At 52.0% G+C, this 107,213-nt stretch overlaps 5 protein-coding genes and 1 pseudogene across 48 annotated transcripts; 3 read left to right on the top strand and 3 right to left on the bottom strand.

Moving 5' to 3' along the window:
• Positions 1 to 1,173: 1,173 nt before the first annotated feature.
• On the top strand, positions 1,174 to 19,185 carry DDB2 (damage specific DNA binding protein 2). The gene is made up of 10 exons (XM_066361913.1): positions 1,174 to 2,110; positions 3,646 to 3,782; positions 4,530 to 4,721; positions 13,873 to 14,018; positions 15,681 to 15,780; positions 15,869 to 16,046; positions 16,361 to 16,503; positions 18,123 to 18,287; positions 18,432 to 18,477; positions 18,782 to 19,185. The coding sequence occupies exons 1-10, from the start codon at positions 1,984 to 1,986 to the stop codon at positions 18,829 to 18,831; spliced, it is 1,284 nt and encodes a 427-aa protein (XP_066218010.1). The 5' UTR covers positions 1,174 to 1,983; the 3' UTR covers positions 18,832 to 19,185.
• A 98-nt stretch (positions 19,186 to 19,283) lies between these two features.
• Positions 19,284 to 29,951, bottom strand: ACP2 (acid phosphatase 2, lysosomal). The gene is made up of 11 exons (XM_066361975.1): positions 29,794 to 29,951; positions 29,118 to 29,213; positions 28,727 to 28,813; positions 27,308 to 27,460; positions 27,101 to 27,199; positions 26,933 to 27,022; positions 26,332 to 26,464; positions 25,396 to 25,478; positions 25,175 to 25,281; positions 24,880 to 25,055; positions 19,284 to 20,209 (listed from the first exon to the last, which is right to left on the bottom strand). Exons 1-11 carry the CDS (start codon positions 29,905 to 29,907, stop codon positions 20,076 to 20,078), a joined length of 1,272 nt encoding a protein of 423 aa, XP_066218072.1. The 5' UTR covers positions 29,908 to 29,951; the 3' UTR covers positions 19,284 to 20,075.
• Positions 29,952 to 36,551: 6,600 nt separating this feature from the next.
• On the top strand, positions 36,552 to 44,480 carry NR1H3 (nuclear receptor subfamily 1 group H member 3). Of its 8 annotated transcripts, none has more exons than XM_066361853.1 (11): positions 36,552 to 36,632; positions 37,262 to 37,465; positions 38,221 to 38,300; positions 38,821 to 39,009; positions 39,437 to 39,703; positions 39,962 to 40,170; positions 40,276 to 40,455; positions 40,633 to 40,732; positions 43,175 to 43,288; positions 43,499 to 43,593; positions 43,779 to 44,480. In XM_066361853.1, exons 3-11 carry the CDS (start codon positions 38,258 to 38,260, stop codon positions 43,923 to 43,925), a joined length of 1,344 nt encoding a protein of 447 aa, XP_066217950.1. In that variant the 5' UTR covers positions 36,552 to 36,632; positions 37,262 to 37,465; positions 38,221 to 38,257; the 3' UTR covers positions 43,926 to 44,480. The 8 variants fall into 8 exon arrangements, 7 of the variants coding, with proteins under 7 accessions (XP_066217950.1, XP_066217992.1, XP_066217939.1 ...); XR_010748777.1 differs by lacking the exon at positions 36,552 to 36,632 and adding an exon at positions 36,979 to 37,082 and having other exon boundaries at positions 43,433 to 43,593; positions 43,779 to 43,832; XM_066361895.1 differs by lacking the exon at positions 36,552 to 36,632 and adding an exon at positions 36,979 to 37,082 and having other exon boundaries at positions 40,366 to 40,455.
• Positions 44,481 to 44,898: 418 nt separating this feature from the next.
• Positions 44,899 to 87,186, top strand: MADD (MAP kinase activating death domain). Of its 37 annotated transcripts, none has more exons than XM_066361580.1 (36): positions 44,899 to 45,006; positions 48,884 to 49,043; positions 50,183 to 50,779; positions 51,186 to 51,489; positions 52,165 to 52,296; positions 52,729 to 52,842; positions 54,028 to 54,108; positions 55,635 to 55,813; positions 56,580 to 56,815; positions 56,989 to 57,145; positions 58,555 to 58,658; positions 58,750 to 58,940; positions 59,319 to 59,572; positions 59,825 to 59,964; positions 61,197 to 61,298; positions 62,615 to 62,674; positions 63,040 to 63,142; positions 63,506 to 63,692; positions 63,794 to 63,944; positions 64,681 to 64,887; positions 66,488 to 66,541; positions 67,514 to 67,614; positions 68,165 to 68,248; positions 68,535 to 68,693; positions 71,988 to 72,096; positions 72,380 to 72,442; positions 72,664 to 72,784; positions 72,883 to 72,988; positions 74,055 to 74,165; positions 75,764 to 75,871; positions 81,046 to 81,210; positions 81,450 to 81,522; positions 81,679 to 81,785; positions 83,820 to 83,889; positions 85,797 to 85,843; positions 86,177 to 87,186. In XM_066361580.1, the coding sequence occupies exons 2-36, from the start codon at positions 48,982 to 48,984 to the stop codon at positions 86,279 to 86,281; spliced, it is 4,944 nt and encodes a 1,647-aa protein (XP_066217677.1). In that variant the 5' UTR covers positions 44,899 to 45,006; positions 48,884 to 48,981; the 3' UTR covers positions 86,282 to 87,186. The 37 variants fall into 37 exon arrangements, with proteins under 37 accessions (XP_066217677.1, XP_066217674.1, XP_066217680.1 ...); XM_066361577.1 differs by lacking the exon at positions 44,899 to 45,006 and adding an exon at positions 45,020 to 45,139; XM_066361583.1 differs by lacking the exon at positions 44,899 to 45,006 and adding an exon at positions 45,158 to 45,466 and having other exon boundaries at positions 59,852 to 59,964.
• LOC136390054 (U2 spliceosomal RNA) lies at positions 53,186 to 53,343 on the bottom strand (annotated as a pseudogene).
• A 1,068-nt stretch (positions 87,187 to 88,254) lies between the features above and the next one.
• Positions 88,255 to 106,079, bottom strand: MYBPC3 (myosin binding protein C3). The gene is made up of 34 exons (XM_066361746.1): positions 105,991 to 106,079; positions 104,595 to 104,861; positions 103,680 to 103,799; positions 103,507 to 103,599; positions 103,270 to 103,418; positions 102,308 to 102,425; positions 101,818 to 101,866; positions 101,583 to 101,612; positions 101,354 to 101,407; positions 100,572 to 100,592; positions 100,120 to 100,283; positions 99,069 to 99,201; positions 98,819 to 98,821; positions 98,586 to 98,710; positions 98,394 to 98,499; positions 98,123 to 98,289; positions 97,579 to 97,744; positions 96,662 to 96,768; positions 96,546 to 96,575; positions 94,954 to 95,093; positions 94,632 to 94,712; positions 93,913 to 94,072; positions 93,460 to 93,564; positions 93,183 to 93,371; positions 91,992 to 92,126; positions 91,638 to 91,805; positions 90,823 to 90,911; positions 90,465 to 90,660; positions 90,085 to 90,224; positions 89,708 to 89,867; positions 89,459 to 89,595; positions 88,975 to 89,161; positions 88,656 to 88,693; positions 88,255 to 88,537 (listed from the first exon to the last, which is right to left on the bottom strand). Exons 1-33 carry the CDS (start codon positions 106,013 to 106,015, stop codon positions 88,683 to 88,685), a joined length of 3,825 nt encoding a protein of 1,274 aa, XP_066217843.1. The 5' UTR covers positions 106,016 to 106,079; the 3' UTR covers positions 88,255 to 88,537; positions 88,656 to 88,682.
• Between the last annotated feature and the right edge of the window lie 1,134 nt (positions 106,080 to 107,213).

Raw genomic sequence — 107,213 nt, 5'->3', positions numbered from 1 at the left:
GGGGGAGGAGCAGGAAGCATCAACTCCCATATGTGCCTTGACTGGGCAAGGCCAGGGTTTTGAACCAGCGACCTCAGAGTTCCAGGTCGACACTTTATCCACTGCACCACCACAGGTCAGGCTTTTTAAAAAATTTTATTTTATTTATTTATTTTTGTATTTTTCTGAAGTTGGAAATGGAGGCAATCAGACAGACTCCTGCATGCGCCTGACCGGGATCCACCCAGCATGCCCACCAGGGGGCGATGCTCCACCCACCAGGAGGCCTCGCTCTGTTGCAACCAGAGCCATTCTAGCGCCTGAGGCAGAGGCCACAGAGCCATCCTCAGCACCCGGGCCAACTTTGCTCTAATGGAGCCTTGGCTGTGGGAGGGGAAGAGAGAGACAGAGAGGAAGGAGAGGAGGAGGGGTGGAGAAGCAGATGGGCACTTCTCCTGTGTGCCCTGGCCGGAAATCGAACCTGGGACTCCTGCACGCCAGGCCGACACTCTACCACTGAGCCAACTGGCCAAAGCATTTATTCATTTTAAAGAGAGAGTGAATGGGAGAGTGAGAAGGGTGGCGGGAGCAGGAAGCATCAACTCTCACATGTGCCTTGACCAGGCAATCCCAGGGTTTTGAACTGGCAACCTTAGGGTTCCAGGTGGACACTTTATCCACTGCGCCACCACAGGTCAGGCTCGAAGACTATTTTTTTAAATTTTGGTTGGCATGCCACAATTTAGTACTCAACTGTGTTCTATCTTGAATTATTTGACTTGTTTCACAAGTATTTTTCTTCTTCTTCCAGGTTGTAAGACTTTCAGGAGCCCAGTCATTTCTTATATTTCAATATCCCCAGAAATAAGCACCCTGCTGGGGAGTAACTAATGGCTGGTCTGAATGAAGGGGGCCATGTTGCTTTTGTAACACAGCTCTGAAAACAGCAAGTCAGCAAGGGAGATGCCACCAGCTTGCCTCCCAGGTGGTTGCCACTGATAACACTAAGGTGATCAACCCATCTAAAGAGCACTTCCGAATTTTTCATCGGGAGCATCCGTTTCTTTCCAAGAGTAATATTTTGAGATGTCTTTCATCCCTACCTGTCTTTGAGTGTAGGTTCTACCATTAATGCATCTAGGTCTCCTCTGACCCTACCAAGGCGCCTGGCACGGACTTAGCAGATGGAAGAAATGGCCCAGCTACTAACCCCACCTCCAGCCTGGTTCTTCGCAGAAAGCGTGGTGCATCCTCTCGGGCCAGACGGGAAAGCGCAGCCTCAGCTCTGAGGCTCATTGCCTTGGCGTTTGGCTAAAGTCAGGGAATAAGACCTCTAAGCCGGGTTGGCCCGCACGCCCTCCACCGCATCACTGCCCCAGGCTGCTCCGCAGGCGGACACTCTGCAGGTTTGGGGATAGCTGCGCATTTCAATTAGTCTCCGCAGAGGAGCTGAGAGATTCCGCTGAGGTGGAGGGCTGTAACACGCGACATCGAACGCGAAACTTGCGGACGGGACAGTAGCTAGAGCGCGCGAGATCACTAATAAAAAGACCGAGGAGGCGGAGCCGAATCTTTGATTGGCGTGTGGTCTTCGCGGGACACGCAGAGGCCTGGCAGCGTCGCATCTAAGGAGGCTTCAAGTTGGGTGGCTTAGCACTGCCAGCCATCTTTATTTCTGGCAACTCAGCTGACTGTACTGGAGCAGAGCCAATACTTAGGCGAGATCCTGTTTCTCTAGGGAGCTCAAGATTCCCAACCCTCGCACATTTCCCATCTCTCCGCGCGCGCCCCGCCTTCCCGGGAGAGGCGGGGTCTCTCCGAGGGGGCGGGGCCGGAACTAGGCGCTAGTTTGGAAGCCGGTAGCCTGTTTGGCGGGAAGTTGTCTTGTTTGGCGGGAAGTTGGCCCAGTTCCCCGGTGCCCGCCCTTTTCCTTTTCAGAGGCTTCTCGATCTTCCTTTCATAATCTCAGCATACGGTATAGTACTCCTTTGTACGGAGGACGCGATGGCTCCCAGGAAACGCCCAGAAACCCGACAGACCTCCGAGATGGTTTTGCGCCCCAAGAGCAAGAGGAGCAGAAGCCCCCGAGAGCTGGAGCCCGAGGCCAAGAAGCTCTGTGGGAAGGGCTCTGGTACTGCCTGCGCCTGCTGCTTTCATAATTCCGCCATTTGGGTTCTCACGCAGGAGGCTGGAGTGGGGGATGGGTGCTTCTAGGTTCCCGAGGCTTTCGGAGTTTCAGATGTCGCAGGCTGTGTATTTTATCAGCAGGTCCTTTGACGCCCTAGAGTTTGAGTTTGGGCTTAACCTCCCTCAGGTCACAGGAAGAGGCAGATGAGCTCCATTACATCATACACAACAGACTTTGCAAATTTCTGGTTTGTACCAGGATTTTTACACACCGAGGATTGCTTAAAATAATCCCACCGTGCCTGGTGGTGTGTGTAGCTCTAGGTTCTTTGTTTTCAGCTGTGAGAGCCCTCAACTTCCTTCCTTAGAAAACCCATTCTCCGAGGTTTCTTGATATTGAACCCACAGCTATAAGGAGCATAGGGGAACTCGAAAGACGGGAGCAGGAGGTTATTGACAAAATGATTCTTTGGTCCACAAGAAGAATTAGTTGTCAAGAGGCCAGCTCCATAGAGACCAGCTCCTCAAATACATGTTGGTAATCCAGAGTTGCTTGACTCCTAGTTTAAGTGCATCTACTTCTCCTAAAGTAGCCTAGTTCGTTTAGAGCTGTGTCAGGTGCTCTAGATCCTGCTGGTTTCCAGGACAGATTGGACTTGGAGCCAACAACTGGTCCGCTCTACATTATTATTATTTTTTTTTCTTTTTCTTTTTTTTTTTTTTTCTTTTTTCTGAAGCTGGAAACGGGGAGAGACAGTCAGACAGACTCCCGCATGCGCCCGACCGGGATCCACCCGGCACGCCTACCATGGGGCGATGCTCTGCCCACCAGGGGGCGATGCTCTGCCCATCCTGGGCGTCGCCATGTTGCGACCAGAGCCACTCTAGCGCCTGAGGCAGAGGCCACAGAGCCATCCCCAGCGCCCGGGCCATCTTTGCTCCGATGGAGCCCTGGCTGCGGGAGGGGAAGAGAGAGACAGAGAGGAAAGCGCGGCGGAGGGGTGGAGAAGCAAATGGGCGCTTCTCCTGTGTGCCCTGGCCGGGAATCGAACCTGGGTCCTCCGCACGCTAGGCTGACGCTCTACCTACATTATTTTAATACAAGATTTAAAGATACTTCTTTCTCTGAACACTCACTTCTATGCTATACAAAAAAAAACAACAAAACCACTTAGCGTGCATTATATAGGCTTTTTAAATTGTCACCCAAACTTGTCACAAGTTTTCCAGCGCAAACTGGGAAGAGTTCTGCATATACTTTATTCTTGTATGTTTCTTTATTCTTGTATGTTTCTCAGCTCAGGAACCCTGCAAAATCATATTTTCACTTCAGAATTACTATTTTGGGGAAGAGGCTGAATCCCTACGCACCATTTCTTGTGCTGGGTGAGACTGAGCAGACTAAGAAAAAACCTTAGGAGGTGATGAGAGAGATTGGCTGTGCCGAATGAAACGATGGCTTTCTTTCCTGGATTTTCGCAGAATAACCTTTCTTGAGTGAGATCAGGGAGGAAAATATGTGTTTGTTCTACTTGGCAGGTTCTAGCAGAAGATTTGACTCAGGCTGCCTTTGGGCGGGGTTGGCTAGCCTGCAGGTCCCGCTGCGGTGCAGGAACATCGTCAGGGCCCTGCATCAGCCTAACCTGGGCAGAACTGCCTGGCCGTCACTACAGCAGGTGAGGCGTTTCCTGGCTAAGGTGCTCAAGGGTTTGCATGGTGCTTTTGTATAACTAGATGCTCCAGAATTAGATGCTGAATTGGTTCATTGGGTTTTCAGAGGTGTTAGATCAGCCCTACCTTTTTTGTCTGGTCTGCTGGACACTCAGCCAGGCAGAAGTTTTATGCTGTAAAAGTCGCAGCTGGAATGCACTCTGCCCTCTTGCTTTCCCAGACCAGTTCATGTATATTGCAAATATTTTCATGTACAGAGCCAGGCAGTTCGTTTTCCTTTGGGGGGGAGATCTTGGCCTCAGGGCTTAACCTACGGAGGAGGCACAGATTGGCAGTTTACCTAGGACTTGGGTTTTTGTATTGTTTATTTTTATTTTTTTAGGTGAGAGGAGGGGAGATAGCGAGGCAGACTCCTGCAGGATCCCTGACAGGGGATCTATCTGGCAACCCCATCTGGGGCTGATGCTTGAGTACCGAGTTATTTTAGCACCTGAGGCTGACAGGCTTGGACCAACTGAGCTATCTGCAGTGCCCGGGGCCACGCTCAAACCAATTGAGCCTCTGGCTACGGGAGGTGAAGAGGAAGAGAAGGGGAGAGGGAGATGAGAAGAAGCAGATGGTCGCTTCTCCTGTGTGCCCTGCCTGGGAATCAAACCCAGGATGTCCATAGGCCAACAGTCTATCCACTGAGCCATCGGCCAGGGCCAGGACTTGGGTTTTAATTCAACTTAATTCTTTTCTCTCTGTGTCAGGGTCTCCAGCAGTCCTTTTTGCACTCTCTGGCTTCTTACCGGATATCCCAAAAGGCTGCCCCCTTTGACAGGAGGGCCACATCCTTGGCATGGCACCCAACTCACCCCAGCACCGTGGCCGTGGGTTCCAAAGGGGGAGATATCATGCTCTGGAACTTTGGCATAAAGGACAAACCTACCTTCATTAAAGGGGTGAGCAGTCCCTGTGCCAGATAACTGTTCTGAAAAGGTCTTGAAGCAATGAAAAGTCAACCAATAAAAGGGAGATGTTTGGGATCAAACGTAAATGTAGGTATTTTCAAACAAGTAAATGATGATGATACTCAAATCTTTATTGAGTGCCTGCCCTTAGAATATTAGAAGCTATAAAATATTGATCACTCTAGTAAGTCTTCACCTAGAATAGAATCTAAGCCCCTTCATAACCCTTGATCTCATCTTGTACTGCTCTATTTCCTCACTTCCTATGCTTTAGCCACACTGGCTATTTCTGTTTCTGAAACTGGGTCTTTACACTTGGCTGTTCCTATTGGCTGGAGTGCTCTTTCCTATGGTCTTCTCATGGTTGGTTCCCTTTTATTAGTCAGGCCTCAGCTCAATGTACTTCAAATAGCTCTCACTGATCACTCTGTCTAAAATAGCCTCCACCCCAGCCAATCACTCCCTACCCCCTGCCTCACTTTCCTCCCACAATGTTTTTTAATACCTGAACTGTTTTACTTATTTACTTACTTTGCCCACTGGAGAGTAAACTCCCTGATGGCAGGGACCTTGTCTTTCTGTATACCACTTTATCCCCGGAGCCTAGAATGATGTTCAGCCTGTAGCTGGTTTATATTCCTTTATTGGATAATGTGTAACGTACACAGGTCGTTGTATGGCTCTCAAGGAATTACATTTGAAAATATGTGGTATTCATGGCTCTCTCAGCCAAAAAGGTTCCCATCCTCTGGTATAGGCAGTCCCCAAGTTATGAACGGGGTCGGCTCTGTAGGTTTGTTTGTAAGTTGAATTTGTATATAAGTTGGAACAGGTACATTTACCTATTAAATGCAGCTTAGATGTTTGTTTTAACATAGTGTTTATTTTTACTTTTCCATGCATATAAATACTTACATTTTCAAAGCTACAGAACCTATCTCATTTGTAACCCAGGGACTGCCTGTACTTGAAATGACATCTGCTGCAAACTCTGCTCTCATCCTTTTGTTTCTCTTTTCATGATTTCCATGATTTTTCTCTTTTTCTTCTGGCTGCTTTAAAAATGACCATGACTTTCTTGGTGTTTTTTTCTATGTTTCTTCTGCTTGAGGTTCATTGAGCTTCTTGGATGTGTGAGTTTATAATTGTCATCAAATTTTGAAAAATTTAGAGCACTCTTCAAATAATTTTTTCTCTCCCCCCTCTTTTATTTTTCTGGGCCTCCAATTACATGTATGTTAGGCTACTAGAATTGTCCTGTGTGTCATCAATGTACTGTTCATAGTTGGAAGCATAAATCCACATTAATTTTAATAGTTTATTTGAGGTTTGAAATGTTTCCTACACCGTCTTTTTAATTTTATTTATTTATTTATTTATTTATTTATTTTATGTCAGAGAGAGGGACAGACAGGAAGGGAGAGAGATGAGAAGCATCAGTTCTTCGTTGCGGCACCTTATCTGTCCGTCGATTGCCTTCTCATGTATGCCTTGATGGGGGGGGGCGCTAAAGCAGACTGAGTAACCCCTTGCTTGAGCCAGCAACCCTGGGCCCAAGCTGGTGAGCCTTGCTCAAACCAGATGAATCCGCACTCAAGCTGGCTACCTCAAGGTCTTGAACCTGGTTCTTCTTCATCCCAGTCTGATGCTCTATCCACTGCGCCACCACCTGGTCAGGCCTACACAATCTTGTCATCTACAAATAATGAAAGTTTGATTTCTTCCTTTACCATTGTTATACTGTTTTACTTTATTCTATTGACAAAGCAATCTAGTACATTGTTGAATATTGGTGATAGCAGACATATTTGTCTAATTCTTGATCATAGAAGACTTGTTTTTTGTTTATATTTATTTATCTTTTAGGTGAGAAGAAGGGAGATAGTGAGGCAGACTCCCACATGCACCCCGACCAGGACCCAACTGACAGCCCCATCTAGGACCAATGCTCAAGTGCCGAGCTATTTTTAGTGCCTGAGGCTATTGTGCTCTGACGGAGCTATCTTCAGCACTCTAGGCCACACTCAAATCAACTGAGCCACTAGCTACGGGAGGGGAAGAGGGGGAGAAGAAGAGGGAGGGAGGGAAGATGGTGGGAGAAGCAGATGGTCGCTTCTCCTATGTGCCCTGACCAGGAATTGAACATATGCCAGCCTGATGCTCTACCACTGAACCACTGGCCAAGGCCAGAAGACTTATATTTTAGAATTAAGTATAATTTCTGCTACTTTTTTTGTTTGTTTGTTTGTTTTTTTACAGAGACAGAGAGAGAGTCAGAGAGAGGGATAGACAGGGACAGACAGGCAGGAATGGAGAGATGAGAAACAGTCAATCATCAGTTTCTCATTGCGCGTTGCGACACCTTAGTTGTTCATTGATTGCTTTCTCATATGTGCCTTGACCATGGGGCTACAGCAGACCAAGTAACCCCTTGCTGGAGCCAGCGACCTTGGGTCCAAGCTGGTGAGCTTTTTCTCAAACCAGATGAGCCCGCGCTCAAGCTGGGGGCCTCGAGGTCTCGAACCTGGGTCCTCGGCATCCCAGTCCGATGCTCTATCTACTGCGCCACCGCCTGGTCAGGCTCTGCTACTTTTTATGGTGGTAAAATATACATAATAGCCTGATCTGTGGTGGCGCAGTGGATAAAGCGTTGACCTGGAATGCTGAGGTTGCCGGTTCAAAACCCTGGGCTTGCCTGGTCAAGGCACATGTGGGAGTTGATGCTTCCTGCTCCTCCCCACTTTCTCTCTCTCCTCTCTGAAATGAATAAATAAATAAATTTTTAAAAATATATACATAATATAAAATTTATTATTTTAACCATTTTAAGTGTACAATTCAGTGGCATTAAGTACATTTATATTATCACCACTATTCATCTCCAGAAGTTCTTAATCATCCCAAAATAAAACTCTGTATCCATTAAACAATGGCTCTCTATTATCCTTTCCCCCAGCCCCACTAATCTTCCTGACTCTGTGAATTTGACCCTGCTAGGCACCTCATATAAATGGAGTCATACAATATTTATCATTCTGGGTTCTGGCTTTTTCCTTAGCATAATGTTTTCAAGGTGCATCCGTATTCTAGCATGTATCAGTACTTCAATTCCTTTTTATAGCTGAGATAGAGTCTATCATGTGGATATACCACTTTTTATTTATCTATTGATTTGTTCATGGACATTTGGGTTGTTTCCGCCTTTTGCTATTATTAATACTACTGCTATGAACATTCCTGTGCAGATTTTTGTTTGAACATGTTTTCATTTCTTTTGGGTGTATACTTAAGAGCTTGTTTGTTGTTTTTTTTTTAATTTTGGTTTTGTTTCTTCTATTTTTCTGAAGTGAGAAGCAGGGAGGCAGACAGACAGACTCCTGCATGCACCCGACCAGGATCCACCCGGAATGCCCACCAGGGGGCAGTGCTCTGCCCATCTGGGCCATTGCTCTGATGCGACTGGAGCCATTCTAGCACCTGAGGCAGAGGCCATGGAGCCATCCTCTGCCCCCAGGCCAACTTTGCTCCAATGGAGCCTTGGCTGCAGGAGGGGAAGAGAGAGACAGAGAGGAAGGAGAAGGGGTGGGTGGGAAAGCAGGTGGGTGCTTCTCCTGTGTGCCCTGGCCGGGAATCGAACCCGGGACTTCCACGTGCTGGGCCAACACTACCGCTGAGCCAACCAGTCAGGACCAGAGCTTGTTTGTTTTTAAATACTCTTTATCATATTAAATTCCCCTTTTGTTCCTAGTTTGCCAAGAGTTCTTATTAGGAATAATTAAATTTCATCAGATATTTTTTTTGTATCTATTGATAGTAAGCGTATGATTTTTCCCCTTTATCCTGTTTATGTGGTAAACTATACTAATTGTTTTTTTTGTTTTGGTTTATTAGTTATATTCCTTTGTTTTTGTTTAAATTTAAAATTATTTTTTTACTTTTTTTACAATTACTATTATATGTCTAGCTGGTGATACTGCTTCTGATAAAAGCACATAACCTAAAATTGATCATCTGAACCATTTTTTTTTTTACAGAGACAGAGAGTCAGAGAGAAGGATAGACAGGGACAGACAGACAGGAACGGAGAGATGAGAAGCATCAATCATTAGTTTCTTGTTGCGTATTGCGTCACCTTAGTTGTTCATTGATTGCTTTCTCATATGTGCCTTGACCGTGGGCCTTCAGCAGACCGAGTAACTCCTTGCTCGAGCCAGCAATCCTGGGCTCAAGCTGGTGAGCTTTTGCTCAAACCAGATGAGCCCGCACTCAAGCCGGTGACCTCGGGGTCTTGAACCTAGGTCCTCCGCATCCCCGTCCGACGCTCCATCCATTGCGCCACCGCCTGGTCAGGCTGAACCATTTTTAAGTATACAGTTCACTAGTGTTAACCATATTCACGTTATTGTGTAAGACATCTCTAGCACTTTTTCGTCTTGTGAAACTGAAACTACACCCATTTAATAATAATTCCCCACTCCCCCTGTCCCCCCAGCCCTTGGCAGCCACCATTCTTCTTTCTGTTTCTATGAGTGAACTACTTTGGTTACTCCTAAGTTTTGATGGTCTTGCTGAGGTTATGTGGGAGAATGTTCTTGTAGGAAATAAGGGTAGGGCAACAGTAGGCTTACAATTGTGAGTATGTGAAATGGAGTACTCTTGTATTATTGCTTATTAATTATTTTATTATTTTCCATACAAACAACTGTAAACCTACTTTTGCACCATCTTGTATTCAGTAAATTATTTGAGGATGGATGAGACAGCATGTTGGCAATTTGTTATCAAATGGTTCCAGAAAAGTAGTTCTTTGTACTATTCTTGCAATTTTCTGTGAGTTTGAGATAGTTTGAAAATAAAATTTCGCCTGACCAGGAGGTGGCGCAGTGGATAGAGCGTTGGACTGGGATGCGGAAGGACCCAGGTTCGAGACCCCGAGGTCGCCAGCTTGAGTGCAGACTCATCTGGTTTGAGCAAAGCTCACCAGCTTGGACCCAAGGTCGCTGGCTCAAGCAAGGGGTTACTCGGTCTGCTGAAGGCCCACGGTCAAGGCACATATGAGAAAGCAATCAATGAACAACTAAGGTGTTGCAACGCGCAATGGAAAAACTAATGATTAATGCTTCTCATCTCTCTCCATTCCTGTCTGTCTGTCCCTGTCTATCCCTCTCTCTGACTCACTCTCTGTCTCTGTAAAAAATAAATAAAAATTAAAAAAAAAAAAAAGAAAGAAAGAAAATAAAATTTCAACCTGACCAGGCGTTGATGCAGTTGGTAGAGTGTTGGTCTGGGACACTGAGGACCCAGGTTCAAAACCCGAGCTTGCTGGCTTGAGCGCCGGCTCCTTCTGCTTGAGAGCAAGCTCACCAGCTTGTGTGCGGAGTTGCTGGCTTCAGCATGGGATCATAAACATGATCCCAAGGTCTCTGACTTGAGCAAGGGGTCACTGGATCAGCTGGAGGCCCCCAGTCAAGGCACATAGGAGAAAGCAATTAATGAACAACTAAAAGGTGCTGCAACTATGCTGATGCTTCTCATCTCTCCCTTCCTGTCACTGTCTTTGTTCATGTCTCTCCCTCTCTCTCTCTCTCTTGCTAAAAATTTCAAAGAGATTGATGCTACTTTTTCCTTAAATATTTAGTATGATATATTTACCAGTGAAGCCACCAGGATCTAGAATTAACTTTGCAAGAAAGTTTTTAGTTGTGAATTCAATTTCTTTAATATATATCAGACAATTCAGATTTTTCTCTTTCATCTTTATTTTGGCAAGTTTGTATTTGCTAGGAATTTGCCCATTTCATCTAAATTTTCAAATTTATTGGCATAAGATTATTTATATTCTCTTACCTTTTAAAGTGTCTTTAAGATTTATAGTGATGTCCTTTTTTTCCACCCATTAAATTACTTATTTGTGGAAATGATGAATGAGACAGCATGTTGGCAATTTGTTATCAAATGGTTCCAGAAAAGTAGTTCTTTCTGCTATTCTTGCAACTTTTCTGTGAGTTTGAGAGTTGAAAATAAAAGTTCAGCCTGACCAGGCGATGGTGCAGTTGGTCGAGTTTCACCAGAGGGTTATTAATTTTATTAGTCTTTTTATGGAACCAACTTTTGGCTGTGTTGACTCTCCACACTATATTTGTTTTGTTTCATTAATTTTTTTTTTTTACTCTCTTTGACTTTAGTTTCCTGTTTTATAACTTTTTGAGATGGATGTTTGAGTCATTGATTTTCTGCCTTTCACTTATTGCAAATAATGTTGCAATGGATATTTATGTATAAACTTTTGCATGAACATATTAATTTCTCTTGGTATATATAGGGGTAGACTTGCTGGGTCATATGGTAACTCTACATTTAATTTTTTGAAGAATTGCCAGACTGTTTTCCAAAGTGCCTGAACCATTTTACATTCTTTAAAGACATGTTTTATCAAGCTTTTCTAGTTCTCAGCAGAAGGATGGCTGACTATGACAAGCTAACCCATCATCACTGGAATTGGAAGTCTCAAATATATATATATATATATATATATATATATATATATATATATATATATAATTTTTTTTTTTTTTTTTTTTTTTGTCCAGGTTTTATTAGTCCTTCTCAGTGCAAAAATTGGTCATAAGCACTCAGTCCAACCAGGAGAACACACATGCATTTTAACTTAAAATATTTACATATGTGTTTATTACTCATGCTTTTTATTTTTTAACATTTTGTTTTTTTGTTTTTTTACAGAGAGTCAGAGAGAGGGACAGACAGACAGAAACGGAGAGAGATGAGAAGCATCAATCATTAGTTTTTCATTGCAACACCTTAGTTGTTCATTGATTGCTTTCTCATATGTGCCCTGCTACAGCAGACTGAGTAACCCCTTGCTCAAGCCAGCGACCTTGGGTCCAAGCTGGTGAGCTTTTTGCTCAAACCAGATGAGCCCTCGCTCAAGCTGGCGACCTCGGGGTCTCGAACCTGGGTCGTCCGCGTCTCAGTCTGATGCTCCATCCACTGCGCCACCACCTGGTCAGGCTATTACTCATGCTTTGACATAGAGTTTGTCCTTTTCTTAGAGTGAGGTCCGCTAGTTAGGCGCATCTGGTCTTACGTAAACTACGCACACGGTGTGGTCTTTAATGGCCTCATTTCCATTTCCTAAAGTGGAAACAGAATGTTAAGATAGTTTTTTTTTGTTTTTGTTTTTGTTTTTTTGTATTTTTCTGAAGCTGGAAACGGGGAGAGACAGTCAGACAGACTCCCGCATGTGCCCGACTGGGATCCACCCAGCACGCCCACCAGGGGCGACGCTCTGCCCACCAGGGGGCGATGCTCTGCCCCTCTGGGGCGTCGCTCTGCCGCGACCAGAGCCACTCTAGCGCCTGGGGCAGAGGCCAAGGAGCCATCCCCAGCGCCCAGGCCATCTTTGCTCCAATGGAGCCTTGGCTGCGGGAGGGGAAGAGAGAGACAGAGAGGAAGGAGGGGGGGGGGTGGAGAAGCAAATGGGCGCTTCTGCTATGTGCCCTGGCCGGGAATCGAACCCGGGTCCCCCGCACGCCAGGCCGACGCTCCACCACTAAGCCAACCGGCCAGGGCCAAGATAGTTTTGAAGCAACTTGATTGTAGACTCTTTTAAAATTTGTATTATTTCCCACTCTAATTGTTTATAAGTATCTCATCCATGCTAATTTGACAACTATTATTTTTAGCAATTCATCTTTACCTAATTTTTCCAAAGTATTCAACATGGCTTGTATAGAAATAACAATGGTCTTTTTTTTTTTTTGCATGTATTTCATCAGTTTAATTAAATTACATGTTTAATTGAGTGTTTAAATGTTTAATAAAAACATGTGATTAAATTACATGTTTAATTGAATAACATAGTTATAAAGTAAAACCGGCATATACAGGTTCAAGAACAAACATGACTAACCACTGTAAGCACTGAATTCAGCTGGTGGGAACAGAAGATGATCTTACTGGCATCAGGGGTTTTTCAGAGCACGGGCACTGAATGTTTATGGAGGGCATGGAGAGGGCTGGTCAGCCGCGGGGCGAGTGAAGTGGGTGTTGTGTAAGAGACCTTGCAGAGCTCCATGAGGCTAAGACAGCAGGAGCACAAGGAGGAAGAGGAGGAGTTCCTGGGGATGTAAAATTCTTGCCGGGAGAGAGACAGGAACATTGAGCTGCTCCTGTGTGTGCCCTGGCCAGGAATTGAACCAGCAGCCCCTGTGCTCTGGGACAATGCTCCAACCAACTGCGCTATCCAGCCAGGGCTTAATTTTTATTGATTTTTAGAGAAACAGAAAGGAAGGGGGTGGGGAGCATTTGCTCTTCCACTCAGTCGTGCATTCTGTGGTTGCTTCCCGTGTGTGTTCTGACCAGGGATTGAACCTGTAACCTTGTTGTTTTAGGACTACACTCTTAACTGACTGAGCCAGCCAGCCAGGGCCATAAAATTCTTAAAACAGTGCCGGGTGTGTAATAGGCATTTAATAATGTTAACTATAGATATTATGATTATTTTCATTATCAATGTCTGGAAAAAATAGGATCAGATCTGTCTTCCGCCCTTGTAACCCAGCCGTTGTTCTGGCTGAAGATCTTCTAAAAACAGCACTGCGATAAACTGGTACCTCCACACAGTGGACTGCTCAGCAATGAGATGGGACCAGCTCTAGAGACACAGCTACTCGGACTCTCAGGGGCACCGTGCTGAGTGAAATGAAAGCCGGTCTCAAGAAGCTGCGAGCTCTATGACCTCTGACCTGACAGTCTGTCAGAGACAAACAGCAGAGCCCGGGGCGAGAGGTGGCGGGCAGTATGGCTACAGTGGAACAGCACGAGGGAATTTGCTTAACAGAGCTGTTCTGCATCCTGATTTTGGTGCTGGTTATTCAAATCTATACATGTCTTCGAAGTCGTAGAACTGTATACCCAAAACAACCAAATTTACTATGTGTTAATTTAAATAAAACTAAAACTTGAAGAAATAAAGAACACTGTGGAGAGCACCCTAGGGTCTAGGCATGTGACTGGCCCCAAGGGCTGCCTGTCTGGTCCTTCTCTCAGGCAGTGTGTGCGCACTGGCCTTGCCCTCCTCCTGGGCCCTCCTCACTCACTGGCTTTTCTCTTCCTGTGTTAGATTGGAGCTGGAGGGAGCATCACTGGGCTGAAGTTTAACCCTCTCAATGGCAACCAGTTTTTCACCTCCTCAATGGAGGGAGCAACTAGGCTGCAGGACTTTAAAGGCAACACTCTCCAAGTTTATACCAACTATGGCACCTGCAAGTGAGTAGTTTAACTACTAGGGGAAAGGGCCTCTAGGCTCTCGGAGCAGCCCTGGCGAGAACATCCATATCCCGATTCTTTCACCCAAACCTGGCCCAGGGAAGTAAGAAAAGGTGTTAGCCATTCTCCACCCTCCATCTCTTTCTCAGACTCTTTCTTTAGCTGCTTGTGCTCTGGTTCAGGTGGGTTACTAATTTGGGGAGGAGTTCTGGAGCTCAGGTGTTCTGTAAGTCATTCCTATATTAGACAAGACCTTGATTCTCACTAGACAGACAAGTCAACATGGCGTTGGCCTAGAAAGCCACTTAAAGCCTAGAGCAGGAAATAAGAACTTAAATTTCATGTCCTACCTCCACTTGGGTGTGATGACCCGACCAGTTCCACAGTGGAAGCTTAAATGGATAGAATCACATCCATGCAGCACTTTGGACTCCACAAGAAATGTTGTAGAAACTAGAAAATGCTTGTCACTTTCATTTCTAGCCAGAGACACAACCCTGCTCCCTAAGGGGCACTGGATGTTTTCCGGACTGCCCCACAGGGATAAGGAATACATGCACAATCAGGGCAGGATGGGATAGACTCAGCTCTACGTTTCTCTACCACAAGACTCTCCCTCTGGAAGGTATTTATAGGGGATGCAAAAGGCGGTGTAGCCCTGGCCGGTTGGCTCAGTGGTAGAGTGTCAGCCTGGCATATGGAAGTCCCAGGTTCAATTTCTAGCCAGGCACACAGGAGAAGCGCCTATCTGCTTCTCCACCCTTCCCCCTCTCCTCTCTCTCTCTCTCTCTCTCTCTCTCTCTCTCTCTCTCTCTCCCCTCCTGCAGCCAAGGCTCCATTGGAGCAAAGTTGTCCCAGGCGCTGAGGGCGGCCCCATGGCCTCCACCTCAGGCACTAGAATGGCTCCAGCCACAACGGAGCAATGCCCCAGATGGGCAGAGCATTGCCCCCTAGTGGGCATGCTGGGTGGATCCCGGTCGGGTACATGTGGGAGTCTGTCTGTCTGCCTCCCCGCTTCTCACTTCAGAAAAATACAAAAAATAATAAATAAGGCAGTGTAGCAAGGATTTGAGGGTTTGAGAAAAACATGAATCTTGAGCTCTCCTGGCTGGGAGTCAGGATCCCTGAAGCAACCCCCTCCCCATTCCCTTCATCCTCAAGGAGTCTGAGGGACAGAAGAGCCAGACAGCTTCTGGGTCATGTGTGCTTTTCTCCCCTAAGTGCTCGGAAGGGGGCAGAAGTTCCTTTCTATCCAGCTCTGAGGAGCACAGCTGGGCAGGCCCTGTTTGGGTTGTCATCTTTGGCTCCACAGGTGGAGAGTAAAGGGAGAGAATCATGAAGGAGTTTCCCTCAGAACCCAGGGCTGTGTGGGGCAAGCCAACCTGGGGACCTGCCTCATAGCTGACGTTCGGCTGCTTCAGGGACTCATACTAGCTGAGGATCCTGGGCCCAGCGGACAGATTTCCAAGCCCATCACTGCCATTCCCTCTGTCTGGATGGCAGACAAGTCTGAGTCATCTTCACTGGGCTGTCCACAGCAGGACAGTTATTCATTCATTGAACAATATTGAATTTCTCTCTGTTAGACACTGGAGCTACAACAGTGAATAAAGGACCTTGCCTCTGTCCCCAAGAAACTTACAGCACAGTCTTTTCCTCTAGCTTCTGGTTTTGCAGTCTGGACGTGTCTGCCGAAAGCCAGATGGTGGTCACAGGAGACAATGTGGGGCACGTGGTCTTGCTGAATATGGACGGCAGGGAGGTGCGTTCCCTGGAGCCCGGCTCCTCCTCCCTCCCTTACCCCAGGCCTCGGTTCTCTGCCCCCACATGAACCGAGCTTTTCTCTGCAGCTCTGGAATCTGAGAATGCACAAAAAGAAAGTGACCCATGTGGCCCTGAACCCACGCTGTGATTGGCTCCTGGCCACAGCCTCTGTAGATCAAACAGTGAAAATCTGGGACCTGCGCCAGGTTAAAGGGAAATCCAGCTTCCTGTACTCGTTGCCTCATCGGCATCCTGTCAACGCAGGTGTGATATACCTTCTCCTTCCTGTAGACCCTGCCAACAGCACCGCTTCTGGGGTGTTCCCTCCAAGGCTAGAAGCTGCTAGGTCAAACCTTTACCCCGACAGTATCTGCCAAGCTCTTGTCTTGGAACCTTTCTGACTCAAGCTGCCCCCATCAGCTGCTGAGCTCTAAAATGTTTTTGTTCACACCCAGCTTCACCTCCTCCCTCCCGCCCCTGAGGGGCGGGAGGGAGGGTGTCCCTGCAAGAGAAGCCTGTGAAGGCTGGGACAACAGGGGGCCCGCGGCTCCTCAGCTTTGGGGCTTTCCACTTGCTAGCTCATTTCAGTCCTGATGGGGCCCAGCTCCTGACCACCGACCAGAAGAGTGAGATCCGGGTGTACTCGGCTTCCCAGTGGGACCGCCCCCCAAGCCTGATCCCACACCCTCATCGCCACTTCCAGCACCTGACACCCATCAAGGTAAGTGCTGGAGTCAAGAGCTGTGACTGTGGGGACAGGCAGGGAGAGGACAGATTACAGAGCCTTTCCTCCTGGATCTCCTGCCCTGACACGAAATAGTCTCTTACCCCTGGCTGTCTGCTCCTTTGTCCCACTTCTGCAACCCCATTTAGCTGGGTTTTCGTCTGATAAGCTGTTTTCCTGAGTTTTTTCAACTCAGCTCTGATCTCCTCACTGAGGGCACTTTCTGAGTCCTGACTGCTGTTCTACCCTCAGCTTGTTCCCTGTGTGTATGGCTGATCTACAAGCTACTCTTAGCCTTCTTGTTAATGGTTTCAAACTCCATGGCTTAGTCTTCAGGTCCTGTGATTCCTTCCTGCCCAAACCTCTAAGCAGCCTAAACTCTGCCAGTTCTTCCCCTCTACTATTTTATATCCTTCTCCAGAGCTAGAGCCCATCCTCACGCCTCCAGTTTCATGCCTACACTTCAGTCAGTATGCACAGTAGTGAGCGGCACCAGTTTCCGGCAGGCAGACCCCTCTGGGTTAGACTCTTGGGCAAATTACTTCAATTTTGGATTTCAGTGTCCTTGTCTATAAAAAGGGAATAATGGTACGAGGGTGTTGTGAGGCTGAATCAGAACCCTTCGAGCACTGGTCCATGGCACCATGCCTGCTCCCTAGTAAGTACTCCGTAAACCATGAGGATTTAGTGTGCGAGTGGCCCCACAGACCTCAAGTCAAATCCAAGTTCTCAGGAACGTCGAGGTCCTTCACCAGTCTGTGTTCTCAGTGATTTATCTTGTCATCGCTCACTTCATATCCAGTGAAGCCAACGTACAGCTTCCCAGGTGTGGCCTGTTTGGGGTTTATTTCCAGGCCTTTGCATCTACCACTTCTTCCTTCCTGCTTACCATAGCTTGCCTCCTTCAAACCTCCCTTGTCAAATTTCTGGGGACAATCCCATCCAGTCTGTCATTCCAGTACCTGTCAGCTCTGTCTGGAGTGGGATGGGCCTAGGTCTCCTCCCCTTTCCAGCCACTAGGCGTTTCCTGCTGAGCTCTGTCATTCATGTTGATGGAGACAGCAGTGGGGGTCACTTCAGAACTTACCTCCTTTTGGTTTTGGTTCCCAAAGGCTTTTCCTTTGTTGTAGGCTTACTTCTTTGGTCAATGTCTGGGTTAGGCTGACGTTAACATTTATCAGTTGGTATGATCTCAGCAAATGTAAGAGAGAGAAGGCCTGAAGGTGTCCTGAAGGCCAGGGAGGCCAGCTGGGGATTTAAAATTTACAGTGGTAGTGCCTGACCTGTGGTGGTGCAGTGGATAAAGCGTCGACCTGGAACACTGAGGTCACCAGTTCAAAACCCCAGGCTTACCCAGTCAAGGCACACATGGGAGTCGATGCTTCCTGCTCCTCCCCTTCTCTCTCTCCTCTCTAAAAATGAATAAAGTCTTTTAAAAAAAATTTAGTGATAGACATATACACAATTGAAAACCATTCTTGTAGTTTTGTGTGTATCTTATCTCCATTATTAAATCGTTAGGAACTGCATTAACAATTGTTAGTGGCAAATACTTTTGATGTCCCTCTTGATAGTGTTCTGCATTTACTCTTGTGACCAGCCTTTCCATCTCCTAGGCAGCCTGGCATCCTCGGTACAACCTCATTGTTGTGGGCAGATACCCAGATCCTAATTTCAAAAGTTGTACCCCCTATGAATTAAGGACGATTGATGTGTTTGATGGAAGCTCAGGGAAGTTGATGCATCAGCTCTATGACCCAGAATTTTCTGGTATCATTTCGGTGAGGCTTGGGCCCTCAAATCCTAATGGGAGGGGGCAGGGATTCAACCTACCTTATTGACCAAAAATGACCAGCAATTAGTCCTCACATGCCCTTTTCCCGTACCTTCACCCCTTCCTCATGCTTTTCCCCTTGTCTCTGCAGCTCAATGAGTTCAACCCTATGGGGGACACGCTGGCCTCTCTGATGGGTGAGTGAAGTAGGTTGTATCTCAGACTGGCCAAGCCCGACCCCCCTCCCCTCGGTTCAGTGCAAGCTGAGCTCGGCTTAGCCCTGCTCATTCGCCCCAGGGTGGCAGCTGGCAGAGGATAACCAGGAGATGGTGGTCTTTTGGGCCTGGGCCCTCCACCCCACTTGCTTTGTCTTGGCCATAGCAATGCCAGCTGCTGTCCAGTTCCCTGGGATATGCTCACCAAGTTCTAGGTTCCCTGGGGCAGCCCCAAGTTGTGAGACTGATAACGGAAGGCGAGTCAGACTGGTCTCACTCCTCCTAGGTTATCACGTTCTCATTTGGAGCCAGCAGCAAGCTGGGACGCAGAAATGAGAGACATTAATGGAGCTGTGTGTGCCAAGCGAGGGCTTGGAGCCACATAAGAAGTCCTGCGAGAAGAGGCGGCTCTGTGTTAAAGGGCCAACGGTATCCAAGTCGCAGGGTTGGAGCAGGGACGAGTCTGGCGTGACGTACTATGGGGGGACACGGGCACGTTATTGCTCTGGGCTTAGCTCCAGAAACTTCTCCAGAGTTGGCAACCCAGCTGCCCCAAGGGTTCCCGCTATATCTAGCCTGGAACCAAGCAAGCTTCTCCTGGAGCCAAGAAACTGTTCTCTGTGTGACATGTGGCAGAGTGATCAGGTGGTGGTTTTGGTTTGTGCTCACTGTTGACATGACATGGTCAATAAAACTATACCCAACTGAGCTTCTGAGTGTTCTTCCAGCACTGACCTGGCTAGAGCAGCCCTGGGTCTCCAAGATGAAAAAAGGCACAGAAACAGCACTCAGAGTCCAAAACTTTCATTTTTCTCAAACCTTAGCCCTGCTGTGGTCCATTCAACAGCTGGCCAGCTCGCAGCCTGCACTTACCCTGCATCCGTGGAGCCCCCAGCCCAGCTGAGGGGGATCGCAGTTTCATGACTGTGCCACAACTCGCTCTGCTCCCAGCCCACCCAAGTAGAAACACCCTTCCAACCTGCTCAAGCTACAGGGGTGACGAGGATGCCTGAGCAGTATGTTTACTCTTTGGTGGCTTCAGCTGGACAAAGAGACCCTTGACTGGCTAGCTGCTGGGTGGTCTGGTTCCTGGGTGGCCAGTTTGTGCCCCCACAGTTATGCAGTCTGTCCCAGTAGAATAAGCACTGAGAGACAAGACTGTGTCTTCTAAGCCATTTGCCAAAGACTCCGGGCTGGAAGAGAGACCAGGTCCTGACTGGGGGTGGTGCTGGGGTGGGCCAAGGCAGAGCGGGCCACCAACTCCTTCAGTTCTTTATCCCAGGTCCCAAATGGAACTTGAATACTTGTACACATTCCAGGTCCTCAGGGAGCAGGGAGGAGGCAAATCTTGTTTGGAGAGAGCCAGTATCCAACACAGTACTTGCTAAACATAGGGCGCATGAATATTGAATGACAGGTGCCATGGACCAAGCCGAGTCCTACTTGTCATCTAGGTTGGGGTAATCAGAGGGAGGCCCAACCCAGGGTCTCCTGTCCATGGGCTGGGGAGCAGCAACAGTCAGGAGTGAGGGCCAAGCCCACCTCCCCTAGGAGACAGAGGGAAGGGGGCTGAGTGGTTGTCAAGCGTGATCCTCCCCATCTGCAACGTGGCGGTAGCCAGGAGGCTGGGCCTGCATCCGGAAGAGGACGGTGAGCAGCAGCACTATGAGAAGGAAGAGGATGGAGCCACATACAGCCAAGGCCACGATCACCTCTGGGCACAGGGGCAGGGAGAAAAAGGGCATGTCAGCATTTATTCCACAAATATCTGATTGCCTACCACATGCCAGGGGCTGCTCTTACAATGGGGATAGCCACAGTTAGTGACAAATGCCATGGAGCAAAGCAGAGTAAGAGGGAAAAGACGGACAGGTCAGTCAGGGAAGGCATCACTAAGGATATTTTGAACAGAGACCTGGAGTCAGTGAGACATACAGAGATTGGAGAGGACAGTCCTGTGGTGGGATGAAGAGCTGACAGGAAGGTGCAGGAGGCCCTGATGTGGGAGCGTGGCATGCCCTAAGATCATCAAGAGTATCACTAGAGCCCTGGCCAGAAAGCTCGGTTGCTGAGAGTGTCAGGCTGATGCACAGAGGTTGTGAGTTCAATCCCCAGTCAGGGCACATACAGGAACAAATGGATGTTTCTGTTTCTCTAAAATTAGTAAATTAAGAAAAGAAAATGTAATAAGAGCAAAGTAAGTGAGGGGCAAGTAGGAGCTGAGAGGAGAGGGCCAGGCCAAGTGTTAACCTGGATATTATTCCAAATGTGATTGGAAGCCACTGAGAGATTCTAAGAAGGTAGTAATGTGAAAGTAATATACTTTTCTAAAGAAATTAACTCTGGCCTGACCAGGTGGTGGCGCAGTGGATAGAGCGTAGGACTGGAATGCGGAGGACCCAGGTTTGAGACCCCGAGGTTGCCAGCTTGAGCGCGGGCTCATCTGGCTTGAGCAAAATGCTCATCAGCTTGCACCCAAGGTCACTGGCTCGAGCAAGGGGTTACTTGGTCTGCTGAAGCCCCACAGTCAAGGCACATATGAGAAAGCAATCAATGAACAACTAAGGTGTCACAACGAAAAACTGATGATTGATGCTTCTCATCTCTCTCCGTTCCTGTCTTTCTGTCCCTGTCTATCTCTCTCTCTGTCTCTGTAAAAAAAAAAAAAAAAACAAAAAAAGAAATTAACTCTGCTGTGCTGATAGACTTGTATGGACAAGAAGAGAATCACAAAGAACATTAGGGGCCCTTGGCCCTGGCCGGTTGGCTCAGCGGTAGAGCGTCCGCCTGGCGTGCGGGGGACCCGGGTTCGATTCCTGGCCAGGGCACAGTAAAAAAGAAATTAAAAAAAAAAAAAAAAAAAAGAACATTAGGGGCCCTGTCCGGGTAACTAAGTTGGTTCGAGAGTTGCCCCAACACGCCCAGGTTGTGTGTTTGATCCCCAGTCAGGGCACATACAAGCATCCACCAGAGTGCATGGATGAGTGGAACAACAAATTGGTGTTTCTCTCTCTCTAGCTCGATATCTCCCTTCCTCTCTCTCTAAAAAATCAATAAAAATTTTTTAAAGAATATGAGGAAGCTTATCAGTAGTTCAGGCAAGAGATGATGGTAGATCTAGGGAGCAAAAGCATGTTTTGATTTTGTTTTTTCCAAAGTAGGCTTTTTATTATAATTGATAAAATGAAAGCCCTCAAAGAGGTTAAATAACCTGCCAAAAGTCTGATGACAAGAAGGCAGGCAGGAATCAATGTCTGACACAGCATCCAGATTTCTAGCCATGGAGTCATGCTGCCTTCCCTGTAACGGGAAAAGCTTCAGATCCAAGACCCAGCTATACAGACACAAGAGTGCTTGGTTTAACCAAATGGAGAATTGCTGACTGTCTCAACTACCAAATCCAGGTGGACCGGACAGGCTGGTATTGCATTTCAAAAGTAAATGCACCCTGGCCGGTTGGCTCAGTGGTAGAGTGTCGGCCTGGCGTGCAGGAGTCCCAGGTTCGATTCCCGGCCAGGGCACACAGAAGAGTGCCCATCTGCTTCTCCACCCCTCCCCCTCTCCTTCCTCTCTGTTTCTCTCTTCCCCTCCCGCAGCCAAGGCTCCATTGGAGCAGAGTTTGCCCAGGCGCTGAGGATGGCTCTATGGCCTCTGCCTCAGGCACTAGAATGGCTCTGGTTGCAACAGAGAGACGCCCCAGATGGGCAGAGCACCGCCCCCTGGTGGGCGTGCCGGATGGATCCAGGTCGGGCGCATGCAGGAGTCTGTCTGACTGCCTCCCCGTTTCCAACTTCAGAGAAATACCAAAAAAAAAAAAAAAAAAAGTAAATGCATTGAACAAAGAAAAATCAGACAGTGAGTTAATAGTATTAAAGGTAGCCTGACCAGGTGGTGGCACAGTGGATAAACAGAAGAACCAGGTTCAAAACCCCAAGGTCACCAGCTTGAGCACAGGCTCACCAGCTTGAGTGTGGGGTCGCTGGCCTGAACGTGAGATAATAGATATGACCCCGTGGTCGCTGGCTTGAGCAAGGGGTCACTCTGCTGTAGCCACTGTCCCCCCCCCCCCCATCAAGGCACATATGAGAAAGCAATCACTGAACAACTAAGAAGACTAAGGAGCTACAATGAAGAACTGATGCTTCTCATCTCTCTCCCTTCCTGTCTGTCCCTATCTTTCCCTCTCTTTGTCTTTCTCACACACACACAAAAAAATAGTATTAAAGGTAAGAGCACAAGAAAAGAAAAAAGGTAAGAGCATGTATTTTAAAGATTGAGATGCTAGGATCTCCTAGTGGATTGGTTACAGGGTCTGAGAAAGAGTATTCAAGATAAATCCTAGGATTAGATTATGCAACTAGGTGACTAATGTGGCATTTACTAAGATGGCGAAGCCTGGAGGAAGAACAGATTTCTGCAGGAAGAACATTTGGTTTTAGACATCAACTTTGAGATGTCACATCCATGTAGAAACCTCCAGTCTGCATCTGGATGGAATGTTAGTCTAGCTCAGAGAAGAGGTCATGAATCTGTAAGTCATAAAGACACAATATTTAGCATAAAGATGGTATACTGGAACCATGAGGTTGGAAAAGATTGTCTTGGGAGTGGGCACAGATCTGAGAAAAGGGCCAAGATGTCCCAGGCCATCCTCTGGGTAGTGGGGAGAAGCCAGTACGGTAGGTGCCTAGAAGTCAGGAGAAAAACCAGAGAGGCCAAGAATGTGTTTAGGGAAGGAGTGACCAGTTATGTAATGCTGCTGAGAGGTGAGAGAAGCAGATTAGGAATTGGTCACAGGCTTCGGTAAGGAGTCACTGGACCTTAACAAAAGTGAATGGAGTGAGGACCTGGCCGGTTGGCTCAGTGGTAGAGCGTTGGCCTGGCGTGCAGGAGTCCCGGGTTCGATTCCCGGCCAGGGCACACAGGAGAGGCGCCCATCTGCTTCTCCACCCCTCCCCCCTCCTTCCTCTCTGTCTCTCTCTTCCCCTCCCACAGCTGAGGCTCCATTGGAGCAAAAAGATGGCCCAGGCGCTGGGGATGGCTCCTTGGCCTCTGCCCCAGGCGCTGGAGTGGCTCTGGTCGCGACAGGGTGACACATCGCCCCCTGGTGGGCGTGCCAGGTGGATCCTGGTCGGGCGCATGCGGGAGTCTGTCTGACTGCCTCCCCGTTTCTAACTTCAGAAAAATACAAAAAAAAAAAAAAAAAAAAGGTGAACGGAGTGAAAGGAGCCACGAGCCTGTCCAGTGTGACTGAGCGAGCAGACAGTGAGGAAGCGATTCTGAGGCAATCTGAAGTCTAAGCAATTCTGAGGACTGCACTCAACAAGGCACGGGGATGGCGTGGTCGCTGGTGAAAGTGCGGGCCTGAGAGGTTTTCGGCAGGCTTTGGAAATGGGACTGATCTAGTAGAGAGGAAAACAGTGGGACATCCGAGGTCCTTGTGGAGGTGAGAACAGATAGGCCCAGAGTATAACTGGGGTGAGGAGGCTCAAGTAGCAGCTTGTACCAGCAAATAAGCTGGCAAATGTGCAAGCTAGAAGATGTGGTGGTGGGAAAATGGGATAGTTCTCTCCTGAGTGCTTCTATTTTCTTAGTGATAAAAGAAGTGAGGGGTTGCCTGGCCTGTGGTGGCACAATGGATAGAGCAGTGCCCTAGAATGCTGAGGTTGCCGGTTCAAAACCCTGGGCTTGAACTAACAAGCAAGCAATGAACAACTAGAGTGAAGCAATTATGAGCTGATGCTTCTAACAAAAGCATCAGCTTCTCTGTAAAAATCAATCAATAAAACATTTAAGCCCTGGCCGGTTGGCTCAGCGGTAGAGTGTCGGCCTGGCATGCAGGAGGAGTCCTGGGTTCGATTCCCGGCCAGGGCACACAGGAGAAACGCCCATCTGCTTCTCCACCCCTCCCCCTCTCCTTCCTCTCTGTCTCTCTCTTCCCCTCCCGCAGCCAAGGCTCTATTGGAGCAAAGATGGCCCGGGCGCTGGGGATGGCTCTGAGGCCTCTGCCTCAGGCGCTAGAATGGCTCTGGATGCAACAGAGCGACACCCCAGAGGGGCAGAGCATCGCCCCCTGGTGGGCATGCCGGGTGGATTCCGGTCGGGCACATGCGGGAGTCTGTCTGACTGCCTTCCCATTTCCAGCTTCGGAAAAATGAAAAATAAAACAAAAAAACATTTAAATAAAAAAGAATAATAATAAGAAGAAAAAGTGAAGGCACCACCTGGGTGTAATTAGGGAGAAGGCGAAACATGGTCTCAGGTTGGGGAAGAAAACTGTCCAGAAAATGAGGTAAGGTGGCTGGAAGTGCGACTGCTCTCAACGTGTGGCTGTGAATTCTAAGTCGTTCTGGGACACGAGCAGCACGGCAGGCAGCAGCTCACCTGTGTCCGCAGGGTCACTTGCCAGCTGGCACTCCTGCTGCCAGTCCTTGGGCACAACGGGCTCTGTGAGGCGAAGGAAGTCCTGCAGTGGGCAGCGGTGAGGGCAGCCAGGCAGGCTCAGCGGCCAGGGGGCCTTGTCACTCTCGTTCCGAAAGTACATCTCCACTGAGAAATTCCTGAGGGGATGACGGGAGACAAGGGGGAAGCTGCTCACCAGGCTGTGACGGAGTCCGCAGGCTGCCCGGAGCCGCCGCGCCAGGGCGCCTCCAGGGGGCAGAGTGGGAGCTCCACTCACCCGTTATCTTCCTGGTACAGTTCAAACATGTGGCAGGAGGCGTAGGGGGCTTGTTCACCATTGTAGACATACAATGCCATTTGCAGAGCAACCAGGGTGGTATCGTGCTGTAAGGGAGAGGGGCTCCCCGTTATCACTGCTCCCCCCCAGCCCCAGGCACTGAACAGAGAAGAAACCAGCTCCTTGTTTGACATTAGCACGCTGGGGACTAGGGAGCTTACTGCGGAGTAAATGAGCAGCTTAGGGAGCTGGGAGGAGGTTGCCATCAGCGTCAGGTTCTTCCGTATCTGAGCCAGCAGGACTCCTGAAGGAGAAAAGTCCCCAGTGTCAGTGGCTACAGCCATCCCTGTCTTTTTTTTTTTTTTAAACTGATTTAAGAGAAACAGAAAAAGAGAGAAATATCGATTTGTTGTTCCACTTATTCATGCATTGATTGCTTTTTGCCCTGACCAGGGATCAAACCCACAACCCTGACGTATTGGGATGACACTCTACCCAACTGAGCTGCCGGGCCACAGCCATCACTGTCTTTTGATCAGATCTAACTGTGGTCCTTTCACCTTCTGCTAGTCCTGAGTCTGCTCACCATACAGAGAACTCTTCAGGGGCTTGGGAACCACAGGAGAACTCAGCACACCCTGCTCTCTGACCACTTTACATTTACAGAGGGAAGCAAGATAAGGTATCTATGTTTCAACACAGATGTAGAAACATGTCTGTGTATATAAATAAATGAGGCCCTGCCCATGATTATAGAATTCCCTTCAATTTGGAACACATATACACTTAAGGTTGCTTCAGAACACACGGGTGGCCCTAGGCCAAGGGAACTCTGCCACCGGCAGGCTCTGAAACCACGATGATGTCAGATTTGACAGCAGCACTGCCTTGGGCGCTCAGAGCAGGAAAGAGGGACATGTATTCCTCTTAGCTTTTTTTCTAAGTGGTTCTCTGGAGGTAGGTTTTCATTTAAGAGGGAAGGGTCTTCTGAAATTTAAGAATAAGAATGGTAGAAGAGCATCATGCAAACCTGATTGTGACCATTCATGCCATTCACACGGTGACAAATGTGCTACGAATTTGGTGACTTAGGGGGACAGATGTTTAATGTGGTAGGGTCCCGAGGAAGGGAGTGACATGCTGTTCTTGTCGCTCACCTCCCTGAAGCCGGGCCTTCTCTGCCTGCTCGTAGATCCCGAAGAGGAAGCGGAAGCTGAAGTCCTTTAGCCGGCTCAGACGCTGTACGGTTTGGGGGGAGGCCCAGGGCGGCAGGACCAGCCCATGTGTTTTCTGCGTATCGCAGTGGGCAGGTTAGCTCCCCCGGCCTAGGCCAGAGCCTCTCCTGGGGCATCTCTCTTCTCCAGTGAGAAGGTGCCTGTGTGTGTGAGGGGAGGGAGAGGAGAGGAGAGCTGAGCCAGGGGCCTGGCACCAGGAGACACGGCAGGCAATGTTGAGGCTGCAGGGTGCACGGAAGGACGCACGGGCCCAAAGAGCATGGCTCAGCAGTGTGGAGCTGGATACTGCCAGAGTTCTGGGTGGAGAAGTGCAGGAACTGCTGACAACTAAAAAACTATTTCCCACTCTGGGGTTCTTTTTCACCCTTGAGGGAAGTTCCCTTGTTTCACAAGAAGCAGGTGGCCTGCCTGGACCTCCCTAGTGGGAATGGCAGCCAGGCATTGTGTCCTACGCGTTCTGGTCACCTGGGCCTGCTGAGGGTAAGAGCAGACTGGTCACACTGGGGACGCCAAGTGGGCTCACCTCACAGAAGAGTGTGTCGTAGACGTTCCAGATGGTCTCCAGTGTCAAGTCCGTAAGCCCTGTCTCATTGGCCACCATATCCAGAAATTGCTATGAAAAAGAGATCAAGGATCAGTCCTGCCCTGAGATAAACGACAGTGTGATGACCTCCACCTTAGCCCCACTCACTGCATTCTGAATGCTCTCATTCTGATACTCTGGTGTCTGCCGGGTCTCATTTTGCAGCTGCTCGTAACGGGGACATGGGCCCAGTGGGAACTTCAGCAGCTGCAAACCAAAGGGGGAAGTAGAGGCAAAGAGAGACTCAGTGATCAGAAGGCTCATGGCCAGAGCTGTCCCTCTCACCACCTTCAGGGAAGCGCTGGCCAGTCTTACCTTGTCCTCGGCAATGGGCACAGTGTGGACAGGAATAGGCTGCCAAGAGATGTTTGGGTTGAAGCGCTGCATCCCATTGGGAGGGAAGAGTCCAGCTAGGTTGGCCTCGGCACTCATGAGAGTACGGTCAAAGTCAGTGCTTCGCACATAAACCTGTAGGGGTAACAATAAGTCTTTTTTGTGAGTGGGAGGGAGCTCTGTCTCCTCAGGGGGGCCCTAGGAGAAGAATCTGTTCTTGACGGTTACCCAACAATTGTAATCCCACCATGTGTCTGGTGTGTCTGGCTCCTGCAACCTCTCTGGCCTTTCCCTCTTCTCAGCAAGGGCCCAAACAGCTGCAGGCTAGCTTTCACCACTCTGAGAATGGCTCCAGTTCAAATGGTCCTCCAAGCCCAAAGTTCATAGTAAGGCTCTCTGGTCTATCTGTCTGTCCAGTTTTTTGTTTTTTTTTAATTAAATTTTTTTTTTAATTTTATTTATTCATTTCAGGTGAGGAGGAGAGAGAGAGAGAGAGAAGGAGGGAGGAGCAGGAAGCATCAACTTCCATATGTGCCTTGACCAGGCAAGCCCAGGGTTTCGAACCGGCGACCTCAGCGTTCCAGGTTGATGCTTTATCCACTGCGCCACCACAGGTCAGGCCTGTCCAGTTTTATAACATCTGTCTCCCTGTGTAGGCCAGGATTGTTGAGGGCGGAAACTATCTCCATTCACAATCCCTTTTATAAACTGGCTTGAAGACAAGAAAGAGGAAATAAGATAAGGAACAAAGATAATTGTTTGTGGGAAAAGGAGAAGAAAGCTGTGAAGAAGAGCAAGATCAGGAGAGAGTTGGCCCTCAAGGGAACAATAACAACATCTAGAGACTTCTGAGACAGTGTGGCTGAGAGTGGGAACCAGAGGAACAGCTATCCCCATCCTGGGGATGGGGAGACGGCTTCACGGAGCCAAAACTCTTGCCAGTCTTCCCTGACTTTCTCTCTCTATCTTCCCTGCTACTTTTAGTTGTGTGTGGTTTATCTGTCACCCCCACTACATCCTAAGCTCCACAAAGACAGAGATATCTGTGTGGTGCACCACTATATGCAAAGGGCTAGCATAATGCTTGGCCCATAGTAGGTGCTCAGTAAGTGTTTTGAATGAAAAGCCTGAGTTATTTCACAGAGCCAGAAACTACTCTGCCAGACCCTTCCTTAAGTCCAAGCTTGGGTGCGAGGTAAGTTTGCCTCTTCCTATTCAAGCAGGGGCAACTCAGCCTCTAGGGTTTTGTTCTAGACAGCCCTTGGATGTCTTGTCCTGTAGTTGTAACCAAAAATGCATGGAAGGAGGAGAAAGCGCCCAGCCTGACCCTTAGGCTCCCGGAGGGCAGAGGTCGAGGACAGCAGATCCCATTAGCCTTGCATCTTGAGCTCTCAGCCTTACCTCTTGCCGGTGGTAAGAGGTGTTGAGAAAACCATGGTAGCGCTGCCGCAGGGCCTGGCCCAGCTCCCAGTGCTGTAGCATCCCCTCCTACGGGCAAACCCAAGGGTTAGGGATGGCTCACAAATCCCACAGGGCTTCAGCACTGTTGCTTTCCAAGTTTACCCCTGGCTGGAAGTAGGAGGGTGTTAATGGGATCCCGGAAGTCGTTTATTAAATAGCCAGTTGTGCATGGCGTTGTCTTGGGCACAAAGGAAAGTATGGTTAAGAAATTTGGTCAAAGACAGCACCCTGAATGGACATGGCAGTTTCTTGGGGCCCCAAGTTCTGTAGGCTGCTCTAGAGGTCACTCAATCTGCAGCTCATACTGAGGAAGGACTGGCTTCTGACCCACCTTGGTTAGTTGGCCAAACCCCTGGGGCCAGTCATCTTCCTGATAGGGGTCCTTGGGATATGTCTTCACTGGCGACCGGTCTCCATGTCGGTACAGCTGATGAAAGAAAATGGTTTGCCTACAGGTCAGTAGATCTCCTTGATGGGGACACGGAGCCCCACCTCTGCCCCATGCTGGAGAGGGAACTCTCACTGGGAAACCTTAATTCTACCTACTGCAAAAGACCACAATTAAGAAGTCAGTAACTTCTTCCAGGTTCCAGAGTCTAACTTTAAGCAATGACCCCGGGATCACAGACAAAGCCAAAGGTACAGATAATAAAGGAAAAGAGAAAATAAAAGGCAAGGCAGACAGATGATGGCGGGACTGGAAAAAAGATCACCAAAGATTTCTGTAGGGGTGGGTCTCTTAACCATTCGACTACATCTCTGTCCCAGGGCAGACTCGTCTGACCTATCTTCTGATGCGGACTCCAGCGTACCCCAGTCCCCCGCCATACCCCAGGGCTCCACATGAATTCCGAATCCAGGCCCCCAAACCCGCAGAGCATCGGTGTCCCGCTAAACCAGCTCCTCCTCCTCAGACCCCCAAGCCCAGCACAAGCCCCGCCTCTCCCTCCAGCAAGCCTGTGCCCTCTAGCTCTAGCGAGCCCTTTGGCGACCCCATCTCTCATTACCAAGGTAACGAAGCGCAGAGTCCGAGCCTGGGTGGGTGGCATCACCATCAGGTTCACGCCAAGAAGGAGCTGGAGAAGAGCCGCCCAGCTCCAGGCAAGCTGTCCGCCCGCCATCACCGTTATCGTCTTTGCAGCAAAGAGGGTGGAACCCACTGGGCGGCACCTGCAGCAGCCGCCCGGACGCACCCTTAAGGACACACGCCGGAAGTGCACCCGTTACCATCTTGCTAAAGGAGGTGCAGGGACGGTGCAAGGAGGAATCTGGGAGGGAATTCTTGTAGGAGACTCGCGGTCCGGCCATGGCGGAGGAACTTGGGAATGTAGCACGACCTAAGGGCTTCAAGACCTTGTGTTGGTAAAAAGAACTCTGAGCTCGGGTTTGCCTCGGCCGGCGGAGACGCTGTGGACTGCGCCCGGGAGAGCGAGCGCCCCCGCGGGCCGGATGCTGCTGGGCCTGAGCGCAGAGCCGGAGCGGGTGCAGAATTGGGGCGGGGGGGTGGTATAGAGCGCCCCTTTCCACAGGCCTGCATTCGGGTGGAATTTGAGCCTTGGGTCAGGGCACAGTGTGTAAACAGCCCTTTGGACTCCCTATATCCTTGATGTTGGTCCCAGCGTATCCTACTGCTCATGCCCTGAGCAAAGCTCCGGAGCCCTCTCCCTTACCCTTGTAGTCATTTCCCTGCCCTCCCACCATTCCCAGTTTTAGTCAACTACAATGAGAAGGTCACGCGTCTTCCCAAAGGAGTTGGGTTGTACAGGATGTTCAGACTTTGCAAAACCAAAGCAGTGAATCCCTAAGGGAGGAATTTCAGAACAGTAGGAAGATATATAGGAATAAGGGGAAGGAACTTAACCAAGTGGGAGTAGGTGGAGTTTTCCCAGAATCAGAGGCCCTCTTGGCACTGGCCATTAGGGCCCAGGTGCAGCCAATTTGGTCTAGAGGCTTTGTGACCAAAGGAGGTGGAAGTGACTCAGGGCTAGGAGGTTAGATCATATAGTTCTTTGGGATGCTTTGGTCCAGTCTACCCACTAGAAGCAAAGCACCTCAGGTCATCACAAAAATAAAACCTAATCAGACTTATATGGAAGAAAGCAGGGTCATTATCTTGCCCTAGGACTCCAGGTTCAATTATTTATATATACCTCAGGATCTAAACTTTGCTTCCAAAGCTGTTAATGTAGTTGTTACTAGAATATGAACTGAAGTCCTGGTAACGAAGTAGTTCTTAATTTTCTTATTTGGTCACAAGCTCCTTTAGAGACCAGATAAAAATTTAGTCCCCTCTTCAGAAAAATGTCCACACACACAAACACAAGTGGAATTTTGTACATAATCTCAAATGGTTCATAAAGACCACCCATAGGCTTCATAAATCTGCATCTTTGAATCTCTGCTCTAACCCAGTCCTATACTGCTCACAAAAATTAGGAGATATTTTGTAGCTTCATATTTATTTTGAAATATCCCACCTAACCAGTGGTGGTGCAGGGGATAAAATGTTGACGTGGAACGCTGAGGTCCCCAGTTTGAAACATGGGGCTTGCCTGGTCAAGGCACATATAGGGTGTTGATGTTTCCTGCTCCTCCCCTCATCCTCTCTCTATCTCTCCCCTCTCTAAAATGAATAAGTAAAATCTTAAAAAAAAGAAAAAATCTCCTAATTTTTGTGAACAGTGTATTTACAGATAAACCTAGAGAGCCTGACCAGGCAGTGGCGTAGTGGATAGAGTGTCGGACTGGGATGAAGAAGGACCCAGGTTCGAGACCCCAAGGTTGACAGCTTGAGCGCGGGCTCATCTGGCTTGAGCAAAAAGCTCACCAGCTTGGACCCAAGGTCACTGGCTCGAGCAAGAAGTTACTCAGTCTGCTGAAGGCCTGCAGTCATGGCACATATGAGAAAGCAATCATGAACAACTAAGGTGTCGCAACAAAAAAATTGATGATTGATGCTTCTTATCTCTCTCCGTTCCTGTCTGTCTGTCCCTGTCTATCCCTCTATCTGACTCTCTCTCTGTCTCTGTAAAAATAAATAAATTAATTAATTAAAAACGAATAAACAAAAAAACACCTAGAGAGGAAGTGATTTGTCCAAGGTCACACAGTTTAGGAGTATGAATTAAAACTCAGGTTTTCTGATTCCCAGTTAAGTAGTCTTTATAATGGGATGTTTCTCACAGGCTGCTCAGGTTACATTTGTTAAACTATTTAGTGGTCCTAAAATACCTTCAATAAAGAGATTTCTAACAAATTAACCTCTTCACATTGGTGGGGGTGGGACATGGCTAACTGATAAGATACTGTGTATTAGAGATTCTTGAGTGTTTTCTTTTAATATGCCTCTACTTTCCTTGCAAACTACCCAAACCATTGTGAGTTTTAAATGTTGATCTTGGGCTCACTAAATTTTGGTAAGTAGAACAAAACTCCCTCAAATTCATCTTTTGCCTTTCTTCCCACTTGCTCAAATATGGCTATATCCTTTGTGCCTGAAGTATCCCTTGTTAATGGAGCAGGTATTCCAGTTTGTATTGTGAGAAATCCAGGAAGAGTGAAGGTCACACCAAGAACATGGTAGAGGCCCTGGCCGGTTTGCTCAGTGGAGAGCGTCGGCCTGGCGTGCAGGAGTCCCGGGTTCAATTCCCGGCCAGGGCACACAGGAGAAGCGCCCATCTGCTTCTCCACTCCTCCCCCCTCTCCTTCCTCTCTGTCTCTCTCTTCCCCTCCTGCAGCCAAGGTTCCATTGGAGCAAAGATGGCCCGGGCGCTGAGGATGGCTCTGTGGCCTCTGCCTCAGGTGCTAGAATGGCTCTGGTCGCATCAGAGCATTGCCCCCTAGTGGGCATGCCGGTGGATCCCGGTCGGGCTCATGCAGGAGTCTGTCTGACTGCCTCCCCGTTTCCAACTTCAGAAAAATACACACACACACACACACACACACACACACGGTAGAGCCAATAGCTGAGCCCTGGTCCCTGGACCCCCAGCTTTTGCATGTTTTGTACCAGATGATTCTGTGGTCTTCCATACCTTGGTTCCTAACTACAAATACAAAAAACAAAAAGAAGACATGTAGATGAGTAGACTGAATAGATAACATAGATACATAGGCCACCCAGACCAAATAGATCAGAATCTCTGAAAGTGAGGCCAGGTTTGGGAATCACTGCTCTACCCTGTGTTGGCAGAAGTGAACCTAAATCCAGGCGAGTTAACCATTATTTCCATCTGGGAGGCAGTTTTGTGTAATGGAGTGAGGAAAGGGTTGGTTGTTGTTTTTTTTTTAATTTGAGCTTTTGAGTCAGGCATACCTGTATCCAAATTTGTTATTTACCCCCTTCTAGTAACTATCGCCTAGGCAATATGTGAGGTATGAGGATAAATGTAGTAGGGCCTACATGTTACTTCTGTCTTCTATATCACCTCTGAACTCATCAGTCCAAGAAGCACTGATGAGTCCTGGATGTCACTGCAACAGCTGCTTGCAAGGAACTCAGATGGGATGCTGGTCTGGGACCTGATAACTTATCTCCTGGGAGATGGGCAAAGCCTCTCTCATCCATTCCTGACCCACAACGCCCTAGTCAGCCCGCAGCCCAGGACCACAAACAAGCCCCACCTGGAGCCTTCTGACCCAGCCCAGAGCCAGTTGTGGAACTGGGTTCTTTTCTATGTTGCGACTGGGAGGTTGGGCAGAAATCACTTGAGGGACCTGCAAGATGCTCCCACATTTTACACCTTTCCAGATGGTGAAAGAGCAAGAAGCAGTTGCCCTAGGCCTAGGCCATCCCTGTAAACCATACCATGTGACCTGTCTCGTGGGAATTTGAGTGCTTTCAGGGGAATTATCTGGTAGTCCCCAGTTCCCTGGACTGGTAAATGCTGCTATATTTGCTTCAAGGTTCCCCTCGCTGTAGTGAGAAGCCTTTGGAGGTTCTGAGGATCAGAAATGTGACTTAGAAGACCGGCAAAGGTGTTCCCAGGCATGGTGCGGCTCTAGGAGCCAGGGAAACAATAGGAAAGGCCCCATGCACCTGGTGGGATTGTGTTGTGGGGAGGGGCTAGCAAAGTGGGACATGGGATTCTAGCTGCTGGTCACCTGACTACTTGCCCTGGCTTGGGGGACAAGTCCAGTGGTTGGTCTATGGAAACAGGAGATATTGCCAACAGGTTTTGTTTTTTTCCCATTTTTCTCTCCAGTCCCCCTTCGGGGGGGTTGGGGGCTCCTGATACCCTGTAACCTGAAGGAGTAGCTCTGTTGGTACAGCACTGGCAGTGTTTCTTCCTCTGCTTGAGACGAGGCTGAGGCTAGCTCCCGGCCATGGGGGAGATGGCACCCTGAACTGCATGTTCCACCACTGGCTCTGGGCTGGGTCAGAAGGCTCCAGGTGGGGCTTGTTTGTGGTCCCGGGCTGCGGGCTGACTAGGGCGTTGTGGGTCAGGAATGGATGAGAGAGGCTTTGCCCATCTCCCAGGAGATAAGTTATCAGGTCCCAGACCAGCATCCCATCTGAGTTCCTTGCAAGCAGCTGTTGCAGTGACATCCAGGACTATGCTCCTGTCCCGGAGCCACTAGGAATGGGGAAGGGCGGAGCAGGGAGCTGGATGGATAATGTGGGTGCTGGGACAGAACAGCTCCAGTTTCCCAGGAGCTGGAGTCCTGGTTTCTACTCTCCCAGGACACCGGGGCCTTGTGAAAACGGGAGGGAGCCCATGCACGAGGAAGGAGAGCCTTGTGCTCATGACTCAGAGATGTCCAGACCAGGGTGGGAGCCTTGTGAAAGGGTGACCTTGTGATGAGAAGGAAGAAAAGTAAAAGCTAGAGGCAGAACTTTGAGAGGGGGTGTCAGAGGGGCTTTTCTAAAATGCGAAAATGAGTACATGGCAGATTTTGCAACACCACCCAGCCTGCTGTCTTCGCAAGCCTCTGCTCCCAGCCCTGGCCTGTTCCCCTGCCCCACCCTGTGCTTCCTCCCCTCTATCGCCAAGCTCCTGTTCTATTTCTGCTTTCCCTGCCCTCTCCCATCCTGCTTCCCTACCTCCCTGTCACCATCCACTCTTTCCTTGTCCCCTCTGTCCTCTCTCCTGGTGCCCTGCTATTCTCTGTTTCAGTCCCTCTGGCTGCCTGCCCTGGCCCCCTGGCCTGGACTTTAATGTGGGGCCCATGGGAACTGGAGTTCATGGCAAAACAGGAAGAGCCTGTGAGCAGGAAGCTGGGAGTGGGGCAGGGGGTGAACAGCCAGCAGTGACCTCAGGTCCTCGCCTCCCACATCTGGACTGAAGCATCCCCAGAGCTCTCTGCCTCTCCCGCCGCAGCCCCCAGCCCTGCCTTCTTCTACCTCAGCATTGCACTGGTCCAGCAGAACTGAGAGGCAACAGGACGAGACTATCCTGGACTCTGACGCAGGAGAAAGAAAGAGTTCAGGGGCTGGAGTGAGGACGTCTGCATTCTGATCCCAGCCTGCCCACTGTGTGTGGTCTTTGAGAAGTCTCTCCCATGAGCTTAGTGTTCTGTGTGTAAAATGGAGCTTGTGTTATCTATCCTCTTTCCTGTGGCTGCTCTAAGGACCAAAAGAGATAGTGAGGAGTTTGCATATGGGGACAAGCACTGGAAGGTTAACAATACAGTGGTCCCTTGTCTATCGGGGGTTAAGTTTCAGAACCCCCCCACGATGGGCAAAAGTCCACAAAGTAGCAACCTTATATTTAATTATTTATATATTTTTAAGGCTTTATAAACCCTCCCCGCACCCTTATAAACTTTTCCCACACTGCTATTAACCTTTCCCACACTTATTTTGCTTATTTTACTGCAAAATCCCGCAATATAGTGAAAAATCCACGATACAAAAATATATACAATTTAAAAATTAGCGATACAGTGAGACCACGAAAACTGAACCACGATATGGCGAGGGATGACTATACAGATTGAAAGTGAAGGGAAATCCCACAGCTGAAAGGTTTGGAAAGTGTGTGTGTGTGTGTGAGAGAGAGAGAGAGACAGAGACAAAGAGTCAGATAGGGACAGACAGGAAGAGAGAGAGATGAGAAGCATCAATTCTTTGTTGCGGTTCCTTAGTTGTTCATTGATTGCTTTTTCATATGTGCCTTGACGGTGGGCCTTTAGCAGACTGAGTGACCCCTTGCTTGAGCCAGCGACCTTGGGCTCAAGCTGGTGAGCCTTGCTCAAACCAGATGAGCTTGCACTCAAGCTGGCGACCTCGGGGTCTCGAACCTGAGTCATCCGCGTCCCAGTCTGACGCTCTATCCACTGTGCCACCTCCTGGTCAGGCAGGATTGGAAACTTCATGATCACTGCTACCATTTCTTGAACACTTAACTACATGCCACACATTGTACTATGACTTCTTGTTTAATTCTCATGACAACCTTAGGTGGCAAAAACCATTATTATCTCAGTTTTAAAGATAGAGAAACAGACCTTCAGAGATACTAAGTAAGTCGCTTAATCAAGATCAATAAGAGGCAGAGGCAAGACCAAGATTTGAACCCAAAACCTGAGCCCAGAGCTCAGAAGCTGAATCAACATGCTGAAATGAAATTGACTAGAGATAACAAGTATATGATAGAAGGGGATCATAATTTTTTTCTTGTTTATTCATGGAATGAGCAGGAACACAGGGCCTGCTCTGTCGCCTGTGCTATGCCAGGCCCTGACCCATGGGTTACAGGGGAGATAAAATCAGTAAGGCACGGTATCTTCAGGGATGGATCTCGTGTTCCAGGCAACAGGGCAGTAAGGCTGCTGCGGCTATCGGCTGTATCTCAATAGTTTCTGGACACAGTCTGTCATCACTTCATATGGAACTGTTCCCCAGGTAAGGGAACTTGCATACCTTCCCAGGCCCATACTGGGCTGGCCCCTGGGTCACCTGCCAGCTCTACCCCCACCGCTATCCCATGCCTGCCATTGCTCCCCTGTTGGTAGCCCTCACGGGGCACCTCCATTCAAAGACTCCCAGGAAGGCCCAGCACCTGCCTCTCTCCATTCCAGGAGTAGTACCAGTTTGGCTGAGGCCTGGGGCTGTCAGGGACAGCTTGGCCTCTTCCCAGAGGCCGGGGAGGAGGAGGGAGGCTGGGAGAGCAGGCTGGGGCTCCGTGTTGCAATTCCAGACCGTGCTGGGACCTTTGCTCCACGAAATGTCTATGGAGGGGAGGGAACACCGACTCTGGAGGCTGCCGGGATTGGGGTGGGGGTGCCTGGGAGGCAGTCCTTCTGTAAGAGCAGCCCGAGTGAGGAGAGGAAGGGGAGACGTGGAACTGGGCTGGTCTGAAGGGAAATGCGACTGTTGTGGTTGGGGGTAGGGGGGCTGGGGTGGCGCCGGGCTGAGGGGGTGGCTGGCTGGGGAGGAGTCAGCATGGAGGGGAAGCTGTCCCATGGGCGGGGGGAAGGAGGCCAGGGCTCCAGTCAGTCGGCTCCAGCGCTGACTCGGGGTCTGCCTGGCAGGAAGGAGCAGTGGCCCGACCCCTTGGCAGTCCCTCCCATCAGCCTTTCCCCATATTACTTCCCTGGGGCTCCGAGCCCCTGTCTTGCTCAGCTCCAGCTGTGGCCACCGCCAAGCCCCCTGGACAGGACTGCACTGTTCTCCTCTCTCAGCAAGGGGGCTCCAGAGACTGCCCCAGCCAGGAAGTCCCGTGGCCCTGGCACTCGGTGGGTCTGCTCCTCAGCACTTGCCTGGGGCTCTAGGTGTGTCCGGGGTGTGGGGGTGGGGTGGGGGTTGGGGTGTCCTGTGGATCTTGGAAAGGAACCTCTCTGGGGAGAAGTAAGGGATGATGATGGTGATGGAGGTATGGGCAGCAACAGGACTTTATTTAGGTCCCAGAATAACTCCTAAAGGCCTGTGAGGGAGGAGGTCCTGTATGTGAATTAGGGCAACTCTCAGAGGCAGCAGGTTTGTGCTGCGATCCTGTGAAGTGGCAGGAGTGAGGCTATCTAACAAGCAGCAAATTTCACTGGATGGAGTGAGCCTCGACCCCATGCCCTGGTCCTGCCCAGCTGTGGCCGTCCCCAGTGCTGGAGTGAAGGGGGAAGAGGCTCTGACAGAACCAAGGTGGATGTGCCCCAACATCCCCCGAGGGCCCGGAGATGAGCCCTGGGAGAAAAAGCAGCAGGAGGCCGAGGTGGCCAACAGCTCAGACTTGGGACTCAGAGAGACCAGAGCTGGAGTTTTGGCCCTACTACTGTCTAACTGTGTGGCCAGACAACTTACTTAATCTCTTTGAAACTCAGTTTTCTTATCGGTAAAATGGGCAAAAGAATAGTCCTGACTCTATAGGCATACTGGGCCGGGGGGGGGGGGCATGTAAAGCCTCTGCACAGGCCAAGTGAACATTAGCTGCTCCGTTGTTAGCATGATAAAGAGGGAGCCCAGTTCTGGGAGGGTGTAACCTGGCTTGTTCCTGCAGGTCAGTTGCTTGGTAATGTCCAGAGCTCCAGGAAGAGATGTCCTTGTGGCTGGAGGCCTCTGTGCCTGATGTTTCCCCTGGTAAGCTTCTTCTCTCCAGCCCTTCCCCCTCAGCCAGGACCCTAGCTCTCTCCTCCCGAAGGAATCAGCCTCCTTCACTCCCTGCCTTCCGCCCTTCCCTGGGGAGCAGCCTAGCGCCATCCTCGCCTCCTTCTGCCCAGAATTCCTCTAGACTGGTTCTGGTGCCTGGCGCTTGCAGGCACCCACTGGTCCTTCTCACTCTGGGCTTGCTGCTGGGGAGAGTTGGCATGTCCAGTGTTTACCCAGCTCTGGCTTTTAAGAGTTCTATGTGATATCTGAAATAGATGCATGTCAGCCCTCCAAGGGGACAAAGGTTAACATTCTCACTTAAGGTATTGAGGTGTCGGGAATTGCAAGCAACTAGCCCCAGAGCCCACACAAACCCAGGGTCTCGAAGCCTGAGCCAATGTTTTGCTGCCCTCTATGGGTGAAGATAAGCCGGCGGTTTCCCTGTCAGGACGCTGGGGAAGTGGAGGGGGGACGACCTGAGACCCTGCCTTGTGCCTCTTTCCGGGCTCAGACTCTGCAGTGGAGCTGTGGGAACCAGATGCACAAAATGCAAGCTGCCCGGCGCTGAGAGGCAGCAACTGCATCCTCAGGGAGGAAGTCAGCATGCCCTCGTCAGCCGGGGACGCTCCGGGGATGGGGCTGGAGGCACCGGATCCCACAGCCCTGCTCCCCTGGGTTGAGGCCCCTCCAGAGGCCGCAGGTGAGGAGATGCTGGATTTGGAGGAGCTAGGGGCTTCCTGGATCTGGAAGGGGGATCTTGGGGCTTTTTACCGTATAAAGTCACGTTTAAGTACCAAGGCTTTGGTGTCAGGTAGACCTGAGTCATCTGAGTGTGAGTTTTATCTCTACCTTAGGCCCTTCTAAGCCTCAGAGTCTTACTCATAAAATGTAAATAATAGTAGTAGCCATCTCTTATGGTTGTTTTCAGGATCAGTGCAAGTAAAGGACTGAGACATACTTGGGACATAATAAACAGCACTTGGCATATAAGAGCTACTTTCTTATGATAGAGAGATTAGACTGCGTGTTAAAAGGGCACGAAGGTCACTGCGTGCTCAGGGCAGTGGCCAGCTGGGCACTGAGCCTGTTTCTTGGAGAAGAACATTAAGGCACTTCCCTGTATCCAGAGCTCCGTCCACAAAAGCGGAAAAAGGGGCCAGCCCCCAAAATGCTGGGGAACGAGATGTGCAGCGTGTGTGGGGACAAGGCCTCTGGCTTCCACTACAACGTGCTGAGCTGTGAGGGCTGCAAGGGATTCTTCCGCCGCAGTGTCATCAAAGGGGCGCGCTACGTCTGCCACAGCGGGGGCCACTGCCCCATGGACACCTATATGCGTCGCAAGTGCCAGGAGTGTCGCCTTCGCAAATGCCGCCAGGCTGGCATGCGGGAGGAGTGTGAGTACGAGTACCTGGGGACAGGAACGGGGAAGGGGCTGATGGGAAAGAGGGGACCGGCAGATGCCAGGCTGTGAGGGTAGACAGGAAGCCAAGCCTACAGGGCCTTCCTGCGTGGTCCCTACATATGGATGAACATTTCTTCCCTGCCTTTACCCTTTGATCTCTGCTTTTCTGGAACCTCAAACTACCCCTCTGGCCCATCCTTGCTTCCTGTTTCCCCCTCTTCTTCCCCCCTCACATCTGGCCCATCCGTAGGTGTCCTGTCGGAAGAACAGATCCGACAGAAGAAACTGAAGCGGCAAGAGGAGGAACAGGCCCAGGCCATCTTCATGCCATCAAGGGCATCCTCCCCGCCCCAAATCCTGCCCCAACTCAGCCCAGAGCAACTGGGCATGATTGAGAAGCTGGTGGCTGCCCAGCAACAGTGTAACAGACGCTCCTTTTCTGACCAGCTTCGAGTCACGGTACCCGAGGGACCGGGGGAGGGCGGCTGTGCCCAGAGCACCAGCTGGCTTCTTGATGTCTGACTCAGGGCGGTTTGTGTTTTCCCTCCTTGCCCTTCTGGATAGCCTTGGCCCATGGCACCAGATCCCCAGAGCTGGGAGGCCCGGCAGCAGCGCTTTGCCCATTTCACTGAGCTGGCCATCGTCTCTGTGCAGGAGATCGTTGATTTCGCCAAACAGCTGCCCGGCTTCCTGCAGCTCAGCCGAGAGGACCAGATCGCCCTGCTGAAGACCTCCGCGATTGAGGTGGCTGGCAGGGCGAGGGGCAAAGGGAGAGCCAGAGCGGGACTGTCTGTGGGAAGGGCCCCCAGCCAGCCAGCCGGGAAGCCAGACCCACTGGGAAGTAGGAACCTCGCCTTGAAGGTGCCCCGTGCCAAGACCAGCCCACCGTGTCCCTGTTTGACGTCTGCTACTTGTGTGCAGGTAATGCTTCTGGAGACATCTCGGAGGTACAACCCTGGAAATGAAAGTATCACCTTCCTCAAAGATTTCAGTTATAACCGGGAAGACTTTGTCAAAGCAGGTGAGAACTGAGATCACAAAGGGACTGGGTGGAGGGACAGACACTTTTTGTCCTGGGGCCCATAGTGTCTCCAAAGCCACAGGCCCAAGGTTTGGGTGGCTGTCAAGGGAAGGCTTCACTTGTTTTTCCAAAACAGAAAGTTGGAATGCTGAGAGGCCTCTCTCATCTCTCCCAGAAAGGTTCCTATCGCCTTAGGCCAGTGGTTCTCAAACTGTGTTCCAAGGAACCTGAGGGAGGGGTTCCATAGAAGTGTCACCTTAGAGAAGAAACAACGGGGCACAGGAATCTCCTTCATTCTTACTTTAAATGGAGCCAGACAAGAAGATCCATTTAACTCTGTTATATATCATGCTTCTGCATAATGTTTTGCTTCAAGAAAAGATTTTACAGCTAGGAAAAAAAGCTTGAAAACAAACCATCCTGAGCCTTTAGTAGTCAGTAATGAGCAAGCCTTTCTCGGATGTGCTCCTTAAGGATCACGTGCACTAACTTCACCAGACTCTTCCTCACCTGCTGTCTGTGAAGTGCCGTGCAACTGGGGCTGATACACAGCAGACGCGCCTGGATGGGGCAGCTCTAAAATAAGAGTGGAGGCTCCTGCCCCATCCTGTACTTGGAGAATTGTCTCCAAAAATTGGTTCCTATTGCTGCTCTCTACCTGACGCTCGCTTGCAGACTGAGCAGTGCTGGTTTGCTCACGTTCAGTTGCTGCAGAGTTAGGAGAGGCTAGAAGGCTGAGGGTGTTTTGGAGGGACTGGAACTGATGCTCAACAGGAGACCGAGAAGTCTGACAGCTGAGTGAGCGGGTCTGTAAAATATGGCTGACACCATGACTCCATTCTTGGGGTTGGTAGGTCCTGGCTTCCAGGAAAAAAGCTCATAAAGTCTTCTCTGCTGCTTAATGGTTTCAGGCCAGCTCATGTGTCTCTTGTCTCAACACAGGCTGTGAGCTTTCTAGAAAGTTCTCCCTTAACTCTAGGGCATGACAGGGCTGTGTTGACAGCTTTTGCCTTCTGTGTGCTGCCAGAATGTATGGGCTCCTAATAAGGGCCATTGAATGACTTTTTCTATCTTGAAAAGCCCAGCCCTGCCCCTTTCTCTACCAAACCACCTTTCCCTAAGCGACTGTTATCCCAGCCCTCCTTAACCATGGCCTTCTTCTTCACAGCATCCTCCTTTTGAAAACTTGCCAGTTCTTGTGCGTGTTCCTTCAGTATTTTCAGGCTTGTGTTATCTGAATCTGTACTATTTATAGATTCATATATAAGCAGTTTTGATATCATCTTTGCCTTTTATTTGTTATTTTGTCAGCGAGGCCTTGGGGAGGAAGAACAGGGGCTCTCTCTGTCCCATCTCCTTCCCCCTCCACATGACTAATGATGTGGACTGATGGCATTGGAGATGTTCAGGCAGCAAGCAGTAGCAGACCCTTTCAGGGTGCATAATCCAACTCTACAACCTCCTGTCCTCTCTGTACAAATAGGCTATTCAGCACAATTCAAGGCTCAGTACCTCACCAACAAATACTTTATAAAGTGGGGCTTGTCCATTAAATGGACCAACACACACTTGATAAACATCACGGTGAAAGTACAGGAAGTCACTAATCAAGAAACCTCGAATGGAAAAGTTAGCAGATGGTTGCTGAAAGAAATCTGAGAAAGCCTAGGGGAGAGTGTGGGCTGGGGAGACGTTGACAATGTGTATGGGAGAAGTATTTTTTAGATACCATGACTTTAGGTATAGTTTGTTAAGTCTCCTCAAGAAGACTGGTTCTATTTTAGAAATTTTATTACTTATTTAACAAACATTTATATAGTAGTTACTATATGTGCCACACATTATTCTAAGGACCCACTATGAGGTGATGCTATTATCTCCATTTTACAGTTGGGAAAACCAAGGCTCAGAGAGGTTAAATAACTTACCAAAGGTCACACAGCCTAATAAATGGTAGAGCCAGGACTCAAACCCAGACAGTCTGGCACCAGAGTCCATACCCTCAACCGCATTGCTAAGTTCCCCTGGGATATGAAATATGAACTGTATCTCTAAGTATTCAAATAAGTAAGTTCAATTGCCAGTGGAAAAGTCTTTATAAACTAAAATGAGTTGCCTCTATTTCTAGTAACGGAGGGCTTCAAGAATTTTAATAAGAGTAAGAATTATTATTATAGTTTAATCCAGCACCTCCTATGTCCCAAGCACAGTGCTAAGTACTCTGCATGCTTTATCATTTAGCTATCACAACAGTCTTATAAATTCAGATGATTCCCATCTCACAGATGAGGCTTAGAGAGGTTAAGAAATTTGCCCAAGGTTACAGAGCCGAGCCCTGGAGACTTCTTATTGAGTTCTTAGTGGTTCTCTAAGTTGTGGAGTTGGAGAGAAGGAAGTTCCTGCTGCTCATGCCACATGCCCAGCCTCCCTTCGTCCTCCCAGGGCTGCAAGTGGAATTCATCAACCCCATCTTCGAGTTCTCCAGAGCTATGAATGAACTCCAACTCAACGATGCTGAGTTTGCATTGCTCATTGCCATCAGCATCTTTTCTGCAGGTGCGGAGGGGCAAGAGGGAAAATGAGCAAGAGACTTGACTGAGGAGGGCTGCAGGGCCATTAAGCAGGCATTGTAGGGCTGAAGGCCTTTCGTGTGTTACTTTGGGATAGGAGAGGTTGGGTAGGACATGTTCTTATTTCCAGTTATGATTTGGGGTATGGAATGGATCCTGGCCAGACTTGCTCCTCAACTCTGTTGGTGAACTATAGACCGGCCCAACGTGCAGGACCAGCTCCAGGTAGAGAGGCTGCAACACACATATGTGGAGGCCCTGCATGCCTACGTCTCCATCCACCACCCCCATGTGAGTCCTCCCTGGGTGCCCCTTCTCAACACAGGCTCATTCCCTGGCACACCTGCCTTCCCTTCAAGAATCCCTCTGTGATTATATTGTGCAGAGAATTCTCTACCTCTCCGACAACTCCCCTGTGCTTGCCCCCCCTTCCCTGGAGAGAGACAAAGGCCATACTTGTCCTTTTCCTCCCCCAGGACCGGCTGATGTTCCCACGGATGCTAATGAAGCTGGTGAGCCTCCGGACACTGAACAGCGTCCACTCAGAGCAAGTGTTTGCGCTGCGCCTGCAGGACAAAAAGCTACCCCCACTGCTCTCTGAGATCTGGGATGTGCATGAATGACTGTTCTTCCCCCCTTATCTTCTGTTTTCCCGGCTGGCTTAGGCAGGGTGACTGCCCCCTAGAGGTGAAACAGCCAGAGAAGGGCAAACTTTCCTGGGAGCTGGGCAAAGGAGATCCTCACGTGGCATTAAAGGAGAGTCAAAGGGTTGGGAGTTTTGTGGCTGCTGGGCACTGGGGGTCCTGCCGAAGCTGTGCTCCATTTGAACGCTGTGCTGACCCGACCAAATGGATGAACCCCGGGGCCACTTTGCACAGGGTTCTCTAGGGCCTTGCCCATCCTGCCTCCACCACTTCCTGTTTCCCCCACAGGGCCCCACGAAAAATTCTCCACTGTCACTCTGCGGCTTGGCCAGGCCAGGCCATAAGTGCCTAGGGGCTGCCGCCCTAATAGGTTGGTCTGGTACTGTTCGTACAAGAAGACCAAAATGAATACAGAATGAGAGAAACAACTTCTGGTTTGGGGGTGGGGGAGCGGTAACAGAGGAGGGAAGCCTGTGTCCTCTACGATCACCTTCTGACTCAGAGGAGGGAGACAAGTCACAAGTGCCAGCCTCCTTTTCCTAGCCCCATTGCGCCGAGAGGGTAAATAAAATGCTGATGCCCTCTGCCCCTTTCACGATGGTACTGGGGGCGGGGAGGGTAGGGTAGTGGGGAGGTCGTGTTGTCCTTCTCTGGAGGAGGGGCTGTTGAATTTCAGAACTGGCACATCAGCTATGCACCTGTGGTTGTGTGGCATGCGAACAATGCCTTGGTTTTTTTCGTTGGCATCTGAAAAAGTGGGCACGACAATTCCTCCAGTTGTCCCCACGACTATGGGACGGAAAGAAAAGTCCCCAGAGGCCAGGGGAAGGCTGCCCAGCCTGGGGCTGGGCCTCTCAGTTCTGGACTCCCTTTCCCAGCGGGCACCGCGGTACCGCTCACGCCCCCTTCCCTGGCGATCACCCGGTGTAGGTGATACAGCGCCGCGCCTTCCGGCCCCAGTTCCCCCCGCCACCCCTGAATTGGTAGGCTCCACCGTCCGGCGGCCGGCTTCCCAGCCCAGGCGGTTGGGCACTCCCAAGTCGTGTGCGGGGGGAGAAAGGTGAGGTGGGGGGGCTTGTCGGAAAGTCTCCGGAGCACTTTATCTTGAGAAGTAGCTTCCCGGTTAATGCACATTTCGTCGGAATGGGCTCCATTACCATGTCGAGTTAAAATCGGCGCAACCTAAACAAAAGGTATTCCTTTGGGTCCTCCCCTTGGCACGCAGTGCCGCTGGGCTGGCCCTGCGCTCCCCATCGCGTTCCCACTTCCACTCGTATAGGTGTGTGCGTAGCCGCCTTTTTCCCGAAGTCGGCTCCACCCTTCAGCGCTCGGCTTGGTGCCTCCCTGTCCCCCCGCGGGGGCGAATGGTAGGGCCCCCGGCCCCCTTCAGCCCCCTCTCCAGCTCCGGGTCGGAGTGGTGCGCGCCCTCCCGTGCAGACGCGGAACTCGCCGGGGAGCGATTGACGCTCTGCTGCCGGGAGACGTCGGCTCGGCCTGACCGGTTCCCCGAGGCTCGGGAGGTAGGAAGGTCCGGACCCCTGGGGGCCCTGGAAGGGTATTCGGGACGTGGCTCCTAGAGGGGAAAACGGGCTCCGAGAGGAAACAAGGGCTCTAAAGGGACGGGGTCTCAAGAGGCCCTAATGGAACGTCGGGGTGCATAGGGTCTCGAGAGCGACTAAGGGGTCCGCACAGAAGGGGCGGGCTACAAGTGGGGGCTCTCCGAGCCGCCGAGGGGGTGCGAGCTGCCGGCCTGGGCGCAGATCGCCGCAGCTGGGCTCGATTCTTGCCGGGCTGGCGGGTGGCGCTGGTTCCGGGGCGGAGGCGGGGGAGAACTGTCCAGCAGGTGAGGGGGCGGGCAAAGCTGTCCAGCCCAAGGGCCGACCGGGGATTGGCACCTGGTTCGCACGCGCGCGTGCGTGTGCGTGCGTGTGCGCCTTATTTTGGGTTAGGGTTTGAAGAACCACATTTGGTTCTCACACACACACATACACACACACACAAATAAATAAATATATATCTTAATTTGGTGTTTCAATATTGGCCTGTTAGAGAGTGGGGATAACGTTTAATCTATCCTGCAACTGCTTCCCTCCCCATCCTCGTGCATCTCTAAATTCTTCCTCCTTTTCCTGCCTTCCCCTCCTCCCCAAGCCTGCCTATTGCCTGCCTCATTGCTCTCTGTTCTCCCCCATGCTGGACCAGTCTGTGTTGCTGTGCTTGCAAGGTCACTGCCTGGGGGGGGGGGGGGGGGGGAGGAGGTGAGAGAGCCTCTTGTGCTCACGTCAGCAAAGATGTCATATCGCTCTCCAGTTCCTGTGGTTTTACTGTGACATCCTGCTCAGAAAAAGGGACGAATCCAAAGGGTTGGTTAATGTGGCCTCTTGTAGGCTGAAAAGACATCAATGACTTCAAGAAAGGTCTGTGGGTTCTAAGTCTGCGTCTGGATGGAGTGGATGGTGATGTAGGACTTCTAGCAGCTAGGTATGCATTTTGAGCTTGATGCCTCTGGAATGTGGAACCTAAGAACCAGGGGCTCCATGTTAGTAAATATGGTTGAGGCAAGAAGCTGAGTCTGAGCTTGGGTGGATATGAAGAGAGTGTAACTTACAAGTGGTGTTAGAGGATTTGTGAGGAGGATCAAGAATGAGAAGAAAAACCTTTGTTAGCTCTGCAATCTGAATAACCAAAGGCAGTGGCTTTTGATGAGATAGTAATTGTGTCTAAAAATCTATCCTATTGATAGTACTTGGAATGGTCTCTAAATTTCAGGGTCCTTGTGGCTCTGGAGGGAGATGAGCATTGTAGATCCTGAAAATGACTGATTTTTAGCAAATGATTCTCAGTGGGGAGGGGGTGGGATCTCACCAAGACTAGAAGCCTGATGCCTAATATATTAATAGAAGATCCTTCAGGTGTGAGGATTTCAGGTTTTCAATGTAAATATAGACTTCAAGGCTTAGCCCTGAGCTCTCTGGTCCTGTAAATTCTGTTTTAGTTTAAGATACAGCAGATCCTCAAATAATGTCATTTTGTTCAACATTGTTTAGTTATAACATTGATGAGATGCTGTAAGACCTTAACTTTTGTTTTTGTCAATTAACCTATGGCAAAATTGGTTTTGTTATCTATCATTTTCAAACCTGATGGCATTAAGTGAAGACTTACTGTCCTTTGGCTTTCATCCTAGGCATTATCCACATAATTCTTCATAGAACGAATTATGCTTTTCCCCATCTCCCATTTAGTTTCTGTGTTTCTCTGGCCTCATTCTCGTTGGGAGGAGCTCGATTCAGCTCTGTAACAGTGTCCCCCCACTTCCGCAGTATGCTCCTGGCTCCAAAGCAGAGGAGAGAACCAGAGGACTTTGTGGGTGACAGTGATGCCTAGAAAGGAGTATATGGCATGCTTGGGAACTCGGCTTTGGTTGTGTGGAAAGGAGATAAATCTGTCGAACTCCAGAATTAGGACAAACTGCAAACAAGAGACAGATGGGGGAGAAGATAGCCTAATAATTTGCAGGTGCTGTCAACGAAAGAGGTGTGTCCAGAGTCAAGGAAAATGAACTATTATGGGCCCTGGTCAACTCTGGAGTAGCAGCTGCTAGTACTGTGAGGTCACCAAGCAGGGGTGGGGCTGTGGCTCTGCTATAAATAGTATGGGGCGCCATAGTCACTATGGAGATAAAACTGAATCCTATTACCTGCTGGTTCTCTATTGGGAGCCAGGGAAAGGAGGGAGCAGTGTTTTGAGGATTTGAGAGGTGTTGCAATTAGGTCTCTTTTATTATTAAGTAAGGGAGAAAAAGCATAGAACTTCTACTCATTATCTGTATCAAATAGGGCCGTGAGCATACAGGAAGTGTGTATGTGTGTATGGGAGTGCATGCAGTAGCAAAAAAAGGGACTGGTGTGTGAGTGTGTGTGTAGTGTAGTGTAGTGGGGGTCTGTGTGTGCGACAGAGAACAAGGTCTTAGTGTAGCCATGTGCAGAGCACAGAGATGGAGTTCTGGAAACAGTGGAAATAATACTGAGGTAGAGTGAAGCATTTTATTACAGAAGTGTATGGAGACCCAACAGGAAATAAATTATAATTAAGACCCTATAAGCTTTTCTTAATATTTGGACTGTGGTTAAGAAGTTCCTCTGAGCACTTCTCCCTGTCCTTGCAGAAGTTCTGTTATTTCTGCATCTAATTGCTAGTCTTTGTAAGATATAGCAAGACAAGGCTCATCTGTGTGTATTGTATTACTGATGCCAATCCTGGGACTGAAATAGAGGAGAAAGACTATGATTCAGCACCAAGGGCAGAGCTAGTAGCCTTAGCCACTGGGTCCCTTTTTTGCTTCAAGAGGGATAAAAAATGGTTTGGATAAAGCAGCTGGGGCATAGATAAATATTCTTCATTTGAGGTTGCGCAGGGTAGAGTAGCCAGCTGTAGTTATTGTCTGAGAGCAATCAACTATACAGTCTATATGGTAGTTTCACATCAAGCTGAAGGCAGAATATTGGAACAGAGAATAATTAGGTTTCCATCTAGAGCTAGAAGTACAGATTCATGCTGATTAGAGAGTCTGGTTTGACCCTGATCCACCCTGGAGCGGTCCTGAAAGTGACTTAATTTTTGTTATCATAATGATTGAGTCCAGATTAGACTAACTGGGTTTGTTTTTCAGAAACAGAGCCCCGGAGGCAAGGCTGAGAAAGAATTGGGTTTGTAGGGATGGAGAGATGAGCCATTACTTATCCTCCTTTTTGTTATTTGACTCTGTGAACTCATAAGCCGAGACCAAACTCTAGGCTGGGAAAAGTGTCGGGTTCTCCTATCTTTAGTACTAAAATGGGAGGCCTTCTGACCTATGCCCCTGGCTGGGATGAAGCCAACAGGGTTGAGTCCCCTGGCCACAGCCATGGATCTTATCAGTACTTTTTTCCTACTAGACTTGGATTTTCAGATAATAACAGAATTCCTCCTGGGAATGCTGACTCCTTGCTTGGTGCCTTGAGGTCTCTCTGAGATGAGCCGATGAATTGGAACCATGGTGCAAAAGAAGAAATTCTGTCCTCGGTTACTTGACTATCTAGTGATCGTGGGAGCCAGGTAACCAAGAGACTGATTTTTGTCTTGTCCTCTAAGATAGCCACAAAATTATTTCCCTCTCCATTTCCATGTTGATCTGCATGTCTCATTCTTCCCTTATTATTTTACTCTGACAAGAGCATCGCTGCCACTTGTGAAAACAGCCCTCAGGTGGATTGAGGGAGCAGACGGAGCAAAACTCCTCTTAACTAGCTAGCATCTCTGTGTTCTCGAGCAAATGCACTCTGTATACCCCGGTTTCCTTGTTCTGTTGTTTGTTTGTATGTGTGCTCCCAGATTGAGCACTCCTTGTTTGTTTGTTTTGTTTTGTTCTTTTGGTTGGAGAGAGAGAGAGACAGAAACATTAATTTGTTGTTCCACTTACTTATGCATTCATTGGTTGTTCCTTGTATATGCCCTGACCAGGGATTGAACCCGCAGCCTTGGTGTATTAGGATGATGCTCTAACCCAGGGGTCGGGAACCTATGGCTTGCGAGCCAGATGTGGCTCTTTTGATGGCTGCATCTGGCTCGCAGACAAATCTTTAATAAAAAAAATAATAACGTTAAAATATAAAACATTCTTATGTATTACAATCCATTCATTTCCTACCGCTCATGTTCATGGTTGCGGGTGGCTGGAGCCAATCACAGCTGTCCTCCGGGACAACACCAAATTTTTATTGGATAATGCCTAACGTACACAGGTCGTTGTATGGCTCTCACGGAATAACATTTTAAAATATGTGGCGTTAATGGCTCTCTCAGCCAAAATGGTTCCCAACCCTGATCTAACTAACTCAGGTACTCAGCCAGGGCCAATTTCCTTGTTTTGTAAAAAAGGAAAGTACACTGTGCTCTTTCTCTTCCTACATATGCTCTTTTAGTGATTCATTTGAGCTAATGCACCTTGGAAAGGTGTGAGTGATAATTTTATGGTTGAAGCTTTTTCTCCCATTTCAGGGTAGGTGTCTTCATGACAGTGCAGGGCTCATTTAAGCTACCAGCTAAAGGTGGCAAGCAGCGTCCATATTTTCCAAGGTCCCACAGTTAGTAATCTGATCCAAAATAGCATTTTGAACTCTCCTTGTTGACCGTGGTAAAATCTGACAGAGCACCCTCTCCCTTCGGGCTGCTGACTCGGTCTTCATCCGCTTCAGGCACCCGAGCAGTGACAGTGTGGCCCAGACTCCTGAGCTGCTGCGGCGCTACCCGCTGGAGGACCACGCCGAGTTCCCCCTGCCCCCGGATGTGGTGTTCTTCTGCCAGCCGGAGGGCTGTCTGAGTGTGCGGCAGCGGCGCATGAGCCTGCGGGACGACACCTCTTTTGTCTTCACCCTCACGGAGAAGGACACTGGAGTCACGCGCTATGGCATCTGTGTCAACTTCTACCGTTCCTTCCAGAAGCGGCTGCCTAAAGAGAAGGGGGAAGCCGGGGCAGGGTCCCGCGGGAAGGAAGGGCCCCGAGCCACCTGCGTTTCGGAAGAGGCGGGCACCGAGAGCTCGGAGAGTGGCTCCTCCCTGCAGCCTCCCAGCGCCGACTCCACCCCCGATGTGAACCAGTCCCCTCGGGTGAAACGCCGGACCAAGGCGGGGAGCCGTTCCCGCAACAGTACTCTGACGTCCCTGTGTGTGCTCAGCCACTACCCCTTCTTCTCCACCTTCCGAGAGTGTCTGTACACCCTCAAACGTCTGGTGGACTGCTGCAGTGAGCGGCTGCTGGGCAAGAAACTGGGCATCCCTCGAGGCATCCAGAGGTACGGCTTGCCGCTGGTGCTGAAGGGGAGCATTTAAGAGATAAGGTTTCATTGGTCTGTGAGGGGCACAGGAAGTTTCTCTAAAGCCTGAGGTCCTTCAGACCTATGTGAGCATATAATGTCAGTCCGTACTAAGCGAAGGACTGCTCCTGAATTGGACCTGCTACCGTAAGTGTGTTGGGATCGCTGCTGAGGAATGTGGTGTTTCATGGTGAGCAGGACCAGTCCTGCCACGCATACGTTTTCATACTTGTTCTCACTCTTGTGCGTGCCCTGTGGTCCTAGCTGAGCTCAAAGGGTGGGCTTTTCCAATTGCTGTCGTTATACCCCCGATGATTACGTTGGGCTGCAGCGGGGTGTCAGCTCCTGGTGCTTACGTGTCTGTTTCCTGCTCCCCACCCCTCAGGGACACCATGTGGCGCATCTTCACCGGATCGTTGCTAGTGGAGGAGAAGTCGAGTGCCCTTCTGCATGACCTTCGAGAGATCGAGGCCTGGATCTACCGACTGCTGCGCTCCCCGGTCCCCATCTCTGGGCAGAAGCGAGTAGACATCGAGGTCCTGCCCCAGGAGCTCCAGCCAGCTCTGACCTTTGCTCTTCCAGACCCCTCTCGATTCACGCTGGTGGATTTCCCGCTGCACCTCCCCTTGGAACTGCTGGGTGTGGATGCCTGCCTGCAGGTGCTGGCCTGCATTCTGCTGGAGCACAAGGTGAGAAGCCCAGCTTTCCAGACCTGTGAAATGTGACGGAGGCTGGGCCGTGAGCTCCTTGAGGGCAGGGACTACATCTTCTTCATCTTTTTATCTCTAGGAGGTAATATGGTGCCAGGTACACAGCAAGTACTCAGTAGTTGTAGGTTGAATTAAGGTATCAGGTGGGATGTATTCAGAGGGCTGCCACTGAGTCGAATTATCTTTTTTTTTTTTTTTTTTTTAATTTTTATTCATTGATTTCAGTGAGAGAGGAAGGAAGAGAGAGAAAGGCAGGATCATTCATTTGTTTCTGTATGTGCCCTGACTGGGGATTGAACTGGCCACCTCTGCACTTTGGGATGATGTTTTAACCAACTGAGCTATCGGTCAGGTCTCAGTGAATGATCTTTAACTATACTGATGTAGTTCTCTGGAAATATCAGTAGTTCTCTTCCAAGGAGTGGTCCTGGAACAGGGGGTGCAAGAACTAGGAGCGCAGGGAGTGAATTGAGGGAAGACCACTGCAGGCGTGGGTTGGGGGGTGGAGGCGGGGTGCGGAGCAGAGCACTGGGAACTGTGGGAAGGAAGCTCCGGGGCCAGAGGCATGGAGAAACAGACGCAGTTGTAGTGTTGGAAGCTGTCTTCTCGTAAACCTTATTTATGCTCTCGAGTGACCCTTCTGACCTGTGGCAGGTGGTGCTACAGTCCCGAGACTATAATGCACTCTCCATGTCTGTGATGGCTTTTGTGGCGATGATCTACCCCCTGGAGTATATGTTTCCGGTTATCCCGCTGCTGCCCACCTGCATGGCATCGGCAGAGCAGGTGAGTCTCGACCTGCCTTCTGTCTCTGTCTGCTCTGTGTTCCAACTCTGTCTGGCTCTGGCGGAGGAGGCTCATTGCTCAAAGAAGCTGTCAATCGGTACCGGTCAGCAATCCCTTATCACAGCTTACTTGTCTGCAGCCTCTGACCTGATTTAGACTGATCTGGTGGTAAAACCTATGCTATTTCTGGTTTTTATTTATCACAGTTAGTGATTATAGGCTACTGACTGCGCCGCTCTAGGTATTACACGATGTACAGAATATATATGCACTAGTACTTTTCTAAAGTCTGAAAAAATTTGAGTTTTGAAACACATCTACCCTTAAGGGTTTTGGAAGAGTAAATGTCTTCTTATCTGGAAAAGTCCTGACTTGATAAGTGATCACAGTGGGTTTTGTTTTTGTTTCTTATCATCTCTATCCTTTCCACAGCTGCTCTTGGCTCCCACCCCGTACATCATCGGGGTCCCTGCCAGCTTCTTCCTCTATAAACTGGACTTCAAAATGCCTGATGACGTGTGGCTGGTGGATCTGGACAGCAATCGGGTAAGGTTCTTGGCTGAGGCATTGTTGGGTCTATAACAGGGTGGTGTCCTGTTTTCCTAGAGTACTCCCAGGAAGGTCCTGATTTGTTTGGTGATGTCTACTGTGTGACTCATTGGAGCCGTTTTTTAAAATGAATCCTGCTTTTATTTTGTGGGTTGAATAGACCCTTTTTAGGACTCAGAGAATTACACGATTTAGTGTCGCCAGAATTAAGTGCTCCCCGCATCTCAGAGCAGCAGGGCAGGTGCAGCTGCCGGATAGTCACACATGGTGCGGATCAGCTAATGGCTTTCTTTCTAGTAAGAAACTGTCTTTCAGTACAGATGTTTTTTTCTTGGCCCCGAAGGGGTGCACCTTCCCTGAACGGAGCAAGCTCTTGTTCCATCTCCCTGCTCCAAACATCCATTTAATATGTGGTCCTTGGATCAAGGATGTATCAGATATTAAACTGATGAGAACAGACAACTACGTTTGATCTTAGCCAAAAGGCCAAGAAGCAGTTTTCAGTATAGACTTTTAAAAATGTGTATGAACGTTCTGTAGTGTGAATACAAACTTCGGTAGGAAGCCCTTGTATGTGTTCGTTATAAAAACTTTAAAAAATAGCCTGGCCTGTGGTGGCGCAGTGGATCAAGTGTTGACCTGGAACACTGAGGTCGCTGGTTCAAAGCCCTGGGCTTGCCTGGTCGGGGCATATATGGGAGTTGAGAGTTGATGCTTCCTGCTCCTCCTCCCTTTCTTTCTCTCTCTCTCTCTCTCACTCTCTCTCTCTCTCTCTCTCTCATTCTAACTCTCCTCTCTAAAATGAATAGATACATAAAAATTAAAAAAAAATAAGTAAAAACTTTAAAAAATACAAAGAATTGCGAAGAAGTAAATAGAAACCATATCCTATTATCTAGAGATAGCTGCCAATAACATTTAGGTATATTTCCTTTCGATGAGTGTGAATATCATAAGCATGTGTATGTATGTAGCTCATAATCTGTTGGCATGTCACGTATATATGATAATATTGTAAATACAACTACCTGTTCTTTTTACTTACCCTTATATAAGAAACGGTTTTTAATTGGATTTATTGGGGTGACATGGGTTAATAAAGTTACAGAGGTCTCAGGTGTACCATTCCATCACACGTCATCTGTACACTAAGCAGTCATTCTAAGGTCTTCTCTGGTGCAGGTGATTGCCCCCACCAATGCAGACGTGCTACCTGTCCTGCCAGAACCTGAATCACTGGAGCTGAAGAAACATTTGAAGCAGGTAAGTGAAGAAGGGAGAAAGGGAGGGAGCAGAGCTGAGGCAGGACTGCTGTAGGCAGACAGCTGCGTGGGGAGCCAGCTTCCTCTCAGACTTCCGACTTCCGTCAGCAGTCGTCACCTTGGGTGGGCTTAGGAGGGGGTGTAGCACATTCCTGGGCAGCAGGGGGAGTCTCAAAGAGGGCTTTTCAGACTCCTTCTAATTCACCGTCTACCCTCCATCTACCCTCCCACCTTCTGATGCTTATCACGCTGTAGAAAACAGCTCTTTACTTTCAGTTTCTTGCCACCCTTTACTTTCAGTTTCTTGACACTTCTGCTATTTTTTATGGCCTTGGGTTGTCTCTCAGTCTTGTAAAGAGGGAGTTAGGGCGATCTGGCTTTTTAAATGTTTTCCTCTTAAATCGATCCCTAGGTCCCTATAGAATCCTTTCTCCCAAAATTCCTTTCTTTGCATAATCCCTTAAATGCATTTTTCATTAATTAACTTTCTTCTTCTCCTGCATGCTGAGCACAGTATCTGAAGGTAAAACCTGGCAAGGCCCCATCCCTCTGCCTGCTGTATGTGTGATAGAGGACCACCAGTAGATAGCTCTGTCTTTGTAGGAATCCCTTCTCTCCTTCAAAGGGTCTTCAGGAGTCTGTCTCCAGTTGTTGTCTGAGTTGCTTAGCAATACCTCTGGATCAGTGGTTTTCAACCACTGGTCCGATCTGTGGTCTGGTAGTTGAAAACCACTGCTCTATGATACTTGCTTGGATTGAAATGGATCATTTTGTATCATCCCTCTTACTTGCTTCACCTCTGCAGATGTAATATGATGCCTTGTTACTGCAGTCCAGTGAAGGTTGCAAGTTCAGAAAGCTCTTTAGCTGTATTCCTGTGCTGTGTTTTCATCCTTGATGATTGCTGTAGTATGGCTAATGAAATAGAGAGGTCAGTGTACGGAATTGGACTTTAAATGTCTGTAGGAGCTAAGGAACAGGGCTTGTTGATCCTGTATTCCTACCTCTGCTGCTCAAAGTGGGGTCCATGGACCAGCAGCACTAGCCTCGCCTGGGCTTGGCAGCAGTACGGAATCACCCCAGACCTATTGAACTGGAATCTGCATTTTAACAGTATCCCCAGTTGAAATCTATGCTCATTAACATTTAAGAAGCTCGCTGATCTAGACCAGGGGTTTCAAACTGCCCCATGGAGTCTCTCAGGGGTTGGTTTAGGTTGCCAGTACCAGATACATGAAGCTCTAGCTTCCTTATGTCTTTCAAAGAAGCTGAAGTTACAATTGTTTATATTTCCACATAGATTTCAATTGAAAAAACAAGATTTCACGGCTAAAGTAAATTTGAAAACTGTTATCCTGAATTCGATCAAGTTGCCTTGAGCCGAATATCTGTGTAATTCACCTTAGTTCTAAAGGTTAAAATATTTGGATTCTTATATGTCAAAGATGGAGGCTCTTTCCCAGGAGATGAGATTGTCTAGCCCTCCAGGATTCTGCCTTCAGTGAGGAATTTCTTGCTGTTCCACAGGCCCTGGCCAGCATGAGTCTCAACACCCAGCCAATCCTCAACCTGGAAAAATTCCACGAGGGCCAGGAGATCCCCCTTCTTTTGGGAAGGCCTTCCAATGACCTGCAGTCCACACCTTCCACTGAATTCAACCCCCTCATCTATGGCAATGACGTGGATTCTGTGGATGTCGCAACCAGGTACTGACCAAGCTGATCAGACAATCACGAGCTCTTAAATCGTCTCTCCTTACCCAGAGACTACTTCCCTGAGCCAGTGTTTCCTTGTATATAAAATATGTGTAACACTGGGTTATATGTATGTACTACCTTAGTAAGAGCGAAGGGAAGAAATAGTTCACCCTACAGTAAGGCATTTTAAGCCTTGAATGAAGAAGAGGACTGATAATTCTTTTTTTTTTTTTTTTTTCATTTTTCTGAAGCTGGAAACAGGGAGAGACAGTCAGACAGACTCCCGCATGCGCCCGACCGGGATCCACCCGGCACGCCCACCGGGGCGACGCTCTGCCCACCAGGGGGCGATGCTCTGCCCATCCTGGGCGTCGCCATGTTGCGACCAGAGCCACTCTAGCGCCTGAGGCAGAGGCCAAGGAGCCATCCCCAGCGCCCGGGCCATCTTTGCTCCAATGGAGCCTCGGCTGCGGGAGGGGAAGAGAGAGACAGAGAGGAAAGCGCAGCGGAGGGGTGGAGAAGCAAATGGGCGCTTCTCCTGTGTGCTCTGGCCGGGAATCAAACCCAGGTCCTCCGCACGCTAGGCCGACGCTCTACCACTGAGCCAACCGGCCAGGGCCCGAGGACTGATAATTCTTTAAGATAATCTCTCCTCTTGATGTTGGAAGCCTGTGGAGCCAGCGGCTTTGGGAGGTGGTCTGAGGCTTTGGCTCGTAGGAATGGTCAGTCTGCTGGGCGTGGGACTCGGATTATCTCGCCTCCCCTTCTTCCCCAGAGTGGCCATGGTCCGTTTCTTCAACTCCCCCAACGTGCTGCAGGGCTTTCAGATGCACACGCGCACCCTGCGCCTGTTCCCTCGGCCGGTGGTCGCTTTCCAAGCCGGCTCCTTTCTAGCCTCGCGTCCCCGGCAGACTCCTTTTGCCGAGAAGCTGGCCAGGACTCAGGCTGTGGAGTACTTTGGGGAATGGATCCTTAACCCTACCAACTACGCCTTTCAGCGAATTCACAACAGTGAGTGCCCCTGCCCTCTGCGCTGCCCCGCCTGATTCAGCCTTTGTCCCTTCTGATGGCTCTTCCCTTCGCTTTTCCCTGCGCTTTCCGTTTCTACTTTGCTTTTACATTTTACCTGCCCCCCCCCCCCCCCCCCCCCGTTGCTTATTCTGTTCCTTTTCCTCTTTGGGTAGACATGTTTGACCCGGCCCTCATTGGTGACAAGCCGAAGTGGTACGCTCATCAGCTGCAGCCCATCCACTACCGCGTGTACGACAGCAACTCCCAGCTGGCAGAGGCGCTGAGTGTGCCGCCGGAGCGTGACTCCGACTCTGACCCTACCGATGACAGGTGAGTGGTCCTGGGTGGCAGCAAAACCGTCCGCTAAGGCAGAGAGGTTCTCACCAGCCCTCTGTAACACAGTGGCAAAAGCTCACAGAAGTTACACATCAGCATTTGAAACCTTGGATCAGGGGTCCGCAAACTACGGCCCCGTGGGCCACATGAAGCCCCCTGAAGCTATTTATCCAGCCCCCGCCGCACTTCCGGCAGGGGCACCTCTTTCATTGGTGGTCAGTGAGAGGAGCACAGTGACCATCTCATTAGCCAAAAGCAGGCCCATAGTTCCCAAACTGGTTAGTTTGTTGATTTAAATTTACTTGTTCTTTATTTTAAATATTGTATTTGTTCCCGTTTTGTTTTTTTACTTTAAAATAAGATATGTGCAGTGTGCATAGGGATTTGTTCATAGTTTTTTTTTATAGTCCAGCCCTCCAACGGTCTGAGGGACAGTGAACTGGCCCCCTGTGTAAAAAGTTTGGGGACCACTGCCTTGGATTATATTCTGGGTTTTTTTTGTTTGTTTGTTTGTTTTTACAGAGACAGAGAGTCAGAGAGAGGGATAGATAGGGACAGACAGACAGGAATGGAGAGAGATGAGAAGCATCAATCATCAGTTTTTCGTTTCGCATTGCAACACCTTAGTTGTTCGTTGATTGCTTTCTCATATGTGCCTTGACCATGGGCCTTCAGCAGACAGAGTAACCCCTTGCTCGAGCCAGAGACCTTGGGTCCAAGTTGGTGAGTTTTGCTCAAACCAGATGAGCCTGCGCTCAAGCTGGCGACCTCGGGGTCTCGAACCTGGGTCTTCCGCATCCCAGTCTGACGCGCTATCCACTGTGCCACTGCCTGGTCAGGCAGATTATATTTTGGTTGCTTGTTTTGTGTTAGCTTCCTTATTTTATCTTGTTCCCCGGCCTCTGCATTTTTCCTAGTGCCGATGGCCGATGGCCGGTTCTTTTCCCTTCAGCTTCTTTCTGCTTTTTTCCCCCCCGCTTGTTTTTTGTTTTTGTTTTTTTATTCAGTGAGAGGAGAGGAGGCAGAGAAACAGACTCCCACATGCGCCTGGACTGGGATCCTCCTGGCAAGCCCACTAGGGGGCGATGCTCTGTCCATCTGGGCTGTTGCTCCGTTGCTCAGCAACCGAGCTCTTCTTAGCACCTGGGGCAGATGCCATGGCACCATCCTCAATGCCCAGGGCCCACTTGCTCTGATCGAGCTTATAGCTGCAGAAGGGGACGAGAGAGAGAGAGAGAGAAGGGGAGAGGGAGTGGTGGAGAAGCAGATGGGTGCACCTCCTGTGTGCGCTGACTGGGAATTGAACCCAGGACATCCACATGCCAGGTCAATGCTCTACCACTGAACCAACTGGCCAGGGCCTTCTTTCTGCCTTATTTGATTTGTGTGTTCTCCCTCTGCAGTGGCAGTGACAGCATGGATTATGATGACTCAAGCTCTTCTTACTCCTCCCTTGGTGACTTCGTTAGTGAAATGATGAAATGTGACATCAACGGTGATACTCCTAGTAAGTGTCCTTGGGGGGCTTGGCCAGCCGTGGGCCAGCTTGGGGTTCTGGGACGGTGTGGTCTGCAGCCGCCACCCTTGGGTGTTGGCAGATGTGGATCCTCTGACACATGCGGCCCTGGGGGACGCCAGTGAGGTGGAGATCGCTGAGCTGCACAGCCAGAAGGACGCGGAGGAGCCCAGGCCTGACAGCGAGAACTCGCAGGGGAACCTGCCGCCACGCTCGAGCCCCAGCACCACCGCCAGCAGTAGCCCCAGCACCGTCATCCACGGGGCCGGCTCCGTACGTGAGCTCCTGCTGGGGGGCTGGGTGTGGGCTGCTGGCAGTGGCCTCACCTCTATGAAGAGAGCTGGGATGAAGCTCTTTAATTTGCTACTTTCTCCACAGTCTTCCTGTCTCCTCTCCGTAGGTCCTGTAGCTTGGAGCCTATAAGATAGTTTTGACCGCAGAAGGAGGTCATTGGCCTTTGTTCAGGGATTAGCTAAGATTCCCCCCTTGCGTAGTTTGTGGGGACAGAGAACAGAGATGCCACAGAGATCTTTTCTCTCACGTTCCTTGGGATAGGAATCGGACAGGCTTGGCGTGGCCCTGCCAAACTGAGAATGTAGGAAGGCATCACTGGGCACCAGGTGACTGCTTTCCATGTAATGTGGCCTGTAGGAACCTGCTGACTCCGCAGAGACGGACGACCAGGCAGCAGTAGGCGCCTCCAAGCCCCTTCCTCCCGGGCCTCCCAGCACTGGCAAATCGAACGCGGACAGGCATCAGGCAGAACCTGGAGAGGGGCCAGTGCGCCGGCGAGCCTGTGACAGTCCCTACTTCGAGCCCCAATATAGCTTCCCCCCTGAGGAAGATGATGATGACCAGGGGGAAAGTTACACTCCTCGATTCAGCCAACATGGCAGCGGCCATCGGTGAGAGCCTGGGGGCGCCTCCTAGCTGGGTGACGGAAGGACCTCATTGCAGCAGAGCCTGGGTGAGGGTTAGTCGGGAGGTCTGAGAAGTTGGGATGCCTGCGTGGTCCTGCCATCCCCCGAGGACAATGCTTTGATCTGGGCACTTAGGAATTGTGGGAAGGGAACGGTGACTGCAGTGTATCCTCAGGCCCACACGCGCAAGATTAGGGTCCCCTGCCTGGGGCTCATAGGTGCCACTGTGCATTCAAGGGCTCAAAAGCTGCTGCGGCCCAACAGCTTGAAACTGGCAAGCGACTCGGATGCAGAGTCAGACTCTCGGGCGAGCTCTCCCACCTCCACTGTCTCCAACAACAGCACTGAGGGCTTCGGCGGCATCATGTCTTTCGCCAGTAAGTGCTCAGCTCTCTCGCCTTTCCTGTTTCTCTCCGCGAGGGCCTGGCCGCGACACATGCCGCCCAGAACTTCAGCTCTGGGCCTGGGTTGGCGTTACCAAGTCCCAGTTCAGGTCACTCGGTGATACTCCGGAAGGTGTATTCAGGGGAGGTCAGTCAAGTACAGGGACAGATTAATCATTATCTTTATACCTGAAGGCTTCAGTCTATGTCAAGTAAGATAGTAGGTCAACTGAAAAATAACATACATATATATATATATATATATATATTTTTTTTTTTTTTTTTTTTTGTATTTTTGTATTTTTCTGAAGTTGGAAACGGAGAGGCAGTCAGACAGACTCCCGCATGCGCCTGACCGGGATCCACCCGGCACACCCACCAGGGGGCGATGCTCTGCCCATCTGGGGCATTGCTCTGTTGCAACCAGAGCCACTCTAGCGCCTGAGGCAGAGGCCATGGAGCCATCCTCAGTGCCCGGGGCCAACTTTGCTCCAATGGCGCCTTGGCTGCGGGAGGGGAAGAGAGAGACAGAGAGGAAAGAGAGGGGGAAGGGAGGAGAAGCAGATGGGCGCTTCTCCTGTGTGCCCTGGCCCGGAATCAAACCCAGGACTCCTGCATGCCAGGCTGACGCTCTACCACTGAGCCAACCGGCCAGGGCCACCAATATATTATTAAAAAGGATACCCTTGTATGTGTATTTTGTGGAAATGCTCTTGTCAGATATCTAGTATCTTCTTTATCTGGTGAAGGACTTTTTCCTGAACATGCTTTAAAATCTATATGAGGTTGACTTTTATGCATGGAGAATATTTCCAGAAATGAGGGGTGGTGTCAGTTAAAGGTTGAAGACAGACTCGGAACCAGAGAAGGCCAACATAGGAGACAATTGTGACTGGGTTTTTTTTTTCAGAAGCTGGAAAGGGACAGAACCAACTTTAGACCAGAAGCTCACTGACTGCCGGCTTTCGAGCCAAATTAACCGTAGATGAGAGACTTGCATATTATCATGGGAGGCAGTCAGAGCAAGTTGTTTCTGGGTTCCGAGCAATCTTGGCGGTGGCCCCTTTGTTTGCCCTGAGTTAGACGTGGCCCTTTCTAAGATAGGTCGGGGCACTGGGGTTACGTTTGGAAAGGAGGAAGGTGACGACAATGACTTAGTCATCAGAGTGTAATGCTTTGATTCTCTATCCCCCTAACTCATTGCTCTCACGCCCTCCCCTCGATAGGCAGCCTGTATCGGAACCACAGTACAAGCTTCAGTCTCTCCAACCTCACGCTGCCCACCAAAGGTGCCCGGGAGAAGACCACGCCCTTCCCCAGTCTGAAAGGTAACTAACTACAGCCCTGCTTTTGCCAAGCCAGGATGCTCTGAGAAACATTTTAGGCCTACGAGTGCTGGCCAGGAGCCCCGTGCCTGATGACTCGTTGGATCTGGTTGTCGCCTCTCCTGTCGCTTCCCATGCTTTCACTGCACATCACGGGCTCTTGCTGGGTGTCAGATGGAAACTGTCTTCTTTGTAGCTAAAGAGAAGGCCCTGTTAGGTCATTGAGGATAAGGCATCTGTGGGATTACTGCGGCCCCCCGGGGGAAACTTTGTCAGAGGTACGCAAGTAACGTAGGGATGATCCAGCGCTACCAGTCATCGGCCAGGTTCCGACAGTCTGAACTCGGGACGAACTCCATCCCAAAGAGAGTCCCCACCAGGGCAGTGTTGTGAAGAGCCTGGCACTGTTTGTTTATTTTGTGTTTTGAGCTTGGCAGTGTTTATAGAGTCAAAAAACCTCTTACTTTGACTTCATGTCAACGTAGGGCCTGCGAGCGGGCCAGGTGATATTAGTTGGCTTCTGAGGGCCGTTGAGATCTTATTTGATTTTCATCGCCGACAAGTCAGGGGGCTCTTCTGAATTTACTCTAACTTTTGTGTCCTCTGGATATTGCGCTGAAATATTTAATCGTGGTAGAAAGCACGGAGAGAAGCAGCTCCGTGTATTTTTTTTTTTTTTACCTGATATCTCTTCCCAGTGATTAAAAATGTCAGAAGCCTAAGGAGTGTTTTTGGCAGGGGACCTAGCTGGCTGGGCACAGGACCCCGGAGCTAGGGGTGCAGGGCAGTGAGGAGCACTGAGGAGTGACTTCGCTGCGGCTTGCGGGCTAGGGGTGGAAGGTGGCCGGCGGCAGCGGACAGCTGGAGCGCTCTCATTGCATGCTGACGCTTCCCCTCATCTGCTGCTCTGTCACCCCGCCACCTTCAGCCTCACGCCTCCACCCCACCTCCCATGACAGCATCTGCAAGACGGGTCTCTCCCCTCAGCGCACCGCAGGCCCTCTGGACCCTGTGCCAGATGTTTCATGAACAGTGTCCCTCTCCCATGCATGTGCCTGTTTAGTTCCCAAAGGCTCCTTGTCACTCACCTGGCCCCTGGCTTTGAGAGGCCACAGTCTTAGGGATGGTCTTTCCTAGAGCCTTGGTTGTCTCCTGGTCACTTGTCTTCTAGCTCTGAGGTGCCCGAGAACCCTTAGGTGCCCGGTTATGCGCACTGAGCTTTGGGAGAACGCTCGGCTTACCTGACTTACCGCTCCATCGAGGGTTATAGGGGTTGTGGTATCGTGGCACGCCTACTAATTGTGTATTTTGTGTCCCAGTATTTGGGCTAAATACTCTAATGGAGATTGTTACTGAAGCCGGCCCCGGGAGTGGTGAAGGTGGGTCTTGCCCGTGAGCTGTGCATGATCTTTTTTCTCCTAGCATCTCCTGTGCCTGCCCGAGGGCCATCCTCCTCCTGGAGCAAGCAGCGTCACCCGCTGACCTGCCTTGCCCGTGCCTCGCCCCCGCGATGCCCGTGCTTGCCCCTGGGGCGTGCTGCTGGTGCATGTGGAGTGGTCTGAGCCTCCACCCCCACTTCCTCCACGTTGCCGTGGCTGGTCTGCGCCCCTGTGTGCTGTCCTGGGGCTGACCTCACCCAGCCCTGCTGGGGACCGGGTGTGGAACCTAGCCCCCCGGGGCTCTGCTGACCCGAGCTGCTGGGCTATGGCGGTGACAGCTCTCCTCCCTTCCTTCCTGGCTGTAGGAAACAGGAGGGCCTTGGTGGACCAGAAGTCGTCTGTCATTAAACACAGTCCAACAGTGAAGAGGGAACCGCCGTCGCCCCAGGGTCGGTCCAGCAATTCTAGGTAACACATGGCCGAGCTGTTTTACAAGTTTTTGGATAGAGGTAGTGATTTCCGTACCAAACGTTATAGACACTCAGGAGTGGGAGAGAAACTCTCAGCTGGGTATCAGCCCTTGCCAGGGCCCCCGCTCCGGCTCGGTCCCCACGCACCCGTCCTAGCTCCTGGCACCCAGGAGAGCGAGGCAGCAGTGTTGGGTACTTGGGTGAACCAGTCTCCCCGCAGAGATGGGGGGTTGCAGAAGACGCAGACATTCGGACACCTGGCCCGGTGTTTGGCCCCTGGAGGCAGACACCGAGGCTGGCGGAAGGGGGGTGGCCCTGCAGAGGAGCTGCTGACTGCAGAAGCGGCGTGTGGCACCCACAGCGAGAACCAGCAGTTCCTGAAGGAGGTGGTGCACAGCGTGCTGGACGGCCAGGGCGTGGGCTGGCTCAACATGAAGAAGGTGCGGCGGCTGCTGGAGAGCGAGCAGCTGCGGGTCTTCGTCCTGAGCAAGCTGAACCGCACGGTGCCCTCGGAGGACGACGCCCGGCAGGACGTCATCCCGGACGTGGTCGGTGTTCGGGGTTGGGCGTGGGCGCCAACCGGGAAGCAGGGGCGGGGGGGACGCCAAAGGCGGTTTGACCGACTCTAGCCCCCGGGTCACTGTTGCAGGAGATCAGTCGAAAGGTGTACAAGGGAATGTTAGACCTGCTCAAGTGCACGGTGCTCAGTCTGGAGCAGTCCTACGCCCACGCGGGCCTGGGCGGCATGGCCAGCATCTTCGGGCTCCTGGAGATCGCTCAGACCCACTACTACAGCAAAGGTGGGGATCGTGCTGGGGGCGGGGGCAGGGGGCAGCGTGCCGCCCACAGCCCTCCCACTCGTCTCCAGAGAAAACGAGCTGTTCCCCTGACAGATTTCTCAGAGCCAAGCTGTTGCCCTCAAGCTTTGGGTTTTTTTTTTATCTAGTGCATGTTCACGTGTGGTCTGTATCTTTTTCTGTCCTGCAAAATAAGATGTCAGTTTATCTTTCCTTGCATTTCTTCCATTCCACATCCTCCTGACTCTTGGTTCTCCCACCTCATTTCCATACCTTGATTCTCTCACTCACTGTCTTCTTTTTGGCCTCTTCTTTTTTTTTTTTTTGTATTTTTCTGAAGCCGGAAATGGGGAGAGACAGTCAGACAGACTCCCGCATGCGCCCGACCGGGATCCACCCCGCACGCCCACCAGGGGCGACGCTCTGCCCACCAGGGGGCGATGCTCTGCCCCTCCGGGGCGTCGCTCTGCCACGACCAGAGCCACTCCAGCGCCTGGGGCAGAGGCCAAGGAGCCATCCCCAGCGCCCGGGCCATCTCTGCTCCAATGGAGCCTTGGCTGCGGGAGGGGAAGAGAGAGACAGAGAGGAAGGAGGGAGGGGGTGGAGAAGCAAATGGGTGCCTCTCCTATGTGCCCTGGCCAGGAATCGAACCCGGGTCCCCCGCATGCCAGGCCGACGCTCTACCGCTGAGCCAGCTGGCCAGGGCCTGGCCTCTTCTTACATTCAGTCTTTTCCTCAGAACCAGACAAGCGGAAGAGAAGTCCAACAGAGAGTATAAACGCCCCAGTTGGGAAGGATCCTGGCCTGGCCGGTCGGGGGGACCCGAAAGCTATGGCACAGCTGAGAGTTCCCCAGCTGGGGCCCCGGGCGCCAAGTGCTACAGGAAAGGGTCCTAAGGAACTGGACACCAGAAGTTTAAAGGAAGAGAATTTTGTAGCATCTATTGGTATGTGTCACTGCGTTTGGTGCGCTGGAGGGGTTTTGGCTTCTTAAATATCCCTCCCTCCTTTCAGTTCATCCAGAGTCCTGCCTTTCTCTCTCCCCATGCTTTGCTTTCTAGAGAAGGAGAGAGATCTGTGTCTGTTTCTGATGGTTCTTTATACTTCTCTATCCCTCATGCTTCATCTGCAGCCACCCCTGCCCGCCTCTTACCATGGAAGTTTTTTTGGGGTGGGGTCAGGGTAGCTCACCACAGGGAGTCGGAGCTGTGCTCCTGGTCTCTTCTTTTTTTCACATCTGGAGGTCTTCACGAAGTGGGGAGGCCACGTGAGCTCCTGGAAGCTATCAGGTCGTTTATAGATGCAGCATTAGGCTATAGAATTATGATCATCTGGGTCTATAAAGCCAGTTTCCTCCCATCCAGCCATTATATTGCCCTCAAATTTGCTCCTCTGGAGTATGTCTGGCAACCCCATTTTCCTGGGTTCTGGACCTCACGGAATAGATTCCTGAGTCATCTTTTCTTCAAAACTTTCCTTACTGGACTTGATTGAGAGCTTGTTTACATTGACCTTGAGTCATCCAGTTTGTGTCTTTCTCTTTCTGGCTGTAGGTCCCCAGGTAGTAAGCTTCGAACTGACGGCTCTTTGCCACAATCAGTAGCAGTTACTTTATGTTCTCATAAATGATAGCAAGGAACTGGTTTCCTTTTTAGGGGCATTATGCTTCTCTAGCCAGCAAAATATTGTCCTAGAGGCAATCAGCCCTGCCTCTCTCCTGCCTAAGTGATATTCTAGGAAAAGCATTGACCTGCCCTCAACTAGGAATGTGACTTTGGGCAAATCACTTCCCCTCTCAGGGTCTCTGTCTCCTTATCTGGAAAACGAGGGGACTGGACTAAGTTCTGCCAGGAAGAGTCTCTGTGATTGCTATGCTCTCTTCTTTACCCCTGCGAGATGCTGTTCTTGACATTTAATATTCTCTGTTACCTCTCCTGGATGTCCAAGTAATTGGCCAACAGTGGGTCTCTGATTAGGACAGGCACTGATTCTGAGGGTGAGTCAGGTTTTTTGATAGCAACAAGGAGAGATGCCGGCTGCCTGCCTGAGTGACCTCTTTCTAGGTCAGTGAATCAGCTATGTGCTCATGCTTCTGAAAACCAACCCTTGGGGCTGCTTGAGGTGATCCTCTGCCTTCTCTGGAATCTTTAAAACTTGCCTTCGCCCTGCCGTTTCGGCAGAGAGAGTGCGGTGCGGCGGGAGTCGCGCGGCCCTGAGGGACGGCTCCAGCCTCTTCAGGATCAGTGTCCTTTGCCAGAACCGAGGCCCTCGATTAAAGGCTCTTCAGGCTGTCACATTCTGCCACACTGAGGCCAGGGTTCGAAATTTGGAGTCTTCATTTCATGAGTTGGGAGGAAGTCGTTAGATCTCTCGGTTTTTAGTCCCCCCCCCCAAATGAAGATCTCTTTTTTTTTTTTTTTGTCTCTTGAATTGTAATCTTGTACGTGAGAGTGAATCAACTTGGGTGGGTGGGTTTCCATTTCGTCTGTCTGACCAGCCTCTGACTCTGTCTGTCTTTCTCTCCTGCTTACATTGCATCTGGGGTAGAATTGTGGAACAAGCACCAGGAAGTGAAAAAGCAAAAAGCTATGGAAAAACAGAGTAAGGAACAAACGCCCCTTCCTGTTCCCAAGTCTCCCATACCTGCCAACTCCCCAGGCCCAGGCGGGGCAGGCTCCCTCTGTCAGCCCCACCCCAAATTTGCTCTAGGGGGGTATTTGGAGTGAAAGCAGGTAGGAGGTATGTGACTCATAGGTACGTGGCTTGCAGGCTGCTTCTACACCCCCCCCCCCAGGAGTCAGGCTGTAATTGAGGCGTCTACTGAGTCAAATCCCTTAGAACGTGGTCCTCTATTGCTTCCGAGTCGGTGAGGAGACCCCTGGCCTATTTCAGTGCCCCTCATTGGCTGATGGCTCCCTCACCGTTAGAAGGCCTGTGGGCACAGTTGGCAGAGATGGTTGCTGTCCCTCCGTGTTGAGTCTGTAGCTTCCCTACTCTCTCTGGTGGCTTGCCTAGGCACGCTTTCTTGCTTTCTGTCATTCTGTCCTTCTGCCATATCATTGTGGGTGGGTGGGGGAAAGGGGAGTGGTTTCTTTTTCAAATGTGGAATTGTAGGGTGGGGGTAAGCGGTGTCCATGGAAACGGCCGGTGTTTCTTTATCTCGCTGGGCCTCGCCTTTTCTGGCCCCTTTAGACACACTTGTTTGGGGAGCACTGAGTGATCCGGACCCTCAAAGGGTTTCAGGCACCGGTGAAGCTCTGATTCCGAGTGCAGTGGAGTGCGGTTTAGACAATTGTTTGTGGAGCGTTCCTGTTTTAGGATGATGTGCTCAGGATTTTCTCAGGTTGAGAAGATGGCTGCAGAACTCCTTGAGACCAGGTCTCATTTTTCCTACTTGGTTCTTAAGGCATCTGGAGACTACTTCTTTTAGTGGGGCCAGAGGTGGGGCAGCCCCTGGAGAGGTGACTGGGACAAGCTGAGCGGGTCTGGGCCCAGGCCTGCGGCTGTCCCACTCCCTTCGCAGCCTGCCCCCAGCCTTTGCATGCTAAGTGACAGAAGTCTTCCCCTACCCAGGGCCTGAAGGACTCAAACCCGCCTTTGACCTTGGTGAGACAGAGGAAAAAAGGTCTCAGATCAGTGCAGATAGTGGTGTGAGCCTGACATCTGGTTCCCAGGTTTGTGACAACTTTGTTGATAATTGTGAGTGTTAAATGTGTTATCTCAGAATACTTAAGTTACAACAACAACGATAAGAAGAAACCATGAAACAACATAGATACTCAATAGTAGTAGGGGAATGATGAAATAAATATAGTATATCCATGTAATACAATATTAGTCTCCATTAACTATATTTTTTAAAATTTAGTGACATAGGGCAATATTGGCAAAACTACATTGATTCCAATTTTATTTTTAAAATGTATATAGAAAAGACCGAAAGGAAATGTACTAAAGACTTAACAGTCGTTAATGTAAGTGGGGGGTGGGGGTGGGGGGGATATGGCTTCTGTTTCCTTACCCTTTCATGTATTTTGTTAGTGAGCATGCTTCTCTAGTGTTTATTCTTGTTCTTATTATGTAAGTCATATGTATTCTGTATTCAGAAAAGAATAATAATAGAAGGATGGGGTGGGGAGAAAAGAAGACACAGTGCTGCTTAGGGACACCGAGAGTGGCTGGACGCCTCCCCCGCCGTGTCTGAGTCCCTGTGTCTCGTTTCAGAGGACTGATGCAGACTCCGTCATCGGTGTGAGTCCAGCCGTTATGATCCGAAGCTCCAGCCAGGATTCTGAAGTTAGCACCGTGGTAGGGGAACACCACACTGGCCTCTGGGTGGGTGGGGTGTGGGCTCCACCAGGGACCGCTCTCTGCTCTGGAGGCTGTGCTCGGCCTCAGGCCAGCTGGGCTCTCGTGGTGCGGGCGTGTACCTGTCCTAGTCTTTGTGCACTGAGATTTCACCTGAGGCAGCTCGTCATTTAAGAAGGTCCTTGCGGAGGCTGTGGCGCACCTTTGACGTGGCGGCAGTGAGCACGCACAGCCTGGCCTTCCTGGGACTGGGGAGTTATCCCTCACTACCTTTTTTCCGTTCCAGGTGAGCAATAGTTCCGGAGAGACCCTGGGAGCAGACAGCGATTTGAGCAGCAATGCAGGTGATGGGCCAGGTGGCGAGGGAAGCACGCATTTGACAAGCTCTCGGGGCACTTTGTCTGATAGTGAAATTGAGACCAACTCTGCCACCAGCGCCATCTTTGTAAGCTTTGTTTACTAACAAAAAGACACTGTTTTTTAATGGGGGGGAGTAGTAAGGAATGGAGAGCCTCATGTATTTGGCTTTAAACAAAATGTTTCCTTAGGCTTTTTTAGCAGTCACTTGACTCCATGATCTGAGGCTTTTAGAACCCTCTCCTGACTCATTGATGAGTTAGGGCCCCACCCGGTCTGACAAGGGCCCCAGCCCTGTGTAGCAGTAACTCCCATGTTGAAAATAGACAAAGCGATACCTTTGTGGCAATGCCAGGGTACATAGAGCCCCATCTAGTACCAGTCTACCTAGTTCTGTGGACTAGTCTAGTTTTATTCTGGTCACTACTCTATTAACATAGCACTTTCAAAAAGCGTTTTTTTCTTTTTTCTTTTAATACATTCAAATATTTTTTTTATTGATTGACTTTAGAGAGTCAGAGAGAGGGAGAGAGAGAGAGAAAAGGAAGCATTCACTTGTTTCACTTAGTGGTGTGTTCATGGACTGCTTCCCGTGTGTGCCCTGACCGGAGACTGAACCCGCACCTTTGGTGTTCCCGGATGACGCTCTTAACTGACTGAGCCACCCTGCCAGGACTGACATAGCATTTCTTTTAGCATATTCCTAGCAGTTATTTGAAGTTTTTATTCATTAATAAACATTTATTAAGTGGCTTACTAAATGCCGGATTCCCTACTGAGGAAGTGGGTAAACAGGGCTTCTCATGCTCAAGAGATTTATAGTTCATTATATCACTGTGACTGATCTCTTCTGACAGGTGAGGGGAATGGTGCCTTAGGGAAAAGAAGAACTTGCCCTAGATTACACAAGTCAGTGATTAGTTGGAATTAAATTAATTCTTTTAGCCTGACTGGTGGTGGGTCAGTAGATGGAGCATCGACTTGTGACTCTGAGGTCCCAGGTTTGAAACCCCAAGGTTGCCGGCTTGAGTAAGGGGCCACTGACTGAGCTGGAGCCACCACGAGCCCCCTAGTCAAGGCACGTATGAGAAGCAATCAGTGAACAACTGCAGTGACAGAACTACAAGTTGATGCTTCTCATCTCCTTTCCTGTCTTTCTCTCTCGCTCTCTCTCCTCTCACAACCATACATACATACCTACATACATAAATTCCTTTAGCCTTTGCCTTTAGACCAGGCGTGGCCAACAGTTTTTGCCCCCGGGCCAGATTAGAAAGAAAACTTTTTTCACGGGCCAGATGAAATATTAAAATTAAAAAATGTTAAATACAAAAACGATTCGTTTAAGTAAACAAAATTTTATTATGTAATTTGTTTATGAATAAATGTAAGTAATTTAGTACAACAAATTAACAAAAAAACTAATGTGACATGTTGAGGCGCTTTGCGTCGCCTATTATTTTTTTAATATCTGGCTCTATACTTGTAGTAGCTATTTATTCTTAACACAGCCTCCAAATGTAAATCATTCAATCTTGATCTTGTTGTACTTTTATTTAGATTCATTAAAGAAAAAGTTTGTTCACAAATATAAGTTGAGCTGAAGATTACTAAATATTCCTTGGGAAGTTTTTTAAAATTTCTATATTTTCCATTATTAAATTTATAAAAATTGCACAGACAAGTACAAAAGTTGTAAATCTTTATAATGGAATTTTTTTTAAAAATAAAGAAGTATTATGGCAAATCCATTCAACCAATTATTGGAAGTTAACCCTAGATTAGTCACACACGGAATTCTTTTCCGCGTATCACTATCTTCTTAAATATCTTGATTTCCAAAGACACTTCCTCTTCTGAATAGCTGAAATTTTAACTTTCATTGTTGTACGATGGTTAGATATCGTAGTTTATGTATAACGATTTAAAAGTGCCACTTATTTAATTTCCACAGTGTGTCGTGTGGAGAATATTAAAAATTTAATCGCGGGCCACATAAACTCATTACACGGGCCGGATCCGGCCCGCGGGCCGTATATTGACCATGCCTGTTTCAGACGCACTGCTTTTCAGTATATACGGGCTATTTTAGGCAGCCAGCGTTGAGCACTCGGATACACTTGCCTTTTGATCGCCGAGAGTGGATACTCTCTGCAGGAGCTCATAGGTTCTTCGGTGTGTGGGGAGAATGGAAATGAAATTTAAAAGAAATCAATTATTTAACACTGGTGATCACTCCCACTCCCAGGGTCTTCTGTATGTGCTTCTGACAGAGCAAGTGACATCCCAGAGTGAACATAAGGAATAGATTCTAGAGTCAGCAGAGCCATTCAGGTTAATGGACCTTAATTCTTCCTGAGTTTAAACAGACCATTTTCATAAGAGTATTTGAAATCCTTCTAGTGCGCTGACATTCTGGAGGTGGGGAAAGATGTTATAGAGGAGCAGTCTTGCGGGAAGCCATTCAGCTGTGTGCTGTCTGTCTCTCCTGGCACCTTCCTGGGACAAATTCTTACTTGTCCTGTGCCATTTGGCAAGGGCTCTTGTACAGTTGAGTTGCTGAGGGCAGTTACCTAAATTTCTTGGCTCAGAAAAAGGCTGCTTTAGCAGGAAGTAAATTAGGTTAAGTTAGTATATGGTTCATTGAACAAAGAATTGGGCTGTGAACCAGGAGACGGGTACTTAGATATTGCCTGATAACCTTTGTTCGGTGCTTCTCTACTTATGCTGTTGTGTGCTTTGTGAAACGGGCACGAAACCTGCCTCTTACCCAGTTAAAAATCTTTTAGAATGAATAAAAAGTCTAATATCGCAGAAGCGGCAGATACTTCTGAGGAGGTAGGAAAGAGGAAATTAACATTTATTAAAATACCAGCCTTGTGCTAGGCACTGTTGTGCTTTATATGCATGTTCTGATTTAATTCCTGGGAGGTAAGTCATATGACCTTCCTTTTTCCAGGTGGAAAATGAGACTCGGAGAAGCTAAGTTTCATGCCCAAGGTCACGCAGCTAGTAAGAGGCAGGGCTGTGAACCTTGGCTGGTCTGACTTCAAACCCAGTATTCTTTCTACTGCAGCATGGTGCTGCAGAGAGTTTGCCTAATTTTCTCTGTTTTTAGAGCAGAGTCTTGTAGAGACTAAAGAGTAAAAGAAAGATAAGTCAACATGAAAACGTGATTGCCTGTTGTAAGAGGCAGAAAGCAGGATTGTCAGATTGACTTCTGGTCCGATCCCTGAGGCCAGCAGAGCAGCAGGGCAGGGCTAGTGCAATAGATGTTGTCCGTGACGGTGATCGGTGTGGGAGCCTCGTAATGAGCTGCTTGGTTTGCTTTGCCCCCTTCCCTGGCACCTTGGGTGGCTGACCCGTTACCTGTTCTCTGTAGGGCAAAGCCCACAGCGTGAAGCCAGGCACGAAGGAGAAGCCGGTGGGCAGCCCAGTTCGCTCTTCCGAAGACGTGAGCCAGCGCGTCTATCTCTACGAGGGACTCCTAGGTGAGGAACAGCCCAGGAAGGTCCCTCGCGTGCCGGGAGAAAGCTGCCCTCAGCGGGGGAAGGGGTGGCACTGAACAAGCGGCTGCTTGGCTTTCTGCTGACCTTAATGCTGATGTTAGAAGGCGTTTTCATGTCGGGAGCAGGTGGCTTACTGGGTCTGGAAGAAGCAGTCAGTGAAAACTTTCCAGAAGAGACTGGATTTCGGTATTAATCCATAGTCTCTTTCTGTCTTCCTTTCTTTCCTTTCTTGCTACCATGGTCCTTCCTGCTCGCAAACTGGCAGGAAGGGACAAAGGATCGATGTGGGACCAGTTAGAGGATGCCGCTATGGAGACCTTTTCTATAAGTAACCGCCTTTCGTTGTGTGCTGTGTTCGACCCTCCTCCTCGGGAGGGGCTGGGCCTCACTTGGAGGCAGCTGGGCTGTGGATCTGGGGGGAGAGGCTTAGGTTTCCTGTGCCGTGGAATTTGTAACACCTTTCTTTTATCTGAAATTTACTCTTATTTTGGTTGCCAGCTCTAGTCTTCAGATGTTATTTAAGCCCCTAAAAAACTCTCTTCTACACAGGCAAAGAGCGGTCTACCTTATGGGACCAGATGCAGTTCTGGGAAGATGCGTTCTTAGATGCCGTGATGTTGGAGCGAGAAGGGATGGGTATGGACCAGGGTCCCCAGGAAATGATAGACAGGTATGAGCCTTAGGAAACCCTTGGGAACATTCAGCCTTTTCCCAGTTTGTCTGTGGTCTCCCCCGTGAGGGCTGACTTGCCCCTGGTCTGCTGCACAGGTACCTGTCGCTGGGAGAACATGACCGGAAGCGCCTGGAGGACGATGAAGATCGTTTGCTGGCCACAGTTTTGCACAACCTCATCTCCTATATGCTGCTCATGAAGGTAGTGTCAGTTTTGCTCACTTAGGTCCAGCTGCTGCTGCTGCTGGAAGGACAGGCCTCACTCCTATCACCTAAATCCTGGGGCTGCTGAGCAGCTGACAGGCATCTTACTAGGGCTCTCTTTCTGCCGGAAAGGCTGAAGCCTTGGGAGCTCACATTTATTTATTTTGAGTTTTAAATGGGCTTCCTTTGCCTAAGTAGTTTTAGGATTCCAGTAGAGCTTCCCACAGAATACAATGAATTTTTAAAAATAATGTTTTTAAGCAGTAGGTTCTAAAAACTTTAGAAGGGATGCTCAGAATTCACTGGTGAGCACGGGCCCTTTATCTTAGAATTTCCCATAGATATAGAAAGAGACACCTATTGCAGAAGCGACGGTAGGTTCTGGTTTGACTTGGTTGCAGTTGGTGTTTATAGCTGTGGGAGAAGTATGTTACAGGTAGAAGGGCTGTGCTCTGAAGGGGACTGAGTGGTCACAGGAGCTGTTTTGACCTCGAGACCCCAGGTTTCTCCTCCCGTTCTCCCGGCCTCTCTAAACAAAGGGAGTAGTTGGTCAAGTGCAGAGAAAGCCCCACCGCAGGCCCTCTTGGTTTGTTTCATTTCTGTTGGGAGGCTCACTCTGCTGTGTTGAACTCCGGGGGCTCCAATTAGCTCTGGTTGGGAAAGAGTGTCGACCTCAAAGGTGGACACCTTTGGCTCTAAGTGAGTGTACAGTGTTGCTACTCGAAGTTATTGTTTATGAGTTATACCCTGAGGAACCACAGGGGCTTTTAGGGCACCTTTTCGGGGTGAATGTTACGGTATTAGTTGGGGATAGGGAGGAAATGTCCCCTTGGGCCCCAGTCACGTAAACCAGGTCTGCTCTGAGAGCCACGTTCCTGCAGAAGCCACCTCTAGACAGAAGCAGGGTTTTTCCGGCAGAACACACAGTGGGGCGTTTCTCTCATACTTAGTGATGTGGTCTTTTAGAAATAAACGTCTCAGGCAGTAGGACACTCACTTGTGCACCCCCTCTGCCTCCGCTGGGAGAATAGACCCCTTGCTGAGACCCTCCTCTGGCTCTCCAGGTGAACAAGAATGACATCCGGAAGAAGGTGAGGCGGCTGATGGGAAAGTCCCATGTTGGGCTTGTGTACAGCCAGCAGATCAATGAAGTCCTCGATCAGCTGGCGCACCTGGTAAGCACATCCCGGCCGTCCCGTGGGCCCCCTTCCGCACTGTCAGCCTCTCGGCGTGGGCCCTGGGGCCGATGGCACAGGCTTCCCCACTGCCGTTTCTAGGCTTGTCTATTTTCCAAATCCCCAGTTCTGGAAGTAGGGCTTTTACTCTAGGGGAGGCTTAGCCCCTCTGTTCCGTGGTGAGATTCTTTGTACCCAAGCTGTGCAAGTACGGCCAGTTAATGTGTGGTCTGTGGACCCCTGAGGATCCGCAAGGTGAAAACTATCTTCATAGCGATACTAACATTGCATTTGCCTCTTTCACTGGCTGACATTTGCACTGATGGTGGCTAAAACCAGTGGTGGGGTAACAGTGAAGACAGTCGGCTCCAAACCGTGCTAGTGGCCACCAGTCCTCACCCCCGCGCATTCCCAGTTAAAAGCACAAAAACAGAAAGCTCAGTTTCACTGGTGAATGTCCCCGATGAAGCAGTTAAAAATCATTAATTCTATGACATCTGATCCTTGATATATCTTTGTAATATTCTATGTGACAAAGTGAGAAATTTACACGAAGCGTTTCTACTGCAAACCAAAATAGGATTATTTCAAGGAAAAAGTTGTTGTGCCAGTTTGAGTTGCGAGGTAAATTGAAGCATTGTTCATGGGACATCACCTTTATTTGGAAATATGACTAACAGACTGTGGTAATTCAGAGTTGGGTCTTCAGCAGACTTGAACTTTTAGCTTCCTGATATTTAAAGACTTTTCCAATGTGACTGGTGATATTAATAAATGTGATTAAAAAAAAAATTTATGTAATGTGTCAACATTTAGAAGGGCTGCATAACTTGATGAACCAGTATTTTCCAAATGACTAATGTGTGATGTTACAAATTCAAGTCTAGGTAAAAGAGCCACTCAGAATGTAAGGCAGAGAAATGGATTTTAATGTAACAAAGCACAAAACGATCAGGATGTGTTTTCAGCTTCCACTTTGCAACTAATTTTTAGAAACTGCTACTTTTGGGTTAGTATCAAAGAAAAATATGAGTATTTATCTGGAAAGGCTATTAAAATAGTCCTCCCCTTTCTTGATGTGTGTCTTTGAGGCCAGGTGTCCCTCTGTGTACCTTAACCAAAGCAATATGTCACACAGACTGAATGCAGACGCGGAGGTGAGGATCGGCCACTTTTATTAAGCCAGGCTTTAAAGAGATTTGCAAAATATAAAACAATGCCATTCTTCTGATTTTTTTTTAGTTTGGAGAAATATAGTTATTTTACCAAAAATGTTATATTACTATGCAGTGGATTTATTATTAGTGAATTACTCATTACTTTTAAATGAATTAAACATTAAAAAAAATTTTTAGTTCTTATTTCTAGTACAGTGAATATCTATAAATGTAACATACATAAATATAAACTTTTGGGGGTTGTCAATGATTTTTAAGGTATATAGGAGTTTGAGAACACCTCCCTGGTGGCCAACGGCCAGCAGATAGCACGATGCTAAGAAAGATGATAAGAATTTAATTGCTGAATTGGGATTCTTGGCCCAGAGCGCTCTGTGAGAGAGAGGTATGGATGTCCCCAAACGATCTCTCTTTCCTCAGAACGGCCGTGACCTTTCCATCCGGTCCAGTGGTAGCCGGCACATGAGGAAGCAGACATTTGTGGTACACGCAGGGACAGACACAAATGGAGATATCTTTTTTATGGAGGTAGGTGCTGGCTCATGCTGAGGGCCCAAAGGGACATTTCAGAGTCACAAGGAGCTCCTAGAACTGATGCCAGGATATGTTCCCATTTATCTCATTCATCTTCACAATCTATTTATCACTAAATTGTCAGGCTCTTAGGCAAATAATTGATTTTTTCCCATCATTCCTTTAATAAATATTTATATAATAGATGATATAGTCACACTGTCTGTAAGTCAGAACAACATAAAGTGATATATACATTGGGAAGCCTTGGTCTCATTCTTATCCCCATCCACCTTTCCCCTTTCTCTGAAATGACCACTTTTATTAGTTTACTTTGTATCTTCCAATTTTTAAATGCAAACACAGTAAAATTTGAACATAATTTTTTTCTGCTTTTTCCAAGTGGGAGGAGGGGAGATAGACAGATGCCTGCATGCACCCAACCGGGATCCATGCAGCAACCCCTGTCTGGGGCCGATGCTCTGCCCTTCTGAGGCCATGCTCACAACCAAGCTATTTTTAGCACTTGAGGCAGAGGCTCCATGGAGCCGTCCTCAGCACCCAGGGCCAGTGCATTTGAACCAATTGACCCATGGCTGTGGGAGGGGAAGAGTAAGAGAGAGAGAGAGAGAGAGGGGGGTGGGGGAGAGGTGGAGAAGCAAGTGGTTGTCTCTCCTATGTGCCCTGACCGGGAATCTAACCTGGGACTTCCATACACTGGGCCGATGCTCTACCATGGAGTCAACCGGCCAGGACCTGAACATGAAATTTTTTTTTCTCCTTTCTTAGTACATCTCATCCACTGTTCTGTACCCTGTTTATTTCATTGAACATATCCTGGAGCTCTTCAGCATCAGTAAAGAGAAGAGCCTTCTCATTTGTTTTCCAGCTGCATAGTATTCCACGGAGTGGCTGTGCCATAGTTTATTTACCCCGTCAGCATGTATGCGTCCTTGCTTTCCTCCCAGTGTTCGCTGCCGCTGGTCGTCTGCTATGACTGATGCTGTGTCTGCGCCCTCTCATACACGTGCAGGTTATCTGAGAACTCCCAGAAGCGGGGCTGCTGGGGCAAAGGGAAAATGCTTTGACAGTTTTGGTTGCTATGACCCTGAACATATAATAGCCCCCTCCCACTTTGCCTGTCATTTTATTTTTTAAAGAAATTTGCCCTATGGGATATCTCACATTCTAGACTTTTTTTTGCAGCTTCGTGTTAGCATGTTTCTCTATTACATGGCTTTCTTATAAGCTGGTTGTTCAATCTAGAGGTTTGAACATTTTCAGATTCAATATTTTTGCAAGAATACTTCCTGGGTGGCACTGTATATTTCCTGTTGCCTCACATGGTTGTCTGTCCTAGTGGTCAGTGGGTTCAGATGTGGGCAGCCCGATCTGTCCACTGTGAAGATCCTCAATGGTTTCTCTCATCTTGCTTGTGGGTTTTTTTGCTATGTAAAATTTTTTTACTTTTTTTTTTTTTTTTTACAGGGACAGAGAGAGGGATAGACAGGGACAGACAGACAGGAACGGAGAGAGATGAGAAGCATCAATCATTAGTTTTTCCTTGCGACACCTTAGTTGTTCATTGATTGCTTTCTCATATGTGCCTTGACTGCGGGCCTTCAGCAGACCGAGTAACCCCTTGCTCGAGCCAGCGACCTTGGGTCCAAGCTGGTGAGCTTTTGCTCAAACTGGATGAACCTGCGCTCAAGCTGGCAACCTCAGGGTCTCGAACCTGGGTCCTCTGCATCCCAGTCTGACGCTCTATCCACTGTGTTACCGCCTGGTCAGGCAAATTTTTTTTAATTTTATGTAATTAGTCATTTAAAAAAATTTTGTATTGATTTTAGAGAGAGAGGAAGGGAAGGAGAGAGAGAAACATCGACTTGTTCCACTTATTTATGAATTCATTGGTTGATTTCTTGCATGGGCAGTGACCAGGGATCAAACCCTCAACCTTGGCATATCGGGACCATGCTGTAAACATCTGAGCTACCCAGCCAAGGCAGTCATTCATTTTATGGTTTCTGGATTTTGAGTCATAGTTAGAAAACTCTTCCTTATGGAGGATTATAAAGGAAATGGCCATGTTTTCTTCATTTCTGTGTTTTTAATTCTAAAATGGATCTCTTCTAAGTAATTTGAGGGACCAAATGCACCTCCTATATAAAGTAGTGAAATTCAATAATTATTGTGAGTAGTCTGTATCTTTTTGGCTTAGTGGAATTTGATTTTCACATTCACAGCTTTTTTTTTTTTTTTCCCCTGAAGTGAGAAGTGGGGAGGCAGAGAGACAGACTCTTGCATGTGCCCAACCGGGATCCACCCGTCATGCCCACTAGGGGGCGATGTTCTGCCCATTTGGGGCGTTGCTCCATTGCAACCAGAGCCATTCTGGCACCTGAGGCAGAAGCCATGGAGCCATCCTCAGCACCCAGGCCAACTTTGCTCCAATGGAGCCTTGGCTGCGGGAGGGGAAAAGACGAAGGAGAGGGGGAAGGGTGGAGAAGCAGATGGGCACTTCTTCTGTGTGCCCTGACCAGGAATCGAACCCAGGACATCCACACACTGGGCGAGTGCTCTAGCACTGAGCCAACCAGGGGACATTCATAGCTTTTTAAATAGGTGGCTTATCAGACACGGGGCGGAGGTTCTGCTCGGAAACAGAAACACACACTGACATAACCGAGAAGGGAGTCATTTCCCTGTCCCCTTGAAGTGTTGGAATTTGGCTAGGCATCTCTCAGAGCTGGGAGCTAACTTAGGACATCTACTCACAGTGCAGGTGGCAGGTGATTCTTGCCCTTTCCTTTACCTTTTAAAAAACAAATCTGTCCAGCCTGACCAGGTGGTGGAGCAGTGGATAGAGCATCGGACTGGGATGTGGAGGACCCAGGTTCGAACTCCGAGGTCACCAGCTTGAGCGTGAGCTCATCTGGTTTGAGCAAAAGCCCACCAGTTTGAGTCCAAGGTCTCAGGCTCGAGCAAGGGGTCACTCAGTCTGCTGTGGCCCCTTGGTCAAGGCACATATGAGAAATCAATCAATGAACAACTAAGGAGCCGCAATGAAGAATTGATGTTTCTCATCTCTCTCCCTTCTTGTCCGTCTGTCCCTGTCTGTCCCTCTCTCTGACTCTCTGTCTCTGCCACACACACACACACAAAAATCTGTCCAGAAGATTGCCTGAAGGGCGGGCTGACTCCGCACTGTACAGGGGAGCCCCCGGGGGTGTACAGGGGGGCCCGCGGCGGAGCCCCCCGGGGGTGCACAGGGGGGCCCGCGGCGGAGCCCCCCGGGGGTGCACAGGGGGGCCCGCGGCGGAGCCCCCCGGGGGTGCACAGGGGGGCCCGCGCGGAGTCCCCGGGGGTGCACAGGGGGGCCCGCGTGGAGCCCCGGGAGTGAACAGGGGGGCCCGTGCGGAGTCCCGGGAGTGCGGTGGATCCATCACCACGCGGGGCCCCTCCTGTGAAGCACCTCCACAGCCAGGACTCCTCCCCACTGTCCCCTGCCGCCTGCTGGGGGCTTGTCTGCCTCAGCCTTTCTCAGCACATGGTCATGGGATAACAATTGGCAAAGGCTTTAAAAAAATCATCTTTATTGCCTTATTTAAAAAAATTAAACTTGATGAGGTAACATTTGTTAAGGATATCATATCCTTAACAAATCATATCCACCCAAAGTCTAGTTCTCTGTCCTTACCACGCATGTCGGGTCCCTTTACCCCATTCGCCCTCCCCCTATTGCGTTCACAGAAGTGAAAAAGAATATGCTTTAAAAGTGGTATCAAACTACAAATATTGGTATATAACTTTTTTCCTTAATGCATTTTTCCATTAGGTGTTGTGTGGGTGTACCATAATTTATTTAACTAGTCCCTTCTACCTATCTTTTTTGTTTGTTTGTTTTTTGCTTTTTTTTGTATTTCTCTGAAGTTGGAAACGGGAAGGCAGTCAGACAAACTCCTGCATGCGCCCTACCGGATCCACCCGGCACGCCCACCAGGGGGCAATGCTCTCCCCATCTGGGGCGTCGCTCTGTTGCATCCAGAGCCACTTTAGTGCCTGAGGCAGAGGCCATAGAGCCATCCTCAGCGCCCGGGCCAACTTTGCTCCAATGGAGCCTCGGCTGCGGGAGGGGAAGAGAGAGACAGAGAGGAAGGAGAGGGGGAGGGATGAAGAAGCAGATGGGCGCCTCTCCTGTGTGCCCTGGTCGGGAATCGAACCCGGGACTCCTGCACGCCAGGCCAATGCTCCACCACTGAGCCAACCGGCCAGGGCCTCTACCTATCTTTTTTTAAACAATGCTTCATTGAACCACATCTTGCACACTCACATAAGAATTTCTATAGGCTCAATTCTTAGCGTGAACTGTCTGAATCAAGCTTATGTAGACATTTGAAATTTTGATGGTTTCTGCCAAATGGCCATCCCAAAGACTGTACCAGCTCCCACTTGCACCAGCAGCGTAGGCGAGCATGGCCTACTAGTGCCATCGTCTCTGAAGGCTGGAAACCGTGTGTTCGGCCAAACACCCGCCCTCTCCGTTCCATGATACTCCTCGAGGTTCTGGAGAGCGGAATAGCGTTTGCATTGTCCACATGGAAAAACCCCGAGCCAGACTGGGGCGAGAACCCAGCTTTCTAATTCTTATTCAGCTATTTTGGACCTTTTCTTCATGAGGCTTTTAGAACCCCAGTAACCTTAGGTGGTCAGCTAAACTTGGTAGTCATGCATGCTCCTATTTACCCTCCACATATTTATGGAGCACGTATTATGTGGTAGGCACTCTGGCTTTGGGGTAACAGCAGTGAATAAGGGAGACCCGGGTTCTGTCGCCCTCACAGCACTGACAAACCACTGGGGCAGTCAGATAGTCAAGCAAACAGCACCATGGAGTTTTATGCGCATTATGAGTGACAATGTCCAAGGCAGTGAAAAGTGAGCCTCCTTCCGGCTTCTGGGATCCTTTCCGTGGTCCCTTTTCTTTCGGTCAACCTTCCAGCGGACAGACTGTCCAGTAGTTGAGTGTTTGCGTCTGCATTTAAGGACAAGTGTGAGCCTGCGTCAGACAACCTGACCGCGGGGGTACTCCTGGAACCCGGTGTCCCAGCAGGGTAGTGTGGCCCGGGAAGCGAGAGGCCCGGCGAGACCAGCCCCACTGAGCTGCTCCGTGCACCCCCCCCCCTCAGGTGTGTGACGACTGCGTGGTGTTGCGTAGTAACATCGGGACTGTGTATGAGCGCTGGTGGTACGAGAAGCTCATCAACATGACCTACTGTCCCAAGACCAAGGTGCTGTGCTTGTGGCGCAGAAACGGCTCTGAGACCCAGCTCAACAAATTCTACACAAAGAAGGTACCCGTGAACTCTGGGTCGGGGGTGGGCGTTGAGGGCAAAGTGTTGGGTTTCTTGTACGGAAGTTAGAAGTCCCGCATCTGTGTCTGGAGCCCCACTTTTGCCTCTGGCTGTCGTGTGGGGTCTGTGCAGCTGCCCCTGAGGCCCGGGCATCGCCGGCTGTCAGCGGCCATTGTGGAGTAGAGGGCGGGGACCGTGAAGGCTGGGGTGACAGCAGCCCTCTCCCCCCTGTGCCGCAGTGCCGGGAGCTGTACTACTGCGTGAAGGACAGCATGGAGCGCGCTGCTGCCCGGCAGCACAGCATCAAACCCGGTGAGAAGAGAACTCCCTGAGCGAGCGAACGAGCGAGCGCCCGCCGGCCGTGTATTTTCTCCAGTGCTTCTGCGCATCAGAGGCCTGGCAAGGGAGCCAGGGACGGGATTCCCCACCTCCCTCCCAGTGGGCTGACCGCCTCCTCCCTCACCGCAGGGCCTGAACTAGGTGGCGAGTTCCCTGTGCAGGACATGAAGACTGGTGAGGGCGGCCTGCTGCAGGTCACCCTGGAAGGGATCAATCTCAAGTTCATGCACAACCAGGTGGGTGCGAGCAGCAGCACAAAGCTAGCCCTGTTGTTCCATCGCAAGGAGGACCAGTGTTGGGGTCCCCAGTGCTTTCCCAGTGAGCGCGAGGGAGGGCCTCTGGGGCGAGTCGGGGAACTGGGGCAGCTGGACCAGAGAGAAAGCAGAGGAGGGCCCAGTGCCGTTGACAGCCACCTTGCAGGTGCAGCAGGGAGGTTACACGGGACCCCGGGAGAGAGGGAGCCTCTGTCGTTAGACTCATTAGACTCAGCACAGTGTGAGTGGGAGCGTCTCACTTGGCCCTTCGCACGGTGTCTGCTTCCCTGTCCCCAGGGTGTGCTTGCGCACGCGCGGTTCTGCTTGGAGAGTAGACCCCTGATCTCGCGCGCGCGTCTGGTGTGTGCGTGTGTGTGCATGTGGTTTGTATCCGTCCCGTCTGGGGTGTGTGTGTGCTTTTTCCTCCTGCTGGTTCTTCCTCTTCCTCCTCTCCTTCCTCTGAGCGTCCCCGTCCGTCCCTGCTCCACAGGCCCGCTCGCCCTCTTTGACTGGGGACCCCTCACAATCCGTCTTTCCCACGTTGTGATTCCACACCAGGAGCTGACTTCCTTTCTCTTGGTCTTTTAACACAATGTTGCTTTTTCTCTCAGTGGACATCCCTTAAGCTCAGTCCTTTCTGAGGCCAGCGCATCATCTCGGGTCCGTTCCCATTTCTGACTCTTCACACAAGTGCCTCCCCTACCCCTTTCCCGACATCCCGGTCCCTGTCCTTGAGGCTCTGAGCCGGGTCTGAGTCCGTGGAGCGCCTCCGCCTCCGCGGAGCGGCTCCGCGGGGGAGGTGGGCGTCTGACCCTCTGCCTTCTCCAGCCGCTTGTCATGTTAGTTCTCCTTCCGGAGCCCAGCTGGGCAGCTTGGGCGTGATGTGGACAGCTGCCCAGGCTTCTTAGCGGTGCATTTTTTATAGTATATTTGCTATTGGTAACGTTAATATTTTAAATAGTATACTTATGCTAGGATACACAGCCCAAAGAGGGGTTTACAAACCTACATACTTTCCTGGACCATGAAGGTGCTGGCCCTACTTGGGGAGCTGTGGTGGCCTCCCATGATGCCCTTTCCAGGTCCCACCCTTGTTATAGAGCCCCTTTGGACGGACCTAATGTCTGTTACAAAGTGTGTATGAGCTGTTCTGGAGTTTAAGGCTTTGCCCCAGGAGAGAGATCCTACCGAGAAGGGAAATTGACCCCTGAGTGATGATAAGGGCCGTGAGGTCCACCTTCTGCCCCATAACAGTCAGCGGGCCTTGAGGGAGCCTGGGACCCTCCGTGGGAGTGACGCAGTGGGGGTGACAGGTAGGGAAAGCCTGGTCTTCCGAGGCAGGACTGCCTTGGCGCCAGAGCCCGCCTTTGTTATTCGTGGGCAGATAAGCTTTCTGACGCTCGGTGTCATCACCTGTAAAGCAGGGTAGTTCTCTGTGCTGTGCCACATAGCCGTAAGGACCACAAACAGTATCTGTAGGACTCCTGGTAGGTGCTCATGAGTGGTAGCTGTTCTCATCACCTCGTGCTTCTGGGGAGAGCCTGGATCCTGTTTCGAGGAAGGTAGCAACGCCTCCCCCCAAGGACAGTCCGAGGGGAGCTTTGCGCCCGTGCCAGCCCTCTGCGCCGGAGGAGGATGCATGGAAGGGTAGAGAGCGGATGGCCTAAGCGGGGGGAGCCCTGGGGCACAGTGTCCCACCGATGCTGCCTCGGACGCAGGGTACGGGCGGGCAGCCCAAGCCAGCAGAGGGCCTTCGGGTTGGGTTTGACCGGTAAAACTAACGCCTTCATTTCTCTCCCATGCTTTCTCCTCCGGCCAGGAGCGGAAGGTACACGCCCTTTCTGCTATCTTCGCTTCCTAGCGCTTCTGAGTTGTGTGTGTGTGGATTCTTCTGTCCTCCCTTTGGGAAATAGGGTTTCTGTGTGTGGGCGGGGCTGTAGCCGGGAGAGTGGGCTTTGTGGGGCCGGGGGGAGCCTCTGGGCCTTACCCCTCCCTCCCCCCCTCCCTCTCTTACAGGTTTTCATAGAGCTGAATCACATTAAAAAGTGCAATACAGTCCGAGGCGTCTTTGTCCTGGAGGAATTTGGTAATTACACTACTTTGCTCTTAGGCCTGGACTCACATGGCAGTAACTCAAACCTCAGAGCTCCAGAGGGCCTAGCAGCAGAGAGAGAAGCAGCCCCCTGCAGAGAGGTCTGCAGGGGCAGGAGTGAGAGGGAAGGAAAGAGGACCCAGAGACGAGAGAAGGGGAGAGAGAAGAGACGGTGGCGACCAGGGGGTGGGTCTCAGAAGAGCAAGCGGCCCGGGACGGGGTTCCAGTGTAGAGGTGGCACTCCAGAGGCCCGGCGACCTGGCGCCATGTTCGCTTGTTTGGCCAGGGGGTGGTCAGAAAGTTCTGGGGCAGAGCAGGTGGGCAGTCCCCAGGCTGTGTCCCCGTCACCTGCTAAGGTCCTCCTGGTAGCCCTGGGTGCCACCCACACACACTGGTGCCACTCCGATGCCCACTTAGCCTCCGTGCTGGAGGAGGGCATGTGGCCATCCCGGCAGACTCACTCTAGAGGGCAGGGAAGCCTAGTGGGCCTCAGAGGCGGGCGGGGCAGTTGTAGCCGGAAGCTGGGAGCTCCCCCCACCCGAGCGAGCAGCTGTAGCCGATGGGTCCCGGCGGTGTAGTGGGTTCTCCCTCTGGGGCTTTGAGCTCCTGCTGTGTCTGTGCTTCGTTCTCTTGTGCCCCTCACCGCTGCTATGAAAACCTCCGTTCTCCGGCAGGTAAAGTGACGGCTCCGCTCAGCTCCTGCTGCCTCTCCCCAGGCCCCTGCCGGGGGCGCTGCGCTGGGCTGGGCGCTGGGCGCTGGGCTGGGCACTGGGCGCTGGGCCTGGGCCGGGCGGCTCCCTCCCTCCAGCCAGACCAGCTGCTCACAGTGCCAGTTGGTCTCTTCCTCTCTTTCCCCACCGCCTCCTCCCAGCCTCCCTCCGCCCTGGCGCTGGCTCCCTGGTTCTGAACTCTCCCGCTGTGTGCTCCCTCTCTCGTCTGCCAGAGAGAGATTTGGGGAAGTCTTCCGACTCAGGGCAGAACCTAGGCTTCCTGCTCCACCTTTGATGAGTCTGTTCCCTGTTAACCAGGAGTCCCCGAATTCACCTCCAAGGCTCAGAAGGAAGTGTGGCCAGCTCTCACCCTCCCTCTCCGCCCCCATCGCCAGGGGCCGGGCGGGTGGCGGAGCCTGGGGGGCCTTCCTCCTTCCTCTGGCCACGCAGAACCCCTGCATGGCTGGGGCAGGGGTGGCTCTTAGTCTTGCATTTTGGGCTGTGGACATGCGTGTATTTGCCTGATGCTCCCTGTCACCTCCCTCCCGGGTGTGCTGTGCTCGCCTGTCTCTTCTGCGCGGTGTGTCTGCTCCAGAGCCCTCTGACGCTCTCCCTCACACAGGCGGGCCTGGGCCTCTCCTGCCGCTCAGGGCAGGAAAACGTACATGTCTGGTGGGTTTACTGTCATGCCACTTCCTTATCCAGCCTCAGGGCCTTCGGTGTAGGGGCTGGGAGTACAGGGAACCCGTCGTGCTTAACACGACCCGAGTTTTGGGCTGGTGACAGGGACGAGTTCTCAGGCATTTCAGCAAGGTGAGGCACAGCCTCGATAACTCTTTTTCCCCAGCCCAGCTGGAAATAGCGTCCTGTGTTTCTCAGGGGCCTGGACAGGAGCCCTGACCAGGCTGGTGAAAGACTGACTCGCTCCCTTGCAGGGGCTCTCAAAGAAAGGGGTGGTCATGTCCACCCAGCAAGGAGCCGCTGCAGACCTCCGAGGGCAGTGTCTGGGGAAGCGTCCTCTCATCCCGCAGGGGCTGGACAGAAGCTGTCTTAGCTGGAGCTGCTGCAGCCACTGGGAGAGGCCACAGAGGGGACGGGGACCTGGTGCCAGGCGCTGCCGCCTGGGGGCGCATGGCACTATTGCTCTTAGTTTTGAACTTTCTGTTTTGTCTCTTACCCGTCCGGTTTTAGTTCCTGAAATTAAAGAAGTGGTGAGCCACAAGTACAAGACACCAATGGTGAGTGTGCCGCCCAACCCTGACGGGCTAGTCTGCACAGGGCTCCCTGGGACCTCCAGACAGAGTGGGGTGGGTCCTCTGAGAGCACAGGCTGAGGGATGTTAGGAATGATCTGAGAAGCGAATTTGGTCTAGATGCCAAAGATTCACCTGAAGCTGAAAGAGGTCTTCGGCCCTGGGGGAGAGGCCAGACAAACCCCCTCTCCCACCGGCCAGCTCTGAGGCTTGCTTCGGCCCGAGCCCAGTGCTAGGGCAGGGGTGTCCCGCGTGGCAGATCCCATGTGAAGGTGGGATCTCAGTGATGCTGATCTGTCTGGTTTTCTCTCCCCTCTAGGCCCATGAGATCTGCTACTCTGTGTTGTGTCTCTTCTCGTATGTGGCTGCCGTTCGTAGCAGTGAGGAAGACCTCAGAACCCCACCCCGACCCGTCTCTAGCTGATGGACGGGGGGTGAAGGCTGCTCCCGCCCGGGGGACGCCCCTTACCTCTTGCCGTTCCCAAGTGCACGAAGCTCCTGTGATGAGAAGTGGGACACGTGTGTGTTCCCTGCAAGCCCCTCGCCGCGGCTTAGCTGGTTCCGAGTTACATGTCTGTCAGTGTGTCTTAGTGTGTCCATCACAGGGCTGAGCTCGGTACCCCCTTCTCCCCGTTTACTCTCCGAAGACCAGCCTGCTGTTCCCTCAGGGCTCAAGAGTGTGTGTGTGTGTGTGTGTGTGTGTGTCTTGGGCCAGTGGCTTCTAAGAGTTCTCTGAGTGTAGGCCAGTGTCCTTGGGACCTGTGTGTTGTGTCCTTGTCATTGTGACCTCCCAGTGCAAGACTCTGGCTGGCTGTCTTGTGATCAGCACAGCTAGGGGCCTGGAGAAGTCCCGCTGTGAGGGGCGAGGGAAGCTGAGGCCTGTCCTCCCTGACCAGGGGAGGCGGGGAGAGTCGAGGGGTAGCACTTGTGAGTGGCAGGTTCCCTGCTTCCTTACGCAGTTCCTGAGGTGGCAGCTGCCTCTGTGGGCACGGGCCTTGCTGCTGCCTGCCATGGCCTCCACCCCTGCAGGGGGCAGCTTGTTCCCTGTGGCCTGCCTTGCCTGAGGCAGGAGGGAGCAGAGTGACTGGAGCCAGGAGACTCCCAGGGACCACCAGCAGCTGGGCCCGGATACCCAAAGGGGTGGGGAAGGGCCAAGGTCAGTGTATACATCTGCCTCTGCAGGCAGCAGCTCCTGGCTCTTCCCACCAGGAGAGTGGGAGAGGTGGCCTGGCAGTGGGCAAGAGGCGATTGTACATATTTATCTCAGCTCCACATTATTTATAGAAAATGTACAGACGTGTGAATGTGAAATAAACGTCCTTAACCGTCCTTGGGCTCCCGGCAGTGAGTGATGCCTCCTCAGCCTAGGCCTGAGGAAGGCTGACCCCAGGCTCTGCAGGCACCTCTGGTCTGAGGGAAGCAGGGAGACAATATCGAGCTCATCTGAACTCTGGGATGCTGAAGCGGGGGTGGGGGTGGGGGCAGGGCTCCTCCCCAGGCTTCTTGGGCTTTCGGAGAGAGGCTGTGGGCGGGGTTCCCTTCCCTATGTTGCCTTTGGGCCCACAGAGGGCTGCTGTGCTACAAATTGGCCACTAGAGGGGGCAGCCGAACTGGCTGACACCTGAGCAGATTTGAATTTAGCAGTCAAGTTAAAAGCAACACGGGTCCCAGCTCCCGTGTTCCTTACAGGTACGGTCCCGAGAGGCTTGTCACTAGGCCAGGACCTGGAACCCAGAGCTCTAGGATCTTGGCCAGGAGTGTCTTGGTTTGGGTAGAACCTGAGAAGTAACCCTGGGGCCAGCCATCATAGAGTATTTTCTCTATGCAATGGAAAAACCTTCTACTCCCTCCCTGGGCAGGAAAAACTACACTCTATCAGGGCACCTCAGACCTTCTGGCTTCCTCCTCCCAAAAGGAAACTGATGATCAGATTTGGGCTCCCACTGAAGGAAGAGCAGAGTAGGGCCCTGTCCCTACATCTTTTCTGGTTCCCAGTGTCTTGAACTGGACAGGCTATCTCCTCATGGGACCGGGATGTGTACAGACTGGGGGCTTGCCCACAGAGACCCCCCCACTCCAGGCCTTATCGGCACAGAACCACATCCAGGCTGCGGTGACCATGGGTCAGCAGGACAAAGATGGTCCTGAGTATGTGGGACCAGGCAGGAGAGTCCTGGTTTGCTAGCTCTGTTGCCAATATACTTGTCACAGCTCCTCAGTCTCCTCACTTGAAGAGTGTGCCGTGGGGGAGACTGAGCTTCCTTCTAAGTATTAGTGTTTTCTGAGCTTAGGAGTCCGCTCTCCCTTAACTCTTCTGCCTTCAGTTTGCTCTGAAGCTCAACTAAGTTTCCCCGTGCCTGCGTGAGAACAAGCACACTGGTCAGGAAGAGGCAGGTCTCTGCACTGATTTTTTATTGCCCTTATACACAGAGAAAGCACGGCAGGCCAGGACTGTCTGCAACCATCATTTTCTGAGCCCACTGCTTTTTGCCCCCCAAATCTGAGAGCTCCCAACAGGTCAGCCCGCGTGGTCCCCTCACACCTGCTTGTCCCCACACTGCCCCACTGATGCCCCCCCAGCCAGCCCCCAGAGGCCCACTTGCGCACACACATCCAACAGCAAGGAGGCCTGTCCAGCTTCCTTCCAGGCTCCCGGCACGTGGCTGGTATCTGGGCGCACCTGTGACACAGGGTCCCCCATGAGTGAGCTGGACTGACTAAGAGCCACCCGCACCCCCATTTCCTGATGGCTGCCTCTGATTTGGGCCCTGAGTCCTGGGATGGTCCAGAGTACATACCTGGCCATCTGCAAGGAGCCAGCCCGGTCATTGAGGCACTGCAGGAGAGAAGGAGCCTGTGCCACGTGTGTGCTGCACCTCCCAGCCCCAACAAGTCCCCGGGGACTGGGGCAGTGGCTCCAGCAGCAGTGCCGTCTGGACGTGACGGTCACTGCTCTTTCAGCCAGAGCAGCTGCCTGGGCCGTGACAGCAGAGTCCCGGCTGGTGCCCCCGCCTGCTCCACTCCAGCCAGAGCAGCTGCCTGGGCCGGGACAGCAGAGTCCCCGCTGGTGCCCCGCCTGCTCCACCCCCCCAGGTGCTGGCCCGGCGGGCTCCTTACCTCGCACCTCCACGCGGCACTCGCACCGTGCTTCGCCCTGTAAGTTGATGGCCTTGCAGACATACACCCCGCCATCGAAGGGGCAGGGCTTCCTGATCTCCAGGGTCAGTACTCCCTGCTTGCTGAACATGCGGAAGCGGGCGTCCCCGCGCAGGTCCAGGCCGTTCTTGAACCAGGAAATCTTGGGCTATAGATTGGGTGATGGGAGGGAGGGAGAGGTCTCAGGTTGAAAGGACTTTTCAGGAATGTAGGGAGATTAGCATTTATGCTTCCACTCCGGGGGCTCCCACTGGAGTCCCAAACCGTGCCCAAGGCTGGGAACAGAGAGCCAATGGCGAGCGCCGAGGCCGGACACAGGGAGAGGCACCGGTCCTGGCGTCCAGAGGCAGAGAAAGCAGGGGGACAGGCTGGGGAGAGGACTGCTCAGGGTTGGAGCCCCTGAGCCCTGCCTCCTGGGTCTGCACCTGGGCCAGAAGTTCCCTACCTGGGGGCTGCCCCGCACAGCACAGCAGAGAACAGCATTGTAGCCGGCCACCACTGAGCGGTTCACCAGGGGGCGCGTGAAGCTTGGGGCCTCGGTGAAGTCCAGGGCCTTGTAGATGGGTGGCTCATAGGTAGTGCCTGTTGGGGAGAGGGCTTTGTACCAGAAAGGTCCCAGCAAGCCAAGCTCCCCTCCGTGTTCCCATTGCGTCCCTGCCCCAGCTCCCCCGGGGTGGGAGTGAAGGTACGGCACCTGTTTTGGGGATGACGACAGGCTCCTTGGTGATGGCGGCTTTGTCACTGGGCCCCACCATGTTATGGCTGAAGACGCGGAAGTAGTAGCTATTGCCGATGATGAGCTCGGACACCACACAGTGGGTGCGGCGGTAATGCTCCAGGACGGTGAACCACTCCTGTGGGTGTGGAGGAAAGGGAAGGGGCTGGGGCTGGGGGCAGGCCCTACTTCCTACCAGGGCCCTCTCTTGGGTACCCTTGGCATCTGTACCCCAACTGTGGAAAGAACCAGATCATGGCGGGGTGAGAGGTGGGTCCATTCTAGAGGCAGCTGAGACCTGGGTCTGCCAGGCCCTAAGAAGGGTGTACGTGGGGGGCCCAGGACCCCAGGCTCACCATAGTCTTCTTGTCAGCTTTCTGTACTGTGTAACCACAGATCTCCGTGTTGCCGTCATCTTGGGGTGGCTTCCACTCCAGAGCCACATTGAAGCCCCATGCCTCGGTGACCTGAAGGTCCAGGGGAGGACTGGGCTTGTCTGCAGGAGACAGACCCAGGTGGAACGCCAGACCCGATACTGCCTGAGCGAGAGCAGGGCACCCTCAACCCAGGGCCCCATCGTCCCTGCCAGTCTGGGCCTGGGTGCCTTCTTCTGGGGGGCGCTGGGTGTCCGGAGGAGAGGCCCCGGGATGGGCAGGTGTGAAGCCCTGGACCCTGGCCACCCAGCTCTGGGACTGGCAATGATCAGGCTCAGAGGGAGGCCCCCAAAACCACGCACCAACGACCTGCAGGAGCAGTGTCGCCTTGTCCTCCATGCTCTCGATGCGCAGGGTCACCTGGTAGGTGCCAGAGTGGGCGCGGCGAGCAGCCCGGATGAAGAGGATGGTGTCTGTGGGGCTGTTGCGGGTGTTCACCTCCTGGGCTGCCAGGGGCTGCCCGTCTTTGGTCCAGGTCACCTGAGGCCGGGGCTTGCCCTGTGTAGGGGGACAGCTCAGCTCCAAGCCTGGCTCTCCCTGGGGGCCCGCCCCACCCATCCTCATAGGCCCAGGCGAGGTCTTGGGGTGCGGTGAGCCCTGAGGCACGGGCAGCTGCTAGGCATGAATACCACTGCGGGACAGAGGAGCGGCCAGTCCCACCTGGAAAGGAATGAGGAGGTTCACGGGCTCCCCGACCCTCCTCTGGATGGTCTGGCGTAGGTGCCTGGGCAGCTGGAGTCGCGGCCGCTCTGTGGGCAGAGTGGGCGGCTCAGCAAAAGCCAGCCACGGCCCAAAGCCCGAGGAGTGCCACAGCTCCATTCTCTTTTGGGCACAGAGACCTGCGCTGAGAAACACGCTGCCTCCTGGGCTGTCCCCTCCTTTAACTCCCTCAATCCAGCCCCAAAGGGTTCACAAAACTCCTGCTTCCGCCCGAGCCTCTGCACACCACCACAAGAGGCAGAGATCAGAGAGGGCGAGCAACTTGCTTGAGGTGACACAGGCCAGGATGCAAATCTAGGCTTCTGGATCTTATCCCCAGTCCCGTTACCACCCCTATTTGCTGTCTCCTTCCACTCTGAGAATGAGTCCTTAGAGGATCGACCCTTTGTTGGGAAGTGGACCCCAGATGGGCCAGTTTGAGCCTGCAGGGCCTTCCTGCTCAATCCTGAGCACATGGACCTTGTCCATCCATGGAGCTGAGGGACACAGAGCAGAGCTGGGAGACGGTGGTATGATGACCTACAGTGTCCCTGTTCCACACGGGTCGACACAGGAACCCAAGAGGACACTTCCGCACAGGTTTGCCCTGGGCCTGGGCATGGATAGAGGCTTCGCCCCCCCCCCCCCCCCGCCCCGTCCCTGCCCAGCACTTAGCTCCTCCCTCTAGGAGGGTCTCTTGGACTGTCCCGACCTCCACTTGCACCAAGGGCCAGGGTGTCCGTGGCAGGTCTTGTGACTGGCCAAGGGGCACTCACGCAGTATCTCCTGCACCGTCACGGGCTCCTTGGTGGTAGCGGGGGCCCCAGGCCCGGCCACATTGTGTGCCCGCACCCGGAAGAGCAGCCGGGCCCCCGTGGGCAGGTCCTTCACCAGCAGCGATGTGCGCTCTGTCAGCCCCTGCAGGGCGGCCACCCACTCTGAGCCTGAGGGTTGGGTGGGGAGACAAGACCACGTGCAGGGTCACCATCGGCACCCCACGCAGCTGCCCAGCTTCTGGTGGTGGCCATCCCGGGGGGCTTCCACCGCAGACAGGGCCCAGCGAGGTGACAGGTGCCTGGCCTGCGGGGACAGTTCAGAGAAGGGCACAGGCTGCGGGCAGGGACACTTACCGCCCTCCTGGCAGTACTCCACACTGTAGCCATCCAGGCCGCCCGCTCCCTCGCGCTCCGGGGGCCGCCACTTGAGGGACACAGTGGTGTCGGAGATATCCTCCACCACCAGGTGGGTGGGCTCGCTGGGGGGGCCTGGGCAGGGGGCGGGCAGAGAGGGCCTGAGTCACAGGGCGGGGGGGGGGGGACTCCCTTGGCTGGCTTTCAAGTACTTTAAGAAATAGTTTATCTCCATTAAAAGACAGGTCTCTAGATAGGCTTCAAAATGAACAGCAATTACAAAAGAGAGAGCTCTACATAGGGAAAGACACCCAAGGACCCAAAGAGCTTCGAAGGAGCCACTTTCGTCAGATAGTGTCAGAAATGCTGTCACGTAATTTAAGGAAAACTGGCCTGCAACCTGGGTGTTTCCTTCCCTGTGATGAGGCGAGCTGGCTCAGAGCTGAGCAGGCTGGAAGGCAGACCCTAAGGAGAGAGGCCCGGACCCTTCTCCCCACAGGCACCCCCTTCCTGCCCTCTCCCCAAGCTGTGTCCCGTCCCTGGGCCAGAGGGGGCTCCTGCCCCTGCCTCACACAACTGCCCCCAAAGCTCCCACATTCCGGTCCCTGAGAGCCTGTCGCTGTCTATGCTACCCTTTCAACATTCACTATACAGATGAGGAAACTGAGGCTTCAGGGGGAGACGGTGACTCCAGATGGCCCTCCTGGGGACATGGCGCCAGCTCCACAAACCGATCACCAGCTCCCGGTCTAGTGCTCTCTACACAGAGAGACATCCCTCAGCATGCCCCCTGAGGCACCCACTGCCCTCACTGTGTCCCATACAGGACACACCCTGGTTGAAGGGAGTGGGGAACAGGGGACAATGACCATTTACTGAGCACCTGCTGTGTGCCTGCTCTATTTCATTTCATCCTAACAAGAAGATGTGAAAAGTGAGCCTCAAGAAGGTGAACCAAGGGTCAGAGTGGTGCGAGTCTCAGCTCCACCCCCTAGCAGCTGGGTGACCTTGAGCAAGTCATTTGATGTCTTGGGGCCTCACTTTCTTCATCTGTTTAATGAAGAGGATTATCCCTGATTTCAGATTACAGACCAGGGATGTAAATGCCTAGTGTGGCAGCCGCCCACACAGAGCAGCTGCTGTTACAGGGTCCCTTGACCCAGGACGGCATGAGGGCAATGCCAGGCTCACCAACGGGCATGAAAGGCTGGGAAGCAGGGCTGGGCCTGGACATGCCGATGGCATTGACCGCGTAGACGCGCATCTCGTACACCACGCCCTCGATCATGCGCCGCGCCTCGTGGCTCAGATCACGCAGCAGGTCAAAGTTCAGCCGCATCCACCGGTAGCTCTTCTTCTTCTTGCGCTCCAGGATGTAACCTGATGAAGGGAAGCAGGAGCTCAGGTCTGGGGCGCAGACACCCCCGCACCCCCTGCCCTCGGATCCGCCCCGGTGCCCCCCACTCACCCAGGACTGGCTGCCCTCCGTCATAGGCAGGTGGCTCCCACTGCACCGTGCAGGAGTCCTCGCCCACGTTGCTGATCTTGGGGGCTGCAGGGGCATCCGGCACATCTGCGGGGGAATGTGGACCCACATCAGCCCTGCCCGGGCCCAGGGCCGACCTTGCTTGCTCCTTCACCACTCCAACCAACAGCTACAGGCTGCCTCCGCCACCCCCAGGGCTGAAGCAACCTTTCTAGAATGTAGTTCTAATCATGTCACCAACCTGTGTTTAAACCTTTGTGGCTCCCCACTGCCCACATTCCCACATTCGCCCATGTTCTAGTCCCGATCCTCTCCATGGATCTGAGAGCCTGTCCTTTGATGTTTGTTGAGCGACTGAATGAGTGAATGGGCAGGCCCTCTCTGGTTGCCCCTCTGTCCTCCCTGCCTTGACCCCAGCCAGCCAGCCAGCCTCACCGATGACCTTGACTGTCAGGTTGACCTGGTCCTCGCCCACCGGGTTCTTCACGGTGACGGTGTAGACACCCTCATCTTCCTTCTCTGCCCCCTCCACAGTAAGGATACTGCGGTCCTTGGTGGTCTCCACTCGGACCCGGCCCTCAGTCTCACACAGCAGCTGGGGGACAGTGGGCAAAAGGGCCCAGGTCAGGTCCCAGAAGCTTCTTCAGCCTCTGGAATGATCAACCGCCCCGAGATGGGGAAGGAGCTCGGCAGCGAGTCCACGGGGGAGGCAGAGCCTGGCTGGGACCGGCTCCCACGTGAGCCCCTGGTCCAAACGCCTTCACTGGGCACCGGCCCTGGGCAAAGCAGGAGGAAGGAAGGGGCTCGGGCTCCAGCTCTATCGTGAAACTTTAGGTGACCCCTTATCCTCTCTGTGCCTCAGTTTCCTTGTCCACCAAGCGGGAAGAGCATGACCTCACAGAGCTGCTGTGAGGCCCCCGCCGTGCGTGGATGGGGAGGGGCCGAGAGCCGCCCAGCTCCCCTCCTGAGACAGTTCAGTCCTGCTTGGGGCTTCCTGGCCACTCTGGGGGTGCAGACCCTGTAAACACGTGTGTGTGTGTGGAGTCCCTGTCTGGGGCAGGAGCACAACTGACCGGAGGTGGCACCTTCACAGAGGCCTGCCCAAGAGTGGGGACCGCATGTAAGCGAGCCTGGTGCCACCTCTGCTCGCTCACCTTCTTGTCAAACACCCACTCATCGCTGGCACCTGCATCCCCAGGGGCATCAGGTGCTGGCCCAGCTGGGACCTCCTTCCCCTGGGAACAGAGAAGGGAAGGAGCTGGAAGGTGGCTGACAGCCTGGAGGGAGTGAATCCCCACCCAGCCCCTCTATTTCTCCTTTGCCCCCTCCCCACTGCCCCCCTCTGGCGAGCTGAGGCTCTGCACTCCCCGTCAGGGGCCACTGCAGGGCATACACACGTGGGGAGCAGGTCCCAGCACTCATGAGGCCCAAACACCCATTTTACAGATGGGGAAGTGGAGGAAGGACACACGGTACCGATGTGGCGGCCTTCTGCCAGATCACAGTGGGAGCAGGGTCCCCGGAGATAGGGACGTCCAGGCGTAGCTTGTTGCCAGCCACAACCACAATGGTGTCTGTTTTGCGGCCTGGGCAGTCCAGGTGGATCTTGGGAGGTTCTGGGGGTGAGGACATAGCATAGGTCAGAGAACGGGGAAAGGGGGGGGCTGGGAGGAACACATGTCCCTGGTTGTTTTATTATTGAGGTATAATTGACACACGGTACAGTGCTGGGATCTGAGCACAGTTTGAAGACTTTTGACAAATGTGTATACACCAGTGTAATCAGCACCCAGTCAAGATCTAGAACATTCTATCACTCCAGAAGTTGCCGGGGAGGTTGGCAACATCAGGACACCTAGTGTAGTATTCCTCAAACTGTGTTGGGGGAAGGGACATCAATGTCCTGCAAGAAAAAGGCAAAACAAAAACAGCCCCCATGGCCAAACACTTTAGGAAAGTCTGGATTTAACAAAATTAAGCACATTTCTTAACCGCACAACAACGGGAATAGGGGCAAGTATTCAGTGTTTCCCAAAGTTATTTCACCGTGGAATCCTTCTAAATGGAGTATCTTTATGTGAACCCAGTTTGGAAAGCACTAACCTAGAGCATGCCTCAGCTTGGACTAGTCTCCTGAAATTAGGATTCTAAAATGCCTGATCAAAGTTTTATCTAAGAGTAGGAGAGCCCTGGCCAGATAGCTCAGTTGGTTAGAGCATCATCCCAATACACCAAGGTGTAAGAGCACATATAAGAATCAATAACTGGCCCTGGCCGGTTGGCTCAGCGGTAGAGCGTCGGCCTAGCGTGTGGAGGACCCGGGTTCGATTCCCGGCCAGGGCACACAGGAGAAGCGCCCATTTGCTTCTCCACCCCTCCGCCGCGCTTTCCTCTCTGTCTCTCTCTTCCCCTCCCGCAGCCAAGGCTCCATTGGAGCAAAGATGGCCCGGGCGCTGGGGATGGCTCTGTGGCCTCTGCTCCAGGCGCTAGAGTGGCTCTGGTCGCAACATGGCGATGCCCAGGATGGGCAGAGCATCGCCCCCTGGTGGGCAGAGCGTCGCCCCATGGTGGGTGTGCCGGGTGGATCCCGGTCGGGCGCATGCGGGAGTCTGTCTGACTGTCTCTCCCTGTTTCCAGCTTCAGAAAAATGAAAAAAAAAAAAAAAAAAAAAAGGAAGAAAAGAATCAATAACTGAATGGTGTTTCTCTCTCTCTCTCTCTGTCTGTCTGTCTGTCTCTCTCTAAAAAATCAATAAATTGTAAAAACTTTAAAAAAATAAAAAATAGAAGTAGAAGAGACACTTCTAAAAGCAAAAAAATCATAAAACCTCACATTTGTGCCGCCATTTGACAGCTCACACATCAATCATCTTAGCTTTCCTCCCACCCTGTGGAGGAGGCACTAGTATTAGGACCCCCGTTTTAGAGATGAGGCTCAGAGAGATTATAAATGGCCCATGGTCCTGAGTAGCAGAGCTGGGGCTAGGTCTCAAGGCCCCTCTCCCAGAAGGGAGACCTGGCTGGGTGAGTGGGTGTGGGGAGGTGACACACAGGGACCCCGAGACTCACCCTGCCTGGGCACAAAGTCAATCTTGACCTCTGCAAAAGAAGGAAAAGCAGGTGGCACCAGGGCAAAGACTGGACCCAGCAACAGGGACCCCAGCCCCAACCCGGGCGCAGCTCACCCATGAAGTGGAGCTTGGCGGACAGGTTGCAGGCGAAGCCCTCAGGCACAAAGCTGTAGTCCGCCTCGTCTGCAGGCGTGACGTCGTCAATGGTCAGTTTGTGGACCCTGCAGGGCCACATACTCCTGGTCTCACCAGACACCCTAGCCAGGGTTCCAGGGGACCCTCGCCCCATCCTAGCTCACTGGGGTTCTGGTGTTTTAAGTGCTTTCTTTAATTTTTTTCCCCTTTTTATCGGATTTTTTCCTTCTTATTGGGGTGGCAGTAGTTAACAAAATTATACTGGTTTCGGGTGCACCCTTCTGCAGGACCCCATCTGTGCCCTGCACTGTGTGTCCACTGGCCCTTGGTGTTTGCATTTCCCAGCTCCCTCACATGTTTTCAGAGGTAGGCAGGGTAGGAGCGTCCACTTGGCTGGGCCCTTGGAGACTGGGCAGGGGCTGGTCTCATTAATCTCCGTGACCTTGGGCCCAGCACGGGCCGGCCCAGATGCTCAGAACATGAGTAAGAGTGGGAGAGAGTGAGGGCCCCTGGCCAGAGCCAGCCTCCCCCGTGACCTCCCGCCCAGCCCTGGTCACCCTGGGGGGAGGGGCCGCGGGCTCCGAGCCCTCTGTGTCAAGCTCCCTGCTTCTTCCCCGTCTTGGATGGACTCTCCTCAGTATGCTGCTGTCTCTCCAGACCTGTCTGTCTGTCTGTCTCTTTTTCTTACTTTATATTTCAGTCTCTGTCCTGTCTCAGTCAGTGTGTCTATCTCTTTTTGTCCATCTCTGTCTATTTCTATCTGTCTGTCTCTGTCTCTTCCTGTCTCTCTGTGTGTCTCTGTCTCGGTCCCTGTCTCTCTGTTGTCTCTGTCTCAGCCTCCGCCTGTCCCTACTCCTACCCGCCACCGGCCCTGGGGCTGGGCCCCACACACTCACCGCCCGATGTGGGACACCTTTATTCGGCTGTCAGGCACCAGCTCCTTCCCGTTCTTCAGCCACACGCCCCGCACGTTCTCATCCGACACCTCACACTTGAACACGGCCTGGTCCTTGGCGCCCACCGTCAAGTCTGCGATGCTCTGATACACCTCCAGCTTTTTCTCTGGGGGCAGGGCAAAGCCAGTGAGCTGGGAAGGGTATGCGTGGGTGTGGGTGTGAATCCCTGCGGGGATCACGTGGGCATGTGAGAACACACGTGTGCGTGTGTGATACGTGTGTGCATGTGAAGGAATCTCAAGCGTGTGGGCAGGTGATGTCAGTCGGGCCCACCTGACCCTCCCACTGCCCTCTGAGGTGGCGACGTCAGTGTCCCCGTCTTACAGATGAGTGAAGTGACTCGGGTGTCAGGGTGACTTGCCCAGGGTCACACAGGTCTCGATTCTGGTTTGCCGAATAACTGTACGAGGCTGGGGGTGCTGGGGTGACCGGGCCCACGTCCCTGAGGCTCATGTGCTGCCCTGCCTGCTGCTGCGGGCCTCACCCTGCACGATGAGCTCGGCCAGTGCCTGGCCCCCGCTGGTGCGCAGGGCATAGTGCCCAGCATCCTCCAGCGTCGCCTCGTTGATGATCAAATGGTGTTTTCGGCCATCCTTCTTGAACCGGTATTTGAAGGTCTCTTCCCGAGTCAGTTCCACCCCGTCCTTCAGCCTGGCCAGTGAGGGGGCAGCATGTGTGTCAGCCTGCTCTGGGGACGCCCCCCCGCGTCCCAGCCCTGTCTCGTGCCCCCGTGCCCCTGGTGCTCTGGCGCTCACCATTTGACCTGGGCGCCCTCCTCAGACACCTCACACTCAAATTCCACCCGCTGTCCAACCATCACCAGCTGGTCCTCCAGGGGCCTCGTGATCAGCACGGGGGGCTCTGTCAGGGCAGGGAGAGTGTGATGGGTGGGCCTCTCTGTGGGCCTCCCCTCTCAGGGTCCCACGGCCCCGGGGTCCTGGGCCCACCTTTGACAAAGAGCTCGGTGCTGCACTTCTCGCCGCCCACCACGCACTGGTAGGCTGCGTCATCTGCCAGCGAGCACTGGCTGATGGTCAGTGTGCGCTTGGTGCCATTGGACTCGAAGATGTACCTGGGCAGGGGCCGCAGAGGACAGGTGACAGAGCTGTGGACTCTCGCCACCCTATCCCCCGTTGGGACCCCTGGTCTCCACCCCAGCCTCCCAGAAGCTGGGCCTTACTTGCTGTGGCACCGAAGGGGTCATTGGAGTGTCCCCAGTGGGAGGAAGCGAGGCCGAGAGAAAAAGAGCGGAGAACAGAGATGGGCAGAAACAGAAAGAGGGGAAATTAGAGCCCGAGAGAGAAAACTGGGGGGAGATGGAGAACATGGATACAGAGGCAGAAAGAACAAGGCCTACAACAGCCCTCTCCCCGAGGGCCCCCTCCCCACACCCCTGGCCCCCAGAACCTGCTCCCTGCCCCTGGCCGCACCTGCCACTCATCTGGATCTCCTGTCCATTCTTCAACCACTTGACCTCGGCGTCGGGGTCGGCCAGCTCCACGGTCAGCCGGATCTTGTGGCCCTTGCTCACCTGGTAGGCCGGCTGCAGCTTCTTCTGGAAGGCTGAGCACCACCCCTCAGCCCTGGCCACCCTGCCGCCCCTGCCCCCACCCCCGAAGCTGGCCCTGCTGCAGAAGGCTCGTACCCCACAGCCATGGTGGCAGAGGGCCCGGTCCCGCCTCCCCTCTCTCTCTGGGTCTCCACTGCGACTGTTTATCTCCGTCTGTTCTATGTGTCTATCACCTCCCTGTCTGTCTCTTCATTCTCCTCTCTCTTCTTTCCTGTCTTCCTTGGGGTCCTCTCTACCTGCTCAACTCAGGGACAAGGTTAGGGGCTTCCAGAAAGGCAGAAGCTTGGCAGGAAAATAGGTGAGGGGACAGATGGACCTTCTCTACCTCTGGACTCTTATCAGCAACCTCCGGTTTCTGCCCTCCTACGAGGTGCCCCCAGCTAGGGGGCAGGTAAGGCTCCCCCCCTCCTGGCCCGCTTCCAGAGGGCTGACGCCTGCGCTGTCAATGCCTGGCGGGGCCAGGCTAACCCGAGCCCTGCCCTCCGGCCCGCCTGGGCGTGGGGGGCTAGCTCTCACCGCTAGTTTGTTTTGTTGTTTGCCTGTGAGGACGATGAACAGGCTCGTCTCCTCCCAACTGTGGCTCTGGCCTAAACTGGCTTCTTCCCTTTTTCTTGTATATTAAGCAGGTGGGGAGGGTTAAGCAGGCTTCTTTTCTTTTCCAGGGCAGGTGAGGGAAGATCACCTGGTTTTTACTTGGTGAGGAGAGCTGACCTGTGCTCTGTCCTTTTCCTCGTGATGTCTCTGGGCTAACCTTTGCCCATTTTCTGTGCAGAAAGGGGCTAACCTAGGCACTCCTGATTTTATCCTATGGTGGGGACGGGGGAGGTTAACCCATGTTCTTCTCCTTTCCTGGGCTAAACTGGACTTTTCCCCACGTGTGGGGGGCGGGGCTAACCGGGGGCGGGGCTAACCCGTGCTCTTCTTCTCATCGCGCTTCATGCCCTTGAGCCTCTTGAGCATGCCTCGCAGGTCGGTGACACCATGCTGGAAGGCGATGCGCTCGTACTCGGAGGGGGGCGCCTGCCGCAGGATCTCCCACACGTCCTCCTCTGCCGGGGCCTCCAGCTTCGAGTCCCTGCGTCCACAGTCCACGCGGAGCCCTCAGGGGCTGCCGGACGCCAGGGGAGGACTGCAGCCCCCCTCCCCAGAGTGGGGCTTCCTGGGGCCAGGACCAAGGAGCTGTCACTGCCCCTGGCCCTCCGCCCCTTTCCTTCTGGTGGGGCAGCTTGAGCCGGCAGGGGTCCCCAGCCAGTTCTGGGGTACTAGGGGCTTAAGGCTCAGTTTGGGGCTGGGGCTGGGGCTAGGGAGGGGCTCCTAGTGTCAGTAGAGGTGACAGGGGTGCTGGGCTTCACCCGGCACTCACCGTGGGGTCCGGAAACTGCTGCTCCATGTGGGGCAGAAAAGCAGGGGACACATTAGAGGCGTGGGTCACCTTCCCACAAAGACCTGAGATACAGCCCATAGGCCCTCCCTTCCTCCATTCTCCCTCCTCCCTCCTCCCTGCTCCCCTCCTCCCCACACTCCCTTTACGGGGCTCCTCTGAGCACCACAGGCCCCAGCAGGGAATCCTGCACACCTTGCACGTGGGTGTCAGGAGATCCCGAGGCCCAGAGACACCCCCCCAGTCCCTGGGGGTTCTCACTCTGGTCCGATTACCAGCCCCACCCATCTCTCACTGGCCGTGGGCAGGCAGGTACCGGTCCCACCAGCGCCCTGCTGCCGGAAAGCACCCCACCCCAATGCTTACTTACTCTCTGGGTCACAGCAGCATCGACAGAAACGTCAGGGGGAGAGAGAGAGGACACAGAGGCCATGAGTCAGTGGGGCGCGCTGGGCTGGGTGGGCAATTCCTGTGGCTCTGGGGCCCTCCCCCAGCCTCTCCTGGGTCCCCAGAGCCTACTGAGGGGAGCTGTTGCAGACTCGTGTGGGGTGGTCGTGGGGCCGCTATGAAGACATTAGTTCCCAAGACACAGGGTCTGCTGAGCCCTCTGAACTCTTCCCAACACCGGACTGTCCCATTCGACAGATGAGGAAACCGGCTCAGAGGTACAGTGCCCTGCTGGGGGCCCCAGCGCTAGAAACCACAGGACTACATTGGCAATCGGGCCTCCCCACCAGCCCGGGAGCTGCTGCCTGGAGGCTTACCTCTTCTTCAGCAGTGAGCTGAAGTCCAAAATCCCCGCGTCCTCATTGCTGTCGCTGCGGACAGGGACCCCCAGTGAGACCCAGTGGAGCTGACTAGAAGGGGCTTGGGAGCCAGGAAGTTTGGGGACGCAGTAGAGTGAGAGAAAGGGACACTGGCCAGATGGGGGCTCCCTATCCATTTCAGGCCCCAGGGTCTGTGTATGGGGCAGGTAGGGCCGGGGGTGGGTACCTGGTCCTCCGAGCACCTCCAGCCAGGCTCCTGTGGGAATTAGACCCAGTTCCTCACCTGTGCAGGGAAGCTTACCCCCCCCCATGACCATCAACTTCAGACCTGACCACACACGTCACCCCCAGCCCTGCACCCCCACATTTCCCAGGCCCTGGCCGCCACATCATCCCCAGCAGCCCCCGCCCTGACCCTGAAGCTGCCTCCCCCAGGCCCTGAGGAAGAGTTGGCCACTCACGTGCGGCGGAAAGCTGACCGGAGGTCCAGGTCTCCAGGGCCGATGGCCTCTGGGTTCAAAGAGGGAGACGAGACAGGGAAGGGGACTTCAGAGAGTGACATCCCAAGTATCACACACCTGCCCACCCATGACCACTTGAGAGTGAGTGTCTGCCTCAGGACCCCACATCCTGAGCCTTGCCAGAATCAGGGTACCAAGGTGGGGGCAGTTTCAAGTCCCCAATCCATCAGGGATTGTCACCCTTCACCTGCTCACCTGTGCCAGGAGCCCAGGACACCAAGAGAAGACTCAGACAAGATCTGGGCTTAGCCGTCACCCCACCCCAGCCTGGGAGCCTTTCACGCCCCTGTGTGAGCGGCGTTGGACATGTGCTCAGCAGTAGTCTGACTAGGACTAGGCATCCTCCTTAGTGTTGGGAAATGGAGTCAGGTGCAGGGGACCGGACCCCTAGGGACCCCGAACTGAGGACAGACGCAGGGGCCCTCCTCACCATGCACGGTGAGGTTAAAGTTGCAGCTGTCAAATTTGTCCTTGGTGGACACCTCACAGCGGTAGCCTCCGGCAAGCGTGGCTTGGGCATCTGTGATGTGCAGCTCAAACAGGTAGATCTGTGGGGGTGTCAGGGGAGATGGGGGCCAGAAGATGGGGCCCTTCACCCCTAAAGGAGACTAATCCACCAATCTTCTTACTCTTCAAGGTTAAGTTAACCCACGCAGTTTTGTGTAAATAGCAAAAGGAGCCCCTTCTTAAGACAAACTACTGCCATCTGCTGGCACAAGATGGTAATAAAGTAGAAACCTGTGATGGCTTCAAGGCAAATGGCATTCACTTAAGATGAGGCACTTTTGTGCAGGAGACAGCCCACAGACCTGAGCGTGTTGGCCCTCCCCTGCCAGGAGCCCCCTCGCCTGGGCCAGGTTTATAGATGAGTGGGAGGAGCAGAGGCTGGATGTCAAAGCACAGGTTCTAGGCCTGGCTCCAAGTGACCTCAGACCAGCAACCACACCCTCCCAAGCTTTGGTTTCCTTGTCTGTAGAATGAATTGTTCTGGTTGGCCACTGGGGTCCCTTTATCTCTGATACCCATCCATCCAGGGACTTCGTACGCTCACTGGCCGGATGTCCCCCGTGCCTCACAATGTTACTTAGAATCCTGAACTCCCTGCCCCCACCACGCTTTATTACGCCCTCTTGAGACTGTCCTGGCCTCCACGTCCCCCGTGTCCCACAGGACCCCTGGGCCTCCCCATAACCCTTCTCTGAGCCTCTCCATGCTCCCCATGTGCCTCTTGCCCCCCAACTTGCTTCCCAGGCTCTCCATACGCCTTCTTCGCACTCCCTGTGTGCCCCTAGTCTCATGGTACCCCGATGCCTCCTAGGACTCTCCACGTCACCCTGTCCTAGGTCCCCATAGCGCCAGTTCCCCCAGGTTCCCGTGCCCTGCAGGCCCCACCTTGCTGGCCCGGTCGTAGCTGTCATGCAGCTGCAGGTGTTGGCCCGCCTTGCTGCTCAGGTCTACCCACTTGCCCTTGAACCACTTGACTGTGGGTGGTTTCAAAAGGCTAGCCCCGGCCACGCGGGCTGAGAAGGTGATGCTGCCGCCTGCGAGAGAGGGGGAGAGTGGGCGCCTGGGGGGTGCTCTGCTGCCCCCCTCCCCTCCTCGCCCTGGCTGCAGCAGCCCCACACTCACCCACAGTCACCTCGCCGTCCTGTGGCCGTGTCACAAAGAGGCCGATGGGGTCATCGGGGGCACCAGGGCCGTTGGCGGCTGCTGAACTTGACCCTGTGAGCAGAGGCCTTTCAGACCTGCCCTGGGACACCCCCATGCTCTGGCCCTGGCCCTCCGTGCCCAGACCCTCTCACCTTCGGGACTTGGGGAGCCTCCTTCCACCTCAGTGGCTGAGGCCGGGGCTTCTCCGGGAAGTCCAGGGGCCTCGGCAGGGGCTGGCACTGGCACGGGCTCTGGCTTGGGCTCTGGCTTCTCTGCAGGGTATCGGGTAGGGGGTCAAGGAGTAGTTTCTAACCAGACACCCTTCCTGTCCCTGGCCTCCCCTTTGTAGACTCATTAAATACCGTAGTGCGTGCACAGCGTCCTGTGGTCCCTCTCTTGTCCTCACTCCCCCCACCATGACTCTGTCTCTCCCCTAAATTCTCTCCCTTTCTGCCCTCCGTGAGCTCACGCGCCCACTCCTCTCCTCTGCCCCGTCTCTCCTGAGCGTCAGACCCAGGAACCCACAGTCCACAAGACATCTCACTTGGATGAAGGCTCCAAAACTCCTCCTCTTCCTGCCCCCCCCAAGGCGGCTCACGCTGAGCGGGGCGCCAGGCTGCATCTCACCTGCCCCTCGCCCTCACAGGCCCGCGTGCTCACATCGCTGTGGGTCAGCTTTGGCCAGTTCTGGAGTTCACACCTTTCCTGGCCCAGGCTCTGGCCTGGGTCCAGGCCCCCAGGCTGGGCTCCCGGGGCTTCCCTGGGGCGCACCGCCCGCAGGCTGTGTGTGGGTGTCCAGACAGAGGGCAGCGTTGTACATTGTTCGTCTCTGGATTTCCCCCGCCTCCACAATGGCTGGAACAGGCCAGGGAGCCATATGGGGGCACTCAGGAAGGCCTTGCTCTCTCAGAAGAGAGGGGGTTTTCCTGGCAGACAGCACAGTCGGACCAAAAGGCCAGAAAATGGGAAAGCACCTCCTATGCCCTGGACAATGGAGAGATGGAGGGGCTGTCCCTGCTCAAACCCCCAGAAGTTCAAGCCTTAGGAAAGACTGACTGGGGTCTTACCTGCTTCTGTGACCTTGAGGTCAAACTTGACCTTAGAGGAGCCGGCGATGACTGCGTAAGACCCCTGGTCAGCAGGGCCCACGTCCCTCACTGTCAGCGTATGCCGTGTGCCCTCGGCTGCCAGGCCAAACTTGTCGCTGGCACTGATGTCACTGCCCCCTCGCTGCCAGCGCACCTTCACTCCTGTCCGCTCTGTCTCGGCCTCGAACACGGCAGGGCTGCCAGCGGCCACCTCCATTGACCGTGGCTTCTTGCTGAAGGCTGAGACTGAGGGTCCAATGGAGGCTGCAGGGGCCCCTGGCTTGCCCATGCACCCCACCCCTGCAGCCCCTCTTATTAGATACGGTGATAGTCGCTTCAATGCATCACCTTGTTTAATGCTTCAACAGCTGTATCAGGTCGGTGCAGTTATTATGCCCATTTCTCAGTTGAGATTACCAAGGCTCAGAGAGGTTAAGTGACTTACCAAAGTCACACAGCCAGTAAGTAGGAGAGCCAGGGCTGTGGTGGTGGTCCTAACCTCTACACAAGACTTTGGCTAAGCGCATCCCGGGATAACCTACCCAGGGAAACAAGGGACGAGCTCCGCTCCCCCTGGCCCCCACCAGCTGGGGCCCTTGGCGAGGGATGGGTACTCTGCCCACTTGGATGTGGCTAAATTTGTCCTCTGAGAGCCTCAGGCTGAAAATCAGCAACTGAGATAAAACTGGCCTGGGAGGGGGCTGAGGGCTGGGGGGTGGATCCCTGCCCTGGACAGCCCCACTGAGGACACAGGCCAGGACCAGGACCCTGTGGTCCTGTGAAAGGCTGTGACTTTCCCTGCCCTTGGCCCGGCTCAGGGGCCTCCTGACCGTCCTCTCCTAGAGCGGAGAGTCTGCATAACCTCAACGTGTGGCCACGCCCACTGTGGAGGCCACAGGGATACAGGCTCCTAAAGCAGAGAGTCTTACAGGTGGAAAGGACCAACTCAATCCCTCTTTGTATAGATGGGGAAACTGAGACCCAGAGAGGGGAAGGACTTGTCCAGAAGCATGCAGTGAGCCCGGCGAGAGTCTAGACTCAACCCGGGCGCCTGTCTTCAGGACCCCTTTCTCAAAAGGCAAGCCAGGCCGAACCTCGTTGCAGAAGGAGATGGAATGGAGGCAGGGAAGGGTCCCTCTGCATCCTGAGAGTGGGGCCATGGCCTTGGGGGCCTCTGCCTTGGCTTTCTCCCCTCCTACTCCTGACCCTGGTTTATCCTCGCTCTCACCACAAGGATAGGAAGGAGAAACCGAGAGTCAGAAAAGGACCTAAGGAGACAGCCCCCCCCACCTCAGGAACTTGGTCCTAGGCCTGTCCCCTAGTCGCAGACAGCCCACCTGCCCCACGTCCAGCCCAGCCCCAGGCCTGCAGCTACCTGGCTTCTTCCCCGGCTCAGGCATCTTGAGAGAGGTCAAACCGGGAACCGAGCAGGCATGGGCCACGCGAAGAGGATCTGAGCAGGGACCCGTCCCCCCTCTATATAAGGGGCCCTCCCCCTCCCCAGGCCCTCCTTATCTGCCTCCTTCCCAGCTACCTGCTAAATATAGACAAATTCCAGAGAGCAAGGGCTCTCCAGGAGAATGTGGGGCCGAGTTGTTCCTGGCTGGCCCCTGCCCTTCCCCGCCAGCCCAATGTGATGGCTTCTGGCCCCCATCCCCAGTGACCGTCAGGGGCACCCCAAGCCCAGCCTTGTCTGTGTGTCCATCTCACAGGCAAACTGTGCCATGGGACTGTGCCTGGCCCATGGCTCTAAGATGGATGGCTCAAACACCTATGGGTAGTATGGATGGTTGAAACTTACCATCCCTTTAAACACAGAAATTCATTCTTTTCTGCCATTTTAACCACTTTTAAACCGCATCGCATGCACCTGAGCCTTCTTTAAAAGAGGACTGCGCACCTCGTTAATGTCAGGGTTGGGGTTCTGGGAGCCCAAGGGGCTCGGGGCAGGGAGGTGTGCCGGCTGTCTGCCCCACACTGCAGGCCCCAGAACCTGGGCTGGCCGAGGTCTGCAGGCTGCTTCTGAAGTCTCCTCACTGCCAGGCTGTCGGCCGCCACTTCTTGCTACTGGAGAGTGGGAAGCAAGAAGCTCGGCGGCTTCCCCGCTCTCCCTTCTCTGTTTCCTGCTGCTGTGGTCTGGAAGCCAGAGGACCCAAGGGGTTCGCCTGTGTCTAGGCTCCTGCTCCCAAGGAATCGGGGGGCGCTTTGTGGCCCCCTGGAACTCTGGGGCTTGAATCCACCATGCTCACCTGTACCTCATTCCAGACACGGGAGACTCCTACCTCTCACTGACGCGGCAGCTCATGCGCAGTTCCAGCTGGCCTGACCAGAGCCAGCTGTGTGAACTTGAACAAATGACCTGACCTTGACAAGCCTCAGTTTCCCAGTCTGTAAAGCGGAATGATATTAGAACCCACTTTTCAAGGTTTCCATGCAATTAATGGCCGGAACATCCAGTGTTGTTGCCATTAGTATCACTACCGACACCTGGGCCATAACCTATGGCTTATGAGGTTAAGTCTGATTGAGACTTCTTAAAGAATTTTTTTAAGCTAGAGACAGAGAGACGGACAGGAAGGGAGACAGATGAGAAGTATC

The sequence above is a fragment of the Saccopteryx leptura genome, chromosome 1 (genome assembly GCF_036850995.1).
Source record: "Saccopteryx leptura isolate mSacLep1 chromosome 1, mSacLep1_pri_phased_curated, whole genome shotgun sequence".
Classification (NCBI taxonomy): Eukaryota; Metazoa; Chordata; class Mammalia; order Chiroptera; family Emballonuridae; genus Saccopteryx; species Saccopteryx leptura.
The sequence above is the reverse complement of the archived record's forward strand: the minus strand, read 5'-3'. Positions and strand labels throughout refer to the sequence as shown.

Excerpts from the sequence above, each read along its gene's own strand:
- DDB2 (XM_066361913.1), top strand. The coding sequence starts at position 1,984 with ATGGCTCCCAGGAAACGCCCAGAAACCCGACAGACCTCCGAGATGGTT. Across the intron at positions 2,111-3,645 it reads GCTCTGTGGGAAGGGCTCTG|GTTCTAGCAGAAGATTTGAC; the intron begins GTACTGCCTGCG and ends TCTACTTGGCAG. Across the intron at positions 3,783-4,529 it reads CCTGGCCGTCACTACAGCAG|GGTCTCCAGCAGTCCTTTTT; the intron begins GTGAGGCGTTTC and ends TCTCTGTGTCAG.
- NR1H3 (XM_066361853.1), top strand. The coding sequence starts at position 38,258 with ATGTCCTTGTGGCTGGAGGCCTCTGTGCCTGATGTTTCCCCTG. Across the intron at positions 39,010-39,436 it reads GGCCCCTCCAGAGGCCGCAG|AGCTCCGTCCACAAAAGCGG; the intron begins GTGAGGAGATGC and ends CCCTGTATCCAG. Across the intron at positions 40,171-40,275 it reads CTGACCAGCTTCGAGTCACG|CCTTGGCCCATGGCACCAGA; the intron begins GTACCCGAGGGA and ends CCTTCTGGATAG.
- ACP2 (XM_066361975.1), bottom strand. The coding sequence starts at position 29,907 with ATGGCGGGCGGACAGCTTGCCTGGAGCTGGGCGGCTCTTCTCCAGCTC. Across the intron at positions 27,023-27,100 it reads ATGAGAGCATTCAGAATGCA|CAATTTCTGGATATGGTGGC; the intron begins GTGAGTGGGGCT and ends TCTTTTTCATAG. Across the intron at positions 25,282-25,395 it reads AGCTGCTCATTTACTCCGCA|CACGATACCACCCTGGTTGC; the intron begins GTAAGCTCCCTA and ends TCTCCCTTACAG.
- MYBPC3 (XM_066361746.1), bottom strand. The coding sequence starts at position 106,015 with ATGCCTGAGCCGGGGAAGAAGCCAG. Across the intron at positions 95,094-96,545 it reads TGACTTTGTGCCCAGGCAGG|AACCTCCCAAGATCCACCTG; the intron begins GTGAGTCTCGGG and ends CCTCACCCCCAG. Across the intron at positions 91,806-91,991 it reads GGAGTACTGCCAGGAGGGCG|GCTCAGAGTGGGTGGCCGCC; the intron begins GTAAGTGTCCCT and ends CCCAACCCTCAG.
- MADD (XM_066361580.1), top strand. The coding sequence starts at position 48,982 with ATGGTGCAAAAGAAGAAATTCTGTCCTCGGTTACTTGACTATCTAGTG. Across the intron at positions 61,299-62,614 it reads GCCCTTCCCCAGTCTGAAAG|TATTTGGGCTAAATACTCTA; the intron begins GTAACTAACTAC and ends TTTGTGTCCCAG. Across the intron at positions 72,785-72,882 it reads CCCCAGGAAATGATAGACAG|GTACCTGTCGCTGGGAGAAC; the intron begins GTATGAGCCTTA and ends TCTGCTGCACAG.